The sequence below is a fragment of the Narcine bancroftii genome, chromosome 1 (assembly GCF_036971445.1).
Source record: "Narcine bancroftii isolate sNarBan1 chromosome 1, sNarBan1.hap1, whole genome shotgun sequence".
Taxonomy (NCBI): Eukaryota; Metazoa; Chordata; class Chondrichthyes; order Torpediniformes; family Narcinidae; genus Narcine; species Narcine bancroftii.
In genome coordinates, this window is record NC_091469.1 from 235,279,681 (window position 1) to 235,423,859 (window position 144,179).

Consider the following 144,179-nt stretch of genomic DNA (forward strand, 5'->3'; position numbering starts at 1 on the left):
CTCTACTTCAAAGCATGTAGTCACCAGGCTGGAGGAGGGGGCCCTGTTGGCCACCAATGAGTTCATCGAGAAGCCTCTTCATCTCTTACACCTGTGAGTGTTGGACTGACAGTGGTTTGGTTAGTTGCTGTACGCAGTTGATCATTTTGTCACTTAACACGTAAATCTAAAGCAACGTCACATCAGTCTTAGGATTTTAAGCCCTGTACTGCCTTGCGGAGTTATAAGAATTTCAAATAAAGCTAATAGCAATACCTTTATCCAATTCAACCCAGATTCTTCTGACAACTTAGCCATCTTATTGATTTGCCTGGGACCTTAAAGAATAATAACAAGACAATACTTGTAGTTACGTACTTAATTCTATAAAAACAATCTATATACACTCAAATGGTAGGCATTCATGTCCTTCCCTGAGGGACCCTGATCTCTTTACCAGGATTTTTTGAGTATGGATGATGCATTCCTTCTTTTGGTCAGTCTTGTTTTCTCAAATTAGTGATGTGCCCCTCCTCCTTAGTCAAATATATTATTGCAGGTATATAATTAAGTAGTACAGGTAAAATATGGGTACAGAAATTGTCCAGCAAGGGTGGTTCATAATTCGATTTCTGGCACACCCCCTTACAAAGTTCAATGAAATTAGCAGGGCATCCTCCTGAAGTCATGCTTCATCCCCTTATCAGGCAAGACCATTCTATTTTCAAGCAGTTTGTCATTTTCTGAATAAATGGTGAAGGGACTGTTTATAACAGCAGCTTTTGCAGTAGTATCTGCCTAAGTATTCCCAAGGGGTACAGCGTTCTGCTATAAAGGCATAAATATTCCTTTCCCTATCATGTAGGCTCTAACAAGGGCCAACAATTCAAATGCTGGCAAATAGGATGATAGAAGGCAGCTATCTTCATTACTTCATTTCTGTATTTTTCACAATGGTAGAACCTGCACAGTGTAGACCTCAATCTGTCAAATCTTGTCATGCCAAAAGTCAAAAGATAATTTCACTTCAAACAATCATAATCTGGTTCATCTGGAGGTGGTGTTAAAAAGGCTGTCGAGTTAACAGTAATAGTCATGGACGGTCCATTGAATTCACTAAGGGAAAAGTTCATAGTGGCCCAAAAGTGCTCTAGTCACCTGTTTAATTAGATATCAGAAGAGCTGCCACTGAATGTTGGATGTATTCACTCTGGGTTTCAAAGGTACCTCAACTCTCTCTCTCTCTCTCTCTCTCTCTCTCTCTTTAATACTTGGTCCGAAGGCCATCACCACTCTTCTAGGTTGTTCCTTGGTATTAGACCAGTTTCAATTAGTCTTATACAATGTTGTAAATTTTTTTTAAAATAAAGATTGCATTAAATTAATCTGAGGCTGGTCATCATTAAAAGTCTGATCTGCAGTACAAGTCTGGTGTGCTTTCTGGGAGGGGTTTACATTCCAGGCAACTTGTCACTTGCGCAGCTCTTCACACAATAGAATTCAAAATTTAATGGCATGGGTGGGAACTGGGGTTAAGTTCCAAGCACTTTGAGTTGATCTAATATAATTAATAAAACCCATTGGATTTTAACTTCTGTCAGGAGCATGGTGGGCTATTAACAACATTTCTTGTAGTTTTCAGAGTATACATGTCCCCTGGTTTATAATTCTCTCTTCTGTGTGATTTGTTTTTACTCCTTCTGCACAAGTTAGTAACCAAGAAACATTGCAGAAGTGGAACACTATTTCTTAATTGTTACTTTTAAAGTCCAACAACTGGTGAAACTGTTGCATGAGTGAAGCACTTTGGAAGGCAGGTTTCAAATTACTGCAGATAACTTTCAGTTCGAGCTTTTTAACCCCCTTCTCCCTCACTCATGCACAGTCTTGAAGGTGAGAGGCAAACCTTTTGAAGTTTGTTTTTTTTCCACAAAATGAGCAACAATTTTACATCAAAGCTAAGTCTGAAACCTTCTTTATCATAACTAGTGAGACACAGGACTAGTCATGGTGGCTGCTAGGGTACATGTTATATAGTCAGGATAATCTGAACTATTTTGGATAAATGCGTAGTCAGCCATGTACTGGACTGGTATAAGGCATAGAAAATATGGTGGCTACATGTCAAATATGTCAAAAGTACAGAAAAACAACAAAAAGAGGATATGATTTCCACAGAAGTACTTCCACTGGCACATAGTGGGACCAGACTTGTTCACTGAGAATCAAGAGTGGTATTTAATAGTAGCCAGTTACTACTCTAACTTTCCATTCGTCAAAAGGGTGAAAGACCTGAGAGTATCAACTATTACCACAGAAATTAGAATGCTCCTTACTGAACAAGGAATACCCAAGCAAGTAATATGTGACAATGGAACACGGTTCACGTCACAAGAATACAGAAAGCTGGCTGCAGAGTATGGGTTTGTTATCACTACATCATCCCCACACTACCCCAAAAGTCATGGGTTCATTGAAAAACAAGTGCAAACTGTGAAACATGCACAAGGGTCACAAAACAAAAGAAGACCCAGACCTCGCTCTTCTATCATTACGAGCAACACCTTTAAGGGCTGACATGAAGTCCCTGGCAGAACTTCTAAATGGCAGGAGATATAAAACAAATCTGCCAAGCAAAATACACCCTCCAGAAGACCAGGAGGAAATCAGAAGAAGACTGGCTGACACGCAAGAAGGACGGCAGCATTATAACAAACATTGCCAGAACTCTTCAGATGGCAGCATGTGCATATTCAAGAGCTGATGTTGAAAACATGGACCCCAGCAAAGGTCATCAGAGAAGCTGAGACACCAAGATCATACATTGTTGAGACACTCTGGCAATCAGCTGAGGAGGAACAGAATTCACATCTGGCTGACACAAGATGTGATGAAGCAGGAAGCTTTAATACCAGCAAAGCCTGCAACACCAATATCAAGTGAAGTATCAAGTGAAGAGACCACAACCACTAATACCGAAACATCAACACAGCAGTTGTCAGGTGAAGCACAACAAGCTACATCACCTACATTTGGACCAGCAACACAGAGCCCAATGCTCACAGCTAAATCCAGAAGATGGCAAAGGAAAATACTGCTGCCAGACCGATATTGATAAGAACTATTTAGTGCACAAGTTCAGTTACTTAAGTTGCCCTGGAAAGAAAGATAAAGAATACAACTTTTCTTTATTTTGAGAAGGAGGGATGTTATATAGTCAAGATAACGTGAACTATTTTGTAACCACGCAAGAATACACCTTTCTCACTGTAGTAACTGTAGTGCACCACAATGGGGTGTATGTATATGTATGAGTGTGTGAACAGTTTCCTGAGATGGTGAAAGGCATTAGTCAGTAAAATTTGTTCTGTTATTTGAATCTTGCATCTCTAAGTTATTTAAAAGCCTCCCAAGTAACACAGAGACATAACAGTACATATAGGGTTGGTCTTGCCCACAAGGAATCTTTTGATTCCTCATTCTCATCATTTTACAAGAATAGGGTCACCAAGCCTGACATCAGGTCCCCGGAGTTTTCTTCTTTCACCATTTGGCGCCTGATTTCTTCCCTCTCACCTTCAGCCGGCAGGACCTCTCTGTTTTTCTCCATCCTTTTCCTACTCTTATCTGTCCCTGTTACTCCCTTTGTTTCTGTTCCCTTTCTTTTCTCTCATTGTTTATTTTTGAAAAAAAATACTAGCCTGATTTAGTCCATACACATTTTAAAGTTTCAAGTAGAACATTTAATGTGGGCTCAGTGCAGTTTTGAAAAATTAGTAGAAGAGTGTTAAGTCAGTCATGAATGGAGAGCAGAGGAAAAAAATCTCTCTCTCTCTAGAATAGGAGTGTGGGGAAGAGAATGTGCTACCACTTTAATCGTAATTATCATATCTTTAATATGAAATGGTAAACCAGTTTCACATTGGTACTGCTCTGTTCCTTATTTAAATTTTAGCCATTTGTATCTTTAAACATTGCATTTAATTTTTATTGCACATCTTACCCAGAAAAAAGTTTAATTTCAGCCTTTAACAATATACTACAGGAGCTGCCAATCATTATTAACTTTGATTATCAAGCAATATTCCAGACATGTAACTGAGATCCCCAACGTCTTCTGCCCTGTGACTCCCATTATCTCTCCAGCTCTTATTCTTTTTTATTCCCTACATTAGTTGTTTTGCCTTGGCTGTATTACTACCATTATAAATTCTTCCTTCTGTTCTGGGTAATTGGAACAGTTCTAGGAACTAGACATGGACCAGACTGGTCCCTTTTCTGATGTATCATCACCTTTTTTAAACTCTATCATAAATTTACCCAGCCCCTTTCTGGGTTCCTGCTCAATTCCTACCCCCTTTATCCGCCGCCCCCCCCCCCCTCAAGTTGCACAACTCGCTGTCCAATTTGAATTTCTACCCTTAATCTTTACCATACTTCAGACACAAATAATGCATTTGCTGTCCCTGGGGTCCCCATGTCACTCATTTCTGACATTTTACCCATAGGAGTGTTTACTCCTGATTGATCACACACTTATCCCATGTTGTCCTTTTGTTCCTCTGCGCCCACTTCGCGTGGGGGGATTTTCCCCTCTTAATAACCAGTCTATGGCAGGACGTCAGAACTAGGACAACACGTTATGTTGGACAGTACTTTTATCCCCTCACCGGGCAAATCCTCAAGTCCTATTCAAACCTTCATGTTTGAATAATAAGAACACTGGGTTACATTTGACTCCACATTGAGCAAAAACTCGCATTCCTTTCTGCTTTGCCTGCATTCCAAAGCCATCTGTTGGTTATATGCAGGTTATACCAGTCTGTATCATATCCATGGAGCCTCTCCTTAATCTAGACCTCAGGCTTCCATTTTGTGTTTTAATTCACTTTAATACTACACCTGCACTGCCACCTCACAACCGGCCTCTCATAGCACTTCACCTTGGTGTACATCAGTTGCTGGTTGATGCTCATTTAGGCCTCTTATGCTTTATAGTTCTATACGGGTATGATGATGCCTACCTTGAAACAGGTTTAAACGATTGCCTTTTGCAGGGAGAGATGGAGAATATCCACAAAGGTCGGTGTTGGGGCTGCTTCTTCTTATAATGTATATTGAGGATTTAGATTACGGACTGGATGATTTTGTGGCGAAGTTTGCAGATGGCACCAAGATAGATGAACTGAAAGGTTGCAGAGAGACTTGGACAGTTGAGGAGAGTGGGAGAAATATACAGTTGTACATTTTGGAAGAAGAAATAAACAGGCAGATTATTATTTGGATGGGGAGAACATTCAAAATTCAGAAGTGCAAAGGGACTTGGGGGTCCTCGTGGAGGATGACCTGAAGGTTAACCATCAGGTTGGATCAGCAGTCAAGAAAGCGAATGCTATGTTGGCATTCGTTTCAAGAGGAATCGTGTACGAGAGTAAGGAGGTGTTGAAGAGGCTCCATGGAGCACTGGTGAGACCTCATTTGGAGTACTGTGGGCAGTTTTGGGCCCTTATCATAGAAGGGATGCAATGGCGTTGGAGAGAGTTCAGAGAAGATTGACAGGATGGTTCTTAGAATCCAGGGGCTAACATATGAGGAACGTTTTGACGCTCTTGGACGGTATAGAAGAATGAGAGGGGATCTCAGAAACATTTCTAATGCTGAAAGGATTGGACAGAGTAGATGTGAATTGGATGTTTCCCTCGGTGGGTGAATCCAGGGCAAGTCTTAGAATTACAAGGTACCCATTTAAAACAGATGAGAAATTTCTTTAGCCAAAGGGTTGTGGATTTGTGGAATTCATAGCCGCATACAGCTGTGGAGGCCCGATCATTGGGGGAGTTTAAAGGGGAGATTGACAGGCATCTAATTAATCAAATCATCAAGAGATATGGGGAAAAGGCCGGAATTTGGAACTAGAAGGGAGAACAGTTTTGCTCAGGGTGGACTTGATGGGCCAAACGGCCAACACCTGCCAGTTGATTTGTGCAGATTCTTGGGGTACTGTTTGGGCCATTTGCTCTCAGCAGTTCACTCTCCAGAAGTCTGACCTGATTTGCAATGCTGGCATGAAGGAACTGTAGGAATCTAATTACTCTTGGGATTTAAAGTAACAGAACAACATTCCTTTCTCATCTTAAAATGATTTCCTCCCAGAAGCGTGCTTGAATAATTCTTGAAAAATGCAAAATTACATGCACTCCAGCACTGTGCATTGCCCTTAAATGCGGTTGTCTTGCCAGGTGAATCATGATCAAGTAATTAACATTTATCTAATTTACTTCTGAAATGTGGATTTTGTTGTAAATCTGCGTTAACTGGACCGTGCAACCTCCCTCTGAACCTGTTGCTGTTTCAGTGTTGTTTGGTGATGAATTTAGAATACCCAACTGCAGCAAAGGAGGGAAGTGCCCTAATCAGAATGGCATGCAACTTGATAGCTGGAACTACCTCTGATGTTGCTCATGTTCCCATGGCAAGAGCTCATGTGGCTCGGCAGTTCTGAAGCCATCCATGTCTCAATTGGGCTGGCAGTTTGTGACATAGCTTTTCCTGTTGGCCTATTCTTCTCACAAGGCTTATGACAACCAAAAATATCTTGACATTTATTTTGATTCAAATAATGCTTTTAACACCCAGGCAGCAGAACCAATTTTTAAAAGAAGTTATGGGCAAGTGGCATTTTTTGTCCAACAGGAGGAGTCTCAAATTTTTATGATGATAAATTGGAGCAGGAGTTGGGTATTAGACCTTTAAAACAAATGGTTTACATCCACGTCAGGTCACCCGTTGATGATCTTATCACCACCTGTCTGTGTGGCAGCTCCTTCAAAAGCCGCAAGCTCCACCACTTGAAAACTTATTTTAATTTGTCCCAGCTCTCGCTTCCTCCCCCAACTTATTCATGTTCAAAAAACTATCTGAAATACCTCACTGTATATAATATGCTTTTTTTAAATAACTTGAACTCCATTTGGTGAGGAAACAGGAGATGGGCAGTTGTGTGGACTTGATGAACTAAAAAATTGTTGTTCAATATTTTTCATACATGTAGGAGTAGAACTCTAAATTAGTTTGAATCAGATTTCACGTTAGTCACAACATGCCACTTAATTTGGTTATCATGTAGTTAGCTACTTTTCAATGACTATTCGCAATATTGAATTTAACATTGACCACAGTAGATGGAATAAGCAGTGGAAGTCAAAATCCTATGAGACATTGGGCATCATTTAGATAAAAGTACAAAATGAAAGCATTCCAAAACATTTTTATCATACGTTGCACACTAAATATCAGATCGAATAAAGAACACTCAACACGGAAGCATCTGGGGTAGTTCAGTCACTTTTGTTTTAAGAAGCGTAACCATGTACCTGGTTATGGATGTTTATAGGATATGTTCTGATAACAGCATGCAAACTTTCATTACCAAGATCAAATCAATCATTCTTTCTCTCTTTAATCTTCAATCTGTACTGAATTCCTTGAAACTACAGAGCTAGCAACAAAATCAGTGACTGTAGTCAGAAATACTCTGAAGAACGAATATATTACATTAAAACTAACAGGAGTCAAATTAACGCATGCACATTTGTGCTGCTGATGTTGGCTGTGAGGCACCTTCTTTAAGTAATCTGCTTTGCAACAACTCATCGTCTCTGAAGAATGGAACATAGACAATGGTCAAACAAACCTACTTTTAACTTCCCATCAGAAGAGAAAGTCACCTATAGGTGCGGTGCCCTCTTGGAATCCGTTAAAAGTGGTAATGCACAACTGCAGGTAATTAATGACTAATTTCTCACTCCTCTAACCTGTTCGTCAATCAACACAAAATGAAAATTCAATCTGTTTGCTGTAAACTTGACTTTTGAAGTAGTATTCAACAATTAAATACCAAAGCTCACTTTGAACTTGATGAACAAAATGCTTCTTTAATGAACCTGTCTGCCTGAAATTACTTCAAACAGATGGTATAACAGGTGTTTGTGAACACACACAGCCGAGTGCATCTCTCAAAGTGATGTGGCAACAGATGGATGGTTTTCCATTTCCTCTTTGTAGGTTCTGATAAGAGTAATTAATGAAAATGAAACCCTAATCAGGTATTCTTCAATTAAACACCTGTTTCTGAACACATGTAATCCTAATAATGAACTGTATTAATGTCTGGCTAAAAAGAATGCCAAAAAACAAGTATTAACTGCTCATTAATGATAGGCTGCAAAGTTATTATCGTCAGTATATAAAAATCTAAAATATGCAGATACTCTAAAATCTGAAATAAAAACAAATTGCTGGAAACTTCAGAAAGTTTGCTGCAATCTTTTGCCATGGGTTAATTGAAGATGCTATTTTGAAATGAGACATTCTGTGTGCAGATGATGCCATGGGACAAAGACAGATGCCCAAATTGCTTAATTAAACTACATTTATTGGGCCAGATTGTGCTCCAGCGAGGGCAGTGGTTCTGTTATCCCCTTTGACTTCCAGACACAAAAGGAGACAATGCATGAAATGTCAGATGCTACATGATCCGATATTCTCCTCTGCATCTGGGCCCTGTGTGTCAATGGCTGTTCCAGACTGATACACCACAAACCTTTTTTTAAAAAAGGTATGCCTGGCACACACATTATTCATTTAAATAGGATCAGTGCCCTTTAATTGAATATTAAGTTCAGGATAAAATTTCTCATTGTATTCTTTATTCTTAACTTTATGAAAATACATTTGAACTTTTAAAATGTCTAATATTAAGAGTTTACAAAAAACACAACTTGCCTTTGGTGGCAACTGTCAAAGCCAAAAGGATGGTTCATTGGAGAGGGTCTGTGTTTCTTTTGCTCGCAGTCTGGTCCACCTCACAGATGTGCCACAATTTGGAGGTCATTTGGGGGGGGGGGGGGCAGGGAGAGAGGGGAATCACAGGCAGGATAAACAAGTGTGTGCCAAATCCAGCCATCGAGCCAAAGGCCTTAATTATTGTCTTCCTATCTTAAAGGAAACCAGGCCAATGAATGCAAGTTGGAAATGGAACACAAATTCTTTCTGTGGTTGGTAAAACTGAACTAACACTTGGTTACGCTGACTTGGAAGTTATACTTTGGAGTGAAAATTTGCGGATTTACCAAATTCTAATTGGTTCAGTACTTTGAACATTATATTAATAGGTAGTCTAACCTTCTTCTTTGCATTTAAGTAAGTCCACATTTGATTCCATGGTTTATCTATACTGATTTTTGGTTACATGCTTATTTTAAAACCCAGACTTTCATTCTCTTCCCCCACCCCCAATATGAAAAATAACCTAGTTTATCCTGGTAATATGGTTTAAAAGATTTAAAAAAAAATCACACTGCTCCACATGGATAAGAACAAAAGCATGATCAAAATTGAGTTATTGCCTTCGCAGGTTAATGTAACGTGGATAGACTTAAAAGGAGCAGTTGCAAAAAAAGTGTTAGTATCACTAATAAATTGCGATTGGGAATCTAGATTATTTCTCAGAAGCAGTCGACATTCTGCATTATTGCAGCAGTTCAAAGTAGTGACCCACCACACACACGAGCACTAATAGATGGACTTCTTGGCAATGCCCAGATCTCAGCTGTAATTTCAAAATGACATCTCATTGCAAGGGAATTCATATTAAGTTGCAAGAACAATTATTTTTCATTTTCCCCCTCCACAATTCTAGGAATTTTCTTTCCTGTTTTCAGACTCTTGAATGAACTTCTTGTTGGTAAAAGATGATGCCCTGTGCATTCTTAAACTTTTCTCCATATCCTGCACATATCCCATTAACACAGCAACCTACCCTTTTGTTTTCTGATGGCACTACCTGCTGAGTAGGGGTTGACTTCTAGTTTGGGATGCTCTTGGAAAGAGTGATCACAGTGTGATTGAGTTTCTCATACAAATGAGGGGACAATAGTTTGGTCTAAAACCAGTGTGTTATGCCTAAATAAGTGAAATTACAAGGGAATAAAAGAGGAGCTGGCCAGGGTAGACTGGGAATGCTGGCTATTTGGAAGGATGGTTGAGGAACAGTGGACTTTCAGAGATTTTCCATGTTTCCCAACAAAAGTATATTCCAGTTAAAATAATGGTTTTCAAACTTTTTCTTTCTACTCACATACTGCTAAGTCGTCCCTCTGCCATCGGTGCTCCGTGATTAGTAAGGGATTGCTTAAGGTGGTATGTGGGTGGAAAGAAAAAGTTTGAAAACCACTGTTTTAATCATCCCTAATTGATTCGTTCTGTGCACGGTTTCATAACTCCAAAGGAAATGGGCCAATATCCAAAATATTTCAGTAATAATTGGGTCAAGAGCAGGGGTGTCAAACTCAAATTCACGGAGGGCCAAAATTAAAAACTTGGACTAAGTCGAGGGCCGAACTAAATATTTATTGAAAATTTTCAACAACATCTGCATGTTTTCTCTTCTTTCAACATATGTAATGTTAAACTTTAGGATACAACTTTAGGAGGATAATGTTACAGGTCAAGAGTAGGTAGCTCAAGGTCACCCTTTGCTTGACCTGAGGGAAGCCTATTTGGTCCCTGTGGAGATGTAGTCAGCATTCACAGGCGGTGTCCATTTTGGCCTGCATCAGGACTCAGCATTTCCTGCTCACTCCTCAGGCTCTAGGCCTCTATTCACCTTCGACCCACCATCCCTCTACCTGACCAGTCCTTTACCCAACCGCTACTCACCCCTCACTCCACTCGCTCTGCCTCTACCCACCCCATCCTATACATGCCCCTCTACTGCCTCTCCCCTCAACCTGTTCCTCCCTCTACCCATCTCTCACCCTCTAATCACCCCTCCCCTACTCGCCCTGCCCCTCCCCTTTTACCTCTTCCCTATCCACCCCTCCTTCTACTCATCTCTCCTTCTAACTGCCCCTCGCACCACCATAACTTCACCTGCCCATTACTCCTCAACTACACCCTCTGCCGACCTCTGCTTACCCAGCCACTCAGGCCCAGCGCGCTGCCGATCAGTCTTTGCGGATCAGCGGGGGCCGTGCGCAGCCTGCCATGTCTGCCGCGCCGACAGGAAATCACAGGCGCTCGCCAATCCGCCGCACCTCTCGACAGGTGGGAGAAGTGACTGGTTGTGCGGGGAGCCTTCCAACTGGCTTGCCGGCTGATGACATCGACAGACTTCTCGTGTTACAATTTTGTTTTCCCCGTTCTCAAAGTTTGCACGGTCAACCTGCAACACTCTTGCTCCCTCCGCGTCCCGTGGATCTGATGCCTGGGTGTTGTTAGGATTCCCAGCAGAAGGTTTGTGGAACTTTACCATTCTGGATTCCTTTTTGAGAATATTCTGGCCATCTTTTAAGGGGGGTGGTTTTAGGGGGGAGGGGATAGTTAGGGGGTGGGGAAGGATGTGCAATGAAGGGGGAGGATGGTGGGGGTGACATTACCAAAGAACAGCATCGGCTCTCGCTGCAGGGCGGGCCAGCTCTAATAGATTTTTGAAATGATCTTGCGGGCCAAATATAATTATATTGCGGGACAAATTTGGCCCGCGGGCCAGAGTTTGACATGTGTGGTCTAGAGTAATGATTCTCCACCTTCCCTTCCCACCCACATACCATCTTAAACAATCCTTTCCTAATCACAGAGCACCGATGGCATAGGGATTACTTAAAGTGGTATGTGAGTGAAAGGGAAAAAGTTGAGAACCACCGAGTTCAAAGTAAGGATACTAAGGGTGGGGGAAGCCAGCCTTGGACAACTAAGGAAGTAAAGGAAAATATCAGACAAAAAAGTTCGTATGTACAAAGTTGCCAAGAGCAGAGGGAAAGAAGATTGGGAAAACTTTAAAAAGTAACAAAGAACCACAAAGGGGGCAATAAGGAGAAGGAAGGTAGACTATGAGAAAAGATTATCACAAAATATAAAAAACACACAATATTGGGTAATAAGAAAATGGCTGGGCTTTGAATGACTCTTTTATGTCAGGATTCACAGTGGAGGACACATCGAAAATGCCAGAGAGAGATGTTATGGAAGGTGAGGACTTGGATGTAATAACTATCACTAAAGAGGTAGTACTCATAAAACGAGGACCTAGATAGATAGATCTCTATGGTTCTAGTTGGGGAAGATTCTTGAAGTTATCATTAAAGAAGAAATAGTGAGACATCTGGAATGAAATGGATCGATCAGGCAGCATGGAGTCAGCAAAGGCAGGTCCCGTTTGACAAATTTACTGGAGTTCTTAGAGGATGGAATGAGCACGGAAGATGGGGGTGGGGGGGGGGGGGGGGGGAAAGCAGATGAACATTCTCTACCTAGATTTCTAGAAGGCATTTGATAAGGTGCCACGTAAAAAATCTTGGATAGAAGAATTCATGGAGTTGGGGGTGATGTATTAGCACGGATAGAGGATTGGTTAACCAATACAAAGCAGAGAGTTGGGGTTTTTTGGTTGGCAATCAGTGGTGAGTGGGGTGCCAAAGGAGTTGGCCGACAACTGTTCACGACATACATAAATGGATTGGAAGAGAGGACAGCATGTAGTGGATCTCAGTTTGAGGCTGACACTAAATTGACTGGAAAAGCAAATTTCACAGAGGATACAGAGTCTGCAGAGAGATATCGATAAGGTGAGTAAGTGGGCAAGGGTCTGGCTTATAGTGTACAATGTGGTTATCCATTTAAATGACAAGCAATTGCAGCATGCTGCCATGCTGAAGGACTTGGGAGTGTTAATGCATGCATCGCAAAAGGTTGGTTTGCAGATGCAGCAGGTTTTCAAGAGGGCAAATGGAATTTTGGTCTTCATCGCTGGTTCTGAGGCAGAGCAGAGGAGGTTCACCACGTTGATTGCAGGAATGAAGGGATTGGCCTATGAGGAGAGAATGAGTCGTCTGGGACTGTACTCACTGCAATTTAGAAGAATGAGAGAATCTTACAGAATCATGTATGATTATGAAAGGCATAGAAAAGATTGAGGTAGGTAAGTTGGTAGAGGATACCAGAACTCGAGGACATAGCCTCATGTTTCAGGGTAGTAGATTTAGGACAGAGGTGAGGAGGAAATGCTTTTCCCAGAGGGTGGTGAATCTGCGCATTGAAACAGTGGAGGGGACCTCAGTAAATATATTTAAGACAAGGTTGGATAGATTAAAAAAAACATAGTAGGGGAATTAAGGGATATGGGGAAAAAGCAGGTCAGTGGAAATGAGCCGATCATCAGATCAGCCACAACATAGTTCTGCTCCTATCTATTTCTTGTTCTTGCCAAGAAATACAGCAAAACAAAGTGTTTAACTCTATCACTGAACACGTGACAAAAAAACCCAATTCAATTGTGTAATCTGATACAGTTAAATCAGTTTTTCCTTTGCTCAATACAGCTCGCTCAATCTTGCATTCAACATTAACTTCACAATCATGATCAACTGTTCATGTATAAATCTGATTAATGCAAGTGCTGTATGGATTTTAAAAATTACCCCAGAAACATTTCTGCATTGAAAAGTATAAATTTAAAGGGGCTTTACTATGCTAATGCGAAAGGAAATCTCGACAAAAAGTACTAAAAACTGCTTAAAAGTTCAAATACTAGAATTTTATTGTTAAAAATGGATAAAGCAAGTACTAAACAACCGAAAACAAAAACTGAAGCGACAGCTCAGACAGAAACATCGAGTGGAAGAGGACTCAGCAGGGGCCTTGGGAACATCTGAAGCCAGCTGAGCTGGTGGGGTGAGGTAGGGTCAGCCCAAGATCTAGCCTCCATCCTGAACACGGTGGAAACAAATGATTCATTCAGAGGCTGAGGTGGACAAAACAAAAGACAGGCTGAAGGCACTTGGAAGAAAAAGCAAAAATATGGGACAAAGAAAGGACTGACGGACAAGATCAAGCATGTGGAAGATTTCAGCAGAACCACGGAAGAATAATCGGACTGAGAGAAGGAATAGAGGGAAAAAACCCGGTGAGTTTCTTTGAAACATGGATCCCACAAATGCTGCGACAAAATAAATTAAATGCAAAGCTGCAAATTGAAAGGGCTTACCAGACCCTCGGACCCAGGAGAACGAGCGAACAGCGACCACGACCAGTCCTGGTAAGACTTTTAAGTTACCAGGAGATGCAATCTTGGGAGCAGCTCACGAATATTCAAAAAATAGTAACGGTCCATTAGTGGTGAACAATGCAAAAGTAATGTTTTTCCAGGACTTCAGCCCTGCCTTGGTCAAACAAAGAAAGGAATTTGACGAGGTAAAGAGACAATTGCCATCTATAAACGATTTATCCAGCCACACTGAGGGTGGATGTCTGAGAAGGCAATGGATAAAAATTCTTCCACTTCTTTATTCTTAAAAATTCAAGAAAGTTATGAAAAGATTAAAGTCACCACCTGAAAGGGCTGAAATGACCATTTCAAAATGGGACTAACTGAAAGATGTACTGAGCAGTCTTGTTTACACTGTTAAAAGAAATAAATAATTGGTGTATATGGAGAGCTCCGAAAAGACAAAGATGTTAAAGGAAGCAGCAAGGTGGGAACTCTGGCGGGTGGGGTGAGAAGATGGTGCTGGGATAGGAGCGATTTTAAAAGATGAACTCATGTCCTTTGAACCATTAAAACACAAATATGGAGCAGCCAATGGGATCACCTTCTGTTTTTTCCGGCTTAGATCATTCTTAGGAGAAAGATGGGGACCAACGTTGATCCCACCTGAAATTAGTGAAACCGAACAAACAGTCTGGATGGGGTATACACCCAAATTTACAACAAAAATGAACTATGCTCTCCAGAGAGAAGGTGCAAAACCAAGGTTGCAGAGGTCCAGGGAAAGATGGGAGTTGGATTTGGGTGTGGTGATTTCAGAAAGAAGCTGGTCAGATTGGTGCAAGGACAGCATGACATTATAAATGCAAGATATGGGCTGGTTCAGTACAATTAAAAAAAAAAACACCAATTATATCTTACCCCACAGAAATTACACAGATCAAAAGCCGAAATTTCAGAGATGTGCTTCAGATGTGGGACTGAGACCGGAACTTTTCTACATGCCACGTGATCGTGTGTGAAAGTGAGGCCGTTTTGGCAAGAAATTGCAGAAAAATTAACCAGGATTACAGGAATGGCCTTCACGAACAAACCACAGCTATATCTATTAGGTCATTTCTTGGAAATAAGCGACAAACTGACCAAATGTCAAAGCTTATTTATAAAAATAGCACTAGCGGTTAACAAAAAAAATGTATCGCGATCACTTGGAAGCTCGACTCCCTTCTACTTATAGCACGATGGTCTTTGGAAATGAACAGCTGTATACCTATAGAGAAAAGAAAAAAAATCACATCTTAAAAAATAAATGACACTTTTGTAAAGGTCTGGCCTTCCCAAGATCGTGTTATATGGCGAGCTCTCCACTGGCCACCGTGACAAAGGTGCACCAAAGAAGAGGTACAAGGACTGCCTAAAGAAATCTCCTGGTGCCTGCCACATTGACCACCGCCAGTGGGCTGATATCGCCTCAAACCGTACATCTTGGCGCCTCACAGTTCGGTGGGCGGCAACCTCCTTTGAAGAAGACCGCAGAGCCCACCTCACTGACAAAAGACAAAGGAGGAAAAACCCAACACCCAACCCCAACCAACCAATTTTCCCCTGCAACCGTGTCTGCCTGTCCCGCATCGGACTTGTCAGCCACAAACGAGCCTGCAGCTGACGTGGACATTTACCCCCTCCATAAATCTTTGTCCGCGAAGCCAAGCCAAAGAAGAAAGAAGGTCTGGCAGCCATACCCAGACCAGATAGGGGCCCAGATACAGTAATATATTACTGTATCTTTATATTATATAATATAAAGTAACTATTATATGTACAAAAACAGCTTCTCCAACTGTACTCTATATACTTAAAATATATGTAAGCTTTGACAGTGAATGGATCTGTATGCATGGGGGGGGGGGGGGGAAACAGTTTTACTTTTGTTTGTTGTGTTTTGAAAAAAAGTTTAATATATTGCATATTTAAAATGTCACTATGCTTAAGTTTTGAAAAAAAAATATTCAAGTACAAATTTAAATGTGCCAAAACTTTATTTACAAACAAGTGAAATAACATCCAGCATTTAAATCTCAATTACAATCTATAAATATTCAATTGCAAGTAGTTGCACATTTACCCAGTACAGCAATATCTATCAGGCATCTAATGTCATAGTTACAATACTGCTGTGAATTCGATGGACTGGGATAGATTTTAATCCTTCAATCCAAAGTTTTTTCTGTCCGGTGTCAAGGTGGGAAAAAAAATCTGTCCAATGTTCCAAATCTTTACTGTGCTTGTACAAAAATGAACACTTGTTCCATATTCTTAGAAAAGGTTGCACTACAAAATAAATTTAGTTTGTCCAAGGTTTACTTTGTATCACTAGACAGAAGGATAAAGCATTTTATAATGTACTTTAGGCAATTTATTCTTAACAACCCTTTTGGAGTGCTTTCATATCTTAGACTAAATTATGCCAAGATGGTTGATTTCTTGTAATGTACAGAAGTACACACACGCACTCTCTTCAACCTTGTGCTTTCCAGAAATTTAATTTCCAAGGACTTGCTGTGAATTGATTAAAGAAAAGTTATGGATATTTACTTAGAAATATTTCCTTAGAAAGGCCACATCAAATTTAGTTAAATACAGGATTGAAGTCCAACAATCCTACACTCTGTCCTGCAGAGTTCAAGTTACACATTCAAGACATGATGTTGCTGGAGCACAAAATGAACTGATAATTCAAAGTGCAGAATCTCACTCAGTTGCCTCAAGAAGCTTTTGCAAATTCTTCCGTATCTGAAAGACAGAATAGAGAACAAGTATCACACTTAATGTTTTTGCATTTTTCTACTATAAAAGTAAATAGAATTTAGAAGTCAGATATTTAAATGACAGCACCGGTCCCAGTGCCACTCTGATTATCATTGCCCGTAAGAGAAACACCGATTTATCCCAACTCTCTGACTCTATAGGTCAATCATTCCTCTATAAATGCTAATTCTTAATGCCCAACTCACGGTAACCTTATCTTATGGATGCCTTTTAAATGGCACCTTATCAAATACTCTCTGGAAATCCAAGTAACACCCACCCGTTCCCCTCTATACCTTCATTACATCCTCAAAGAATTCCAGTAAATTTGTCAAACTTGACCTGCCCTTCCTGAACCCATACTGTGTCTGCCTGATGGATCCATTTCTATCCACATGATTACCAGGGTCAAGTTGGAATCCGTTGCACATTGCTTCCCCATTGCACCGAGTTAAAAATGAAATTGTCCAAACAGAGAAGTAAAACAAATGATTGAGAGCTCCCAGATAACAAAAATATAGGAGTACATATTATGACACAGGATGAAGCCACTTTGTCGATTTGATAAATGCTAGCTTCCACCAATCTCATGCCAGCTCTTATTTTCCTCGCAACCTGCATCCTCTGAAGGGACAAGTTACATTAGGCCGGTGGTTCTTTTTCTTTCCACTCACCTACCACTTTAAGTGTTCCCTATGCCATAGGTGCTCTGTGATGAGTAAGGGATTGGTTACGGTAGTAATTGAGTGGAAAGAAAAAGTTTGAAAACCACTGTTTTAATCGTACATATTTGACTCATTTTGTGCACGGTTTTATAATTCCAAAGGAAATTTTTCTCAAGCCAAATATCTCAGTAACAATTGGGTCAAGAGCAGTGATTCTCAACCTTCCCTTCCCACTCACATCCCACCTTAAGCAATCCCTTACTCATCACAGAACACCGATGGCACAGGGATTACTTAAAGTGGTCCTCCATCAGCCAGCTTCCCACCATGACTACCAGCCCCCCCACATCTCCATCGGGCACACAAAACTCAAAACGGTCAACCAGTTTACCTATCTCGGCTGCACCATTTCATCAGATGCAAGGATCGACAATGAGATAGACAACAGACTCGCCAAGGCAAATAGCGCCTTTGGAAGACTACACAAAAGAGTCTGGAAAAACAACCAACTGAAAAACCTCACAAAGATAAGCGTATACAGAGCCATTGTCATACCCACACTCCTGTTCGGCTCCGAATCATGGGTCCTCTACCGGCATCACCTACGGTTCCTAGAACGCTTCCACCAGCGTTGTCTCCGCTCCATCCTCAACATCCATTGGAGCGCTTTCATCCCTAACGTCGAAGTACTCGAGATGGCAGAGGTCGACAGCATCGAGTCCACGCTGCTGAAGATCCAGCTGCGCTGGATGGGTCACGTCTCCAGAATGGAGGACCATCGCCTTCCCAAGATCGTGTTATATGGCGAGCTCTCCACTGGCCACCGTGACAGAGGTGCACCAAAGAAAAGGTACAAAGACTGCCTAAAGAAATCTCTTGGTGCCTGCCACATTGACCACCGCCAGTGGGCTGATATCGCCTCAAACCGTGCATCTTGGCGCCTCACAGTTTGGCGGGCAGCAACCTCCTTTGAAGAAGACCGCAGAGCCCACCTCACTGACAAAAGGCAAAGGAGGAAAAACCCAACACCCAACCCCAACCAACCAATTTTCCCCTGCAGCCGCCGCAACCGTGTCTGCCTGTCCCGCATCGGACTTGTCAGCCACAAACGAGCCTGCAGCTGACGTGGACTTTTACCCCCTCCATAAATCTTCGTCCGCGAAGCCAAGCCAAAGAAAAAAAAAGGTGAGTGGAAAGGAAAAGATGGACAACCAGTACATTCTTCTTTGGCTTGGCTTCGCGGACGAAGATTTATGGAGGGGGTAAAAGTCCACGTCAGCTGCAGGCTCGTTTGTGGCTGACAAGTCCGATGCGGGACAGGCAGACACGATTGCGGCGGCTGCAGGGGAAAATTGGTTGGTTGGGGTTGGGTGTTGGGTTTTTCCTCCTTTGCCTTTTGTCAGTGAGGTGGGCTCTGCGGTCTTCTTCAAAGGAGGTTGCTGCCCGCCAAACTGTGAGGCGCCAAGATGCACGGTTTGAGGCGATATCAGCCCACTGGCGGTGGTCAATGTGGCAGGCACCAAGAGATTTCTTTAGGCAGTCCTTGTACCTTTTCTTTGGTGCACCTCTGTCACGGTGGCCAGTGGAGAGCTCGCCATATAACACGATCTTGGGAAGGCGATGGTCCTCCATTCTGGAGACGTGACCCACCCAGCGCAGCTGGATCTTCAGCAGCGTGGACTCGATGCTGTCGACCTCTGCCATCTCGAGTACTTCGACGTTAGGGATGAAAGCACTCCAATGGATGTTGAGGATGGAGCGGAGACAACGCTGGTGAAGCGTTCTAGGAGCCGTAGGTGATGCCGGTAGAGGACCCATGATTCGGAGCCGAACAGGAGTGTGGGTATGACAACGGCTCTGTACATTAGTCTTTTGAAAAATCTTAAGAGACTGTACTGGAGGTCAGGATAAGACCCAAGATGCTACCATTTATGGTATCCTTCCTCTGCCACAAATTTACGCAAAAGATAGAACAGAGCAGGCCTTTGGCCTACCTATCTGCATCAAACACAACACTCAATATCAACTAAAACTTTGCTGCTTGCACATGGTACAAATCCCTCTTTTCCCTTTATATTCATGTATTTATGGAGAAACCTCTGAAATGGTATTGTTGTAGCGCCTTCCAGGCAGATACCACTCTCACCCTGCATGTCTTCGTTAAATTTTCTCTCTCTCACCTTGAATGCATGTCCTCTAGTGTGGAACATGAAGCCTGGAAGACAGATTCTGACTCTACAGAATCTAGGACTCTCATGAATTAAAAACCTGCTCCCAGATCACCCTTCAGCCTCCTAGCTTTCAGAGAAAACAGGGTTGTCTAACCTCTCACCATAACTTATACTCTCTAATCCAAGGAACATCCTGGTGAACAACTTCTGTATCCTTTCCAACATCTCCACATCCTTAATTGTGCACAATATTCCTTACTTTTACACTCCTTAATTTAAAACTATTTTTGATGAAATAGACTTATCGCATTGAGAACTGAAGATGTTTCTCATCTTTCTACCAGAAGATTCTCTTCTCATGGTGTTATTTTATAACACTAACAACAGGATGATATTTCAGAAGCTTGTACAATTGGTTTTGTTCTTCATCTGATGTCAGTGGTGGATTTTGCAATTCCGTTGCAACTCCTCGACTTACCAATTGTGTGCGACAGCGACATTGCATTATCTGAACACAGGATACAAACAGCATCACGGTTGGCTGAATTTTTTTGGGGGCCAAGTTCGGTGTATGATAAAATCTTTTACACAGAAAAAAAATTTGGAGTTCGATAAACAAACAGCGGTCAATAGAGATCCACACAGAGGTATAGTATTTGAATACATTTCTGCTTACCTTTTCCAGTTTTGCAAGATTATCTGCCAATTCATCATAGATCGCATCCATATCAACTTGATATGGCAAACCCGTGTCACGCTCAATGAAGGTACTACGGCTGGGGGGTAGGAGGAGAGGAAAAAAAATCATAAGAAGTGGATGCAATAACTTTATTAATTCCAACAATCAAAACTGAGCACAAAATCAAACCAGCATCATCCATGAGATTTTTTTTTTATTGCTGTCCATTTCGTATGAATAATCCAATTGTGAGACACTTAATTTCTCTCAAAATTGCTTGTGTAATGAATTAAAAATTTAGGCGAGAAAAGGGAAAACTGGTGCACAGAGAACTTTAAAAAAAGACAGTGCCTAAAAGGCAAAGCAAGTGTTGCTTGCTTTCTTAAAGAAGCAGTTTGAACTTTGCTAAGGGCAATCAACCTGGAGTTCTACATGCAGTTCTTCAAAATGTCAAGAACCAATACTGTGCCAGGCTGAATAGTCACTGTTTCCTGTCTAACAGGGGTGATTAAAAAAAAAAACTACTGACTAGTTTATCAAATGTTGAGAAGTGAAAGTTAACATTTCCTAACTCAAGCAAAATGACCCTTTAAATCCTCAGTCTGGTGTGAACTGCATTGCGGTTGGTAATTCCACAGGTAGAGAATGGCCACTCAATCTCCTTGTGCTGAAAAGCACCTCTTTGCTGTTAATGTCTGTTAACTGCAGCTGGAAATTACAATATGCTGGAGGTCAGGGGCCCAGGTCTCTGATTTCCCTCTGCAGGAGTCAACTGCACATGCTCTGGTGGTGCTTTGAGAACACACTGGGAGGAGGTCATTGCACTCGCGTCACATCTGGACGGAGGCTGGAATACAAGAAACAACCACATTTATCAGTGCTCACCTTCATCAAAAAAGGAAGTTTAGCCAAATTCATTTTTCTGAACAACTTATTTTCAATTAAGTATAAATTTGTTTGAACCATTTAATACACAAACCAGGATTGTGAGCTGCAAAGGGAGTCAGGGCAGCACAGGGGCTAGATATTATTTGCAGCCTGCTCTGCCAAGCAGAGGCTTTCAGCACAGCCCATCCAGCAGCAAGTAAATGCAGCTGTGGAAATAGTGTGGGGCAAGAATGCCGCAACAGGTTAGATCAAGGATGGTCCAGTCAAATTAAAAATTAACCGCAATTCTGCTAAGATGTGAAACATCCTACTACAAAGGGCAAGAGTAGGACGAGTAAAAATTACAATAAGCGTATTTCCCCTGTGCCTTCTTTGTCCCCTGGATGGTTGAAGTATTTCACATTGATGAATTGACTTCTAAAGGTTCTATTGACTGAAGTCAGGAAGGAAGAAGCCAGGGTGTATTGGAGGAGTCAGATAAATTAAATAGGAGGGTCATGCTAACAGTGCTTTAAAAACCTTGCAAGGAGGTGCTGGGCAAATATAGACCAATCATATGAGTGGTATGGGATAGGGGAAACGATCTCCTCTGCTCTTAATGCATGCTTGTTAGATATTTCATTGTGTTCCAATGAATTCTAAATATTTTAAGCTTTTCTTCCCAAGAAGATGGGCAAGTCTGCTATGGAATCATTCATTACCACATCAGTCCTCTACCCACCACCTTGCCCAAAAGATCATATCCTGAGTGGAACAAAATTCAAACAGCTTTGGGGTAGAAGACAGAGAGAAAAATAATGTGCAAATCATTGTTGCAACCCTGAACCAATTAATCCATTCCATAGCCCATTTAATTAGATATTAACCTTACTGGAAGTTAGGGAACTCGGTACTGTTTTTGCTTTTAGTTTTAATAATGCTTCAAGTATCATATTCAGAGATTCGCTTTGCCAAACAAGATTGATACAGACACAGAAGTTCAAAGCCCATCATGACAACCGGGGTTTTAAATTAGAATAATTAAATAAAACGGAAACTAAAGTTGATCAAATCATGGAGCTGCCATCTCACAGCTCTAGTCACATGGATTCAAGTCTGACCACCAGCTGCATCTTGTGCGGAGTTTACATGGTCTCCCGATCTGCCTGGGCTTCCTTTGGGTTTGATTTGTAGTCAGGGACAAAAGTATATGACTGCTGGTGAGGCAGGTTAGGAGATCGACAGCGTCCTGGCCAACCGCATCACAGTGTGGGGACAGTTGCTGCAGTGAAATGGATCAGAGATCAATCCATAAGAGTGGCAGAGAGGATCAATGGAATCTCCCTTCGCCCCCCTCCCCCATCGGCGTGATCTATTGGGACCACTGCCTGAAGAGGGCGCACAAAATCAGTGAACCGGTGCGGACTAGAAAGGCCAACATGGCCTGTTTCCGCTCCATAAATGGTTATATGGGCACTCTTGCTTCTCCCCAGATCTCCAAAACATGTGGATTGGTAGTTTAATTCTAGATTGTTCCTACTGTTTAGGAGATTGATGGGACTCTGATGAGAATGAGGAGGAAAATAAAAATGAGTGCTACAGGTGCACTAATGATGGGTCAAAGGGCCAGTTTTCATTCTGAATAGAACACTGGAATGTCATTAAAAACTCCTGGTTCACTGATCGTCCTCAAGAAAGCTAACCTGCTTTCCCTGCTGTTAGGTCTGCTTTGTTCATGAATGAGTGAGTCAAACACCAGACTGAGTCGAAATCAAGGTTCTTTGTTCTTTATTGCCGGATTGTAACACTTGCAACTAACAGTGTTAGTTGGAGAAGGCGCATTCTGCCGTTATCAGCAAGTGGTGTTTTTTATATACCTTAGGATACGTACTTAGTAAATTATCATACCATGACATTGTCCAATGAATAAACTGTTGCTATCCTTCTCTGCTAGTTTCCTGCACATCAATTTGTCATCCCCACTCTTATCTTGAGAGTACAAGGTCACAACTGCATCTTGTTATGGCCCAGCACTGGGTTATTCCTTCTACATTCCCAGCTCATGATGTTTTTACCTAACACTACCCAGACAAGCTTGTACGACTCCCCAGTCTCTCAAATGTCTCCTCGACTCAGGGGCGTAGAGGAATGGATCTTCAACTTCTGGCATTGCTGGTGATCAGAAACTCCAGAAAACCAACGAATGAAATTGTTATTTGCTCGTTGTTCAACAGCTCTTGGGGCCTGTGCCCCAACAAAGCCCAACTGAATGCCCGTACTCACTCTTTGGGATGTGCATGATACTCTGGCAATGCTCCCAGTAAAGCCAGGCGCTGCTCCAAAGCCAAAATTTTCATGCCCATGTAGAAAGATGAAAGGATCAGTACAATGACTCTGCAGGGCAAGCAGTTTATTAGCATACATTTTCTGTTTATTGGTACAATTACATTCAATGGACTTTATATTTTCTTTTTCCAAGTTTTTTTTTGTGCCAAAGTCTTTATACACTTATAAAAGATGAACTCGATTGTTGGCAAGCATGTTGGATTCAAAATCTCTCAAAATTTTAAAAGCTTAAACCTACTTTGAAATTAACAATAAAAAGCACAACTGGTTTATTAAAAAGCTGCACAGAAGATTCATAATTTGTCTTGTTCTTGATATTAACATTAAAAAGAAATAAAATAACCACCGTGCAATTTCAAAGATTAATGGCAATCTCAGTTCTTGGTATTAGAAAATACTTGTTACTAACCCACAATAAAATAAAATGTGTGCTCCCCTCTGTGAGTTGGAGGAGATGGCAAGGCAGGGGGGGGGGGGGAGGGGGGGGGGTTGAGGGTAGGTGTAGGTAAAGAGGGAGGCTTAGGGAGGATCAAAAGTGGCCAGTGTAAATTCCTATCTGCGTGCAATAATTGATGGCCCTACTACTTACTATCTTGAAATCTCCTGCAAAGTGGTGTAATTTCCCTTGGGGGCTCCGCCTTACAGTTAGAAGACTATAACAATAGAAGAAACATGGGAAACTAACTTTTGACAGAGATACTTTGTTTACTGAAAGAATAATTCCCACTGCAAAAAGTTGCACAACTTTCAGAAAATTCAAATGCAATTTAAATGTTTGGATGGTATAAAGCTGCAAACATTTTCCTTTGCAATGTCACGCCACAGTCACTCAGTATTAGGCAAAGCATTTAATGAGCTAATGTTGCAGAAACTCCCAACTAATTTACTGCAATGAACCTCAACTTCAGACAAGCATCTAATAGACTAACACAAATTTAGCATGACAATTTGCATCAGTCATCCTCATGGCCTTTTGAAAAAGGATCCCACTTAGGTGGATATCTTGGGGCTGGGGTTCAAGATCTGCAAGGACCCATTTGAGATTGAACAGATGCATTTAACACAGGGTGGTGCGGTCAAGTGAGTACCACTTTATAGACCAAGTCATACAAGATTCAAATGCACATTCTGATCCCAAAAAAAAGCACTTAATTCCCGATTAATCCAGTATACTTAACTATATGCAAAGACTATTAATAAACTACATGAAATTTGCATACGTGTAGCTCCTAAATTCTGTGCAGCTGAACTGAGAGCAATACTTACATAACCAGATAGAGCATCAGTAACGTATTCACAGAAAGATGCTGTTCACCATTAGCCTTCACTTTGTGTAATAATCCCCATATCACAGAATGCCCTGCAAGTATTAGTACCATGTTACCTCAAAACTGCACGAAGCCAATTGTCCATCTCTCCATAGCAGACAACCGGGGGTTTAAAAAAAGAGAATACAGTGTGACATCACAACAGTTATTGGATCAGTAATCATGTCTTAACAAAATCATCTATTGACTGCCATTAGAAACCCACCCTAGCAGTCTGTGCATTTAAATTCAGTTAATTAAATGAATCTAGTTTTAGTCATTATAACCAGAAAATTATTAGAATGTCAGAATAAATTATTTAAGTTCATTGTAATCACGATCAAATCTTATGTCCTTTCAAAGTCTGCCTGCATGGTGTCCAGATCCAAAGCAGCATGGTAGCCTGGGCCCAAGATTGGTCTTATCTGAAGTTACCTGCTTCAAAGTGGAAGGCAGCTCATCACCAATTTAAAGGACAAGTATTAAATGCTAATCTTGACAGCAGTGCCCAAACAACTGAGAGAATAGATTTTGACTACTTTCGCAAACTAAAAGTTGGTTATACAGTATACCTTCTGAGGTGCCTAGGATTTCTAGGAACAACCATTGGATTAATCTTACATTTCTGAAAAAAGTAGCATTCACAATTAAAACAAGTTGTTGCGATTTCTTTGAAAAGAAAACTTACTATTAAATGCTAATACTCACCGTTTTCACGATAGCTTCTCTTCACATCAGACATTTCTCTTATGTGAGCGTCAGCATGTACAGTAATTGCATTCTTTTCCCTCTTCAGTAATGCTTGTGTTGCACTAGTAAACTCTTAATAGATACACGAGTTACTTGCATTTTAAAAATATTAAGCATGTAGAAAGTATTCAATATTATAGACACCTTTAAAACAATTGAAATAAAACTGTTTACATATTTGCAATAAATTTCAACTCCTTTAAATTGCTAATTTTTGTGTTAATACTTTTTGTCCGGTTACTTTCTGAAATTTTAAGGAATCTGATTATACTAGGATCTAAAGCGGCATTTTATGACAAATTGCCTTAAATAATAAATGCAACAAACCTTGCAAATTTTCAGATTCTGGAGTTTGCGATCCAGAGCTGCTGGATGGCTCCAATTCACGTCTTCTGCAGACTGTTGGAAGATCTGGCAAATCTTCTATATTGAATTCCTTTCCCCCCAAAAAAAGATAATTTTTCTTAAATTCCATCTGAAGTTATACTAATCTATTAACACAAATGAGGCCATGCAAAAATTTGTGTTCATGAACAGTAAATGTCAAGAGTCCAAAATAAAAAAAGGGCTAAAGATTTTATTTAATTGCACACAGCATAAGAAATAAAGTGGACGACCTTAAGTACAGTTACAGAGCCATAGCTAAGGACGGATGTCTTTGGGAGCCTGATGTCCAAGGATACACAGTGTATCAAAAGGATAGGCAGATAAGCAGAGAGGGTGGCGTGGCTCTGTTGGTAAGGAAGAACATTAAATCATTAGAAAGAGGCGAAAGGATAAGAAGATATCGATTCATTGCAAGTAGAGTTCAGAAACAGCCAGTTTAAAAAAAAACAGATGGCAGTTATATACAGACCTCCAAACAGTAGCTGGGATAAGGACAACAAATTACAATAGCGAATAGAAAAAAATGTCAGAAGGGCAATGTTATGGTAGTCATGGGGGAATTTTAACATTCAAGTAGATTGGGAAAACTGGGTTGGGACTGGATCTGAAAGAGAATTTGTAGAAAGCCTATGAAATGGCTTTTTAGAGCAGCTTGTAGAGCATCTAGGTCACACATATCAAACTCAGGCCTGCAGGCCAAATTTGGCCCATGATATAATTATATTTGGCCCGCAAGATCATATCAAATATGTATTAGAGCTGGCCCGCTGGCCGCCGCGCCAGTATAGCGCATGCACAACTAATACTACAAATCCCAGAATGCTTTGCAAATGCGTTGGCGCCGGCCCCTCAGCCCGCTAATCGCCCCCACCTCCTCTCTTTATTTTCATTAGCACCTGCGACCTGTCGCCTAACTAGCATGTAATAGACCCCTTACGAAAAATGGCCAAACGAAAGACAGAAAACAGGACCTTTCAACACAGGTGGGAGGCAGACTATATGTTCATCATTTTAAAAGACAAACCTGTTTGTCATTGAAGCAAGTTGGTATTTTTTTGACTTGTTGGCTTGTGAAAAAAAAACATTTAAAAGGAGCTTAAAGGCTATAGAGAAATATTGAATATTTCTCATTTATTAATGCTTCTTCTGGAAAGAGTTTAACCAAAACTATTATTAAACATTTATTTTAATAAGAAAAAGTTTAACATTACATATGTTGAAAGAAGAGAAAACATGCAGATGTTGTTGAAAATTTTCAATAAATATTTAGTTTGGCCCACAACTTAGTCCAAGTTTTTAATTTTGGCCCTCTGTGAATTTGAGTTTGACACCCCTGATCTAGGGGATTGAATGTATTGAATTGGGGATTGAATGTTTCTTCTTTGGCTTGGCTTCGCGGACGAAGATTTATGGAGGGGGTAAAAAGTCCACGTCGGCTGCAGGCTCGTTTGTGGCTGACAAGTCCGATGCGGGACAGGCAGACACGATTGCAGCGGTTGCAAGGGAAAATTTGTTGGTTGGGGTTGGGTGTTGGGTTTTTCCTCCTTTGACTTTTGTCAGTGAGGTGGGCTCTGCGGTCTTCTTCAAAGGAGGTTGCTGCCCGCCAAACTGTGAGGCGCCAAGATGCACGGTTTGAGGCGTTATCAGCCCACTGGCGGTGGTCAATGTGGCAGGCACCAAGAGATTTCTTTAGGCAGTCCTTGTACCTTTTCTTTGGTGCACCTCTGTCACGGTGGCCAGTGGAGAGCTCGCCATATAACACGATCTTGGGAAGGCGATGGTCCTCCATTCTGGAGACGTGACCCATCCAGCGCAGCTGGATCTTCAGCAGCGTGGACTCGATGCTGTCGACCTCTGCCATCTCGAGTACTTCGACGTTAGGGGTGTAATCGCTCCAATGGATGTTGAGGATGGAGCGGAGACAACGCTGGTGGAAGCATTCTAGGAGCCGTAGGTGGTGCCGGTAGAGGACCCATGATTCGGAGCCGAACAGGAGTGTGGGTATGACAACGGCTCTGTATACGCTTATCTTTGTGAGGTTTTTCAGTTGGTTGTTTTTCCAGACTCTTTTGTGTAGTCTTCCAAAGGCGCTATTTGCCTTGGGGAGTCTGTTGTCTATCTCATTGTCGATCCTTGCATCTGATGAAATGGTGCAGCCGAGATAGGTAAACTGGTTGACCGTTTTGAGTTTTGTGTGCCCGATGGAGATGTGGGGGGGCTGGTAGTCATGGTGGGGAGCTGGCTGATGGAGGACCTCAGTTTTCTTCAGGCTGACTTCCAGGCCAAACATTTTGGCAGTTTCCGCAAAGCAGGACGTCAAGCGCTGAAGAGCTGGCTCTGAATGGGCAACTAAAGCGGCATCATCTGCAAAGAGTAGTTCACGGACAAGTTTCTCTTGTGTCTTGGTGTGAGCTTGCAGGCGCCTCAGATTGAAGAGACTGCCATCCGTGCGGTACCGGATGTAAACAGCGTCTTCATTGTTGGGGTCTTTCATGGCTTGGTTCAGCATCATGCTGAAGAAGATTGAAAAGAGGGTTGGTGCGAGAACACAGCCTTGCTTCACGCCATTGTTAATGGAGAAGGGTTCAGAGAGCTCATTGCTGTATCTGACCCGACCTTGTTGGTTTTCGTGCAGTTGGATAATCATGTTGAGGAACTTTGGGGGACATCCGATGCGCTCTAGTATTTGCCAAAGCCCTTTCCTGCTCACGGTGTCGAAGGCTTTGGTGAGGTCAACAAAGGTGATGTAGAGTCCTTTGTTTTGTTCTCTGCACTTTTCTTGGAGCTGTCTGAGGGCATAACCATGTCAGTGGTTCCTCTGTTTGCGCGAAAGCCGCACTGTGATTCTGGGAGAATATTCTCGGCGACACTAGGTATTATTCTATTTAGTAGAATCCTAGCGAAGATTTTGCCTGCAATGGAGAGCAACGTGATTCCCCTGTAGTTTGAGCAGTCTGATTTCTCGCCTTTGTTTTTGTACAGGGTGATGATGGTGGCATCACGAAGATCCTGAGGCAGTTTACCTTGGTCCCAACAAAGCTTGAAAAACTCATGCAGTTTGGCATGCAGAGTTTTGCCGCCAGCCTTCCAGACTTCTGGGGGGATTCCATCCATACCTGCTGCTTTGCCACTTTTCAGTTGTTCGATTGCCTTATATGTCTCATCCAGGGTGGGAACCTCATCCAGCTCTAGCCTTAGGGGCTGTTGAGGGAGCTGGAGCAGGGCGGAATCTTGGACTGAGCGGTTGGCACTGAAAAGAGATTGGAAGTGTTCTGACCATCGGTTGAGGATGGAGATCTTGTCGCTGAGGAGGACTTTGCCGTCTGAGCTGCGCAGCGGGCTTTGGACTTGGGGTGAGGGGCCGTACACAGCCTTTAGAGCCTCGTAGAAACCCCTGAAGTCGCCAATGTCCGCGCTGAGCTGTGTTCGTTTGGCGAGGCTAGTCCACCACTCATTTTGGATCTCCCGGAGTTTGCGCTGAAGATGGCTGCATGCGCGACGGAAGGCTTGTTTCTTCTCTGGACAGGACGGCTTTGTAAGGTGAGCCTGGTGGGCAGCTCGCTTCTTTGCCAGCAGCTCCTGGATTTCCTGGCTGTTTTCGTCAAACCAGTCCTTGTTTTTCCTGGAGGAGAAGCCCAGTACCTCTTCAGTGGATTGCAGTATGGTAGTCTTCAACTGATCCCAGAGGGTTTCAGGGGACGGGTCCGTGAGGCGGGTTGCATCGTCGAGCTTTGCTTTGAGGTTTGCCTGGAAGTTTCCTCTCGCTTCGTCTGACTGCAGGTTTCCAACATTGAACCTCTTTCTGGGGGCTTTATTGTTCCTGGGCTTTGGTTTGAAGTGAAGGTTGAGCTTGCAGCGAACCAGCCGGTGGTGAGTGTGGCATTCCGCGCTAGGCATGACCCTGGTGTGGAGCACATCTTGTTTGTCACTTTCTCGCACCAGGATGTAGTCCAGGAGGTGCCAGTGTTTGGATCGGGGATGCATCCAGGTGGTCTTAAGGCTGTCCCTCTGCTGAAAAAGGGTGTTTGTAATGACAAGCCGCTGTTCTGCGCAGAGCTCCAACAGGAGGCGCCCATTGTCGTTGCACTTGCCGACGCCATGCTTGCCCAGGATTCCTGGCCAGGTTTCTGAGTCTTTGCCGACACGAGCATTGAAGTCGCCCAGGATGACAACCTTGTCGGCTGCAGGGGTACGTTGGATGAGGTTGCGCAGGTCGGTGTAGAACTTGTTCTTTTCTGCTGGTTCCGCCTGGAGGGTTGGAGCATAGACACTGATTAGGGTGATGTGACGCTTGTTTTGAAGTGGGAGTCGCATGGACATGATTCGGTCCGAGAGGCCTGTCGGAAGGTTTTCGAGTTTGGAGGCAATGAAGCTCTTGACCATGAAGCCTACACCAGATAGGCGTCGTTCATCCGAAGGCTTGCCAGACCAGTAGAGTGTGTAGCCCGCGCCGCGTTCTTGGAGGCTGCCTACATCTGCCAGGCGGACTTCACTGAGAGCGGCTATGTCGATGTCAAGTCTGAGGAGTTCATGTGCAATGAGGGCAGACCGACGTTCAGGTCGGTGGCTGTCAGCCTTGTCTAGCATGGTTCTGATGTTCCAGCATGCTAGCTTGAGTTTGTGAGCATCTTTTGAGGGGGAGGACGTGGAGGGGGAGGACGTGGAGGGGGAGGACGTGGAGGGGGAGGACGTGGAGGGGGAGGACGTGGAGGGGGAGGACGTGGAGGGGGAGGACGTGGAGGGGGAGGACGTGGAGGGGGAGGACGTGGAGGGGGAGGACGTGGAGGGGGAGGACGTGGAGGGGGAGGACGTGGAGGGGGAGGACGTGGAGGGGGAGGACGTGGAGGGGGAGGACGTGGAGGGGGAGGACGTGGAGGGGGAGGACGTGGAGGGGGAGGACGTGGAGGGGGAGGACGTGGAGGGGGAGGACGTGGAGGGGGAGGACGTGGAGGGGGAGGACGTGGAGGGGGAGGACGTGGAGGGGGAGGACGTGGAGGGGGAGGACGTGGAGGGGGAGGACGTGGAGGGGGAGGACGTGGAGGGGGAGGACGTGGAGGGGGAGGACGTGGAGGGGGAGGACGTGGAGGGGGAGGACGTGGAGGGGGAGGACGTGGAGGGGGAGGACGTGGAGGGGGAGGACGTGGAGGGGGAGGACGTGGAGGGGGAGGACGTGGAGGGGGAGGACGTGGAGGGGGAGGACGTGGAGGGGGAGGACGTGGAGGGGGAGGACGTGGAGGGGGAGGACGTGGAGGGGGAGGACGTGGAGGGGGAGGACGTGGAGGGGGAGGACGTGGAGGGGGAGGACGTGGAGGGGGAGGACGTGGAGGGGGAGGACGTGGAGGGGGAGGACGTGGAGGGGGAGGACGTGGAGGGGGAGGACGTGGAGGGGGAGGACGTGGAGGGGGAGGACGTGGAGGGGGAGGACGTGGAGGGGGAGGACGTGGAGGGGGAGGACGTGGAGGGGGAGGACGTGGAGGGGGAGGACGTGGAGGGGGAGGACGTGGAGGGGGAGGACGTGGAGGGGGAGGACGTGGAGGGGGAGGACGTGGAGGGGGAGGACGTGGAGGGGGAGGACGTGGAGGGGGAGGACGTGGAGGGGGAGGACGTGGAGGGGGAGGACGTGGAGGGGGAGGACGTGGAGGGGGAGGACGTGGAGGGGGAGGACGTGGAGGGGGAGGACGTGGAGGGGGAGGACGTGGAGGGGGAGGACGTGGAGGGGGAGGACGTGGAGGGGGAGGACGTGGAGGGGGAGGACGTGGAGGGGGAGGACGTGGAGGGGGAGGACGTGGAGGGGGAGGACGTGGAGGGGGAGGACGTGGAGGGGGAGGACGTGGAGGGGGAGGACGTGGAGGGGGAGGACGTGGAGGGGGAGGACGTGGAGGGGGAGGACGTGGAGGGGGAGGACGTGGAGGGGGAGGACGTGGAGGGGGAGGACGTGGAGGGGGAGGACGTGGAGGGGGAGGACGTGGAGGGGGAGGACGTGGAGGGGGAGGACGTGGAGGGGGAGGACGTGGAGGGGGAGGACGTGGAGGGGGAGGACGTGGAGGGGGAGGACGTGGAGGGGGAGGACGTGGAGGGGGAGGACGTGGAGGGGGAGGACGTCGAGGGGGAGGACGTCGAGGGGGAGGACGTCGAGGGGGAGGACGTCGAGGGGGAGGACGTCGAGGGGGAGGACGTCGAGGGGGAGGACGTGGACCTGTCCTCGGGCCTGCGCAAAGGAGCTTTTAGGTGGAGTGCAGTGCGCGCAGTACTGGCCCCACCCTTTACACCCATGGTTCGTGTGCCGTGGCCGAGCAAGCTGGGACGTGGCAGCGAGGTCCTTGGGTCGTAGGTTTTATATCGGAGTGGCCTTCTCCTATGCAGGTTTCTTACCCGGGCTGGAGGGGCCTGCCTCCCCTCTTAGGTCGGTCTATACTGCCCGGACCGGGGCCGAGGCCGCCGCAGCTCACCCTGTGCCTGGACTGGGGCTGCCGCCTCCCACTCTCAGCCCGGATTGGGGCCTTCGGATTGAATGTACTGAATTGGGGATTGTGTAATGCACCTAATGAGATTAGAGAGCTTAAGAGCAGTGGTTTTCAAACTGTCCCTCTAAAGTCACATTTCACCATAAACAATCCCTCTGCCATTGGTGCTCTGTGATTAGTAAGGGATGCTTATGGTGGGATATGAGTGGGAAGGGAAGGTTGCGAATCACTGCTCTCGACCCAATTGTTACTGAAATATTTTGCTTGAGGAAAATTGTCATTGGCCCATTTCCTTTGGAGTTATGAAACCCTGCACATAACGAGTCAATGAGGTACGATTAAAACAGTGGCTTTCAAACTTTTTTTTCCCCCACTCACGCACTTTAAGCAATCCTTTACTAATCACAGAGGACATGGCATAGAGATTGCTTAATATGGAATGTGAGCTTAGTGGGGGAAGTTTGAAAACCACTGTGGTATATTCATGTTTTGGATTATGCGATGAATGGTTTTGTGGCCAAATTTACAGATGATACAAAGGTTGGTGAAGGAGCAGTTAGTGTAGAGGAATCAAGGAGGCTGCAGAAGAACATAGATTAGGAGAATGGACAGAGAAATGGCAAAGAAAGTGTACCATGATGCACTTTGGTTCGGGAAAAAAGGGCAGATGGGTTTTTAAATAGGGAGAAAATTGAAAATACCCAGATGCAAAGGGACATGGGAGTCCTCATGGAGGGTAGCCTGAAGTTTGAATCAGTGGTGAAAATAACAAATGCAATGCTCGCAATTATTTTAAAAGGAATAGACGAGCATGGATATGATGTTGTATCTTTATAAGCCACTGGTGAGACCTTAGAGTAAGTATTGTGAGCAGTTTTGGGCTCCACATTTGAGAAAGGATGTACTGACACTGGAGAGGGTTCAGGAGGTTCACAAGAATGAAAGGGTTAGCATAGGATGATCATTTGACAGCTCTTGGCTAGTACTTGTGGGAATGGGGGTGGGGGTGAGAGAAGGGGATCTCATTGAAACATTTTGAACGATTCCCATGGTGGGAAAGTATAGGACTAGAGGGCACAACCTCTTAGAACAGAGATGCATTGGAGTTTCTTTAACAAGAGTGTGGTAAATCTGTGGAATACATTGCCACAGGCAGTTGTGGAGGCCTGTTCATTGGGAGTATTTAAGGCAGAGATTGATAGGTTCTTGATCTGCTTGGGTGTCAAAGGTTCTGGGGAGAAGGCCAGACAGTGAGTGGGAATTTCTATAGTGATTTTCAGGCTGCTTAATCCACTCAGTTAAGCAGGTGAATTAGCTGCCATTCACTGATTTTGCTTTCCCTAGGAGTAGATACCATGAATGAGCTTATAGGAACAAATTGGAAGAACTACTTTAACATCTCATCAAGTGAAAGGGTCCCAGGAAAACAGCTTTAGATTTTGTGTTGCCTAATCTTCTTTCAGCTTTCTAATAATGGTATCACATGGGTCTGTTTTTTATCACACAGTGGCGCAAATTACCAGGGGTTTCAGCTATTATTCAGAATCGTCTCAAGTTATAGTGACAATTGCAAGGAGAAACACAATTTCCTAAACTACCTGATAATTTGATTTCATTAAATCTTCATTCAGCCTTTCCTGTTATTTTTACTAAAATTATTGGGGAGTCAATTATTTAAAGCAGTGGTTCTCAACCTTTTTCTTTTCACTCACATACCACTTTATGCCATCAGTGCTCTGTGATTAGTAAGGGATTGCTTAAGGTGGGACGTGAGTGGGAAAAAAAAAAGGTTTGAAAACAACTCTTTTAATCGTACGTAATGGACTCATGTGCAGGGTTTCAGAACTCCAAAGGAAATGGGCCAATGACCATTTTTCTCAAGCAAAATATTTCAGTAACAATTGGGTCTAGAACAGTGATTCTCAACCTTCCCTTCCCACCCACATACCATCTTAAGCAATCCCTTACTAATCACAGAGCACCGATGGCACAGGGATTACTTAAAGTGGGATGTGGAAGGAAAACGGCTGAGAACTGCTGCCTTAAAGCGACAAAAAACAGTGTACATCCATGCAGTGTACAAAGAATCAGCACATTTACTTTATTCAAATCTAATTAATTTTCATTTATAATGTTGCTCTTTCTTGCCCACTAATAAAGTCTGAAGAATTCCATAAAATTATTGTGGAGATCTCCAATTGATGTCATTTTCTGGAATGTTCCATTGGGATCAAGAAATGCTTTTTTCTCCCCCCTTTTCCCAAGGAGGAAGCAATCACTATTAAAGATTTTTTTTTTTCTTTTTAATGCTCAAAGATAAAATGCATAAACAATAAATAGAGTCTATAGAGAAGGATCTCTGAAGTAAAATCGTTGTACCAAAAATATCACTTTTCTTTCCCCCCAAGTCGAGGTACAATGAAGAACTTTTCTAGGACTTCATACTGCATCGTTAAAAATTTGGTTCTGTGCCTAACACAGTTCTGACCAGAGGAAAATGTCAGCATCTGGTACATTGGGATTACTTTTGATTGCTAAAACGCTAAAAAAAATTGCTACAAGAAATGATTGCAATGACCTTTAAGTGAACTATGAATTACAGACATACTTCAAGTTTACATTTTAGTAGAAAAAGGCTTGAAATGATTTCCTTGCAACTTTAATATCTGAAATATCCTATTATAAAGCACACACATTGAAATATAAATAAAGATCTCCATGAGGACCAATATACAAAAGCTAACCATCCCGTTGAATTAGTTATTCTGCTGTGTCATCTGCTGCAGATTGCAAAATAGAAAAAGATCAATTCAGGGCACTGTAAATTTCCACTTACTAGAGGCAATGATGTTGGACGTTCAGCTCTGAAATTATTTTCAGCAAGGGGTGGATTTGGACTGACATCATCAGATCTCTATGAAAAAGCAAATGTACAAATCAAAATTAGAATACAGCCCGTTTCCACTTATCCAAAGTTCTGAATACCAAAAAGATCCATTAACCAAACTTTTTTGCAGCGGCAACATGTCACAAGTTGAAAAAAATAATTATCACCTGACTTGCCCACGTGGGGCTCTGATGCTCTGTTGGCGCCAGTTTGGTAACAACAGAGCTCAGAACCAGCTGGGAAGACAGACGCTGAACATCTGGAGGTCAGCCCAGAGAAGCAGGCTGGAATCTCGAATGCCGATTGTCCTCATTTCAGGGAACTCCCTCCCCTCTCTCTCCTTCCATTTCTTCTTTACCCTCTGCTGCACTTGGTTTACAAATCCCAGCCGCAAGTGGCTGGAAGAATCCTTTCTTCAGGAATCATCACGGACAGCAGGCCGCCCAGGTAGCAGTGGGGATCTTGGCCTCCCAGGCAGGAGCAGGGACTATAGTTGGGAGGTGGCGGGACTGATGCTACTGTAATAATTTTGGCTTTTTTTGGGTTTTGTTCCGATAACCGATAAAACCCGATCACCAAAAACCACCTGGTCCCAAACATTTCCGATATGGGGAAATGTACTCCATTGGATTTGGTGCAAATGCACAATACATTGAAATACAAAATTCTGAGGGGTGAGACAAAGTTGATGTTCCAAATGGTGGGAGGTACAGAAATTGCAGGGTGCTGTTTTAGGATAAGAGGACATCCATAAAAAGCATTGCCGGGGTGGTGATGGAGGCTGGAACAATAGGGTCATTTAAGAGATTCTTAAGACAGGCACATGGAAGAGAGAAAAATAGAGGGCTTCAAGGTAGAAAGGGTTTAATTTTTTTTTGGCAGGTATATACAGCTTGGCACAACATTGTGGGCCAAATGCCTGATCTGACATGGTATTCTATGTCTATGTCTTAAAATTGTGAATCTCAGAAGTTCTTTGCCCAAGAGATTTATGAAAGCAAAGTGATTATGTTTACTCAGGCTATTAAAATGGCAGGGAAAAATCATGACTTTGTCATATAGCTTCTGGGGAACATAGGCTAATTTCTAGCTCCAAATATAAAAATAATCCTTTATTGCCATATCCCTGGCTTCTTTATTCAACTCCGTGGATACTGAAATTATAATACTCCAGCTTGTTTTCTTTGATGGTCTGTTTAAAAGAAACAAAAGGTAAATGTAACTTATGTAAATTGTATCTGTGGTAACTTCTATTTTTGAGAAAGGACCACTCGACAATTTCAAGCTCCAAAGAGCAACTTTATCTGAAGCAGCAAAACCATACACACACACATACAGGGGCTGATCTTCCTCTGTTGTTTCTCCACTGCAAACAGCGTGGCTTCCCTGCTATATATAGGGTACTCAGGAAGAAAACCCCTCCCAGCTTCATTTTAAAAACAGCTCATATTACAACACTTCTCTCCAAACACACCCCAAATGGCTTCATTAACTTGCATACTCCAAAAACTTTTAATAATGTCCTAGCAACACTTTAATAATATAAAAACATCCAAAGACATGGCAGATTCCCATTCAGTCCACAAAAAAATCTGTCCAGTGAAAGATTTAGACCATCAGGAGGTTTGCGAGCACAGTGTGATCTGCGCACTACCCCTGATGACTCTGCAGAGAAGTGTTGTAATTAATGCGAGCTTCAACCACTTGGAATGCACATCCACTATTACTAGAAACACCTGCCCCATAATAAGCCCAGCAAAGTCCAGATGTAGCCTAGACTAGGGGTGGTCTGGCCACACCCATGGATGTGAAGGATCTGCTGGTGGCATTTTCTGAATGAGCTGACATTGCGTGCATGACTTTTACCTGGTCCTCCAGATCCATTCTTGGCCACCAGACGTAGGATCTTGCAAGGCTTTTCAGTAGAGACACCACTGGATGAGTCTCATGATCTTCCTCCACAACCTTTGAACGGCCTTGCGGGGGAAGCACGATGACCCTTGCCCCCCTCCCCCGACCCCCAAGAAAATTCAGCCATCTTGCAGACTTAGTTCTGTCTTATGTTTGGCATAAGGTTTCAGTTCCACGATACTGGGCCATCTTTGTAATAGGAAAGCCTCTACTTGAGACAGAACTGGGTCCATCTCCGTCCACTGTTTTATCTCAGTTGTCTTTACAGGGGTCTCTGACGGCCTCTCCAATGAAAACACAGTCTCTGGAGGCCCACAGGCAGCATCCAGTGTTTCAGGGAAAGGTAGACGACTCAGTGGATTGGCATTTGCCTTATCCCCACCTGCTCTGTACACAACAGAGCACTGAAAGGCTGACAATGTGAGAGTCCAACGTTGTAACCTAGCCGAAGCTAGTGGTGGGATGCATCTGGTCTCACTGAACAGGCTCATCAGTGGTTTATGATCCGTATAAATTGTGAATGCACATCCATAGAGGTACTGATGAAAATGTTTGACCACAAAAACAATGGGCAGACCTTCTTTGTCTAGCTGTGACTATCCCTTCTCAGCAGCTGTTGGGATATGTGAAGCAAAACCAATAGGCTTCTCTGAACGATCCTCCATTACACGTGAGAGAAGTGCCCCAACTCCAGTGGGCGAGACGTCACATGAAAAGGAAATCTCCTTATCTGGGTCACAGTGAACCAGCAGTTTCACTGCGTGGAGGAGTTCTTTCACATCCTTGGAAGCTTCCTCTTGCTCTTCACTCCACTGCCTCTTGGTGCTATTGGGCAACAGCTTGTTCAGTGGGGCCAAAATCTTTTGAGAAGTTAGGAAGAAACTTTCCAAATTAATTCACCAAGCCCAAAAATGATCCAAGTTCCGTGACACCCTTTGGATTTGGAGCCTCCTTGATAGCTCTCACTTTGCCTCCACTGGACAGAGTCCCTCAGCTGTAATCTCGTGTCTCAGGTCGATCACACTTGGTGCCAGGAACACTTGCCGCGTTTCAATCACTGCCTTGCATCTGAGAGACTCTTCAACACCTGTTCCAAATTAGCCAGATGCTCCATCTCCATGGCCCCCGTGATCAAAATATCATCCAGATACATCACTATGTGCAGAATCCCCTGCAGCAATGCGTCTATGGTCCTTTGGAAAATGGTAGGGCTGGACACCACTCCAAACACCAGGCGATTGAATTTAAATGATCCCTTATGCGTGTTAATTGTGACATACTCTTTTTAATCCTCATCGACCAGCAGCTCACCTCGTCACCAAAAATATGTGGTAACTTCTACTTTGAGAAAGAACCACTCGACGATTCAAGCTTGAAATAAACACACACACACACCCACCCACCCACCCACCCACCCACCCACCCACCCACCCACCCACCCACCCACCCACCCACCCACCCACCCACCCACACCTGTCTTCTTCTCTGTTGTTTCTCCCCTTACACACAGCATGGCCTCCCAGCTATATACAAGGCACACACGAAATAAAGACAACAGACAGGAAGTAAACCCCTCCCAGATTTTCTTTAAAAGCAGCTCACATTACAACAGGATCCTTAACCAACAAGAAATTCAGATAAGGAATGGCACAACAGTGAGAATCACGGTGCAGCTGGTTATACCATGGAGTCTAAATTTTAGCAATCTTCTCCAGTTCTAAAGGAAAGTTTTCTTGATGAATTGATACCAGTTTCAACTGGTGCAAATACAGCTTTCCTCTTGATATCAAATAGCATTTGATTTGCTTTGTCCAAGACTGTCGTTAAAGCATATTTGAATAGATTGAAATGGTATTTTAAAATGTTTCTTAAATGTTAAAGATTTTCACAATGTAATGGGCAATAATGATTCAGATTATAGGATGAAGATCGGGAATATCATTGTTTGATACCAGACAACAATCTAGCTTTCAATATCAGTAAAGACAGAGGAGCTAATGCGGCCTTTAGTGGTGAATCAGATGGGTCATTTACCCTCTGACACCATTGCTTCTGCAGCCTTTCTTCACGATATGCAGATTTAGTTTTTGCATTTCAATATAAAGTTGTCAGTTGCTTCCCTCTGGCTCATGAATCAGGATTATGAAAAATTTACTCTAAACAAAAACATAAAATCTGGAATCTAGGCCATGACGCTTGCTTGGGCTACACAAGTCGTCCTAACACACATTTCTGATGGGCAAGAGAGTGATCAGCGGGTATGCCCACTGGCTTTCTCCACCCCAAATCCTCTGCCATATTAATGAACAAGATTTTGATGTCAAGTTTCATTGAAAATTCTCTTCAAATTGATAATAATCTAATTTTTTTAAAAATTATCTGTACTCACCTCCAGATGCAAACACACAGATTTCAGTAGTTTGTAGGTTGCATCCCTGGACAACAGTGAAACAAACATAAACTGCAATAAAAAAGTTTAAAGTGGTGATATGAAAGCAGCAATATAGGAAGATCTGAATTTAATGGTAAACTTTGTGTAACAAGTTGAATCATTCTATGGAATATAATGGGAGACTCACCCTTTCAAGTTCAGTTGATATGCATAGAGCATTTGGCACCAGCAAGGCAGTTTTGTGTTTCTTAATCTGGGTCACAGAAAAGGTAGGTATTGTAATCTGAGATGGAGAAAGTGATGCAGAGAGTTATAATTTCACAATTAATTGTCAACTATCAACATCCTGAAGTCTCTGAAAATCATGGCGAGTTATATTTTGATTTCTTGAGACTTTGCAAAGCACTTCTACAATCTACTTAACCATCTTAGAAAGCTTCACACCCAGAGCAACAAGCAATCTGCTAGAGGAACTCAATGGGGTCAAGCTTTACACCAGCTATCTCTCCTCTACCCTTTCAGGCTTGATGCAGCCCAAAACATTGATCAAACATTTTTTCCCCATTGACGCTGAGGTCCTCCGGCAGACTTTGTGTTGCTTCAGATTCCAGCATTTGCGGTCTACAATGCATCACCAGCTCAAACCCAGAGTGTGGCTATTGTAAATTGTAAAACACTGAGTGAAAAGTTGAGATTATTCTCAAAGGGGATGGACATTTATTAAAAAAACCCCAGCAAGTTAGTTAGAATGTATGATTCTTTTCCCTAAATTACCCCTTTATTAATGCAATGTTAGATACATTTCGAAAGTTTGTTTATTTAACATTTCTGATTAATTGTCATAATAATAAGTTATACCATGATTTTCATTTCCACCTTACACAAAAAAAAAGCATTAAAAGTTTTAAACCTTTATATCTTTTCCAAACACTTTGGAATGAAAGCAAATCCAGTTTTCAGACACAAACAATTTCCCTTGGTATAGAATGTCCTTCAGTAAAGCACAAGTAAAACCTAGAAAATAAAAATGTTTGGTGTACTGTTTATTCCTTTAGCAATAAAACAAAATAATTTATTTTCTTGTTCTTAAAACAACAGAATATCAAAAAATTGTTTTGTCCAACAACTTGCTTTCCCTATTGGCGGTGTCATTCAGTGGAAAGCGTGCGCAAAACAAGAAACTGTCCATCTTTTGGTTTGAACTGCATTGGGGCCTGAAAGCCGGTAAAGGTGGGGGGGGGGTATGATTGAAGAGAGAGGGAGACAGGGGAAGATTGGAGGAAGAAGCTGAGTATCCCTATAAAAGTGAGGGACTGTGTAGCAGAGGGAGCAATCGTCGTCAGATTGGGCTAATTCAGAGCAGTAAGGCTCTGGCTTAACAGGCTTTGGCAAAAACAGGTAAGAGGCAAGGAATAGTAGATGTCAGAAAGGGCCACCCTATTCGAGGAACAAAAAGGATTCAGTAGGTTGGCACAAGGGCAGGTTTTTGGATATCATGTATTGTTCCTTTAGAGGGAATGGCAGCCAAGGCAGGGGAATGCTCTTCTTGCCAGCAGTATCCCTGACAACTTCATATAGGAGAAGTGCATCCAGCTGTAACTCCTGACAAACCGAGTTAAGGAATTGGAGCTGGAGTTGGATGAACTCTGGATCATTTGGGAGGCCGAGGGGGTGATAAAGACAGGGGTTAGAAGAATATGATCACACTGAGGAGGCAGGAGGAGGGTAGATGGGTGACAGTCAGGAGAGGAAAAGACAACAGTCAGGCAGTGCAGGGCACCCCTGTGGCTGTTCCCTTCAATAATAAGTAAAGGTATGCACTGCTTAACGACCATTGGGGCAACATCTGACCACATATATGTCAAAGGTCCCATAAGGTTATCATAGATTCAGAAATCCCAAGTGGAGAACAGGACATAGCAAATGTAACCGGACGTATACAACTTAGTGCACGCAAGACATGCATCTCATGTCTTCTGTATACAAAGGCTAATTCTATCCATCGTGACCCCCAAATGCAGCAAAACCAGTGCTAGTGAAACCAGCAGCAAAGGACAAGTATCGATGTTGGAAATGAAACAAAAGGTTATGAAGCAAAGGTGGAAAAACAGTAAATGCTATTGCTCGTGATGTAGGCAGGTCGCACTTGACAATCACGACGATCCTCAAAAACAAAGAAAACAATTCTCCAAGCCATTAAAGGATCAGCTCCACTGAAAACTACAAGGCTAACGAAAATGCGAGAGGAACCTATAACAGATGTGGAAAAATTGCTAACGACATGGAGTGAGGACCAAACACAAAAGCGCCTCCCTCTCACTATGCTGACGATCACTGCTAAGGCACGAAGCTTGTTCCAAACGCTTAAAGAAAAAGCAGGACCAGACTACGATATCGCTTAGTGCTGGCTCTGGGTGGTTCGGGCGCTTCAAACAATGATTTCTCTGCATAATGTGAAAGTGAGTGGTGAGTCTCAGTGCTGATGCGAAGGCAGCAGAAGAATTTGTTGAAACCTTAGATAAGCTAATTGTATAGGGAGGTTATTTGCCCCAGCAAATTTTTAATATGGTTAAAATCTCTATTCTGGAAGTGAATGCCTGGAAGGACCATCATCCATAAGGAGGCCAAGTCAATGCCAGGTTTCAAGGCTTTTAAAGACAGAATGGCAGTGTTGTTGGGGGGGGGGGGGGGGGGCAATGTTACTGGCTACAAGTTAAAGCCATTTCTTATTTGGCACATTAAAACCCCAGGGCTTTCAAACACACCAGTTTATTACAGGGAGCAGTAGAAAGCCCTGGATGGCACAAATGCTGTTTCAGGATGCCCTTCTCAATATCTATGCCAGTGAAATGGAGCAGTACTGCTCAGAAGAAAGTATACCTTTTAAGATTTTGCTAATTGTAGGCAATGCTCCAGGACATCCCCCTTTCATTGGTGACCTCCACCCCGATATTAAAGTGGTGTTCCTCCCACCATCACCACCTGTTTAATTCAGCCAATCAACCAAGGGGTTATTGCAGCATTCAAGTCCTAATTCCTGATGAGGACCTTTGCTCAGGCTGTTTCTGCAACTGATGACACTGGCAAGGCACTGACGCAGATCTGGAGGGAGCACAAAGAACTTTCCTTGGGCCTGAGATGAACGGCATGTGGAAAAAAATACTGAAGTGGTATGTGCACGACTTTAAGGAATTTGAAAAAGATGATGAGATTGCAAGGATTAATCGAGTTGTTTTCGACTTGGTAAACAACAACCTGAACCTGGACATAGAAGATGAGGTCACTGAAGAACTTCTAGAGGTAGCTCCTGAGGAACTAACAAATTAAGAGTTGCTGGAGCTAGAGTGAGAGCAAACATCTGAAGAAGAGGCCAGGGAAAAGGAAACTGCAGGAGAAGAAAAACAGGTACTCCACAGGTTCACTGTTAAGGGGTTTGCCAAATTCCTTGCAGAGCTTAACAGCTTGTTGAAGAGTGCTGAAGAGATGGACCCAAACACCAATAGAGATGCAGTGTTTGCTGCATCTAATGAAATTTAAGAAAAAGCACACTGGACATATTCCTGAAGAAGCCAACACCTTCCTGAGAAGAGCCTTAGCCAGGTCCTTCAGGTATTGGAGAGTGACGGTTCATTACTGGAGGTTATTCGACCGGAGCACAGTGAGGAAGTTGAAAACAGTGACGTGGATGATCCTGACCCTCTATTAAATTGTGTGCGATTATTGGTTAAGAAAGTGTTTATTTTTTTCCACTTTTTAAAAGTTTATGTAAACAGTTTAGTTTAGTGCAAGTTCAGTATCCCATTTAGCTTGCTTGGCTAAATATATACAGTAATATGGTGTTTGCACACTGTCCACATTGCATGACACAGAGTTTCACAGAACGTATCATGGATGTTAAACTGCGCATACCATTTTGGATACTGTTGGGGCACAGGTCATAGTGATGAGGTCTCTGGCATGGAGTCTGGTCCTGTGGCTAAGAAGGGAAGGGAAGAAAAGAGGCGAGCTGTAGTGATAGGGGATTCCATAGTTAGGGGAACAGATAAGAGGTTCTGCCGAAGAGATGGAGTGTCCCGGATGGCATGTTGGCTCCCCTGGTGCCAGAGTTTGAGATATCTCAGATTGAGCTCATGGCATTCTCAGGAGGGAGGATGAGCAGCCAGATGTCGTGGTCAATGTAGGGACCAATGATGTGAGTAGGAATTATGGAGGTCCTGCAGGGAGAGTTCAGGAGGCACTAGGTTGAAGGACAAAATCTCTATGGTAGTGATCTCAGGATTGCTACCTGTGCCACGTGCTAGTGAGGTTAAAAATAGGAGGATAATGCAGGTTCACACATGGCTGAAGACACGGTGGAGGAGGGAGGGCTTCAGGTTTTTGAATCATTAGGCTCTCTTCCAGGGATGATGGGAACTGTTCCGATGGGACGGTTTCCATCTGAACTGGAGGGGGACTAATCCTTGCCCAAGGTTTGCTAGTGCTGTTCCAGTGGATTTAAACTAGATTTGCAGGGGGAGGGGAACCAGAGTGCATAGAGGAGTGGAGGAGAGAAAAGATGATGTGAAAATTACATGCACCATTAGAAGTCAACTGGTTGAATGTGGTAAAAATGTTTTCAGGTGCATCTATTTCAATGCAAGGAGTATTGAAGGAAAGGCAGACGAGCTTAGAGCATGGATTAGCACATAGAATTATGACATTGTGGCCATTAGTGAAACTTGGTTGCAGGAGGGGCAGGACTGGCAGCTCAATATTCCGGGCTTCCATTGCTTTAGAATGGGATAGATAGAATGTGGGGGATGAAGGGGGTCGGGGGGCAAGGAGTTGCACTACTCCTCAGGGAAAATAGCGCATCTGTACTCGGACAGACCAGAGGCCTCATCAAATGAGGCTATGTGTGTGGACTTAGGAATGGGAAAAGTATGACCACACTCAAGGGGTATTGTAGACCACCCAATAATCAGTGAGAATTGGAGGAGCAAATCTGTAGAGAGATAGCGGACAGATGCAGGAAACATAAGGTCGTGATAGTAGATTTTTAACTTTCCACATATTGACCGGGACTTGCATACTGTAAAAGAGCAGGATGGGTTGGAGTTTGTCAAATGTGTTCAGTTAAATCAATATATAGAGGTACCTGGATCTCCTTTCAGGTAAGAGGCAGGACAAGTGACAGAAGTATGTGTAGTAGAACATTTTGGGTCCAGTGATCATAATGCCATTAGTTTTAAGTTAATTATGGAGAAGGATGGGTCTGGGCTTCGGTTTGAGAGTCTAAATTGGAAAAAAGCCAATGTTGAGGAAATGAGAAAGGATCTTGAATGCGTGGATTGGGAAAAATTGTTTTTGGCCATTGATGTACAAGGAAGACCTGCCTCTCCCCCCGCACCCCCCCCACCCCACCGCCACCGCCACCGCCCCCCGCTGCCCCCCACCCACCACCACACCCTGTACAGAGTCTGTACATTCCAGTCTGGAAGAAGAGAGGTGTATAACAGGTATAGACAACACAAAGCAAATGAGGTATTTGAGGAATATAAAAAATGCAAGGAAAACCTCAAGAAAGAAATCAGGAAGGCTAAAAGAAGACATGAGGCTGCTTTGGCAGACAATATGAAGGAAAATCCTAAGTGTTTCCACAGGTATATTAAGAGCAAATGGATAGTAAGGGACAAAACTGGTCCCCTTGAATCAGAGTGGTCGGCTATGTATAGAGTCAAAAGAGATGGGAGAGGTCTTAAATATTTCTTTCCCACCACCCCCCCCCCCCCCCAATCAGAGTCGTGGGAAGTAAGGAAAACAAGCAGTGAGATCATGGAACCTATACAGATTAAAGAGGAGGAAGTGCTTGCTGTCTTAAAGCAAATAAGGGTGGATAAATCCCCAAGGCTTGACGAGATATTCCTTAGGCATTGAGGGAGGTTAGTTTAGAAATTACAGGGCTTTGGCAGAAATAATTAAAATATCCTAAGCCACAGGTGTGGTGCCAAGTGATTGAAGGGTAGCTCACGTTGTTATGTTGTTTAAAAAAGGGTCCAAACGTAACCCTGGAAATTATATGCCAGTGGGCCTGATGCCAGTATTAGGTAAATTATTGGAAGGTTTTTTTAAGAGATTGGATATACAATTATTTGGATAGCCACAGACTGATTTGGGAGATTCAACATGGCTTTGTGCGTGGTAGGTCATGTTTAACAAACCTTAGTTTTTCGAAGAGGTTACCAGGAAAGTTGATGAAGGAAAGGCTCCGGATGTTGTCTACATCGACTTTAGTAAGGCCTTTGACAATGTCCCGCATGGGAGGTTAGACAGGAAGGTTCACACGTTAGGTATTCATGGTGAAGTAGTGAAATGGATTTGATACTGGCTGGAGAGTAGTGGTGGATGATTGCTTCTCAGACTGGAGGTCTGTGATTAGTGGTGGGCCTCAGGGATCGGTGCTGGGATCATATGTTGTTTGTCACCTATATCAATGATAACATAACATAACAATTACAGCACGGAAACAGGCCATTAGGCCCTTCTAGTCCGCACCGAACCAAACACCCCTTTCTAATCCCACCTCCCTGCACAATGCCCATAACCCTCCATCTTCTTCTCATCCATATACCTGTCCAACCTTTTCTTAAATAATACAATTGACTCCGCCGCCACTATTTCTCCCGGAAGATCATTCCACACAGCTACCACTCTCTGAGTAAAGAAGTTCACCCTCATGTTACCTCTAAACCTCTGCCCCTTAATTCTTAACTCATGTCCTCTTGTTTTAAACTTTCCTCCTCTTAACGGAAATAGTCTATCCACATCCATTCTGTCTATCCCTTTCATAATCTTAAATACTTCTATCAAATCCCCTCTCAACCTTCTACGCTCCAAAGAATAAAGACCCAATCTGTCCAATCTCTCCCCATACTCCAGATGCTTAAACCCAGGCAACATTCTGGTAAACCTTCTCTGCACTCTCTCCACTCTGTTTATATCCTTCCTATAATTAGGCGACCAGAACTGCACACAGAACTCCAAATTAGGCCGCACCAACGTCTTATACAATCTCAACATCACCTCCCAACTCCTATATTCCATGCAATGATTGATAAAGGCCAGCATACTGGATGATATTGTGGTAACTTGGATCAACAAGTTTCCAGTTGACACTAAGACTGATGGTGTGATTTTCAAAGCTTACAGAAGGATCTGGACCAGCTGGAAAAATGGGGTGAAAAATGGCGGATGGAATTTAATGCAGACATATGTGGTGTTGCATTTTGGAAGGACAAACAGTAAATGGTAAGGCACTGATAGAACAGACGGATCTTGGGAGTTCAGACACATAACTCTCTGAAAGTGGCATCCCAGGTGGATAGGGTTGTACAAGGAGCTTTTGGCATATTGGCCTTCACAAATCAAAATATTGAGCACAGAAGTTGGGATGTTCTGGTAAAATTGTACAAGATATTAGAGAGACCAAATGTGGGGTACTGTGTGCAGTTTTGGTCACCTAACTAGAGGACAGTTATCAATAAGATAGAAAGAGGGCAGGGAAGATTTACTAGGATGTTGCCTGGACTTCAGGAACTGGATTACAGAGGAAGGTTAAACAGTTTGGGACTTTATTGCCTGGAGCATAGATGAGGGGAGATTTGATAGAGTAAATGTAGAAAGGTTTGTATCTCATCTACCCTCAGTGGAAAAAGCCTGAGGACATGAGCTAAGAGTGAAAGGGGAAAAGTTTAGGAGGAACATGAGGGGGAACCATTTTATACATAGAGTGGTGGGAGCATGGAACGAGTTGCCAGCTGAAGTGTTGCATGCGAGTTCAATTTTAACATTTAAGAGGAATTTGGACAGGTACATGGAGGGCTATGAACTGGGTGCAGGTTAGTGGGACTATGCAAAAAAAAATGGTTCAGCACAGATGAGAAGAGCTAAAGAGGCCTATTTCTGTGCTGTAATGTTCTATGGAAAGTTGACTGAGGGGGTGAAGAATGATGGAGAGATGAAGCCAGGTAGTAAAGAGGAACAGTGCATCTGGAAATCAGAGGTAGAGTGCGATATGTGGAAACAGAGAGAAAAAGTTAATAAAGGTGTGGGGGGGGGGGGGGTTGAAGAAAGGGAGGCTAAAGATGGGGACAGCTGCTGGATAAGCAGTGACCCAAAGGCTATCAGTGCTGGAATCTAAGTGAGGAAGGAACCCAGCGTGTTTACGTGCTGACATTGGATAGGGTTCAGAGGAGGTTCACAAGGATGATTCCAGGAACGAAAGGGTTATCATGACGAGCATTTGACAGCTCTTGGCCTGTATTGGTTGTAATTTAGAAGAACGAGGGGGGATCTTGTTGAAACATTTTGAATGTCGAAAGGCATGGACAGAATAGATGTAGAATGGTTCTTTCCCATGGTAGGAGAGTCTAAGTCAAGAATGAAGGATGTCCTCTAAGAACAGAGATGCAGAGAAACTTGTTTAGCAAGATTTGTGGTAAATTTGTTGAATTTGTGGCTCAGGCAGCTGAGAAGGCTGGGTCATTGGGTGTATGAAAGGCAAAGATGGATAGTTCTTGATTAGCCAGGATATCAAAGGTTATGGCACGAAAGGCTGAGTGGTCTATTTCTGCTTCTATGTCTTGTGGTCTTATCGACATGCAAATGGAAACAAATGGGGGTAGGAAGGTAGTGGGTGAAATGCAGAGGGAGTCAGTAGATGAACAAGTGGGGGAAGGGGAGGAAAATGGGTGATGCAGAGCTGAAGGGTAGGCATGGGAAAATGGGAGCAAAAAGAGGCAAGTCGGAAGGAGATAGAGAGAGAGGGGAATTACAGGAGCTCCTTATTTACTCAGTAATGCTGGTTCTCAACCCCGTGAAAACAATTATCCTTCTCTCCATCCCTTGCTCAACAAATGCTACTCAACCTGCTGAGTTCCTTCAGCAGTTTTGTTCATTGCTCGAGATTCCAATATCTAGATTCTCCAGAGTCACCCTCCCAACTCATATTGCTGAAACATGGAAACAATCCTGGCTTCAGGCTGGTAATCACTCTCAGATGGGAGAGAAGAGTGAAAAAAAAAAAATTGATTCATTGTTTGTGTTTGGGAGAAGCTACACACAAATGATTCCAACTAACTGGAGTAGTGTGTGTGCAAGGAAAAGGTTAGATTAAACATTGCTGTGCACCACAAAATACCAACTGCTTCATCTATTATATGTTCACAGCAATTACTTGTAAGAAAGCAGGAGATGCTGTCCAATTGTGGAAGCATATACTACAAACCAGGCTTTACAGAAAAGACAGACAATTGTCATTATTCACAATTCAATCTTCTTTGACTCTCCACCAAGACAAAATGGGGTAGAGATTGCTCTTTTGTTGTCATTTAGTGCATGTTTCCCATGTACAATGTTAAAATTCAGTTCCATCATTGCCCATGCACCAAATTGTCATAATTGCATTTCAACACATGCTTTATTATATTGCACATTTACGACATACAGGGAGCAACAAGCCCACTCAGTCAAATTCATTTAGGATGATGGAGCAGGATTTGCACAGTTTCCATTGATTAAATGCATTGGGCTCATTTAGAACGTCAACCTTGTGAGAAACAGTAAGTTGACCTGCTTACTTTGTTTTAGCGATTCATCCTTTTCAACATTTTTAAAGATCTTGTGATAAGTTGCATTCGTCTTTGAAGGCTGGAGAAAAATTAATGAAATCAAAAATGAGTAAATAATCACGTTCCTCTACAATACGAATAGCTGGAGAGAAATATATATGTGAAAGCAAGAGAGAGTCCATAAAACAATAGCCAAACACTACCCTGAATTTTGTCAATAACACAAGTGATTTGCTTTGTGCAATTTGGAGCTTCTTAAATGTACTTCAGTTACAGACTTGGGGAACAATTTTCCAACGGGCAGTAGAGGTACACAATCCTTTATCCGGAACCCTTGGGGGACAGTGTCCCAAATCTCTCCTGATTTCGGAAAGCCAGATTTAAGCCCCAATTGTGCTGCCGTATCCACTCCCACCCCCTTCCAGTTGCCCTGCTGTCTCCCCCACCGCCCCCCGAGCCCGACTCCTCATGCTGCCGGTCCCTCCCTCGCCTGCCTGACTTGCGCTGCCATCTCTCTCCCCACTTGCCGAAGTTTTGAGCTTTCTGGAGTTTAGATGTCCGGATAAAGGATGGTGTATCTGTAGTGATTATTTTATAAATTCAGTTATTTGTAGTTCAGAACCCAGGATAGTAATCACAAATGAATCAATACATCGAAGCAGAAAATGTTCAATTCTGAAAATATGTCCAGAGGACCCCAAACCCCAGCAGCAATAAATATGCACCATGACAAAGGGTTTCTTAAACAAAAGTTCCTTTTAATAATCTTTGAATATGAAAATAGAATCAAACTTTTACTTATCTCTCTTGACTCGCTTAACCCCCTTCTAATTCTAAGTGCAGGTGTGTAAGTTCAGCAAAGTTCTTTGGTTCACAGTCCAATCTCACTGGTTGCAGGCAATTCTTGTACTGTGCACAGAAGTTAACATTAATAACGTTCGCCAGGCTTTGGTGCTTAACAGGTAAATGGTTACCACTCAGGAGGGTTCTTGTTGGTTTTCAGAGAGAGTTTTCTTGTTCCAGGACAGCCACTCCAGTGTCATGCTGATGAAACTTTCCCCCTTTCAGGGTTCTCCAGATGATAACCTCTTTCCTTCAGGTCACCAGACTTCCTTTCTGTTTCTCCTATTCCAAGGGAAACACCAGACAGCCAGTCTTTCCTTTGACCAGGTAGTCTTCCAAAGCTTGCCAGCTTGTCCCTCTGGAACCAAAGTCTCCTCTCTTTCACTCACTCCCTCTCTGAGAGCAAAGTTGTTCTGCCTCTGCCTGCAAAGATCACCTGCTCTTCCAGACAGCAAACTGTTTTTCAGACAAAGCTGGTGCTATGTTGCTACATTGTTCTTTCTTTCTTTGGCTTGGCTTCGCGGATGAAGATTTATGGAGGGGTATGTCCACGTCTGCTGCAGGCTCGTTGGTGACTGACAAGTCCGATGCGGGACAGGCAGGCACGGTTGCAGTGGTTGCAAGGGAAAATTGGATGCTTGGGGTTGGGTGTTGGGTTTTTCCTCCTTTGCCTTTTGTCAGTGAGGTGGGCTCTGCGGTCTTCTTCAAAGGAGGTTGCTGCCCGCCGAACTGTGAGGCGCCAAGATGCACGGTTGGAGGCGATATCAGTCCACTGGCAGTGGTGCGGCAGGCACCAAGAGATTTCTTTAAGCAGTCCTTGTACCTCTTCTTTGGTGCACTTCTGTCTCGGTGGCCAGTGGAGAGCTCACCATAGAACACGATCTTGGGACGGCGATGGTCCTCCATTCTGGAGACGTGACCCACCCAGCGCAGTTGGGTCTTCAGCAGCATGGATTCGATGCTTGCGGACTGTGCCAGCTTGAGTACTTCGATGTTGGTTATGAAGTCATTCCAATGAATGTTGAGGATGGAGCGGAGACAGCGCTGATGGAAGCATTCTAGGAGCCGTAGGTGATGACGGTAGAGGACCCATGATTCGGAGCCGAACAGGAGCGTGGGTATGACAACGGCTCTGTAAACGCTGATCTTTGTGTGTTTCTTCAGGTGGTTGTTTTTCCAGACTCTTTTGTGTAATCTTCCAAAGGCACTATTTGCCTTGGCGAGTCTGTAGTCTATCTCTTTGTCGATCCTTGGATCAGATGAAATGGTGCAGCTGAGGTAGGTAAACTGGTTGACCGTTTTGAGTTCTGTGTGCCCGATGGAGATGTGGGGGAGCTGGCTGATGGAGGACCTTGGTTTTCTTCAGGCTGACTCCATTGACAGCGACGTGAAGCAAGGCTGCGTCCTCGCACCAACCCTCTTTACTATCTTCTTCAGCATGATGCTGAAACAAGTCATGAAAGACTTCAACAATGAAGACGCTGTTTACATCCGGTACCGCATGGATGACAGTCTCTTCAATCTGAGGCGCCTGCAAGCTCACACCAAGACACAAGAGCAACTTGTCTGTGAACTACTCTTTGTAGACGATGCCGCTTTAGTTGCCCATTCAGAGCCAGCTCTCCAGCGCATGACGTCCTGCTACATTGTTGCCTCTTGTAAATAGCAGTCCATCATGAGTCTGTGAGCACCCTGCAAAAATTCAATTTTAAAGTGTTTGTGTGTGACCTGGTCTAACAAATCTTCCCCAATTTATCTCCCAAACACCTCTATATACTCTGTCATAGTTACAAGCAAACTGGCCTTGATGTTTGATAACAAAAGGACAAACTTTGGAGGCCATTATATATTCAAAATACATCTTCCTAGCGTGTGATCAAGTGGATTCCAGGAAATTTATTTCAGAAATAAGGAGTGCCTGGCAATTTCTTCTGATGGTGTAATATTGCATCTGTTTTATTACATAAAATCTTGAACTCTGGTTCACCGTAGATCTCTGGTGCTGGCTGCATAGAATCAGAGTCAAACAGCAGAGTACAGGCTCTTCGGCCCATCTAGTCCATGCCAACAATTTTGCATCCTCGGTTAATCCCATTTGCCTGCATTTGGTTTATGGCCCTCCCAAGTATAAATCTGACAAAATGTTTTGTGAATGCTGTGATTGTGCTTCTACTTTCCTCTGTGGCTTAGATATGGACCACCGACCCTGTGGGGAAATAAAAATGCCCCTCAGGAACTTACTAAATCCTTCAGCTCTCACCTTAACCCTATGCCCTCAGTTCTAGAATCATTTACCCTGGGACAGATGGTGAGCATTCACTTTTTCATGCCCCTCATGATTTTGTAAACCTCAAGATCACCCCTTCACTCTAGTGAATAAAGTGCCTGAGCCTGTTCAACCTCTCCCTACAACTTAATCACTCCAGACCTGGCAACATCCTTGTGAATCTCTTCTGTGGCCCTTACAATATATTAAGGTCCTTAATAGAGGTGGACAAGCAAAATTGTTCTCAGCCTGCATGAGCTTCGTGGATCACATTCGATGACCTGAAAATATGAATTGTGAAGCACAAACCATTTGTGACCACAGGTAAATTTACTCCTGCCTCTACCGTCATGTAGTTGGATGGCACCATACTTTTTTTTGGAGAAGGAAAAAGACCAGCTCTTTATTATCAACCTGTTGCATGTGTTTGAAAATTCACCATTGTTAGAACAAACTAAATTTCACTGAAAAAATAATACCGACATCTAGATGGAGTGTATACAACAAAAATCCTTCAATAGAAAAATATTCAGATCACACAGAGATCTGCCTAAAAGTATTACCACAGCAACATAATATTCAGATTTGAAATGATAAATAAAATCTCTTCCATGTGCATTTTACTCTCTGGGTTTCATTATTTCTGGAAGCATGTGTGAAACAGACTACATTCAATTAAAAAAGGTAGCTTCAAATGAGGGATTTAAAAATATCCAGCTAATTAAGATCTATCACATTAAATATCGGCATTGAAAAGGAACTACTAGCTCTATTCCAACCAAAATGCCAAATAGAATTATCTGCAACACCTGGAAAGACAAACAAAATATTATAGTAGAGTAAAAATACTTACATTGGAACTTTTTTTTCTTTCAAGTTTTGCTTCATAGTCCATAGGACTGGATGTAAAACCTGCATCATAAGTTTTCGATCTGCAAAAATACAAGTTTTAAATTATTTCTAAGCTGATTAGCATTTACACAAGTCTACCCAAACTAAATAAACAATCTTCTAGTCCTGAAGTTGAAATGACAGTGTACAAACAGAAGGACCTTGAGATGCAAGTCCATGGTTGGCTGAAAGTGAAGAAAGAGGTAGATAGGGTAACCAAAGCAGCACATGACATGCTTGCTTTTTACAGGTCGAGGCATTGAGTTGGAATTGAAGTCACACACAAACATTTTAAAATTGAATTTTTGCAGGGTGCTCATGCTGTAGGTGTACAAAATACTGGGTTGACCACATTTACTGTCTATAGTTCTGGTTGCCACATTACAAGAGGAACTTGATAGAATAAAAGAGATTCAGTGGGATGTTGCCTGGAATGGAATGCAGTAGTTATGAAAGAAATTGGATAGAATGGATTTATTCTCACTGGAATAGAGGGGCTGAGGGGGGATATCTTAAAAAATGATTTCTAACACTATGAGGACATTGATAGGGTAGTGATTATCTGGAACAAGGTGTCACAGGAAACAGTAGAAGCAGATACAATTACAATGTTTAAAATGCTTTCAGTGATTTATTTAGTCTGGAAAGGTGTGGAGAGATATGGGCCTAATGCAGGCAAATGGGATTAGTTTAGACAGGCATCACCATTAACATGGGTAAATGGGCCAGTTTCTAGGTTGTACAATTGTACGATAAACGACAGTGGTCTGCTTAGCAATAAATATAAAGTCTGTTGCTATAAAGGCACTCAGTTTAGCAAATCTTTGCTGGAGAATATGCTATTCACCCATGGAACCAAATCTCAGAGCAATCCAAGCCTTTTGAAACCTTGCTGAAAATAAACAGAGGAAATGTTAGAAGGATATTGATGGGTTAAATGATGCAAATAATGGGTCAGTTATAATGATGAAACTGTCAGTAGCATGCATGTTCTTTTGCAAAATAATGGCAATTTCTGGTGAAAGCACAAGCAGTTAAACACAGGAATTCAGAAGCAGCCATCAGTCATAATGCACTCTCTACAAATACATCCAATATAGAATCAATTCTTTAATTTAATTCCTTTTTGCATATTTTTACTAATTCTGATGGTATCAAAGTTGTTACAAGTTTAAACACACGCCATGATTTTTAAATATGTGCAATGCCTAGTCTTCATCTTCATCCAATGTGCAATGCCTAGTCTTCATCCTCATCCAATGTGCAATGCTTAGTCTTTATCTTCATCCAATGTGCAATGCCTAGTCTTTATCTTCATCCAATGTGCAATGCCTAGTCTTTATCTTCATCCAATGTGCAATGCCTAGTCTTTATCTTGCTTCAAAATGATTAAAACAGGAATTACAATCAGTGTTTTATTTCCTGCTTTGCAGTCTTAGTTTTCTTCAACCCAACTGGCTGTAAATCTTTGATTTCACTGTTTTGTATGACCAATCCTATTGATAGCACCAGCCTAAATTCATGTCAGAATAGAAAAAGTGTCTCTGGGGCAAATTTGAATGGACAGACAGTTATAGGAATGGATAGGGGGAACATATAACATTATGAAGGGATGATTTAAGTAGCAGTATAATTAGAAAATCTTCCACCCCTTCTTCTGTAACTATGAGTATTGTATTTTAAAAAAAAACGCATATAACATGCACATTATATGCATATTTTGCAAACCAGGTACATCCCCTCCACTGTGTGTATGTGGGTGGGTTATGGGCCCAGAGGACCCCAAAACCCAGCAGCAATAGATATTCACCAAGACAAATGGTTACTTAAACAAAAGTTGCTTTTAATTATCTTTAAACATGAAAACAGGATCAAACTTTAACTTATTACTATCAACTTAACCTAACAACCCACTTCTAATTCTAAGTGCACATGTATGTAATGTGTGCATTGAGTTCAGAAAAGTTCTTTGATTCACAGTCCAATCTCACTTCTCACTCCTCCAAGTTTACTGGTATCAGCAAATTCTTATACTGTGCACAGAATTTAACATTCATGAATTTTCACCAGGCTCTGGTGGAAACAGTTAAATGGTTACTGCTCAGGAAGGTTCTTAGTTTTCAGAGAGATTCATTGCTTGTTGGACACAAACTGATTTACTTCCATCAGTTACTTCAGTGTCTTGCCGAAGAAACTTGCCCCATCAGGGTTTTCCAAACGATAACCTCTTCTTCTGCAGGTCACCACAGAGTTCCTTTTTGTTTCCTTTATTTCAGGTGAAACACTTTTGCCAGTCATTTCCTCTTGTATGGACTACAAAGGTTTTAAACAAGCTGTCATTTTGCCATGCTGCGGAAACCAGTCTCTCTCTCTCTCTCTCACTCTCTCTGCTTGCAAAACCATATGACCTTCTTACAATAGCAAATTGCATCCAAGACAGATTGCAGCACCATTCTATTGCTTTCAAAACAATAATCATTACTCCACAGCATATTCAATTAACACCTACTTGTGAAGGCACTGGGAGTGTCTGGTTTGAGCAGAGCTCTTGCATGTTACACGAGATCTGTTTTAACCATATAACCGTTTACAGCACGGAAACAGGCCATGTCGGCCCTTCAAATCCGTACTGGTTCACTTGAACAACTCCACTAGCTCCTCCGCAAACTCCTGAGGAAGTAGAGGCTTTCTTCATGATGCCATTTATGCGTTGGTTCCAGGAAAGATCTTCCGAGATAGTGTGGTTGTGAAGTGTTTGTGTCTTATACACTACTCCTACAATCTATATCCTCCAAAAACATATCAATATACAATATAATATGATATAATCTATCACACTCTCCCCTACAATGGAATTTTAACTCCAGTTAAAATTCAGTTATAATGAAATTGACTTTAAAAGCACTGCAGTGATAATATACAACATATAACGTTATAACAATGTACCCTAATGTTGAGAGTTTATATTTCTTTACATGTTCAATTTTAACATCTTGACAAACAATCTACCATGACATTATATGTACCTTTGCATGATTAATTTGCAAATTATATTCTTGCAATATTAAACTCCAGTTTAACAATCTTCTGTTTTGTTCTTCATTTTATTCAAAAACACCAGAGGTTTGTGGTCAGTAAATATCACAACTGGTTCATGAGAGGTACCGAGATATACATCAAAATTCTGCAGAGCAAGTATTATAGACAACAGTTCCTTCTCAATAGTGGAATAGTTCCTTTGATGAATATTGAATTTTTTTTGAAAAGTAGGCACATGGATGGCCAATTTCATTATGTTTTTGTAAAACTGCACCTGCTTCCCCTGCTAAAGAAAATGGTCTGTCAAAATCAGGAGATTTTAAAAACAGGGTAATGGCATAGAATCTCCGTTAAAATTTCCAAAGTTGTCTGACAACTTTAGTTCATGCAAATTTCTCCACTTTCTTCAAAAGATTGGTTAAAGGAAGAGCAATTTCAGCAAAATTTCCTTGCCATTCCTAAAAACTTTCTCACTGCTTTCTTGCCATTGGAAACAGGAAATTGCATTCACTTTAGCATGAATAGGTGCAACTTTGCCATGACCAACTACATGACTCAAGTATGTCACAGTAGCATGTCCAAATTCACTTTTAGCTAAATTGAGAGTTAAGTTTGCTTTGGATAAACTTGCAAACAATTTGTTCAGTTCCCTCAGATGTTCTTCCCATGTGTCACTTTTTGCAAGAGCCCAATAAATTTCAGTGTTAACTACGCTCAACTAGGGTTTGTGTTCTTTCTGAGCTAACCTGCATGCAGCTAGAACCTCTCCTGTGCTATAGGCTCTGCAGAATCATAGCTTGTAGCAGCCAGCTACAGTGGTGACCCCTGACGGTTGTTAGGTCTGCTTTGTCCATGAATGAGTGAGACAAACACCAGACTGAGTCGAAATCAGGGTTCTTTGTTCTTTATTACCGGATTGTAACACTTGCAACTAACAAATGTTAGTCGGAGAATGCATTCTGCCGTTATCAGCAAAATGATGATTTTTTTATACCCTTGGATACGTGCTTAGAACATCATCATATCATTACTTGTCCAATGACTAAAACTGTTGCTATCCTTTCCCTGCTAGCTTCCTGCCTCTCAATCCATCAATGTCTCTCTTATCTTGTAAGTACAAGGATGCATTCACATCTTGTTACAGCCCTGCACAGGGTAACTCCTTACACATTCCCATCTCATGATGTTTTACCTAACAGGAGTACAAGGACACCTCCCCTTCTTGTTACAGCCCTGCACAGGGTAACTCCTTACACATTCCCATCTCATGATGTTTTACCTTACACGGTCCAGACAGCAATCTGGACCCAGCAATGGAGACAGACCTTGCAATTAACTTTGTGTCATTGAAGCTGCTGAACTTCTGGGCAATGCAGCCCAAAGTATGGTTCCAACAAATCAAGGCACAGATCGCCCTGAGGAAAATCACCTCTGATAACACCCTGATAATACCATGTGGTGGATGCCCTTGAATAAGCCACAGCCACCAAGATCACAGATTTCATGAAAAAGCCACCACGGAGGGCAAGTACAAAGCCATCCGAGAGCTATTGACCCTCATTTTTGGGCTGCCTGAGTGCAACCGTGCAGCTAGTCTACTGCATATGCACGGTTGGGGGATAGGGCCCCATCCGACCGAATGGGCAACATGCTCACCTTGTGTGATGGCCATGTCCCCTGCTCACTCTTAAAGGAACTGTTCTTGGAAAGGCTGCCACTATATGTCTGGACGATGGCCCAGGAAAACTACTTCAGCGATCTACGAAAGGTAGCAGAGAGGGTGGAGTCCCTGATAACCAAGAGGGGAAACAGTTTACGCACTCCATGAGATGTCCACGCCCATCAAAGACGATGTCGCCCCAGCAATGGAGCAAGTGGACAGGCTACGGCAACAACGACCCAACCGCCGACCAGCCACGAGGGCAACAGAGCGATACTGTTGTCATCATCAGTAGTGGTAGGTAGAGGCCTGTCAATGTCTCTCCCCTTGCACATTCCCGGGAAAAGCCAAAGCCAGCTGTCATTAATGGCTGCGACGGCTGGCTATCTGAACAACCTCCAACACACCCTATCTGGCTGCCGTTTTTTTAGTGGACACAAGGATGGAGATAAGCGTGCTCCCTTGACCAAAACTGATGTCCACAATGTCAAAACAGTCCAGCAATTAAAGGCCGCCAACAATTCGGACATACCAACATGACACTCGCACCGTCCCCCTCTGGTTTGGGAACAGCCATTTTAGAGCACCTTCACCCTAGCAGCAATTCGACAGCCACTCCTGGGCACAGATTTCCTACAAGCTAATTCGCTACTAGTGGACATTAAAGGCTGCAGATTAGTGCATACCACAACATTACAGACCCTCGAAATAAGGGGGAAGAAACCCATCACCTACATTCGGTGACGCCGGCTGACAATAAGTTTGCGCAAATCTTATCCGAATTTCCCACCATTATGATGCCATTATTGATGTCATCCAAGGCCAAGCATGGGGTAAGACACCATATTCTCACTACAGGCCTGCCCCTTCATTCCAGAGTGCGTCACCTCCCACCAGAAAAGCTCAGCCTCGCAAAGAAGGAGTTCCATAAAATGGAGGAGCTGGGCATCATGTGCCGCACTGACAGCCCCTGGCCTCCCCACTCCACATGGTCCCTAAAGCCACACGAGGGTGGAGGCCATGCGGGAACTACAGACGCCTCAATGAGGCCACAACACTGACTGCTACCCAGTACCCCACATTCAGGATTTCACTGCACATCGACAAGGGGCACAGATCTTTTCAAAGATTGATTTAATCCAAGGCTACCACCAAATCCTGGTCCACCCAGAGGACATCGTGTCATCCCATTTGGCTTATTTGAGTTTTTTTAAGGATGCCTTTTGGACTGAAAAATGCAGCCAAAATATTCCGATGAGTAATGGACACTGGGCAGGGACCTCACTTAGACGATATCCTAATTACCAGCCATGATTGGGCTGAGCATGCTACTCATTCAAGACTACTGTGTAATAGACTGAGTGAATATGGGCTGACTATCAATCCAGCTAAATGAGAGTTTGGAAACGAAGTAATCAACTTCCTGGGCCACGGCAATGACATACACGGTGCTAGGCCACTACCCGAAAAGACAGAGGCCATTAAATTTTTACCACAGCCTATGAAAGTTAAAGGCCTTCAGAAATTCACAGGGATGATTAATTTAAAAAAAAAAAAAATCATAGATTCATACCGGCAGCAGCCAACGTCAAGGTCACCTTTTCTCTCTAATGTTCAGGCACCCAAAAAGATCTCAAATGGAATGCAGAACCCTTCCAAAAAGGCTAAAAGGATGCTTTAGTAAATACCACAATTAGAGGCATCCTCAGAAATCAGTCAGAGAAGTATTGGAACAATTAATTGACGGACACTTGAGACCTCTAGCTCTCTTCAGTAAACACCTGCATCCAACCGAAATACAATACAGCACATTCTACAGGGAACTGCTGGCACTGTATCCGGCCATAAGACATTTTTGTTACTTCCTGGAAGGAAGGAGATTCAAAGTGTTTACTGACCACAAACCACTCATTTATGTTTTCAACAAGGCCTCGGACCCTTGATCAGCCAGACTACAGCATCACCTTTCTTATGTCTCAGAATTTACCACAGACATTAAACATACTGCTGGCAAGGTGAATATCATGGCAGATGTGCTGTCACACCCAAACGTGTTCGCTGTTCATACCACTCCAGGCATCGATTACAAGGCTCTGGCCGAGGCACAGTACCTCGATCCCGATGTTGCAGCCTACTGAATGGCTATAACCAGCCTCCACATCGAGGACATTCCCTTCGGTACAGGATACACAACTTTACTCTGCAACACCTCGACCGTTAAGCCCCGTCCCATTATCCCCACCACTTGGAGGAGACAGATATTCAAATCCATACAAAATTTATCCCATCCTGCCATCAAGACCATGGTCAAAATAGTGGCCAACTGCTAGGTCTGGCACTGCCTTCGTAAACAGGTCACCAATTGGGCCAGAACGTGCACACGTGCCAAACTTCAAAAGCCCAGACACACATTAAAGCCCCACTCCAAACCTTTGAACCTCTGCAGGGCAGGTTTAGCCATGCTCACATTGATATAGTGGGCTCCTTACCAGTCTCCCAAGGCGCTCGTTACCTACTCACTATGGTAGGCAGGTCTACCAGATGGCCAGAAGCCATTCCCCTACCCGAAATATCCACTGAAACATGTGCCAGGGCACTCAACACTTGGGTGGCATGTTTCAGGGTCCCTGAGCACCTTACCTCAGACCGGGGAGCCCAGTTCACCTCCAGTCTTTGGGTGGCCTTAGCAACAGCACTCAGGACACAGCTGCACCACACTACAGCCTACCATCCCCAGGTAAACGGCCTAATTGAGAGATTCCATAGGCACCTTAAAGCAGCCCTGATGGCCAGACTCACTGGGTTTTACCTCAGCTGTGAAAGAGGTGAATGTTAAATGTAGATGAATTCTGTAGAGCACACATGTCAAACTCAGGCCCGCGGGCCAAATTAATTATATTTGGCCCGCAAGATCATATCAAATATGTATTAGAGCTGGCCCGCTGGCCGCTGCGCCAGTATAGCACATGCACAGCTAATACTACAAATCCCAGAATGCTTTGCAAATGCATTGGCGCCGGCCCGTCAGCCCACTAATCGCCCTCACCTCCTCTCTTTACTTTCATTAGCACCTGCGACCTGTCGCCTAACTCACATGTAATAAACCCCTTACGAAAAATGGCCAAACCAAAGACAGAAAACAGGACCTTTCAAGACAGGTGGGAGGCAGACTATATGTTCATCATTTTAAAAGATAAACCTGTTTGTCATTGAAGCAAGTTGTTATTTTTTTGACTTGTTGGCTTGTGAAAAAAAAAATACATTTAAAAGGAGCTTAAAGGCTATAGAGAAATATTATTGATTGAACATTTTATTTCTCATTTGTTAATGCTTCTTCTGGAAACAGTTTAACCAAAACTATTATTAAACATTTATTTTAATAAGAAAAAGTTTAACATTACATATGTTGAAAGAAGAGAAAACATGTTGAAAATTTTCAATAAATATTTAGTTTGGCCCACGACTTAGTCCAAGTTTTTAATTTTGGCCCTCTGTGAATTTGAGTTTGACACCCCTGCTGTAGAGTTTCTGGAGTTGCAATCATCTAGCTCAATGGCTTGATGCGTCATAATGTCAATCGTCGAAGATAGAACAATCCTAACCCAGGGGATGGCTCTTTACAAATGTGAACACGTACAGTGTCTCAGTTTAGAGTGGTCAAGTGTGAACAGCAAAAACATCATTCCTATCGCAGAACACTGAACGGCCGATTTAGTAGGATGCAAGTGTGAAAGGGGATATTGTCTCTTTTAAATTCAATTAAGTAGACTATTCTAGTTCTTTTTGTTTTACAAATTTCCTGTTCAGCTGCAGCAAGTGAGAATTTTATATGTACTTTGTACAATAAACTCATTATCACTAAATTGACAAGTTGAATGACAAATACCAACACATTAAAATTTACACTAATCATTTCTGAAGTGCATTACAAAATTTAGTGTCAACATTTTATAAAATACAGTCAAGTTCTGCTCTTCAGCAAATCATACACTTGTGAGTCTCACTTAAATAAAATTCCTCTGTTTAGAATGTCTCATTTGAATTTTAATTATTCTTATTGAATAAGAACTTATCCATTGTCAATTGTATTCAATAGTAATCAAATTGATTGCACATAGTTCTGTTTGATGGCAGAACTCAGAAATTAACTCAAATTGCCATTCTGAAGATTTTTTGGTAGAGCAGATACATTTTTTGAATGAATGTGGGGGATGGTTGAGGGACAAGATTAAGGCTGCAAAAAAAAAACATTTCATGGAAGAACATTTCTCAACATAGATATTACAGAGAATTAAAATACTGAAAACAGTGAAGTGCTTTGTAAGTGTTATTTCTTATCAATGAAAACTGTCAAGTAGCTCTTACCTGGTTAGACTAGTTTTCTTGTTAGTTTCAAAGATTTCGGCATCCAGGTTCAGAGACTGTAACTGCTCATTAAGCAACTTGCCACTTTTCTTCGTCTTTTCTTCCATCCCTGCATTTTCTGGCTCAGAACTGCAGACAGATTATTAGATTACTGATCAGTCAAACATAAAAGAAAACATTCAACAAGAAGAAAAAAAGACAATCCAGTTCTCAGCAGGTTACCGTGGCAATTGTTATTGCACTGGCAAATTTTAATAAGGTTCACTATGCTGTGAGTTTCGGTTCACAACTATCCCTGCTATATAATGGTATCCATAGATTTCCTGAACAGTGGTGTGAGCCACAATACCGAGTTTTATACTGACATTTTAATTTCAATCTAAAGAGCCAACATCTGTGAGCTAGCTCCTGGCATGATGCCCAATAAATCTTGCTCCCTCATTTTAGAGGGAGACTGATAAATTAGTCTTGCATTGTATGAGACCCACACCACTGGTACAAGCTTTGATATATGGCTCTATTTCTAACAGCTGCAACTGGAAAGTTATATCCAAAATTAAAACCAGCACATTTTCCAACAATGATCGCTAGATAATGATCAAGAATGGGATCCCTTGGTGACTTTGCTTTCCTTACACCAGATGTGTTGGGAAGACATGCAAGACACCACAACATGATCCTGGCTGAAAGCAGCAAATTCAGCACAGACAGCTCTTCTAGTTCCAACTTTTATATGTAATTATATGCTGCTAATAGATGTAAAAGTAGAAACTACAGATTTCTCACTGGTTCCCATCAGACAAGTTGCCTTGTCAGCTTTCACACTTTCCGTCGGAAATATAGTCAATTGGTTTACTGCATTCTTGATGTTCAGCAGCTCCAAATCCACATTTAAAACCGACTTAAGACCCAACATTTTTAAATCACTCAAGCGTACAATCGACAGCAGATCACTTCAGTCTGATCACAGCATCCATAATGGGAAACTACAATTCAGTTTACATTTCAACTGGAGAAAAAGATAAAGACAAATAAAAGTAGTGTGGCGGCACACATCCTAATGGCGACCCAGCCCCGCGTGTATCGCCACGTGGCGGGGCAGCCATAGGAAGATGGCATCTTCAGGGGTTCTCCCTGACTCTAGCCTCCCTTCCAGTGCGCGCCCTTGGGCAGTGATTATGACGTTACCACACATGTGGTGGCTGAGCCCATGCTGTGATGACTGTGCTTTCTCCAGCTGCACAGAGCGCCACAGTGGTGACCCCGATGGGCCCAGACGTCTTTCTGGACCCAATTAATGATACACACAGCTGAGGTAAACGCTGTAGCCCTCAAGCTTCCCCCTTTCTGGTCCCATCACCCACGATTGTGGTTCGGGTAGGCAGAGGCACAATTCCACCTGCACAACATCTCAGCCGATGCTACGAACTCCTACCACGTCGTGGGCGCGCTGGATCAGGAGACGGCGGCGAGGGTGGACGACCTCATACATCGACCACCAGCAGAGGGTAAATATATCGCCCTCAAAAAACCTGCTCCTGGGGAAGTTTGGCCTTACCCCCTAGCAGCGTGCTTCCAGGCTCTTACACCTGGACGGGTTGGGTGACCGCAGCCCTTCAGCCCTGATGGACGAGATGCTGGCTCTGACGGAGGATCACGAGCCGTGTTTCCTCTTCCACCAGATTTTCATGGAACAAATGCCAGACAATATCCAGCTACATTTGTCTGAAGAGGACTTCACTGACCCCTGTAAGGCCGCAGCCCGGGCAGATGCCCTCTGGTGCACAAAGTGGGAAAATGAGGCAGCCCTCAGCCAGGTTTCCAAACCGGACCCTATCGACTGCAGGCTGCCCCAAAGCACAAGCCAGAAGAAACCCAGTCAACATGGTGCTTTTACCACCAGCGCTGGGGAGCATAAGCCCGTAAGTGCCACCAACTCTGCAATTTTCAGGGAAACGACCAGGCCAGCCGCCATTGATGGCTGCAATAGTTGGCCAGATGAACAGCCTCCTTCATGTCACAGACACAGGCTGCCAGTTCCTGGTGGACACAGGGGCCGAGCTGAGTGTCCTGCCCCCTACAGTGCTGGAGACACGTATCCCATCTCCTAGTCCAACACTGCAGGCGGCCAACAGCTCTGCAATCAAGACCTATTGCACCCGTGGAGCACAGATACAGATCGGGGAAGAAAAATTCACTTGGAGGTTCGTGCTGGCCTCGGTGGGCACCGCGCTGTTGGGGGCCGACTTCCTGAGGGCTCATGGCTTGCTGGTGGACGTGAGAGGCAGGAAGCTGCTCAATGCCCGCACTTTTCACTCAGTCCGACTGGGCGTGGCGGACGACAACAGGCCCAGAATTGCCGCAGTAGCCACCGCCAGGGACGAGTACACTGAGATTCTCAGTGAGTTTCCCGTCATCTTGGAGCCACGCTTTGACATCACTTTCCCCTGACATGGGAGTATTCCACCACATCGCCATACAAGGCCCCCCCATTGCACGCCAGAGCCAAATGGCTGCCACCAGCAAAATTGAATCAGGTGAAGAAGGAATTCTCCAGGATCCAGGAGTTAGGCATCGTTCGGCGGTCGGACAGTGCCTGGGCAATGCCTCTACACATGGTACCGAAATCATCTGGTGGATGGAGGCCCTGCGGAGACCACAGGCAGTTAAATGACACCACGACTCCAGACAGGTACTCGGTCCCCCATATCCAGGACTTCGCAACCAACTTTCACAGCGCGCAGTTCATTTCTAAGGTCAACTTAGTGCGGAAATACCACCAGATCCCATTTCAACCCGACGACGTTGGGAAGACCGCTATTATCACCCCTTTCAGCCTATTTGAGTTCCTCCGGATGCTGTTCGGGTTGAAGAACGCGGCTCAGATGTTCCAGCGCCTCATGGATGCGGTGCGTAGGGATTTGGACTGTCTTTAACTACCTGGATGACATTCTGGTCACCAGCCGCAGCAGCGAAGAGCACAAGGCCCATCCCCGTACCCTGTTCGCCTGGCTGGCAGAGTTCGGCCTCACGGTCAACAAGGCCAAATGCCAGTTCGGGAAACAAACATTGCAGTTCCTGGGGCACACCATCTCAGCGTCTGGCGCAGCTCCGGCACCGGAGAAAGTGGCAGCTGTCCAGCATTTCCCCAATCCCTCCATCCTGAAAGGCCTACAAGAACTTGTGGGGATGATAAACTTCTACCATAGATTCACCCCCAGCACAGCCCACACCATGCGCCCTCTGTTCGCAGAAAAGGAGAAGACCCTAGCCTGGTCGGAGGCGGACGAGGCCATCGCAACAACAAAACAGGCCCTCGCTGGGGCGACGTTATTGGTATACCTGCGCCCAGAAGCACACACGGCGCTTTCGGTCAACAATTCGGCTAAGGCAGTCGGGGGAGTATTGGAACAGTGGCTGGACAGGCAATGGTGCCCACTGGCCTTTATCAGCAAGCAGTTGTGGTCGCCGGAGCTTAAATGCAGCGCGTTCAACCGGGAGCTCCTGGCGCTGTACCTGGCCATTTGCCACTTATGTTATTTCTTGGAGGGCAGAAGTTTCACAGTCTTCACCAAGCTCAGGCTCTGGCCAAGGACCCGTGGTCCGCCAGGCAGCAGCGGCACCTTTCCTTTGTCTCCAGATATACCACGGACATCCGGCACAGGGCAGGCAAAGACAATGTGGTCGCGGATGTGCTCTCCTGCCCGGCCATCGACACGATAGGTCCCAGCCTCGACTAAGCGCAACTGGTGCAGGCCCAACTGCACGATGCCAAAACACAAGCCCTCCGGACTGCCATCTCGGGTCTACACCTTGAGGATATCTGGCTACCCGACTCCTCTCAGGTGCTGCTCTGCGACACCTCCATTGGTCCACTGTGCCCGGTAGTTCCGCAGGGGTGGAGGGCGAGGGTCGTCAGCTTGATCCACGATCTCGCTCAACCCTCAATAAAGGCAACTGTGAGGAGTGGTGGCGCAACAATTCATCTGGCATGGGCTCAAAAAAGATGCGGCGGGGTTGGCCTGGAACTGCACCAGGTGCCAGACTTCTAAAATTCACAGGCACACCAGGCCCCTATCCAACATTTTGGCTCGGTAACGCGGAGGTTCAAGCACATCCACGTGGATGTCGTGGGCTCCTTGCTGGTGTCCAAGAAGTCGCACTACCTTTTTATGATAGTGGACAGAGCAACGAGATGGCCGGAGGCCATCCCTGTCCGTGAGGCATTGCCGGAGATGTGTGCCAGAGCTCTGGTCAGCCAGTGGATCGCTTATTTCAGCATCACGAGCGACAGAGGTGCCCAGTTTACCTCTGCACTATGGTCTCAGCTGGCAAACCTTTTGGGGGTAACACTCCACCACACATGGCTTACCACCCACAATCTAACAGGTTGGTGGAGAGGTTCCACCGACACTTATTCCGCTCTGATGGCAAAACTTTCCAGCCCGGACTGGGCAGACGAGTTACCATGGGTTCTCCTCGGTATCAGAACGGCGCCCAAAGAAGCCTTGCAAGCCTTGTTGGCGGAGATGGTATACGGCGCGCCACTCTCCCTACCAGGCAAATATTTTGGCCTGGAGGCCGATGCGACGCCCAAAGAAGGTGATCTGCTAGCGGACCTCCGCAGAAGACTAGCCAACCTAACCCCGCCACCCCCATCACACCATGGCACCCGACCATCTCAGAGACCCAAGGAACTGGATGCGGTGCGGTTTGTATTTGTCCAGAGGACCACAGAGGGCCCCATTGCAGCGCCCATACGAAGGGCCGTATAAGGTTCTCTGGTGGTCGGGGGGGGGGGGGGGGGAGGGAGGAACTTTTTACTGTGGACCACTTAAAAGCCGCTCATTTGAACTTATCCCAGCCAGTGCCGGCCACCAAAACAGCAGGACGCGTAGCCAGTTCTGTTGAGGGGGGGGTTGTGCAGCGGCGCAGCCATGGGAAGATGGCATCGTCAGGGGTTCTCCCTGATTCCAACTTCCCTTCCAGCACACGGCCTGGGCAGCGATTATGATGTCACCACGCACGTGGTAGCTGAGCCTGTGCTGCCCTTAAAGGGGCAAGCGCTGAATTCGAATAAACAGTCGTTAACGACCTTTGGTGTGGTGACTGTTCTTTCTCCAGCTGTGCAGAGCGCCACAGTGGCATATAAAATACTGCATGATCTATTCATAAGGTTACTGAATCATGTAGGAATTGTAAAACTTCAATAACTTTGTTCATAAATTGCACAACTAAATCAATACAGAAAATTTTAGTGATTTATATCACGTGCCAACAACCAATTTATAAAATACATTCAACAGAACAAAGGTATCCCAAGAGTACGACCATCCACCAAAACTAGTCGTCCAGAGGAAATAAATGTTTTGTGGCAGAAGGGTTCTAGGACAGAATTAGAAGCTTGGGATCTTAGAAGCTCAAACCAAAGACACCAAGATTACTTGGGAAGGCTCAAGTGTGAAGATTAAAGATTAAGAAAAAGCATCTTAAAATACTTTGAATGGGGTTTGTAGTTTAAATGGGGTATTCTGTGGCACAGGCTCATCGGCCTGTAACCGTGCTGTTCCTCTAAATGTAAAAAGTTTGAATGTTGGCCCCATAGATGTTGGCCCCTCTAAAGGTATTTTGTGCTATCAATTTAGACCTGCATCTTCTATGGTTGGTATTAGCAATAATACATAAAGCACTATAATCTGATGCAACTCACTTGGTCTCACTGTTTCAGAGATATCTCCTTTGTTCCAGTCAACCCATTCCCTTCTTCTCTTCTTCTTTGGCTTGGCTTCGCGGATGAAGATTTATGGTGGGGTAATGTCCACATCAGCTGCAGGCTCGTTTGTGGCTGACAAGTCCGATGCAGGACAGGCAGACACAGTTGCAGCGGTTGCAAGGGAAAATTGGTTGGTTGGGGTTGGGTTTTTCCTCCTTTGTCTTTTGACAGTGAGGTGGGCTCTGCGGTCTTCTTCAAAGGAGGTTGCTGCCCACTGAACTGTGAGGTGCAAAGATGCACAGTTTGAGGCGATATCAGCCCACTGGCGGTGATCAATGTGGCAGGCACCAAGAGATTTCTTTAGGCAGTCCTTGAACCTCTTCTTTGGTGCACCTCTGTCTCGGTGGGCAGTGGAGAGCTCACCATATAACACGATCTTGGGACGGCGATGGTCCTCCATTCTGGAGACGTGACCTACCAAGCGCAGTTTGATCTTCAGCAGCGTGGATTCGATGCTGTCGGCCTCTACCATCTCGAGTACTTCGATGTTGGAGATGAAGTCGCTCCAATGAATGTTGAGGATGGAGCGGAGACAACGCTGGTGGAAGGTTTCTAGGAGCCGTAGGTGATGCCGGTAGAGGACCCATGATTCGGAGCCGAACAGGAGTGTGGGTATGACAACGGCTCTGTATACACTAATCTTTGTGAGGTTTTTCAGTTGGTTGTTTTTCCAGACTCTTTTGTGTAGTCTTCCAAAGGCGCTATTTGCCTTGGAGAGTCTGTTGTCTATCTCATTGTCGATCCTTGCATCCGATGAAGTGGTGCAGCCGAGATAGGTAAACTGGTTGACCGTTTTGAGTTTTGTGTGCCCGATGGAGATGTGGGGGGGGGGGGGGTGCTGGTAGTCATGGTGGGGAGCTGGCTGATGGAGGACCTCAGTTTTCTTCAGGCTGACTTCCAGGCCAAACATTTTGGCAGTTTCCGCAAAACGGGACGTCAAGCGCTGAAGAGCTGGCTCTGAATGGGCAACTAAAGCGGCATCGTCTGTAAAGAGTAGTTCACGGACAAGTTGCTCTTGTGTCTTGGTGTGAGCTTGCAGACGCCTCAGATTGAAGAGACTGACATCCGTGTGGTACCGGATGTAAACAGCGTCTTCATTGTTGAGGTCCTTCATGGTTTGTTTCAGCATCATGCTGAAGAAGATTGAAAAAAGGGTTGGTGCGAGAAGGCAGCCTTGCTTCACGCCATTATTAATGGAGAAGGGTTCAGAGAGCTCATTGCTGTATCTGAGCCGACCTTGTTGGTTTTCGTGCAGTTGGATAACCATGTTGAGGAACTTTGGGGGGCATCCGAGGCGCTCTAGTATTTGCCAAAGCCCTTTCCTACTCACGGTGTCAAAGGCTTTGGTGAGGTCAACAAAGGTGATGTAGAGTCCTTTGTTTTGTTCTCTGCACTTTTCTTGGAGCTGTCTGAGGGCAAAGACCATGTCAGCAGTTCCTCTGTTTGCGCGAAAGCCGCACTGTGATTCTGGGAGAACATTTTCGGCGACACTAGGTATTATTCTATTTAGGAGAATCCTAGCGAAGATTTTGCTTGCAATGGAGAGCAGCGTGATTCCCCTGTAGTTTGAGCAGTCTGATTTCTCGCCTTTGTTTTTGTACAGGGTGATGATGATGCCATCACGAAGGTCCTGAGGCAGCTTTCCTTGGTCCCAGCAGAGCTTGAAAAACTCATGCAGTTTGGCATGCAGAGTTTTGCCGCCAGCCTTCCAGACCTCTGGGTGATTCCATCCATACCTGCTGCTTTGCCACTTTTCAGTTGTTCAATTGCCTTATATGTCTCTTCCCGGGTGAGGACCTCATCCAACTCTAGCCTTAAGGGCTGTTGAGGGAGCTGGAGCAGGGCGGATTCTTGGACTGAGCAGTTGGCACTGAAAAGAGATTGGAAGTGTTCTGACCATCGGTTGAGGATGGAGATCTTGTCGCTGAGGAGGACTTTGCCGTCTGAGCTGCGCAGCGGGCTTTGGACTTGGGGTGAGGGGCCGTACACAGCCTTTAGAGCCTTGTAAAAACCTCTGAAGTCGCCAATATCTGTGCTGAGCTGTGTTCATTTGGTGAGGCTAGTCCACCACTTATTTTGGATCTCCCGGAGTTTGCGCTGAAGATGACTGCATGCGCGACAGAAGGCTCATTTCTTCTCTGGCCAGGACGGCTTTGCAAGGTGAGCCTTGTGGGCAGCTCGCTTCTTTGCCAGCAGCTCCTGGATTTCCTGGTTGTTTTCGTCGAACCAGTTCTTGTTTTTCCTGGAGGAGAAGCCCAGTACTTCTTCAGTGGATTGCAGTATGGCAGTCTTCAGCTGATCCCAGAGGGTTTCAGGGGACGAATACGTGAGGCGGATTGCATCCTCGAGCTTTGCTTTGAGGTTTGCTTGGAAGTTTCCTCTCACTTCGTCTGACTGCAAGTTTCCAACATTGAACCTCTTTCTGGGGGCTTTACTGTTCCTTGACTTTGGCTTGAAGTGAAGGTTGAGCTTGCAGCGAACCAGCCGGTGGTGAGTGTGACATTCCACGCTGGGCATGACCCTGGTGTGGAGCACATCTCGTTTGTCTCTTTCTTGCACCAGGACGTAGTCCAGGAGGTGCCAATGTTTGGATCGGGGATGCATCCAGGTTGTCTTCAGGCTGTCCCTCTGCTGAAAAAGGGTGTTTCTAACGACAAGCCGCTGTTCTGCGCAGAGCTCCAACAGGAGGCGCCTGTTGTCGTTGCACTTGCCGACACCATGCTTGCCCAGGATTCCTGGCCAGGTTTCTGAGTCTTTGCCGACGCGAGCGTTGAAGTCGCCAAGGATGACAACCTTGTAGGCTGTAGGGGTGCGTTGAATGAGGTCGCGCAGATCAGTGTAGAACTTGTCCTTTTCTGCTGGTTCTGCCTGGAGGGTTGGAGCATAGACACTGATGAGGGTGATGCGATGCTTGTTTTGAAGAGGGAGTCGCATGGACATGATCTGGTCCGGTTGGCCTGTCGGGAGGTTTTCGAGTTTGGAGGCAATGGAGTTCTTGACCATGAAGCCTACACCAGATAGGCGTCATTCATCTATAGGCTTGCCAGACCAGTAGAGTGTGTAGCTGCGTTCTTGGAGGCTGCCTACATCTGCAAGGCGGACTTCACTGAGAGCGGCTATGTTGATTTCAAGTCTGAGGAGTTCATGTACGATGAGGGCAGATTGACGTTCAGGTCGGTGGCTGTCAGCCTTGTCTAGCATGGTTCTGATGTTCCAGCATACTAGCTTGAGTTTGTGAGCATCTTTTGAGGGGGATGACGTGGAGGGGGAGGACGTGGACATGTCCTCGGGCCTGCGCAAAGGAGCTTTTAGGTGGAGTGCAGAGTGTGCAGTACTGGCCTCACCCTTTACACCGTGGCCAAGCAAGCTGGGACGTGGCAGCGAGGTCCTTGGGTCGTAGGTTTTATATCGGAGTGGCCTTCTCCTATGCAGGTTTCTTACTCGGGCTGGAGCGGCCTGCCTCCCCTCCTAGGTCGGACCATATCTGATCGCAAATCACCTGTGGACATGGTCTAGGTAAGTTTAATTGGGTTCTCTAACTACCTCTGAGGTAGGTCAGGGACCTGGTTGGATTCTGACGGGGTTGACCGAGTCACACCCTTTCTTACTGCTGTGTAAGTGGGGTGTAAAATGTAAAATTCCCTTCTTCTAAGCTACTGAAAACTAACATGCTTTTCATCTTTTATAGTGTTGATGTGAAGCCCTGTGTCTGAAACCTTAATAGTGTCTCTTTCCACAGAAGATGCCAGACCTGGTGTGTGACCATTTTCTCTTTTTGTTTAAAATCCATTTTTAGAATGATATTTGAATTAAGCACTTTCAATTCAAATCAGCCAACAAAAAAATTGAACCAACACACCGCTTCTTAGTACACAAACATTTACTAGTTTCTCACTTTTCGTAGTTTTAAATTTTCATTTCAAATTGCACAGGGCCATAGGAGGAGAATGTGGCCAATTGGTCCATCATGTTTGCCTTGCCATTTCATCATGGGTAATTTACTATCCTTTTTAACCCATTTCCCAGTCTTCTCCCTAAAGCCCTTGACTCCCTTCCTAATCAATAATTTATCTACCTCTGGCTTAAATATACTCAATGACTTGGTTTACACTGTTGCCAGAGGCAAATTTCTACCAACGCATGGCCTGAAAATACATTTGCAGACCTTTGGCATCTGCCTCAGAATTCATTTTGCTACCTAGTTTTATTTCAACAATGCACATGTCATTAATCCCTTTCAAACTGCTGGTTAGTGCCCCAGTTACGCAGCAGTTAGAAAGGGTCTGAACCGGTCCCATCAGAATCCATCTGGGTCCCTAACCAATCTAGGAAGTAGTCAGGAAACCCAGTTAAACTTTCCATGGGCAATCTGAACAGGAAAATGGCAAATCCACTTATTCCGGTGTCATCAGTGCTTGTGTGCATGACCGACCGGGCAGCCAGCTTCTGAACATCCGGCAGTATTTCTGGTGAGTACGTGATGCGTTATTGCAGGGGTGGGATACCCCCTTAAATCGCCGGGTTGGCTATTTAATGGGTCGATATCCCCCCTGCGATTTAAAAGGTGCTTCCAGCATCTTTGCCCCAGTAATCGCATCCAGGTCCCAGGAGGGCCATTCAAGTTTAAAAGGGGCTATTAATTTAGAATGAATAGCTCAGGGCCCAGTACTGTTCCCTGCAGCATCTCTTGACCAGCAGTCTGCCAAGTTGAAAATGACCCACTTACTTTATCTTTTAAGCAACTGTCTCTGCAAAACATTTCCTCGGACATCATGAATACTTATTTTATGGAATAATGTCCATATCAAATGTCCTTTGAAAATTCAGATATCCCTTTGTGAGAGATGAGTAAAACTAATATGAAAATATGAGAGATGAAGAAAGCTAGTATGGATATATGTGTAATGAATAAAGCCAGATAAGGGTAGATAATAGAATGTAGGAAGTCAAGTTATTAGTCTGAATAAGATAAGGGTCTTCTAGCTTAGACAGAGTCAGCAAGTTCCGCATACAAGAAGTTAGTAAGCCATGAGGGTTGGGAAGGTGTGAATAAGGACAAAGGCAGGTTTGTGAATAAGGACAATGACATGATGGGACACAGACAGGATACCCCCTGCTCCTCCAAGTTCAGAAACAGCATGTAGGCAGGCAGGATTACCTAATGCCAAACTCATCCAGGAGGCAGAAGAATGTAAGGGGGAGGGTACTTCTATACTGAAATAAACTGTATAAAAGTTGGGTGAGCCCCAGTGTGTCTGTGTGTATTCCCAGGGTAAGGGGAAGCACCCAACTTTGCATTGTTGTATAATAAATGTTCTTTGTTCTCAATTTTTGTCTCGAGCAATTTCTGTGAAGGTACTTCTGTTCTGTTTCTCACACCTTCTTTCCTAGTTACAGTCTCAAACTGAACTCGTCAAACAGCATTTTCTTCCCGAAGAGACCATTCTGACTCACTAATTATGCAGCACTTTACCAAAAGAGATGCAAGGCCAACCAGTCTATTGTTTAGTTTTGGAGAGAAAAAAATGGGTCATGATGCTACTTTCCAATCTGCTGGCAATGTTCTTAAATCTTTGGCTTGGCTTCGCGAACGAAGATTTATGGAGGGGGTAAAAGTCCACGTCAGCTGCAGGCTCGATTGTGGCTGACAAGTCCGATGCGTGAATTTAAAAAACCCATCACTAATACTGTATATTGTAGAAGTGAACTGATTTAGAACCAGGGTATCAGGTCTGATATATTTGTTTGGCTTTAATTCCCTACAAATTAACCAATACTCTCTTTTAGAGAATTGCTTTAAATTCCTGTCACTGCTTTCTTCCACCTTATATTTCTGCATGACAGGCATCTTCTAGATCAAGGACAGATACAAAGCATTCAACATCCAAGCTAATTCTTCATAATACTCCTTTCATTGGCATTATGATTCCCAGATTTGTCTTCTACATGGTCAATTTAGCAAGAAATAATTATTTAAAAAAATTAATGGCTTTGCAATCATCTCCTCCCTCTTCAATTTCTTTTGTAGCATACGATCAACAGTGCTGTTTGAAAGAAATAATTTCCACAGAAATTTTGTATGCAATTTATAAAAGTCATAAAATTCTAACGTGTGACTTATTACCAATATACGCAAAGTAAATGTTACATATCTACCATTAAGATCCCAACACCAAATTTCAAGATTATTATTATCATACAATTAGATCCACTTCTACTTGTTCTTTTACCTCCGGTGTACATGCAGGGACTGAGGGCCACAAGCACCAGTGGTGAAGACAGCAAAAGTAAGGTCGAGGGAGGTGGAAGAGAGCCCGCAGGACTGTCTTGAATTGGTGGACTGGAACATATTCAAGAACTCATCCATAGACTTGAATGAATATGCAATAGGTGTCATAAACTTCATCAAGACCTGCATGGATGAGTGTGTGCCCATGCATTACTAACAGGTTTCCCCAACCAGAATCCTTGGATGAATCAGAGGATTCGCAACCTGCTGAGGGAGGACAAGGGCGTTTAAGGCTGGGGACCAAGATCTCTACAAGATGACCAGGTACGACCTGCAGAGGCCATCAGTGAGGCAAAGTGGCAATTCTGGAGGAAGCTAGAGAGTGAGAGAGACAGAGACACGCCAGCTGTGACAGAGAGTGCAGGACATTACAGCCTACAAAACGAGGGCAAACACTATAGATGGGTGTGATGCTTCATTACCCAATGAGCTGAACACCTATGCCCACTTTGAGAAGAACTTAACTGTGTCTACTAGAATCCCTGAAAAGGCTGAGGACCCTGTGATATCTGTCTGAGGACAATGTTAGAACATCATTCAAGAAGGTGAATCCTTGCAAGGCATCATGCTCTGACAGCGTACCTGGCAGGATACTGAAAATCTGTGCCAACCAACTAGTTGGAGTGCTCATGGACAGTTTCACCTTCTCACTGCTGCAGTCAGAGGTTCCCATCTGCTTCGAAAGGGTATCAATCACTCTGGTGGCCAAGAGCTGCGTGAGCTGCCTCAACAACCATCGCCCAGTAGCACTAACTTCTACTGTGATGAAATGCTTTGAGTTGTCATGGCCAGAAATAACACGTACCCAAGCAAAGATCTGGACCAAATGCAATTAACTTAATGTCGTATCGCTCCACAGCGCGCAATATCGCTGGCTCTCCACTCAGCTCTGAAACATCTCAAAAACAGCAATTTATACATACTGCTGCTCTTCATAGACTACAGCTCAGCCTTCAATACCATTATTCCCTCAGTGCTGGTCGAGAAGCTACAAATTCTAGGCCTCCACCGCCCCCCCCCCCCCCCGCCAAAACTGGATCCTTGACTTTCTCATTGGAAGACTGTAGTTAGTACAAATTGTAAACAACGTCTCCTCTCTGATCATCAACTGAGGTGCACCCCAAGGATGTGTGCTTAGCCCACTGCTCTACTCATTATACACTCACAACTGTGTGGCCAGGCGCAATTCCTATGCTTTCTACAAGTTTGCCGATGATGGGGGGGGGGGGGGGGTGGGTGGCAAGACGGCGTAGAGGGCAGACGTGTGATCCCATCATCCCTCAGCCAGTTTTTTAAGCATCCATCTTTAAAGTTTACCTAAGTGATTAAAAGGTGTATCTTTATTTTTGGGAACATTAGTGGGTCATATTGACGACTAATGTTAAAAAAACGAAAGTTCAATTACAGAAAAAATTACCTTTTAAAAGTGCTGAAGAATTGAGGCCTACCTGTTCAACTGAACCCACGGAATTATCGTTTGGAACCTCCAAGGCACAGAGAACACCTGTATCACACCGACGCCGACCTCGTCTCCACAAGATGGCGCCAGCATGATGACGAGCTTGGCTGGAGTCGATCCACGCAGGCGACCTGGCTGAGAGAAGAGCCCTTGAGCCCGGGCTGCCGTCAAGTGGGCGGGGACGCGTAGAATGGCGTCGGAAGCCACCTCTGCGCAGTCTCTGGCCTTGCCGGGCATGCGCGGTGCTTCATCGGTCGGTAAGCTACTGAACCGTGTGTGGGCTGTGGGGGGGCCCGAGTGGTGGTGTCCCGATGTGATCGGGATGCCGCCATCGGGTGTGTAGCCCACAGCCGCACCAGGAAGGGCCCAACAACACTGGAATAAGAGGAAGACTCACCTTTAATGAGCAGTTCATGGGAACAATTGGACGTGGAGTCTAGAGAAGGTAGGCCTCAAAATGTGGAACTGGAATCTGGAATGGAGTCTGTTTGCACAGTCTTGGAAGGGATTGCCTATCAAATGGTCAATATGTTTAAACAAATGACTCAAGGATTTCTGGATGTGACAACTAAAATATCTAATATGTCTGAAGATATATCTACAGTTTAGAGGGATGTCAGTAAATGTTTTAAATCAGTGGATATAGTACAAGAAAATTTTTTAAAAATTGCAACAGGTTTTTCTGAGTGTAAAATTCAAGTTGAACATAACAAGGAAAAAATAGAAAAAGTGAAAGATTCTTTTGTGGATTGGGGAATCCAGAAGAAAGACTTACTGAAAAAAATTGATTCATTGGAAAATCAAAGTTAGAGAAACAATGTGAAAATTGTGGGTCTCCCAGAAGACATTGAAGGGTCAGATCCAATAAAATTTTTCAAGAATTTGATTCCTGAGGTGTTGAGCAAAGTGTTTTTTTCCCCCGAAAGGTTTAGTATTGGAGAGGGCACATAGAGCATTATGAAAGAAACCGTTACCGGGACAACCACCATGAGCGGTCTTAGTTCAATGCCTGAACTATCAGGACAGAGAAATGATATTACGGTTGGCGGCACAGAAGAAGGAACGACAAAGTCAATCTCCAATGATTATTCAAAATAACAGAGTATTTTAAAAAAAACCGCAGATCTGAGTCAGGAGATTATTAGGCGACGAAGGGAATTTAATTTGGCTAAAGAAGTACTGTGGCAAAAGGGTGATAAATTGGCTTTTCGATACCCTGCTGTGTTAAAAGTCTTTTATGGCAACTTTCAATCAATTTTTTGAGAATGATCACAATGCATTAATTTTTGCTAATTCATTACGAGGACATGGAAAAGTTTCGCCACCGTCGCCTAAAATGAGGGCAAATGGAAAAGGACAGAATGGGAAAAATGGAAAAAATGGGAAGAAAGAGGTTTTAACACAATCTTATTGACATTGAGGATCCGGAACAATCATTGGGAATGGAGTCATTGGGTTGAATATATTTACAGTACTGGATTGTATTGATGTGAATGATGTATTTCTGGCTGTGGGGGGGGGGGGGTGGTGGATACTGAAACTTTTGATAGTCATCTGGCACTAGTGGGGTTTACATTACCCAGTTTTTTTTTCATTATTATCTTTGGGTAGTTTTTTTGGGGGATAATTAAAAAAATTTATATACTTTCTTTTAAAAAGTATTAGGGGAGGAAGAGTGGTTTTAAGTTACTAGAAGGGGAGCGATATTTTGTAGTATGTGATTATATTGTTAGTTTATAAGGATGTCTAATTTTAAATTTGCAACTTTTAATGTTCAGGGTTTAAGTAACCTGATTAAGCGAAAGTGAGCTTTGGCTAATATCAAGAAAATGAAAATTGATATTGCTTTTTTACAAGAAACATATTTGACTGAAAAAGAACATTTGAAATTGAAGAGAGATTGGGTTGGACATGTGCTTTTTATCTTCATTTAATTCTAAGGCACGAGGTGTAGCAATTTTAATTCATAAGAATTTGCCTTTCAAATTGCAAACTATGGAAGGGAATGCTGGAAGAGTTTTAAGGGTGAATTGTAAAAATTTTTACTGAATCTTGGACTTTGCTTAATGTTTATGCACCTAATATGGATGATGAGTGTTTTATTTTGGATGCTTTTTTGTTATTAAATCAAGCTAATGAAAATATTTTAGTTGGGGGAGATTTTAATTGTGTCTTGGATCCTTTGTTGGATAGATATCCAAAAAGTATAAAGAAATCAAAGGTGGCGATACAAATTGGGGCCTTGATGAGGGATTTAAATTTGGTGGATATTTTGAAAAGGGTTAATCCTACAGAGAAGGATTTTTCATTTTCATTTTACTCGTCTTGACATGATTCATTTTCTAGAATAGATTTTTTTTTAGTGTTGGCACATTTACAAGGAAGGGTACTACCAGTGGAATATAAAAGCAGGGTTATATCAGATCATTCTTTATTATTTTTTTCTTGCTTAAGTTCAGAAGTGGTACGTTCATCTTATATGCTGTAAAAAAGAATTCAACAGTTACCTATAAGCCTCAGGAAATTAATGATGAGTTTTATTCATTTTATAAAAAATTATATACCTGAGAGGAAATAGAAATAGAATAGTGGTTCTATTGATTCCAATTTATCTAAGTTAATATTATCAGCTTTAGAAGAGGAGGATGTTATGGATCTGGAAGATCCATTTACAGAATTCGATGCCTAATGGGAAGTCGCCAGGCGACGACGGGTTTTCAGTGGAATTTTATAAAACTTTTTATGAAGATTTATCTTCAGTGTTTGAGGAGGTATTAATTACAACAAGTGACTGAACAACACGAGTTACCAGAATCTTGCTCTAGTGGTTTAATTACTGTAATCCCAAAAAAAGATAGAGACCCGTTGAAAGTGTCTTCGTATAGACCTATTTCTTTATTGAATGTCGATTATAAAATTATAGCAAAAGTGTTAGCAAATCGACTTGATACATGTTGATCAAACAGGTTTTATTAAAAATAGAAATGCTTCAGATAATATTATTTGATTGATTAGTCTGGTCAATGCATATCAACAGCAGCCCAACCATCCAATTAATGGTGGTTGCGCTTGACACGGAAAAAGCCTTTGATAGGGTCGAATGGAATTTTTTATTTAAAGTATTGGAGAAGTTTAAATTTGGCCCTCTTTTTATTGGTTGGGTTAGAGCTTTATATAAGAACCCGACTGTTAGGGTGGTGACAAATGGTCAAGTCTCATCATCGTTTAAATTGACGCGTTCAACGCGACAAGGTTGTCCATTGTCACCAGCTCTGTTTGCATTGGTTATTGAACCGTTAGCTCAAATAATAAGGTAGAATGAAGATAAGAGGGATGAGAGTTATGGATGAAGAGTATAAGATTAATTTATTTGCAGATAATGTTTTGATATATTTAACAAACCTAGAACAATCATTGCCACATTTGTGAGAATGTTTATTAGAATATGGAACACTATCTGGATATAAAGTTAACTGGGACAAGAGTGAAATTTTGCCAGTTGGAGAAGGAGATTATTCAGAGTATAAAAACATTATAAAACTGAAATGGTCTGATAAAATTAAATATTTAGGAATAATTGTAAATACTGAGTATCAATCTTTAACAAGTTAAATTATGTTCCTTTATTAAAAAAGATTAAAGCAGATTTAATTAAGTGGAAAGATCTTCTGTTAACTTTAATTGGTTGAGTTAACTGTATTAAGATAAATATTTTTCCTCTTATTCAATATTTATTTCAATCAATACAGTGTTCTCTTTCTAAGGTTTTTTTTCAGGATTTAAATAAAGTCATGAGAAAATTTTTATGATAAGGTTAATTACCGCGGGTAGCATTATATAAACTTACTTGGAAGTATGCGTTAGATGGGCTTTAATTACTCCACTTTCAAAATTATGAAGCAGCCCAGTTGAAATTTATTAGTAGACTGATGGTTTTGGACCATCCCCCGAGTTGGGCTAAAGTTGAGAGGGCTTGTATTTCTGAAGTCGAGGTGTATCAATTTATATTTCGATGGAATGCAAACTTGTTGAGGGAATATAATATGCCGATATTAAAACATCTATTAAAACTATGGACTAAAAAAAACTTTTAGGATCAAAAGGTAAATTGTCAATTTCAACTCCATTATATATGAGATAGACAACAGACTCGCCAAGGCAAATAGCACCTTTGGAAGACTACACAAAAGAGTCTGGAAAAACAACCAACTGAAAAACCTCACAAAGATAAGCGTATACAGAGCCGTTGTCATACCCACACTCCTGTTCGGCTCCGAATCATGGGTCCTCTACCAGCATCACCTATGGCTCCTAGAACGCTTCCACCAGCGTTGTCTCCGCTCCATCCTCAACATCCATTGGAACGCTTTCATCCCTAACGTCGAAGTACTCGAGATGGCAGAGGTCGACAGCATCGAGTCCACGCTGCTGAAGATCCAGCTGCGCTGGATGGGTCACGTCTCCAGAATGGAGGACCATCGCCTTCCCAAGATCATGTTATATGGCGAGCTCTCCACTGGCCGCCGTGACAGAGGTGCACCAAAGAAGAGGTACAAGGACTGCCTAAAGAAATCTCTTGGTGCCTGCCACATTGACCACCGCCAGTGGGCTGATATTGCCTCAAACCGTGCATCTTGGTGCCTCACAGTTCGGCGGGCAGCAATCTCCTTTGAAGAAGAGCCCACCTCACTGACAAAAGACAAAGGAGGAAAAACCCAACACCCAACCCCAACCAACCAATTTTCCCCTGCAACCGCTGCAACCGTGTCTGCCTGTCCCGCATCGGACTTGTCAGCCACAAACGAGCCTGCAGCTGACGTGGACTTTTACCCCCTCCATAAATCTTCGTCCGCGAAGCCAAGCCAAAGAAAGATATAACAATCAGCTTATTTCTTTTTCAATGTTTAATAGTCATTTAAAGAGTTGGGATTCTAAGGGTATAAAAACATTACAGGATTGTTTTGTATAAGGACAGTTTCTTTCTTTTAATCAATTGAAAGAGCATTTTGATATTGCTGAAAGTTCTTTATTTGTTTATTATCAACTTCGAGCTTTGGTGAAAAATATGTATGGTAGAGAGATGATTTTACCTGTATTGACGGAATTCGAGTCTTTGATTTATTCTATACCAAAAAAGGGTTATATCTCTGTTATGTACCAAGTATAACAAGACAATATGGATAAACCGGAATGGGAGAAGTCTAAGCTTAAATGGGAAAATGATTTAGGTTTTATTTTTCCTGAAGACTATAGGGCAGATACGTGTCATGATAGTGTTACTAAATTGACGAATGTGCGGTATGGAATGGTTCATTATAATTTTCTACATCAGTTGTATTTAAACCCAGAGAAATTGAAAAAATATGGTTTTAGTAATTTGGACTCTTGTTTTAGATGTGGTGTATGTACTGGAACTTTTTTTATATATATGCTGTTTGGTCTTGTGTGCATGTACAACCATTCTGGGATGAAATTCAGTTAATTTTGGAAAAATTAATCAACTTTAAGTTACCATTAGATCCATATATTTTTTTAATGGGTTATATGATTCCTTTAAAGGGATTAGGGTTGGATAAATTTCAAATTATGTATTTCTATATTTAGCATTGTCTGTAGCTCGAAAACGTGTAGCAAGTACATGGAAAGATAACAATGATTAATATAATGCGATGGCTTAATGAATTGAAAGCTTGTATTGTTATGGAAAACAAAAAAATCACATATAATCTGCATGATAATTATTCTTTTTTTGTTACCATATTTGGAATATATGCATTTAGATATATTTTGATTTATTATATATTCTTAGTTTCTGTTTATATATTTTTGGCTCTCCTTAAGAGCTGATGGCTGATAGGGTGGGAGGGGATTTGATATTTTTTTTAATATATATATATATTCATATAAAATTTTCTTTATGGAATGTATTCTGTATAACTATTAATGATCCTTCAAATAAATAAAGTTTAAAAAAAGTTTGCCGATGACACCACAGTTGTCGGCAGAATTACAAACAGCAATGAGGAAGTGTACAAGAGGGAGATAAATCACCTCATTGAATGGTGTAACGAAAACAACCTTGTACCCAATGTCAGCAAAACCAAGATGATTGTGGACTTCATGAGGGAGTCAGGGGAACAGGGCCCAGTCCTCATTGAGGACTCAGTAGTGGAAAGGGTCAAGAACTTCAAATTCCTAGGTGTCAACATCTCTGAGGATCTCTCCAAGGCAATCACAAAGGCTTGCCAGCGGCTGTACTTCATGAGTTGTCTGACGAGATTCTGTATGTCACCAAAGACTCTCGTAGACTTCCACAGGTGGATCGTGGAGAGCATTCTGGCTGGATGCATCACTGTCTGGTATGGAGGTGCTGAATCTCAGGACAAAAACAAACTCCAGATGGTTGTTAACTCGGCCTGCGACTTCAGACACCAGACTTCACTTAATGCAATGTCTTAAAGAAGCATCCTTTATCCTCAAAGACACCCACCACCCAGGCTATGCCCCCTTCACTCTGCTACCATCAGAGAACAGCTACAGGCGCCTCAAGACAAGCACACAGTTGCACAAGGACAGCTTCATCCCCGCTGCCATCAGAGTCGTGAATAATGAACAAAAGAAACTGCTATATACACATATACTGGTTCATGACAATAAATTCTGATTCTGAATTGTACAAGTACAAATGGATGAAACCCCTTTCTTCAGTCAACCATGTAAAAACATATTTTTCTTTTAAGTTAAAACATGCAGCATGGTACCAGGCTATTTCCACTCGAGTATGTACTGCCCAATTACACCCAATTGGCCTAAAATCCCATACTTTCTGGAAACAGTAGAGAATGCACACTACTTACAGACAGCACTATCCCTCTATCTCTCGCCCCCTCCCTCCACCACCCCCACCATCTCTCTGCGTGTATATATCTATCTAGTACACATATTTACAAGCAACGTAGATGCAGTACATATACAAAATAAATATTGCTAAAGAGATAGTAAGAGTTTTGGAGGGATTGTATGAGCAGTTCATCAGTCATTGAACAGTCTAACTGCCTGTGGGAAGAAGCCATTTCCCAGCCTGGTGGTGCTGGCTCTGATATTTCTGTATCTCTTTCCCAATGGAAGTAGCTGGAAGATGCTGTGTGAGGGATGATAGGGGTCCTTAATGATCTTGTGAGCCCTCGAGCACTCTTCAAAAATGCCAGTAGATCAAATCATTGATGGGGGTGGGGAAAAAGGAGACCCCAGTGATCCTCTCTGCCACTCATGGCCGTTTGGATTGACCTCCGATCCACTTCTCTGCAGCAACCATACCACACTGTGATGCAACTGGCCAAGACATTCTTGATAGAGCTCCTATGGAAAGTTGACAGGATGTTGGCCAGTAGCCTTGCTCGTCTCAATTTTCTCAGGATGTAAATTCGCTGCTGCGCCTTCCTGACAAGTGAGGAGATATTGAGTGTCCATGATAGGTCACTACCCAAGTCAGCTCTACAGAACCTGGCGCCCTCTACTCTCTCCACTACAGAGTTATTGGGGGTGTTTCTACTGAGCCGGGAAAAGCGCGGTGATGCGAGGTAATGCGAGGTGACACCTCGAATCTGGCCGCACTGTAAACACATCCGGTTGTGGCCGATGTGCAGCAATTCGAGGTGCTCCGGCGTCCTACTTTTGAGGTGGTCGATGCGGGGTGATGCGAAGGACAACCTCGCAGTGGAAACACCGCGGGTGACTCACCGGTTTTCAATTGCTCATCGGACTTCCTGGTCACCTCACATCACTCTGCATCACTTCGCATTCCTCGCATCACCCTGCATCACCGCGTATTCAATCGCTCGGTAGAAACAGTTCAGGTAGTCCAAAAATGCGCGGTGATGCGAGCGACAAAAAATCGCGGTGATTCGAGGTGTCCTTAGTATAAACACAGCTATTGATGCAAAATGAAGGATGGTCATTCCTGGTCCTCCAGAAGTCCATGGTCATCTCCTTTGCCTCGCGTGGTTACTCTTGCACCATGACCCGAGATTTTCTCTGCAGTGCGACTCATTGTTGATAATGATGAGGCCAACTAGCGTCATGTCATCTGCAAACTCGACCCCGCTGAAGTTGGATCTGGAAATGCAGTCGTGGCTCAGTAGCGTGAACAAGGGCGGGCTGAGTACAACCCTGAGGTGCGCCAGTTCTCTGCATGGCAGAGCTGAAGGCTTCAACTCTGCTTTGACAGTCAGAAACCTCTGCGTCCAGTTGCCGTTATTAAAATTCTATTTTGTTTAGATTTTAGAATCAGGAACAAAATTTACTGTCATGAACATGTCACAAAATTTGTTATTTAGGTTGATCTTTGATTCAAGCTCCACATTCCCATCCCTTTACTTTTGCACAGTCTACAAGAACAACCCAGATTGATCTAACATTTCTTATGGAAGGTTTTCAAAGCTGGAAGACCTTCAAAGCTGAAGAGGGATCTGGACCCTCTTGGGATGAAAAAGCAGATCGAATTTATTGCAGACAAGTGGGAGATGTTGCATTTTGCAAGGACAAACCAAGAAAGGATGTACACTGTTAACTGTAGAATATTGAAGAATGCAGCAGAACAGAAGGATCTAGGAATATAGATAAATAGTTCCCTGAGAGTGGAATCACAGGTAGATAGGATTGTTAAAGAGCTTTTGGCACAATCAAAGTACTGATAGGTGTTGGGATGTCTTGGTAAAGTTGCATAAGACATTGGTGAGGCAGAATTTGGAGTATGGTGTGCAGTTTTAATCACTACAGAAAGGATATCAATAGGACTGAAGAAAGTGCAGATAAGATTTACTAGGACGTTGCCGGGACCTGAGGAACTGAGTTATTGGGAATGGTTAAACAGGTTTGGACTTCATTCCTTGGAGCGTAGAAGAGGGGAGATATGATAAAAGTATACAAAAGTATAATATGTATAGATAGAGTAAATGCAAGTAGGCTTTTTCAATTTTTGAAGCTAGGCGAGATGCAATCCAGAGGACGTGGCTGAAGGGTGGAAAGGTTTAGAACTTCTTCACTCAGAGCAGTAGGAGCTGCGAGTTGAAGTGTGAATCCAGGCTCAATTTCAACATTTAAGAAAAATTTGGACAGGTATATGGATGGAATGGGTGTGGAGGGTTATGGACTGGGTACAGGTTAGTGGGATTTGGCAGATTAATAGTTCAGCGTAGACTGAAAGGACCAAAAGGTTTGTTTTCTGTGTTGTAATGTTCTATGGTTCTATTTAGCAGTATGATTCCAAGAAACCATGGCAAACAACACAACACTGAACTGGACAAATAACCACAACCCTGGGCACAGATTTAAGATATTCTCAAAATCAGGAAGTGGTGGGTGGAAGCGCAAGGGTGAAATGACAACACTTTGGGCCTTGTGCAGCTGAAAACATGACCATCCAAGGAATAATTTATTATTATTTTTTAAACCAATAGCCCAGAATTTCAGGCACATTGGTATCTGAGAGTATTCCTGAACCAAGGCAGGGAAGAAGAAAGGCAAGGAGGGATTTCTAAACAAATGGTGAAAGCTTTAATAGGCTCAGGTTGCTGATGGTTTGAACTGAACTGGAGTCTTGTGCAGCCACAGAGCTATGGGAGCACTGGACTCTCTTTCTCTCTCCAGAAGGGATGCCTGGCAAAGCTATTGGCAATCTTGTTCTGCCTTATGGCAGACTAAAGGAAATTACATTTGTGTTTCATTACAATAGATATGGCAGCATCTGCATGGCATGTGTGACAGATTATGTTGGACTTTATATAGGTTTTAAAAGGAAATAAATTGTGGCAGGTTTTTAGTGTAGGTCACATGCAAACACTTCAGAACAGATCTCATTTAAAACACTGGACTCCAAGAGACTTTGAAGAGTGCCCAAGGGACTTCACTAATGGATTGCCGTTTGAAAAGCAACAGGTGAAAGAACTCAGAGGATTAGGTGCGAAGCTGCAGTCTGTCTGAGTGCAGGTTGGAGAGAGAGAGAGAAAAAATAGGCTTTTTCAGGTGTATTCTCTGCTAAGTATGCGCCTGAGGCAGAAGCGGCCCTTTAAATTGCAGTGCAGGTGGCAGCGTTGAAAGCTCAGCGCTGGCCACCTGAAAGGACAGCTGCGCCAGCATGCGCATCTGAGTGCATTCTGGCTCCTGTCCCTTGGGCTGTCAATTCAGGATGGCAGGCTATCAGCATGGGGACGCCCCCATTCTGATCCAGCTGCCCTGCTCTCCCCACTCATGAGGCTGGAGCCGGCGGCGGGGGGAGTAAGCGGCTGGAGCCGGCGGCAGCGGCATTCTCCCCCGCCAGCTGCTGCAGCCCCTTCTCCCCCGCCAGCTGCTGCAGCCCCCTTCTCCCCCGCCAGCTGCTGCAGCCCCCTTCTCCCCCGCCAGCTGCTGCAGCCCCCTTCTCCCCCGCCAGCTGCTGCAGCCCCCTTCTCCCCCCGCCAGCTGCTGCAGCCCCCTTCTCCCCCCGCCAGCTGCTGCAGCCCCCTTCTCCCCGCCAGCTGCTGCAGCCCCCTTCTCCCCGTCAGCTGCTGCAGCCCCCTTCTCCCCCACCAGCTGCTGCAGCCCCCTACTCCCCTGCCAGCTGCTGCAGCCCCCTTCTCCCCTGCCAGCTGCTGCAGCCCCATTCTCCTCTGCCAGCTGCTGCAGCCCCCTTCTCCCCCACCAGCTGCTGCAGCCCCCTTCTCCCCACTCCCGAAATCAGTCCCGACAGTGTGGGGACAGCCCATGCCGGCTGCCCGACAGTGTGGGTACTGATTTCGTGAGTGGGGAGAAAGCGGGGCAGAGGGATCAATGTGGGGACGTCCCTGCGCTGACAGTCTGCGCCAGCAGCCCGACAGTGTGGGGACTGGGAGAGGAGCTGCCAGGAGCTGGCCTGCTGACTCATTCGAATGCAGCCGCTTTTTGGCTGGGGAGGCCACTGTGCTGTGGAGATTATCCCTCTTGGAGGAGGGTTACCAAACTCGACGTGTAGACGCCTCCTGCACATTCATGTGGCCTTCCCACAGCCGCATTTTGCCAAAATATGCGGCTTTACAAGCGGTTCAATTGGCCATCTGAATGTGGCTGGAGAGAGACAGTTCTACAGTGCTAGAGTTTAGCAGCAGCAGGGACTGGAACATAAGCTGGCAAGCTTGTAAAAAACCCCATTTGGAAGTCGGGTTGTGAGTTCTTAGTTCAGCCAAGTCAAAGCCCTTGTGGTCCGTACAAGAGGTGAGAACTGGCTGCCTAATGTTTCACTTGAAATCAGGGGAATAAAAGGAACTCTGTGGTGACCTGAAAGAAAGAGGTCATCATCTGGAAAACCCTGATGTGGGTAAGTTTCTTCAGCAAGCTACTGATGTGGTTGTTTAGAAGGGATCAATTAGTGTCCAGTGACCAATCTCTCTGTAAACTGACAAGAACTTTCTTGAGCGGTAACCATTCACCCTTCAAGCACCAAAGCCTGGTGAACTTTATAAACATTAAATTCTGTGCACAGTATAAGAATTGCCTGCAACCAGTGAATTTGGAGGACTGAAAAGTGAGATTTGGAAAGTGAATCAAAGAACTTTTCTAAACTTACACACACATGTGCTTAGAATTAGAAGGGGGTTTAATGGTAATAAGTTAAAGTTTGATCCTGTTTTCACGTTGAAAGATAATTAAAAGCAACTTTTGTTTGAGTAACCATCTGTCTTGGTGAATTTCTGTTGCTGCTGGGTTTTGGGGTCCTCTGGGCTTGTAACACATGTTCTTGGATGATGGTGAGGAAACATTCAAAATTCTTAATTCTTCCACTCATGATAATATTCTATGAAAGGGGCCAACATGTTTACAAATTGAAACTTTCTATCTTTAATGTTGTATCTAATTTTCTCCAAACTTAAATAGAATATTACATCATGTAACCACTGTATATGGGTAGGTGAGGAATCATCTTTCCATTTCAATAAAATTACTCGTCTGGCTATCAGCATTATAAAGGCTAAACCTTTGTCCTGAATTGCAGACAGAAGTGTAAGTATATCTGGTTCATGTGAAAAACCAAACAGAACAATTAATGGACATTTTAATCTTAACAATCATCAATAAAAGTTTGGAAAATGTCTTTCCAAAGTCTTCCTAAATTTGGGCACTCCCAAAACATATGGGTCAGTTAATCTTAAAATTTTTACACTTTTCGCATAGTGGACGAATATCTGCATAAAAATCAGAAAGTTTGAGTTTGGACATGTGTATTCTGTACACCACTTTAAATTATGATAAACAATACCTTGCACAAAATGAAGAATCATTAATCAAGCCAAGAGTAAATCTTGTTCCCAATCACTCTTAATCCCAACCATGGTGGATGATCTTAAATCCAATAAATTATAAAGATATAAATAATTCCACCATGAAAAAAATGCAAGTTAAAAAAAATGAATCGAAAATATTAAGATTGGAGATTAGAGGAAAATCAGAAAGCTTGGACTGAACAAAATGTCTAACTTGTAAATATGTAAATCCTGAGATTTCTACACCAATTTAGCCAGTTTTGGGTTACAAATTAAATTTAAATAAGAGTGAACTTTTACCCTCAAAAGGTTCTTTTGCAAGCTAATTTTCCCATTTAAAATGGTGAAAGGTCAATTCAAATATTTTGTAATTACAATTACGAAAAATTACAAAAATTTAGTGAAAGAAATTTTTTTGGTATCACTCAATAAGATTAAACTACCATTATCAGGTTGGTCATTCTTATCTATTTGTAATGATGGGTCCAATTAATTTGATTAAAATGAACATAACCATATAACCATTTATGGAGCGGAAACAGGCCATGTTAGCCTTTCGAGTCTGCATCGGTTCACTAGGACAAGTCCACTAGCTCAAACCTCCCACTCACTGCTAATAACTCTCCAACCCCCTCACCTCCATGTACACATCCAACCTTCTTCTTAAATGACAGAATTTTACTTAAATTTCTATCTTTTTCAAGATTTACTAAATTTTATTCCTAAATCTTTTTTTTAATCTAATTTCTACTTATATATGGCGGGGGGGGGGGGGGGGGAGGCGGGGAAACATGTATAAATAAAGCCCATCTTCAAAAGACTAAAAGGAATGGAGGATTAACACTTCCAGATTTTAGATTTTACCAATGGGCAATTAATATACAAAATTTACTTTTATTATTACATTTGGAGAAGTCAGTGAATCGCCCCTCTTGGGTAGAAATGGAACTGAAGTGTTAAAAAAAAAAACTTCTATGTTGGCAATTTTAGGAATATTTTTGACCATTTTCCTTTTCCAAATTGACACAAAATCTGTTAATGAAAAATTGGTTGAGAATATGGGCTCAAATTTTAAAATTCTTTGGGTTTAATAGCTTTTCCTCTGGTTAGTTCCATTATAGATAATCATCTTTTTCAACTGAAATAGGTTTCAAGGAATGGTATCCAAAGTTTTAACAAACTTCTTGTTTGAGAGAATTTTGAAAGTTCTGGAGATTCTTGGTCCAATATTGGTAGGTCACTATCTGTTCCACAAGTTCCCTTTTTCTCTTACAAGGTTACCTTGATTAGAGGGAGGGAGTAAATTAGATTTAGCTTTTAGGGCTTTTTTAAAAACTTGGATTAATTTGGTAAATAATGGGTTAATAACATGGTTATTGTAGATCAATTCACATCTGGATTAAGGAATTGTTCAATGCAGTTCCCTCCTTTTTTGTGTACTTGTATCTATATGAGATGATGTGTTTTTCTTAAAATGTTGTGAGTTTAAGAAAAGGAACATGGAGAGAAAAAAGGGTAGATTTTTCTTCATAGGCAGTACACAAAAGGAACGATAAGCTAGGTCTTCTGCTGATTAACCAGAAAAATCTGGATACAAGAAAGAGATCAAGGTCAGTAACCAAAAAGAACAACCAAATCCTCCCACCCTTCAAAATGTGTAGGGTCAATTGTTGATTTGGGCTGCATGGGCCTGTGGGCCAGAAGGGTCTGTACGTCTAAGTTAAAAATGGACCCAGCATTTACCCTTGTGGCAAACCACAGGCCTCCAATCAGAAAAGCAACCCTCCACTACTACCCCATCTCCTTCCAGTTCTGAATCCAATTGGCCAGCTCACCTTGGATCCCACGTGATTTTGTAGATCAGCTTTCTGTGGAGAATAATTCATTTCACGTCTTCCCAAAGCTTTTCCACTGCCTGGAAAAGCATGTTAAGAATGTTATGAAATACTCTCCTCTTGCCTGGATGAGTTAAGCTCCAATAACAAGGAGCTTGTCAATGTCAATGATAAAAACAACCCTATTTATTTAGCACCTGATCCACCATTCTAAACATTTGTTCCCTCCAGTGCAGGCAGAGCATGCAACATCTTAAAATTAAACTTTGTCAACATGCCAAGGCTTCATCACAACACTTTCCAAAATGTTGTCACTGTCAGTTGGAAGAAGAAAACCCGCAGGCAATTTTTAAAAACATGAAAGTTTTGATGTTTCAAGATGCCAATTTATCATCCCCTTTTCAAGGGATAGAGAGATCAGCCCTTACACACTGATGATGGTGTACATCCCATTAACGATTAAAAACAAATCATTATTTTCTTTAATTTTCAATTAAGATCACAGGTTAAAAAAAAAATCAAAAGGATCAGAAGAGTTGAGTAAATGCAACATTTAGATTTATTGGCAGTAACAGACAAAAATGATCGTACAACAATTTTGGAACACCCACCACATCCTCTCATTTCTTTCTTAATTTGTTCCCCAAGTAGAAATTAACCAGCTTCCTGAACCTAAAAGTTTTTGTGAAGAAACCCTTCCAGAAAAAAAATGACCCAGTGACAATAAATGAAAGTCTATTTCTATTTCCAACCCATCGCATTTACTGCAAACACTAGCAAAACAATTCTTGAAATCTAGTCCTAGATTCCTCCCTTTACTTTCCCCTGATCTTACTCCATGCCATAGTTTTCACCATCACTTCAGACAATCCCCTTCTCTGATCCTGAATGATCTGCCTGTTTAATGTTCTTAAATTCACCCTCATTAAACTGAGAACCCAGCATGGTGCCTTCATGTTGTTTCTGTGGACACGATCATCCTTTCCAGAATGGGCACCACTTTCAGGATTCCTGATCCTTTGAACTTTAGGAGCAGAGTCAATTGATTCCGTGGCTTCTTTCTGCCAGGTAGGCATCAATTCTTCTGCACTTTTAAAAGGTAATTTCTTTTGTAATTGAGTCTTTGCCTTCTTCACATTTGTAGCCATTATCTATCTTCTATCTTCAGACACCCTCAGAAACATTTTTTTTTAAACTTTCCAAATTTTCAATTCGGGCATTAAATAGTTCAGCTGGGGAGAGGTGGTATTACACGTCTTCTACGCCATCTCGCCATGCCCCCCTGGTTTTCCCCTTCCTAAAGTCCACTATCAGCTCCTTCGATTTGGTGACATTGGGTGCAAGGTTGTTGCTAGTACACCACTCAGCCAAGTTTTAAAATTTATCTTCTGTATGTTCCCTCATTGTCCCTTTTTCCACACCCACTATTGTGGTGTCGTCAGCAAATTTGCAGATAATGTTGTTGTACCGAGCCATAGAGTTACCAGTGTAAAACAAATAGATTGGGGCTAAGATCATGGCCCTGTGGTGCTCCAGTACTGATGGAGACTTTGGAGGAGATGTGCTTACAAATCCTCACTGATTGAGGTGTGGAGATGAAGAAATCCAGGATCAAATTACACAGTGAGGTGCTGAGGTCCACATCTTGGAGATTGCTCATTAGTTTTGAGGAAATTATGGTGTTAAATGTAGTCATCAAAGAACATCATGATGTATGATTCTTTGATATCCAGGTATTACATAAGAAATAGGAGCAGGAGTCGGCCATCCGGCCCGTCGAGCCTGCTCCTCCATTCAATAAGATCGTGGGTGATCTGATTATTGGCTGAACTTCACCTATCATATCCCTCAATTCTTTTTTTATGTAAAAATCGATCTAACTGAACCTTAAATATGTTTAATGAAGTAGCCGCAACTGCTTCATGGGTAGAGAATTCCACAGATTGTGTCCCCTGGTTCTGGTCTCACCTACCAGTGAAAGCAATTTTCCTGCCCCTATCTTATATAAAATTATGAAAGGGATACATATTTCCTCAAGATCTCCTCTCATTCTTCTGAATTCCAATGAGTATAATCCCAGATGATTTAGTCCCTCCTCGTAGGTTAACCCCTTCATCTTTGGGATCAACCTGGTGAACTTCCTCTGGACTGCCTCCAAGAAATCCACACAATTCTCCAGGTGCAGCCTCACCAGTACCTTGTACAGTTGCAGGATGACTTCCCTATTCTTGAATTCAATTCCTTTAGCGATCAAGGCCAACATTCCCTTTGCCTTCTTAATAACCTGTTGTAGAAGCAATACTTTGACTAGCAGTGCAAAATGCGAGACAACGACAAACTCCGTTATTGATTCAGAATAGTAGAGTTTTTTTAAAATCCTGACTTGAGTCAAGAGGTCATTCAACACCGATGTCGATTTAACCCAGTTAAAGAAGCTTTGTGGCATAAAGGTTATAAGTCTACTTTTTGCTACCCGGCAGTGTTGAAGGTGTTTTATGGAGATCATCAATTTTGGTTTTTTGAGAATGATCGTGAAGCAATGACTTTTGCTGATTCATTGCCAGACATAAGAGGACAAAGGCGTAGACCACCATTGTCTCCTAAAGAAATATCTGGTTGTTTTGGAAACGGAAGAAATGGCAGAAGTGGGAAAAATGGGAATGGAAAAAGTCCAACTTTTTCTGAAATGGGATCTTCGAGATTGGAATCTCTTGGATGAATAGATGAATTTTCTTATTCTTATTCTACTTTTTTTTGTTATTATGATATTTTGATGTTATTGATTGTTTGGCTGGGGAGGGAGAGATTTGCTCTAAGTTCTTGCTCTAGTCATCAGCCACTGGTGGGTGACCCACACCCAATTTTTGTTTAGGGATTACTACCTTTTGGTAGTTTTTGTTTGAGGGGGGTGAGGGTTTAAAAAAAAATTAATTTCATTTTAGTTAGCATTTGTGATTTTTTTTCTCCTACTGGAGGGCCTATATATATTGATTTGAGGTTTCATATAAAGATATTATTGGTATTTAGTAACAATAGTAGATATGTCAAAGTTGAGGTTTGCTACTTTTAATGTTCGAGGTTTAAACAGTCCGATCAAGCGTAAGCGAGTTTTGGCGTATATTAAGAAAATGAAAATTGATGTTGCTTTTTTACAAGAAACACATTTGAATTTGAAGGAAAGTATGAAATTAAAGAGGGACTGGGTTGGGCATGTATATTCTTCTTCATTTAATTCTAGGGCTAAAGGTGTAGCAATTTTGATACATAAAAATTTATCTTTTGAATTGCAATCAATGGAGGAAAAGGCAGGATATATTCTTAAATTGAATTGTAAGATTTTTAGTGAATTTTGGACTTTACTTAATATTTATGCCCCAAATGTAGATGATGAAATATTTATTTCAGATGCATTTTTATATTTGGGCCAGGTTAATGATAATATTTTAGTTGGTGATGATTTTAATTGTGTTTTGGAATCTTTATTGGATAAATCTCTGAAGAAAGTTAAGAAATCTAAGATGGCAGTTCAGGTTCAAGCGTTGATGAAAGACCTTAATTTAGTAGATATTTGGAGACGTCTTAATCTGACAGAGAAAGATTTCTCTTTTTATTCATCTAGACATGAATCGTTTTCAAGGATTGACTTTTTTTTTTAGTATCAGCACATTTACAAGGGAAGATACAACAAGCGGAATAATATAAAAGTAGGGTGATTTCAGATCATTCTTTGTTATATTTTACATATGCAACTTTTGAGAAAATTCAAGTGGCCTATCGTTGGAGGTTTAACACTGTTTAAAAATACGGGATTTATTGATTTTTTGAAAAAACAAATTAAATTTTTTTTAAAGAAAATTCTAATTCTGTTCAAAGTAAATTTGTATTATGGGATGCTATGAAAGCTTATTTGAGAGGAGAAATAATTAGTTATACTTCTAAAATGAAAAAGAATTGATTAAATCAGAGTTTTGACAGAGAAAGATTGCTGAGTTAGAAAAGGAATTTCAGAAAGATGCTACTGAAGATCAAAAAATAGAATTATCTAGGTTGAAATTGGAATATAATATTTTGCAATCTTATCAATTTGAATGTGTGATTAATAGGACTAAACAATGGTATTATGAATGGGGAGAGAAAGCACATAAGGTATTGGCGTGGTAATTAAAGAAAGAACAGGTTTCGAGGACTATTAATGCTGTTAGACGGAATTCTCTCATTACTTATAAACCTCGTGAGATTAATGATGAATTTTGTTCATTTTATAAAAAGTTATATACATCTGAAGAAAAACAAGAAATTGGATCGATTGATCTTTTTCTATCACAGTTGAATTTACCGATGTTAGAGGATGCAGATATACAGGAGTTAGAGGAACCATTTACTGATTTGGAAATTAAAATGGCTATGATGGAAATGCCGAACGGTAAATCGCCGTAAATTGGTGATGGATTTTCGGTTGAATTTTATAAAATCTTTTATGATGATTTCTCTACAGTGTTTGAGGATGTATTACGTCAAGTTGGAGAACATTATGAATTACCTGAGTCTTGATCTAGTGCTTTAATTACAGTAATTCCAAAGAAAGATAGAGATTCTTTGAAAGTATCTTCATATAGACCAATTTCGTTGTTAAATGAGATTATAAAATAATAGCTAAAATATTAGCGAATAGATTGGCTAAATTTTTACCTAAGTTGATTCATATGGATCAAACAGGTTTTATAAAGAATAGATATGTTTCAGATAATGTTCTGCGCATGATTAGTTTGATTAATAGATTTCGACAATCTCAGACCACCCGACGGTGATATCTTTAGATGCAGAAAAAGCATTTGATAGAGTTGAGTGGAATTTTTTGTTTAAAGTTCTGGAGAAATTTAAGTTTGGTCCTTTTTTATTGGTTGGATTAAGGCTTTATATAGTAAACCGGTAGTTAGAGTATTGACGAATGGCTTGATTTTGGAACCCTTTAAATTGACTCGATCAACTTGTCAAGGTTGTCCTTTATCACCAACTTTGTTTGCGTTAGTGATTGAACCTTTAGCACAGCTGATAAGACAAAATACACAGATACAAGGTATGCAAGTTTTAGATGAGGAGTATAAAATTAATTTATTTGCTGATGATGTATTGGTGTATTTAATAAACCCAGCTCAGTCACTTTTGCACTTGAAGGAGTGTTTAATACAATATGGATGTCTCTCTGGATATAAAGTTAATTGGGGAAAAAAGTGAAATATTACTGGTAAGTGAAGGAGATTATTCAGTTTATAAGAATATTATTAATTTGAAATGGATTGATTGAATTAAATATTTGGGTATAATTCTGAATGTTGATTATCAATCTTTATATAAATTAATTATGTTCCGTTAATAAAAAAAATTAAAACTGATTTGATTAAATGGAAAGATTTACCTATTAATTTATTGGGTAGGATAAATACAATTAAGATGAATATTTTTCCGCGTATGCAATATTAGTTTCAATCTATTCCGTATTTACTTGATAATTTTTTTTTCGAGATTTGAATAAAATGGTTAGGGAATTTTTATGGAGAGATAAATTTTCGAGAGTAGCTTTGAATAAATTAACTTGGAAATATAAGTTAGGGGGATTACGTTTACCACATTTTCAAAATTATTATGAAGCAGCCCAACTTAAATTTATTAGTTCCTTGATGGATTTGGAACGGCCTCCTAGTTGGGCCAAAATTGAGATGGCAAATATTTCTGAATTTGAAATACATCAATTTTTGTTTAGATGGAATATAAATTTGTTACAGCAATATAATGTGCCTATACTAAAACATTTAATGAAGCTATGGATTAATAATCAACTTATTTCTTTTTCAATACATAATCGAAGTTTATTGCATTGGAGATTTAAAGGTGTGAGGAATTTGGGAGATTGTTTTAAAGAAGGTAAATTTTTATCTTTTAATCAGATGAGGGACAGTTTTGGTGTTGATAAGAATTCTTTGTTTCTCTATTACCAAATTCGATCTTTGGTAAAACGTACGTTTGGTAGAGATATGATTTTACCTGAAATGACTAAATTTGAGATTTTTCTTATGAAGGTACCAGAGAAGGGTTATATTTCATCTATGTATCAAATATTACAGGATGGTATGGATAAAAAGGGTTGGGATAGGTCTAAACATAAATGGGAAGCGGACATTGGTTTTATTTTTTCCGAGGATGATTGGTTAGATATTTGTTATGATAGTGTAACTCGATTGATAAATGCACGTTATGCAATGATTAACTATAATTTTTTACATCAATTATACTTAACATCTGAAAAATTAAAAGAGTATGGTTTTCATGAATCAGATTTGTGTTTTAGATGTGGTAATTTTGTTGGAACTTTTTTTCATGCTGTTTGGTCATGTATACATATACAATCTTTTTGGAAGAAAATTCAATTGGTTTTAGAATACCTGTATCAGATTAAAATACTTTTAGATCCGACAGTGTTTTATTGGGTAGTTTGCAACCTTTGAAAAGTTTGGGATTAGATAAGTTTCAACTTGCTTTTGTATATTTAGCTTTATCTGTAGCGAAAACTGTATTGCTAGTACATGGAAAGATACAAATATGATTGATATTAATAGATGGCATAATGAGATGAAATATTGTTTAATAATGGAAAAAATTACATATGTTTCACTTGATAATTATAGTTTTTTATTAATAAGTGGTTGTTATATTCAGAATATTTACATTTCAATTTAAATTGATTAGATCTTAATATGTATGCTTAATTTTTTTAATTTTTTTCTTTTTTTTAATGGCTCTCCTTAGGAGAGTTGGCTGAGAGGGGGACGGTCTTTTCTTTTTTTTCTCTATATATAAAAAATAACATTCATGTTTAGGGTTAATTGTTGTATATGTTATGTACTAAATGTTTTTTGAACGACATAAATAAAGTTTAAAAAAAGTCTTCCAATGTTCGTCAACTGTTCTGCCAACTAGCCTATGCTCCCAGTCCACGCTGACCAATTCCTCCCTCATCCTGTTGTCGTCTCCCCTGTTCAAGCATAATATACTAGTTTTAGATCTAACTATTGCACCCTCCGTCTGTATGAGAAATTCAATTGCTCTTTCCAAGAGGGTCCATAATTACCAGATCGTTAATTTTACCTATCTAAAATTTTACCTAATTTTACCGATCTAAAATAGCATTCTCCCTTAACATGCTGCTCAAGAAAATGATCATGTATGCATGCACTCTAGGAAGTCATCCTCCAGACTACCTTGACCAGGAGATAGCATCTGTTGTAAACCTGTTGGTGTGGTCATGTTTGCTGTTCAGACAGGAGCTGATAACATCAGTCTCTCAATGCGCTTCATCACTGAATGTGAGTGGCACTGGCTGGTAGTCATTTAGGCAGATTACGACACTCTGGTACTGGTATGATTGAGACCCATTTGAAACACATGGGAACCACACCCTACTAGAATGAGATGTTGAAGATATCCGTGAATACATTGGCAAGTTGGTCAGCATAGGTTTTCAGTTCTTGCCCGAATAATACATCTGGACAAGTTACTTTCCTTGCATTTTCTCTCCTAGTTAGCCCTTTATCATCAGGGGACATAGGGATGTGCAATGGTTCTTCCCTAATCTGGTGGGCAAATTGGGCGTAGAAGGAATTGAGTTAATCTGAGAGTCAAACTTTGCTGTCTCTTACAGCATCACATTTGGTTTTGCAGTAGGTTTTGTCATTTATATCCTGCCACAGATGTCGGGTGCCCTTCTTTGTTTCCATTCTCATCTGGAATCTCCACTTTGTTCAGGAGATGGCTTTTCAAAGATTGTACATGCTTCTTCTGTATTGATCTGGATCTCTGGACTTAAATGCCTGTGATTTGGCTCTCAGCAGGTTCTGGATTTCATTGTTCATCCAGGGTTTCTGGTTGGGAAAAAACCCTGAATGATTTGGTGGAGACACACTTGTCCACAGCTGTTTTGATAAAGTCTGTAACTGACCTGGTGTAATAATCATTCAGATCATTAGCCAAGTTCATGAACACTAGCCAAACCACTAAATCAAGACAGTCCTGTAACTGTTCCTCATGTGACCATGTTCTGACTGCTCTGATTTCTGGAACCTCTCTTTTTAGTCTTTGTCTTTATGAAGGCAGAAAGAGTACTGATAGGTCATGTGACTTGCCAAATGTGGTCTCAGGAAAGAATAGTAGGCCTTTCTTATCTTGCTGTAGCAGTGATCAAGTGTGCTGGGACATCTGGTACAGCAGGTTACATGCTGGGCTTTCTTTAGCTAAGACCTGGTTAAAGTTACCGACTATGGTTTGTAGTGCATCGGGGTGGGCCATCTCATTTACTGACCACATCATGCAGCTCTGCACCTGACTCTTTGTAAACATCTTTAGGAGGGATATAAACTCCAGCGAGAATCACTGATGAGAACTCTTGGAATGGATAGAAGGATCTGCATTTAAATGAAATTTGATCCAAGGCAGTGGAGCAGGATGTTGACAGGACCCCAACATCCCTGCACCAGCCAGCAGCATTCCCTCTAAACTGCAGATGCAAGGAAGAGGGAGCGGGAGCAAAGGTGCAACGAAAATCAAAGTGGGCACAATGAAAATCGCGCGCAGGAACACTGCCAGCCAGTATTAACTCTTTTTTTTTTAAATCATAACCCACCCTCTCTCTCTTTACCAGAATCAGAGTTCCAATCCAGTCAGTCTCTGGTCGGATTGCAGTGTCCCGTGTTTTCTGTTAGCCAGGCCTCAGTACAGCAAACAAAAGGGGAAACATTACATCTATAAATGGGGCAAGAAGTTGGGGACAGGCCAAAAGGGGATATTGAGCAGGTGAGACCAGTGGAGGGACAGGTAAAACCAGCTAGTACGCAGTCTGGATTGTGAGGAAGTGGGAAGTAGCATGCTTGGAAGCAAAATAAGGTTTAACTATGGCACGTTTCCACCCAAATCAACTTAAAAAAGGCATTACCATTCCAAATTTTCAACTGTGTAAAAGTGTACTGTGTTTCCCACATGGAATAACTCAGACTGATACTTCAGGACTGAAAAGATCTACATTCATTTCCTGATTCTTGATGACATTTTGACCATGTTGTCCAACCTGAGTTTTACCAACATCTGTGGCATTTTGCTTTTCAACATCTCTCAATCTTTTTTCTAAAACCTACTTCATCTAATCAACAAGGGAATTAACGAGGTTGTATTCGAACAGTCCAATGAAGAGTCAGTCACATGACCCCATAGATTTCCTAGGCAGAGATAAATTGCATTCAGACACAAACTTGGGGAAACAAAACAAAAACCCAGTTCCTTTCAGTATGCTGACCAGCTGCATCATGGCCAGGTATGGGGGCACCAATACCCCTGAATGGGAAGCCCTGTAAAATAGACATAGCCCAGTACATCACAGGCAAAACTCTCCATACCGTCAGAAAATCTGCATGGAGTGCTGCCGTCATAGAGCAGCACTAGCGATCAAGTTCCCACGCCACCCAGGACTTGCTCTGTTCTCGCTGCTGCCATCAAAAAGTTGTGTAGGTGCCACAAAACTCATATCACCAGACTCAGGAATAGTTGCTGCTTTTTAACCATTAGACATCTAAACATCAAACTCCACTAGAGATTGATTTTGGGCTCTTAATTTCCACATTATTTATTATTGAATTTTTTTTCTATATTGCACTGTATTTTTTACACCTACCTTTCTTCTTTGTGTAAGTTTATTTTCTGGATTGCAGTTTTGTTTGCACCACCAATAAGTAGAAATTCTACCTGGCCTGCAGGAAAAAGAATCTCAAGGTTGTACATGATTTCATGTACATGCTTGGACGATAAATCTGAGCTTTGAAGTTTCATGATCAGGATCGTACAATGAGACAGTCACCAAAATTATTTACTGAATGAATACCCCCTTTTCCACTGGCTGTGCAGTGTCCCAGGATAGGAAGCCTTTTGTGCTGTTTCCACTCAGTCACCCATAACTGGAACACAAATTGTTTTTCCACTGAACACAACTCATCCCCAAGGATTGGAGTGTCTCACCTTCAACTGGAAATGGTGACTTTCTGGTGTCCCTTTTCCACTGGTTTTATCAGCACGCCGGCGTCAGCAAACACCAGGGATGTGAGTAGGGGTAGAGGCGGTTAATCCCTGGTGTGAAATGTCATTTGACACCAGCATTGGGACAGTGTTCCTTTTCCACTGGATCCTGTCCCAGTTAATTGCTGGGACAGTGGAAAAGGGGCTATTGATACACATTGGTCTGCCTGAAATCTGTTCGTCTTCCAGTGCAAGGAGCACAATGACAAATTCTGAAAAGGCATAGGGCTAAATATTAAGGGCTGCACCAGAGCTTGGTGCAGCCATCAGAAAGTCCCTTAGGGAAAGTGCACAGTGAGGGGCAGGAACCTATGTAAAATTCTCTTTGAAAGGCCCTTAGGGAAAGTGCACAGTGAGGGGCAGGAACCTATGTAAAATTCTCTTTGACTCACTGCCCTTGGAATAATGCAGAAGAATGTCATTCAGCTGCTGTAGACCTTGTAAACAAATGGAATAATGCATTGCCTGTGAATATATTGTATACAATATTTACAGATTTGTTAAGCATTTTTTTGAAAAAATAGCTTAATTTGAAACTTCAAGCTCACAAACACCTTCAGTAAGATCCAGTGGTTCTCAACCTTTTTCTTTCCACTTACATAAATTTTAAGCAATCCCTATGCTATCAGTCCTCTGTGATTAGTAAGGGATTGCTTCAGGTGGTATGTGGGTGGACAGAAAAAGTTTGAAAAAGACTATTTTAATCGGACCTCATTGACTGCACAGTCTCATTAACTCCAAAGGAAATGGGCCAATGACAATATTTCTCAAGCAAAATATTTCAGTCACTACTTTGTCCGGTGCCCCTCACAGAAACCTAGGCAGTCTCCCTTCCAAGTACTGACCAGGCCTGAGCCTGCTTAGCTTCCAAGATCAGACAATCTCAGGTGTATTCAGGCTATTAGACTTCACAGACCAGTAGCAATAGAAATTCACCAACAGTGTAATTTTGAAAATATATATTAATAACTATTAATAATGTAACAACTAAACTTAACCCCAACTATACGTGAATATACGTGTGTGTGTGTAAAATGCCCAAGAGCAGTGATTCTCCACCTTCTCACTCACATACCATCTTAAGCAATCCCTTACTAATCACAGAGCACCTAAAGTTGAGAACCACAGGCATCACGCTATTTTTTAAAAAAATGTGCCCATCAATAATGAACCAGCAGTGTGCAATGACCACACTGACTGACTGATGGCGACTATTGTTACATGCAGATTGTACAGAAACAGGCATGTCCCACTATAACCACACTCCGGCTGTTGTCGGTCACCAGCATTATTTACTTTGTGTTATGGTGACAGACTCAAATCCATTATTAGTTCATTCCAACAAAGTCAAAGCTGCAGTGTGACCTAAATTTGGACTCCAGCCCAGATGTCTGATATAAAAAAATCCTTCAACACACAATCCAGAGGGCACAAAGGACCTAGGCCCAGCATTTCAAACACCCAGACTTCTTGAACAACATTATTTCTTAGGAAAACAATAACCATAGTATCATGAACTTAAATGAGGGTGAACACAAATCACTATTACCAACCTATTCTCAGCAACAGAGTTGGCTGTAACGTCTATTACTGCTCAGGCTTAGAATGAGCGTCAGGTTTTATAACCAAGCATTGAAAAGGATACAATTTAGACCTCAGTGACAACGTTAAAAGTGATACTTACTGAAAATTAACATTCTTAGAATCTCTTTTATTGAAAGTTCTTGCAATCTTCTGCTCCTCAGCATTGAGGCTTTGTTCAGTCATTGGGACTGTTTCCTGAGAGTGGCTAAACCCCCATCAAGTTGCCTTCAGCAAAAGGACAGAGCTCTCCCGGGCCTCAGAAAGGTGAGACCTGCAGGCGGAGGGGCCGGGCCCACCAAGTGGAGGCGGCCTCGCAGGGAGTCCTTTCTCCCACAGCCAACTTCCCAGCTCGCTGGCGGAAACTTCCACTCCCCCCCCCCCCCCCCCCTCTCTGTGGACACTACCTGCAGCAGCCCCACTCCCCCCCCCACCTCGACCCGGGCTCCACCTCCTCCGGGAGCTGGCGTCCAATCGCGAACCGGGCGCTCGCGCACGCGCACTGCACCCCGCGCCTCCGCTCAAATGTGTCGCTTTGATGGCAACTCGATAGCGCGCTGCTGCTCAATGGAGTCAGGCTCGAGACTCCATCACCAACCCTTCATCAAGCCCGGGATCAACTTTATAATAAGATGCTCTGGACGTAGTGTGGCAAGATCAGGCGAAAATGCGTTCAATTTCAATCGCATTGTTGGCTGTGAAGGAGAAAGGGAGGGGGAAGGAGAAAGGGAGGGGGAGGGGGAGGGGGAGGGGGAAAGGGAGGGGGAGGGGGAAAGGGAGGGGGAGGGGGAAAGGGAGGGGGAGGGGGAAAGGGAGGGGGAGGGGGAAAGGGAGAGGGAGGGGGAGGGGGAAAGGGAGGGGGAGGGGGGGAAGGGGAAAGGGAGGGGGAGGGGGGAAGGGGAAAGGGAGGGGGAGGGGGGAAGGGGAAAGGGAGGGGGAGGGGGGAAGGGGAAAGGGAGGGGGAGGAGGGAAGGGGAAAGGGAGGGGGAGGGGGGAAGGGAGGGGGAAGGGGAAAGGGAGGGGGAAGGGGAAAGGGAGGGGGAAGGGGAAAGGGAGGGGGAAGGGGAAAGGGAGGGGGAAGGGGAAAGGGAGGGGGGAAGGGGAAAGGGAGGGGGGAAGGGGAAAGGGAGGGGGGAAGGGGAAAGGGAGGGGGGAAGGGGAAAGGGAGGGGGGAAGGGGAAAGGGAGGGGGAGGGGGAGGGGGAAAGGGAGGGGGAGGGGGAAAGGGAGGGGGAGGGGGGAAGGGAGGGGGAGGGGGGAAGGGAGGGGGAAGGGGAAAGGGAGGGGGAAGGGGAAAGGGAGGGGGAAGGGGAAAGGGAGGGGGAAGGGGAAAGGGAGGGGGAAGGGGAAAGGGAGGGGGGAAGGGGAAAGGGAGGGGGGAAGGGGAAAGGGAGGGGGGAAGGGGAAAGGGAGGGGGAGGGGGAAAGGGAGGGGGAGGGGGAAAGGGAGGGGGAGGGGGGAAGGGGAAAAGAAAATGGAAGGGGAAAGGGAGGGGGAAGGGGAAAGGGAGGGGGAAGGGGAAAGGGAGGGCGAAGGGGAAAGGGAGGGGGAAGGGGAAAATGGAAGGGGAAAAGGAAGGGGAAAGGGAGGGGGAAGGGGAAAGGGAGGGGAAGGGGAAAGGGAGGGGGAAGGGGAAAGGGAGGGGGAAGGGGAAAGGGAGGGGGAAGGGGAAAGGGAGGGGGAAGGGGAAAGGGAGGGGGAAGGGGAAAGGGAGGGGGAAGGGGAAAGGGAGGGGGAAGGGGAAAGGGAGGGGGAAGGGGAAAGGGAGGGGAAAGGGAAAGGGAGGGGGAAAGGGAGAGGGAATGGGAAAAGGGAAGGGGAGGGGGAAGGGGAAAGGGAAAGGGAGGGGGAAAGGGAGAGGGAATGGGAAAAGGGAAGGGGAGGGGGAAGGGGAGGGGGAAGGGGAAAGGGAAAAGAAAAGGGAAGGGGAAAGGAAAAGGGAAGGGAAGGGGAAAGCTGCAGCTACCGTTGGAAGCTTCAATGCCCTTTTCTGTAAGAGACCGCAATAAATAATGGCCAGATTCTCTCATGTATATGCATCGCTCATGACAGAGTGAAGGAAACACACAGACCAATTCACAGAGATACCCTTTACAAAACAAATCTGCTGAAATACCTCTTGGGAGAGGTTATTACATTTTGGTTTGAAACTGAAGGCAACAGATACATTGCTTCAAGGAAGTTCCTCCAACATTTTGCGTGTTTCTTGCTTTCTGGTATTAGAGTTGAGAACCACAGGCATCACGCTATATGCATGGACTGGCATGTGAATTATAGGACAGGCAATGAATAAATGTAAAGGTTCCATATACATGAAATTCTTCAATTTTTGTCTACAGTCAGAGAGTCACTACTTTGTCCGGTGCCCCTCACAGAAACCTAGGCAGTCTCCCTTCCAAGTACTGACCAAGCCTGAGCCTGCTTAGCTTCCAAGATCAGACAATCTCAGGTGTATTCAGGCTATTAGGCTTCACAGACCAGTAGCAATAGAAATTCACCAACAGTGTAATTTTGAAAACAATATATATTAATAACTATTAATAATGTAACTACTAAACTTGACCCCAACTATGTGTGAATATACGTGTGTGTGTGTGTAAAATGCCCAAATCATTACAGCTTATACACAATTCTGGAAAGTCAATTCAAAGTTCAGTGTTAGAAATCTTGCGTTGAGACTCAGACTTTTAAACTGATACACAGATGTAATTATGAAGGAGGTGAGACTGTGTGATCAGATTGTCAAAAACACTTTAATTTTTGTTGAGTTGCTCCGAGAGGAGATGTCCTTTCATACGAATGATTGTCACAACTCCCCTCATCCTTGCATAGGGGAAATAAAATGATGGTTCCAGAACCCAAACACAAGTCAGACAAAATGATCACTGGAATGGTCGTGATCCAAATGCAGGAATTATCCTACTTCCTTTACCAAGATATGGCTCAATCAAAATGACCATACAATGGTCATGGTGGTTTAACAATAATTCCTGTACGTTGGATGGACGTATGCTTCAATTTTGGTGTCTATCGGTGGAGAAATTGTCATTTATTAGTATTAATATTAATGGAATTCAGAATCCGATAAAGAGAAAAAGGTTATTAAGTTACATGAAAAAGATAAAGTAGACGTGGCTTCTTTACAAGAAATCCATTTAACAGAAATAGAACATGTGAAATTAAAGAGAGACTGGGTAGGATCGGTATTGTCTTCATAGCGATATTAATAAATAAAAGTTTAAGTGTAGCAATAGCAAAAAAAATGTATAGCCATAACGTGGAAAATAGACAATAATGTGGGTTTGAATAAATGGCAAACAGAATTATTAAATTGTATAATGTTAGAGGAAATAACATATAATTCTCGGAATCAACCAGAAAAAAATGATAACCTTGTGGAGGTACGCCATTTAGGCAGGTGAACTGGCCCTGCTTGTCATGCACGCGGCGGGGCAGCCACCATCAGGGGTTTCCTCCCGACCTTGGCACCAGGCTCAGAAGCCCATGCTTGGGAACCCACATGACGCCCCGGTGACGTTGGGGCCCCCAGCACAGTTCTCAGCCAGGTCCAGGCTGGGAGTATAAGACCAGCCAGGCAGCCTGCAATAAATCAGTTTTTTCTCACTGAACCCAACCCGTCTGGTTGTGCGATCCTTCAGTTAGCAGTGTAGCTGCCACTACAATTGGTGACCCTGACAGGTTCAAACATCTTTGAACCCAACATGAATGTCTCTTCGATCAACACTATAGCCATCAAGCTTCCTGACTTCTGGGTTCAGAAGCTGGAGAACTGGTTCAGCCATGCAGAGGCTCAGTTTCACCTCCACCAGATTTCATTGGATTCAACCATATTTTACCACGTGGTCGCTGCCCTGGACCAGGCCACCACCAAACGAGTGCTGCACCTCATTCAGCACCCATATGCGGAAGATAAGTACGGGACCATCAAGCGGGTGCTCACTAGCTTCCTTGGCCTCTCCAGGTGCCAGTGTGCTGCTCGGATGCTGTGCCTCGATGCCTTGGGGGACAGAACTCCAATTGAGTTGATGGACGAGATGCTCATGCTCATGGGCAATCACACCAACTGCCCACTCTTCGAGGGCATCTCCTTCAACCATCTGCCTGAAGACATCCAGCCATTACTGTCCCAGGAGAGCTTCGTCAACCTTAGGAAGATTGCTCAAAAGGTTCAGGAGCTATGGCTCGAATGATTCCCGGAGGGCTCAGCAGTCCAGCAGGTTACGAGTCATGGACATGACCACACCAAGCCTTTATCTAGCGCTGCGGTGGAACACCTGGCCCCTGCAGGGGCCTCAAAGAGCATAGCCAGAAGCAGGCCTCTGCTTCTTCCACCAGCGCTGGGGAGCCAAGGCTCGGAAGTGTCATCAACTCTGCTCGTTCCAGGGAAATGAGCAGGCCGGCCATTGTTAATGGCTGTGGCGGCTGGCCAAGCACACAGCCTTCTCTTCCTGTGGGATTCAGTCAGTGGTCGATGCTTCCTCATCGACACCGGGGCCCAGATCAACTTCATCCCAGCCACAGCCATTGAGTCCCAGAACCGGCCTCGAGGACCTCCCCTCCATGCAGCCAATTTGATGGAGATCCAAACATATGGAGACAAGACCGTCCATTTCCAGATTGGCTAGTGGAAATTCTCATGAAGGTTCACCGTTTCATCCCTTCCAACCGCCATCCTGGGTGTCAACTTTCTCCTTCCCCATGGACTCCTGGTCAACATTCAAGGTAGACGACTGGTAGATGCCGTACCTTCCAATCCGATCGGCTCAACACCTCCCACACAAAGCAGCAGCAGATGGTTATGGTCAGCATTCCCAAGGACAAGTTTCAGCGTATCCTGGACGAGTTCCCGTCCCTCCTCAAGCCGCAGTCTCCGCCGCCTCATTACGCCATGGGGTGCTTCATTACATCCCCACCCAAGGCCCGCCAGTCCACGCCAAGGCACGCTGGCTCCCACCAGATAAGCTCCAGATAGCGAAGAAAGAGTTCTTCCATCTGCAGGAGCTGGAGATCATTTGACGCTCCGACAGTCCTTGAGCCTCACCACTCCACCTGGTCCCAAAAGCCTCTGGCGGCTGGCACCCCTGTGGAGATTATCGACAGTTTAAGGACACAACAGTACCCAATCCCTCATATCCAGGACTTTACGGCCAACCTGCATGGCGTGAGGGTATTCTTCAAGGTCGACCTGGTGCGCGGGTATCTCCAAATCCCGGCGCACCCTGAGGACATACCCAAAATGGCCATCATCACCCCCTTCAGCTTGTTTGAGTTCCTACGCATGCTGTTCGGTCTCAAGTCCTTCCAGCGCCTTATGGACACAATGGGCAAGGATTTGAATTTCATATTCATTTACCTGGACGACATCCTTATTGCCAGCAGAAACCGGGCGCAACACAAGTCTCACCTGCGCACCCTCTTCTTCCGACTGGCTGACTTCAGCCTAACGATCCATCCGGCCAAGTACCAGTTCGGGAAAGAGTCCATGCAGTTCCTGGGCCATACCATCACAGCCGAAGGGGCCACACTTGCCGCTACGAAGGTCACTGCAATCCGGGAGTTCCCATGCCCGGATAACCTCAAGGGGCTACAGGAGTTTGTGAGTATGTTCAATTTCTATAACCGCTTCATTCCAGGCACTGCGCGCATCATGCAGCCGCTTTTTGCCCTCATCGCGGCCAAAGACATGACACTAGCCTGGACTCCAGAGGCCAGCAGGGCATTCGAAGCCATGAAAGATGCCCTTGCGAAGGCTACCCTGCTCGTCCACTCACACACTGACCTGCATATGGCTCTCTCCGTCGATGCCTCTGCCACAGCCGTCGGCGCCGTCCTGGAGCAGCAGGTGAATGGACAGTGGAAACCACTGGCATTCTTTAGCCGACTTCTTCGCCCGACAAAGCTCAAGTCTAACGCTTTCGATCGTGAGTTGCTGGGCATGTACATGGCGGTGCATTATTTCTGCTATTTCTCGGAGGGGAGGCCTTTCACTATTTTTACTAACCACAAACCCCTCTGCTCGTTATGGCAAGAGATCCCTGGTCGGCCCGCCAACAGCATCACCTCTCCTTCGTGTCAGAGTTCACCACCAACATTTGGCACAAGGCTTGGAAAGACAACGTGGTCGTCGACGCCCTCTCATGACTGGCCATTTGCCCGCTAACACCCGGCCTCGATTTCGACCAGCTCACCCAGGACCAGAAGTCCGACGAGGAAGCGCGGGCCTTCAGGACTGCCATCATGGGCCTGCGGTTCCATGACCTCCCAACTCCTTACGGTGAAGGCACTGTCCTGTGTGATGTCTCCATGGGCACCCCACAACCAGTGGTTCCCCAGCAATGTGGCAGGCAAGTCTTCCACCATATCCATGACCTTTCCCACTTTTCCATCAGTTCCATGGTCCGTATGGTGGCAGAACGTTTTGTCTGGCACGGGTTTCGGAAGCAGATTGTGGACTGGGCCAGAACTTGCACCCTTTGCCAGATTTCCAAGGTACACAGGCACACAAAAGCGCTCGTACAAGATTTTGAACACGTCCGAAAACGGTTCAGCCACATGCATGTGGACATCGTCAGACCCTTACCCGTTTCCCGAGGTAACCATTACGTTTTCACAGTGGAAGACCACACCACTTGTTGGCCCGAGGTGATCCCGATGCCAGATGCATCCATGGACTCCTGCTCCCAAGCGCTTTTGAACGGTTGGGTTGCCCAGTTTGGCATCCCGAACCACCTCACCAGTGATCGGGGAACCCGGTTGAAGTGCCAGTTGATGAAGTAGACAAAGACGATATGGTCAAACAATAATGATGGCTTTTAAACTCGTGGTACAATAATGAAAGACAATAGATGCATATACAGTTATATCCAAGGGGAGTGTCCTTAACAGTAGAGATAATGCACAGCCAATGTTAGTTCAGCAAGGCTTGCCAGAGGGGAGACAGGCAGCTTGGCAGACATTCACCACAATCTACCCCTGGCAGAAGAAGGGTTAAAATCAAAAGGACAGCTGCTGGGAAAGACTGAAGCAAGCGATACATGGACACCATGTTTGGCCTTGAGATACTCCAACAGCCAAAATACGCCAGTATCTAGCAAGCAATCGAAATAAAATGAGATGTTTTATGATTATGTCAGCCTATCAGATTGTTTACAAGTTCTGGTGCTTTGTCTCAAAACAGGTGGCTCCATTGCAACCTTGGGAACTAGTACAGGTCCTGGATCTGTAGTGTGGGAAGGACTGGCTTTTGGACCCGCTCCAGAATCGCCAGAGTGAGGTAGTTGAGCCTCAGCATGGCCATCTGAAAGCTTACTAGGGGTCACAGCTGGGTGGCTGAATCCAACCTCTCAGGCTCCCCCTGAGTAGGGGTGCAAGGAAGAGGTGAACCAGGTGAGGCTAGATCTCTTAGGAGTACAGTGTCAATACTCTCGTCTGGGAATTTAACATGAACGCAGTTGGGGTTTGTATGCAGTGGGTGAACTGGTTGGACTAGGGTGTCTGTTTTACACGCCCGAGCGTGGCTCTTCAGCAGCATGGTTCTAGGCTCAGATAAACAGGCTGGCCAGTCCATCACAGTTCCTGATTTCCTAGGAAAGGCAAACATACATTCATGAGGTGTTTGATTTGTTGCAGTACACAATAAAGACCAAATCGAATGTAGTTACTCAGGCAGCACCTCCTGCCACCGGGTTACAGGGTAACCATGTGTTTTTAAAGCAAGATTAACAGTCTTCCAGATTGTAGCATTAGTCCTTTCAACCTGTCCATTGCCCTGCGGGTTGTAGCTCATGGTATGGCTGGTAGCAATCCCCTTTCGTAGCAGGGCTCGCCGCAGTTCAGGGCTCATGAATGCTGAGCCTCTATCAGTATGAATGTAATTGGGAAAACCGAAAATGATGAAAATTCTGCCAAGTGACTTAATGACAGATGCTGACGAGACGTCAGGGCAGGGTATTGCAAAGGGGAACATGGAATATTCGTCAATTACAGTAAGGTAATATACATTTTTGTTATTGGAAGGTAACAGCCCTTTAAAATCTAAGCTAATCCACTCAAAAGGTCAGGTTGCCTCGATGAGAGTGTCCTCTGGAGCTTTGAAGTATTGCGGTTTGCATTCTGTGCAAACAGGACAGCTTTTAGTCATTTTCCTGACTTCTTCCAGAGAGTAAGGAAGGTTGTTAGCCTTTATGTAGTAGAAGAATCTCATGACTCCTGGGTGGCACAGTCTGCTATGGATCTCTTTTAGACCCTCCAGCTGAGCACCAGCAGCAGATCGTGACAATGCGTCATTTAACCTGCCCGGTCTGTACTAGATCTCATAATTATAAGTTGAGAGTTCTATTCGCCAGTGTGCCATCTTATCATTCTTGATTTTACTTTTGTGTTTAGTACTGAACATGTAGGCTACAGATTTCTGATCAGTGACAAGAGTAAATTTTCTGCTGGCTAGAAAGTGTCTCCAGTAGCGAAGAGCTTCAATAATAGCCTGGGCTTCTTTTTCAATGCCAGGATGTTTAAGTTCAGGTCCACGTAACATGCGGGAGAAGAATGCCACAGGTCTGCCCTTTTGGTTAAGGGTTCCTGCCAAGGCACACTCTGAGGCATCAGTTTCCACTTGGAATGGGACATCCTCATCAATGGACGAGAGTGCAGTTTTGGCAATATCAGCTTTAATTTTCTAGAAAGCCTTCAAGGCCATTGGAGAGAGAGGAAAAGATTTAGTGTCAAGCAGAGGGCGTGTCTTCATGGCGTAGTTCTGAACCCATTTGCAGTAGTAGGAAAAGAATCCCATACATCTTTTAAGGGCTTTTACTGAGTTTTGGGGTGGTAACTTCTTAAGGGGGGGCATTCCGGGTTGGGGCGGATTTCGCCCTTGCGGACAATGTAGCCCAGAATGGGTAGGTCTGTCGCGTTGAACACACACTCGCTCTTGTTAAATGTAAGGTTGAGTTTTTTTGCTGTCGCTAAAAATTTCAATAAGTTGGTGTCTGTGTTTTTCCATAGATAGTTACATTATCCAGATAGGGAAACGTACCCTGTAACTCATACGTCCTAACAATCTTATCCATTTCCCTCTGAAACATTGACACACCATTAGTGACTCCAAAAGGTACCCTTTTAAACTGGTATAACCCCCCCCCCCCCCATCAGCCTTAAAAGCTGTATAGGGCCATTCCCTTTACTTAATGGGCATTTGGTGATAAGCTGCTTTGAGGTCGATAGTGGAGTACACTTTGTATTGCACTATTTGATTAATCATTTCATTGATGCATGGCAGGGGGTAGACATCCAGGTTAGTGTAACAGTTGATTGTCTGGCTGTAGTCAATAGCCAGTCGTTTCTTAGTGTGATTTTTCATAACTACTACCTGGGCTCACCACGGACTCTTTCTGGGTTCAATTACTCCCTCCTTAAGCAATCTCTGGGTCTCAGCTTTATAAACTCACAATCCTCTTTGCTGTAAGAACGGCTCTTAGTTGGAATCGGCCGATACTCGGGGGATAAATCACTGAAAAGGGAGGGAGCTTTGATCTTTAATGTGGACAGACTGCAGTAACTAGTGCGGGGGATGGTAAGTGTGGGTGGTGGCCCATTGAAATTTAACACTACACTGTTCATTTGAGATTGAATATCTAACCCCAGTACCACAGGGGCACAGAGCTCCGGCATAATAAAGAGCCATCAGCCAGGCAATGTCCCGCAAATTTAAAGTAACTTTACACTTGTCCCGTACAGTTTTTGTAAGTTCACTACAAGCCATCGATATCTTTTGGTTCGGTGGATATCTCTGCAAATTTAAAGCTCTGGCAACTCTCTCGTGGATGTAGCTGTCAGCACTCCCTGAGTCTATTAGACAATCAAGAGTCTCACCATTCACCTCCCCCTTCATAGTCGACCTTACTGGGTTTAGGCAGGCAGCTTGGCAGACATTCACCACACCAGTTCACCTCTGCGCTCTGGGCACAGCTCACCAACAGGCTGGAGATCGAGCTACATCACACCATGGCCTATCACCCACAAGCCAATGGGCTAGTCGAGCGATTGCACCGCCACCTTAAGTTGGCACTTATGGCCTGCCTCACCGGCCCCGACTGGGTGGATGAGCTGTCTTGGGTGCTCCTGGGCATCCGCTCGACACCCAAAGAAGACCTACAGGCGTCATCAGCTGAGCTGGTATACGGGGCACCGCTAGTCCTACCCGGTGAGTTCGTCAACGCACTTCACAACCCCCAGCAGTCACGGTCTACTTCCCCGCCTCCGGGCCCAGTTGGGTTCCTTCGCACCCCCACTGCTGCCCAGACACGGCATTCGGGCCTCTTACATCCCCAGCGAGCTGTACTTCGCAGAGTACATTTTTATCAGGCAGAGCCCGTCCATAGCACCTCTACAAAGACCATACGAAGGGCCATACAAAGTCGTCCAGCTTTCAGGATCCACTTTCACACTGGACATCAGTGGTAAGAGGGAACTGTTTATGGCCCACCTCGACCCCACTGAAACAGTAGTTGTGGCCCAACCCAAGAAACGAGGCCGCCTGGCAAAAAAGGACATTGGCACCGGTTCTGGGGGCGGGGGGGGGGGTGGCTGTGTTGTGGTATGCCATTAGGCAGGCAAACCGGCCCTGCTTCTCACGCATGCGGCGGGTCAGCTGGCCAAAATGGCGCCGTCGGGGGTTTCCTCCCGACCTTGGCATTGGGCTCCAACTTACCTTAGTTAATTGTAGGTTCAAGATCATTTTGTAAATCTGAAATTTAACTACTTAAGAGTTATATGATTATCAGGCAGGCTTTCTTTTCTTCTATCTTTCCTACTCTTTTGGAGAGGGAGGGGGAGAAAACATAAGTGTTCTTTTTGCATCTTTTTTTATTATTCTTTATTATATGGATAAATACTGTACTTATATTGATGCAAATGAAAAATAAAATTTACAAAAAAACCTAATAATTTCCCTGACAAGGAGAACTATCACAACTGACCATTTCACAGAACCATTCCAACACTGTGTTTCTGATCAATTCTGACAAACTGTTTCTTTAAGTGTCCCAAATAATCATATGACTCTCTGTAAGAGAGTCCCATCTTTTTCTCACTTGGATAAACACCATTGTTTCTTCATTCTTAGTTGAGAGCATCCTTTATATACAGTATGTACTCAATGGTCCCACTCCATCTGTAAATGCTGTGAAAATTGAATGTTTTGGACCCTGCACCAATCCCCAAATTCGCACTCGCTAAAAAAAACAGGAGCTTGTAATGGCAACGTCTTCTTTTACTAAAGGTAAAGCACTCATTTAGTATTAATGTGTGTGGTTGATGGTTGGCATGGACTCAATGGGCTGAAGGGCCTGCTTCCAAGCCTTATTCCTCTGTAGCTGTATAACATGTTCTATCTTTTGGGATTCCCATGTGTTAGAAGCTAACTTATTCTCTTCTCATGCTGTCATTTGCTCTCAAGTTCTCAATTTGTTTTGGATCTTCTCTTTATGTTCTACATTTTCTTTAGTACTTTGGTGTTTTAGAAACCTGACATCAATAATAATTTTAACCTCCACATCTTTTGTTATCCTGGCTGCTGTAACTTTGGGTGCACTAATTTAGCACCTCGTTCTAGTCTATTGTCAAATTAACGTGAAGATTTTGGAAAGCCAATTACATGAGGTTATCTAAATGTATTTTTAACTATAATTAAATATTTAAAGGATTAAATTATAGACTTTTAATAGTGTTTTTTTTTGCAGCAATAAAATTGCATTTGGTCTGAGATTACTTTCACAAAAAGCCCAAGAATAGAAAACAGGTTCCCTTATATTCAGCAAGGCTACTGTGTGGATGTTGAATATTTCCAGTCTTCAAGCAAGATTTCCTATCCTCAGGAGCCTGGCACAACTTTCCTTTGGGCTTTGAATTTTTGCATGCGAGGTCACAACCTGAATCATCAGGCCCTTTCATGCAATGAAAAATTCAAACTGTAAAAGCAAAGGTTCTCTGTCCTTATGTTGGGAGACTTACCTCTATGCCTGCTCCAAGGCGCCACCTACAATCCCTCTTGGGGAAGGATCATCCGCTCTGCTCCGCTGCTTGGGCGGTCTGATGACATCGCGATGACACCATCAGCCAGCAACCCATCTCCCCTCTCTCACCCACCCACTCACCCCTCTCCCCTCAGGGCCATCAGGTCAGTGGTGGGGGGGGGGGGCAGCAGGAGCCGACAGGGCGGAGCCATCAGCGCAGGGGCCGTCACGTCTGGGGGACCAGCAGGGGCTGTCAGGATTGGGGCTGTCAGGCACTTCACTGGGCCACTTTGGTCTTTGGGGCCATTCGTCAGTGGCTCAAAAAGCGGCAGAGCAATGGCTGTCTTCCTGACCCATAATCCCCCACACAGCTGGAACCGTTCTGGAAAGCACAGAGCGGTTCCAGCTGCGTGGGGGAATTATGGGTCGGGAAGACGGCTATTGCTCTGCCGCGTATTTATGATAGGTGGCGCTATGGCACCAGTCGCCCCGCCTCCATCAGATCCGGAGGGTGCTACAAGGGGCAGCTCGATATGAATGCGATGCTGGGCTGCTCCATGAAAGGTTATATTTTTCCTCTGTGCTTGTGGAAGCCTAACATGAAAGGGCCCATTGACTATTCCTTTGCCTGGACAGATTCTACTTGGCCCGCTGATTTCCCCCAGCAGCACATTTTTATTTTGCTCCAGATTCCAGCATCTACATTCTCTTGTGTTTCTGTTTCTATTTCATGTTATTTTGGATTCCACTTGATAACTAATCACCACACAAGCAAAAGAAATTGCAGGAATTAACCTATAATGCAACAAACTGTTCCTTGTTTGCAATGGCAATTGAACAACCTCTCACCTGTATTCATTTTTTAAACCTTTTTTTGTTTGAGAGACTATATGGGTGGAACTAAGGAATAGGAAAAGTATGACTACACTAATGGAGTTGATTTATAGACTGCCTAATAGTCAGCAAAAATTGGAGGGGCAAATCTGTAGAAAGATGATAGACAGCTGAAGGAAACATAAAGTTGTGATTGTAGGTGATTTTAACTTTCCACATATTGATTGGGAATCCCATATTGTAAAAGGGCTGGATGTCAAATGTTTTCAGGAAGTTTTCTAAATCAATATATAAAGGTACCCACTGGAGAGAATGCAATACTCAATCTATTGGGGAATGTGACAGAACAGGTGACAGAAGTACATGCAGGAAACATTGTTGGACCAGAATTATGGAGCAGGATAGGTCTGGTCCTCAGGTTGAGCTTCTAAACCGGAAAAAGGCCAATTTTGAGGAAATGAGAAAGGATACAGAAATCTGGATTAACAAGTTATTTTCTGGCAGGTATGTGTTTGGCAAGTGGAAGGCCTACAAAGATGAAATTTTGGAAGTTACAGAGTTTGTATGTTCCTATCAGGATCAAAGGCAAAGTTAACAGGCAAAGGCAACCTTGGTTTTCAAGGAATACTGGTGTTCTGGTTCGGTAGAGAAAGGTGTATAGCAAGTATATGCAACTTGGAGCAAATGAGGTACTTGAGGATTATGAAAAATGCAAGAAAAACTTAAGAGGGAAATTAGGAAGGCTATTTGGCAGACAATGTGAAGGAAAATCCTCAGGGTTTCTACAGATATAGTAAAAGAAAAAAGATTGTAAGGGACAAAATTGGTCCCCTTGAAAATCAGAGTGGTTGGCTATGTGTGGAGCCAACACACAGATCTCAAATGTGTTTTTTTGCATCAGTATTTACTCAGGAACCTGGTACAGGTCTAGAGGTATGAAAAACAAGCAGTATGGTCATGGGCCCTATACATATTAAATAGGTGCTTACTGTCTTAAAGCAAATAAGGATGGATAAATCCCCAGGGCCTGACAAGATATTACCTCAGAATTTGAGGGAGGCCAGTGTGGAAATAACAGGGGTCCTGGCAGAAATATTTAAAATGTCCTTAGTCACAGGTGAGGAGCCGGAGGATAGGAGGATAGCTTATGCTATTCTGTTGTTTAAAAAAAGGCTCCAAAATTAACCCAGGAAATTTATAGGCTGGTGATCCTGACATCAGTAATAGGTGAATTATTGTAAGGTGTCCTAAGAAATCAGATATACAAGTATTTCGATATCCAGGGACTGATTAGGGATAGTCAGCATGGCTTTGTGTGTGGTAGGTCGTGTTTAATTAATCTTATAGAGTTTTTCCAAGACAGTTACCATATAACCATATTGTAGCGGCTACTACAGTAGATGCTACTAAATAAAGGCAAACACACACATAGGTAGTCAACTCGACTGGTTTATTGCAAACATACAGAGACCTTTTATTCCCTGCCTGTTAATGAACTCGTTAGTTCACAGGACCAGCAGGTTAAAGCTACGAGCCATTAGCGCCCCGCACCTTTAGGCAGGGGCTTCTTCTGATCCACTCACTGTACTTTGGTGCCCAGCACTGCTAGCCCATGATGTGTCAGGCAAGTCTGTGAACTGACGGCGGTGGTTCACAATTCTGCGCTCTGCGGCCGCTACATCACATCACCCCTAGAATCATCAGAAACTTAAGATGCCAGATACACTTGACTTAGGTGGACGTCCACGTAGTGAAGTAGGGTCCGTGCGGGTGGATTTAAGTCTGTCCACGCTGAATAGCTGTGGATGCCCTCCAATGTCTAAGGTATATACCACTCCATCTCTCTTAATCTCATGAAATGGTCCTTCATATGGTTTTAGTAATGGTGCCCCTGGGACCTGTCTTCATATGAATACAAATTCAGTGTTTAATAGTGATTGGGGAACTTGTTGCTGAGGTTTGCCATGCCAGTTTGTAGAGGATGGTTTGCTGTTAGCAATACCCTTGCAGAGTTGTTGCAGGACGTCCATGTCTGAATTGCTTGTGAAGTGAATATCTCCTGGAACCATAATCAATTCTGCAGATGAGGCAGACAGATCTTCTTTTGGAGCTGTTCATACTCATAGTAGAATCCAAGGTAGTTCATCAACCCATTTGGGGCCGGTGAGTCGGGCCTTCAGTGAAGATTTAAGATGTCGATGGAAAAATTCCACCAGGCCGTTGGACTGCGGATGGTACGCAATAATATGGTGCAACTGTGTACCACAAAAACAAGCCAAGGATGCCCATAATGCCGAAGTGAACTGTGGTCCATGGTCCGAAGTTATGTGTGTAGGCACTCCAAATCTAGCAATCCAATTTAAGAAGAACGCTCTAGCACATGCCTCAGTATCACTGACTGGTAATGGAATGGCCTCTGGCCAGTATGTGAAGCGGTCTACTACCGTGAGAATATACCTCATGTCCTGTGATACTGGTAATGGTTCAACCAGATTCACGTGCACATGCTCAAATCTTCTGTGTATTGTCAGGAAAGGCTGCAGGGGTGCCTTGGTGTGATGTTGAATTTTCGCAGATTGGCAGGATATACACATTCGTGCCCATTGAGTGATGTCTTTTTTTCAGCCCATGCCACATGTACTTGTTTGACATTATTTTGTCTGAACTCCTGATGGATGGGTGTGATAGATTGTGAATGTCATCAAAAAGACGCCGTCTCCAAGATAATGGGACCAATAGTCGAGGATAGCCCAATGATACATCACAAAGGAGTTCTGGACTACCTTGTTGTGGTGCCTCCTGTTGAATGTCGAGTCCAGTATAGTTGTACTGTATGCCTGTATATCCGGATCCGCGGATTGTGCCACAGCCAGTTCAGCAATGTTGACTCTACCTTGAATATGGCACATCTGCGACCAGATCGTCCTTTCCCGAAATATGACGCATGTTCGTAGTAAACTCTGAAATGTAGGACAAATGTCATTGTTGTCTTGCCGACCAAGGATCTGTGACTTTGCTAAAGGCAAAAATGAACGGTTTATGGTCTGTGAATATTGTGAAATGTCGACCTTCCAAGATATAATGAAAGTGCCTTATAGCCAGATAAAGTGCTAATAGCTCTCGATCAAAGGCGTTGTACTTCATTTCCGCTGGTCTTAGATGACGACTAAAGAAGGCAAGTGGCTGATAATGGCCATTGATGTATTGTTCCAGAACTGCACTCACAGCTGTTCCCGAGGCATCTGTGCTAAGCATCAAATCAGCAATGCTTGCACATCCAAATTGCCGCTCGCAGGGTCAAATGGCGTTTTTTATGTGTCCTTTCAAAATAGGTCGGCGGGAGCAAACTAAGTTCAGCACCTGTGTCTACAAGGAATTTGTGCTTACCCGCATCGTCCTGAAGATACAATAGGCCTGTATGTACGCCAGCTGCCGAGGCCACTACTGGCAGTCGGTTCTCTCTTTTTGTGGTAGGTACATGGCTGGACGCACTTATGGGCATTTTTTCCCCAGCGGCGATGGTAAAAACACCATTCTCAATGTACATCAGCATGTTCCTCTTTCTTGGATTGGATTGCAGGTACAAGAGGCTGGTAGAATGCAGGAGATGCTTCTGCAGCAAAAACAGGATGTATTGGGGCAGACTCTTGTGTAGGAGTATGATAGAGCCTGTCAGCCTCTCGAGCCACGTCATGGGGATAGCGAAAATCCATGTTACCAATGGGTATGGCCATGTGAGCTGGAAGTTTTGACAGAAATAAGGTTTCAAAAAGCAGACAATGGGAATGACCATCTGACAATGCCAGCATCTCATTCATCAGGTCTGATGGATTCTTGTCAGCTAGGCCTTCTATGTTCAAAAGACACATGCCACACTCATGCCTAGTAAGTTCCAATGTGTCAAGAAGAAACTGCCGGAACCTGGTGTACTGGTCTTCTGCCGGAGGATGAGCAATAAATTTTCTTACTCGCGATGCAGTGGCTGCGCCCAATTGACTCATGATATGCCAAAATTTTGTCTCTTCCACCATTATACTCCGAAGACGAAACTGGGTTTCAGCTTGAAGAAACCAAATTTGAGGCTGATGTGTCCAGAAAACAGGCAAAGGAACCCCAACATGCATTAAATGCCATGGTGGCGGCAGTTGTTGCTGATGTTGAAATTTCCTCCTTTTCCATAATGATTCAAATTCGTTAAAGCTTAACTTTGGGATCAGCAATTTGTAGCAGCTACTACGGTAGATGCTACTAAATAAAGGCAAACACACACAAAGGTAGTCAACTCAAGATTGGTTTATTGCAGAACTACACAGGCCTTTTGTTCCCTGCCTGGTAATGAGCTCGTTAGTGAACAGATGCTGGTTCACAGGACCAGCAGGTTAAAGCTATGAGCCATGAGCACCCCGCACCTTTAGGCAGGGGCTTCATCTGATCGACTCGCTGTACTTTGATGTGTCAGGTAAGTCTGTGAACTACCGCGCTGTGCACCCACTACAATATAACAATTTACAGTACGGAAACAGGCCATATTGGCCTTCTAGTCCACTCCGATTTATGTTAACTCCACTAGTTCCACCTACCCACTCCCTGCCCATAACCCTCCAACCCTCTCACATCCATGTACTCATCTAACCTCCTCTTAAATGACTACCTCCTCCGGAAGATCATTCCACTCAGCCACCACTCTCTGAGTGAAAAAGCATCCTCTTATATTACTCCTAAAGTTTTGCCCCCTAACCCTTAACTTATGACCCCTTGTTCCAATCTCCCCTGCCCTCAGGGGAAAAAGCCTATTCACATCTACTCTATCTATTCCCTTCATAATATTAAATACCTTAATCAAATCCCCTCTCAACCTTCTACGCTCCAATGAATAAAGTCCCAGTCTACTCAATCTTTCTCCGTATTCAAGATACTGCAATCCAGGCAACATCCTGCAAAGTTGATGAAGGAAAGGCCATGGATGTTGTCTACATGGACTTTAGTATGGACCCACATGGGAAAAGAGTCAGGAAGGTTAAGACGCTTGGTATTCATGGTGAGGTAGTAAACTGGATTCAACATTGGCTATACGATAGAAGCCAAAGAGTGGTAGTGGATGATTCTTTCTCAGACTGAAGGCCTGTGGCTAGAGGTGTGTCTGAAGGATCGGTGCTGTGACCATTGTTTTTTGTCATCTATATCAGTGAACTGGATGATAATGTGGTAAAAGTTTGCAGATGACACAAAAATTGGAAGCATAGTGGAAAGTGAGGTCCAGAGGGATCTGGACCAGCTGGAAAAATGGGCTGAAAAATGCTGGATGGAATTTAATGCAGACAAGTATGAGGTGTTGCATTTTGGAAGGACAAACCAAGAAAGGACAAACAGGATAAATGGTAGGACATTGATGAGTGTGGTAGAACAGAAGGATCTGGGAATACACATTCATAATTAGCTGAAAGTAGCGTCACAGGTAGATAGGGCTGTAAAGAGAACTTTTGGCATATTGGCCTTCATAAATCAAAGTATTGAATACAGGAGTTATGTAAAGTTGTATAAGACATTGGTGAGGCCAAATTTGGAGTATTGTGCAGTTTTGGTCACCTAACTACAGGAAAGATATCAATAAGATAGAAAAAGAGTGCAGAGAAGATTTACTAGAATGTTGCCAGGACTTCAAGAACTGAGTTTCACGGTAAGTTTCAACAGGTTAGGACTTTATTCCCTGGAGTGTAGAAGAATGTGTGGAGATTTGATAGAGGTATTTAAAATTATGAGGGGCATAGACAGAGTAAATGCAAGGAGGCTTTTTCCTCTGAGGTTAAGTGAGATACAATCCAAAGGACATGGTATAAGGTGAAAGGGGAAAAGTTTAGAGGGAACATTAGGGGGAACTGCCTCACACAGTGAGTGGTGGGAGTGTGGAATGAACTGCCAGTTGAAGTCATGAATACGGGCTCAATTTTCACATTAAAAAATAATTTGGACAGGTACATGGATGGGAGGGGTATTGGACTGGGTACCTGTCAATGGGATAAAGAAGGGCCCATTCTATGGTTCTAAAGATCTATGTAAAAACCTAGATCTGGAACAGAACAAATAATTTTTTGCAAAACTAATTTCTGATTTTGAGCAGCTTGCTTTACTTCTCTTAGTTCCAACGCACTAAATCTATTTTTATAACTTGCTCCCAATTGCATTGCCCAAATAATGCATAGATCAACCCATCTCTTTATTTTGCAGTCTTACACCACTGGCCTACTTCAGGGGGAAACCTCTGCACCTGCAGAAGAGCACGGGGACAAGACAACACCTGGCCGGCTGTCAATCAACCGACCTGAATAGACCAAGCTCCACCCGGTTGGGCGTCAGTCACCCTCCAGGATATAAGCCTGAGCCGGCCCTTCGAAGTCACTCTCAGAGTTTACAGCAGCTCTCTTCACAGCTGGCTCTGTGGAAGTTTACATTGAATAAAGCCTGTTGTACAGTCTTTTGGTTTTGTATGTTCGCTTCAGACCGTCAGCGCACCACATTTTTAAATGTGGTTAAAGGGATCAAACATTTTTAGGTATAGAGTAGAAAAACATACAATGCTGGAGAAGGTCAACAATGTCCTTTATGTAGCATAACTGATGTTTTGGGCTTGAGCCTTTCATCAAGGAAGAATGTCGGCAGGCATCCAAACAAAAGGATGGGAGGTGGGGGGGGGGGGGTGGCAAAGGCAGGAGATGATAGGTGAGGAAAGGAGGAAGGGGACAGCAGTGATTGGAGGAAGAGGGATGCTGGGTGGGTAGAGGTGGGAGGGAGGGGAGAACTGGAAAGACAAGAAAGGGAAAAGAAAAGGTGAGCAAATTTAGCAGAATGTTCATGCCATCTGGCTGGAGAGTGCCCTGATGGAAAATAAGGTGTTGTTCCTCCAAACTGCGGGTGGTCTGGGTGGGATAGTATACAAGGCCATGGACGGACATGTGAGCTGGGAGTGTGAATCCACAAATTGAAAAGGTTGTCCACTGGGAGGTCACACTGTTTGACCTGCTGAGCTCCAGCATTTTGTGTTTTTACTTCAACCGCAGTAGCTACAGATTTTGTGATTTACTTTAGGTAAATAGTATTTCCTTGAGGAATAGATTGTAACTGCTTTCCCAATTTTTTTGGTGAAAAATTAGTGCAAATAAGGGAAATTTCCAGCTGCAATTTGGTTATTTAGAATTGTACACACACTTGTTATTTTAATTCCCATTGAAAAAATATGGAAAACCATAATTTAAAAAAAATCTTTCTGAAGGATATTGTAATTAAAAACTGAAAATGCCAGAAACACTGAGCAAATTAGATTGCACTGTGGAAAGGGAAACAGAGGTCATGCATCGAGTCAAAACCTTAAATTTTGATCTTTGACCTGAAATATTATTTCTATTTCTCTTAAATCAGGGCTGTCACAGGTTTTATCGAAACAGCTGTGGACGAGAGTGTCCCCACCAAATCGTTCAGTGTTTTTCCCCAACCAGAAGCCCTGGACGAACAAAGAAATCCGGAACCTGCTGAGAGCCAGTTTGCAGGCATTTAAGTCTGGAGATAATCTCCATGGCAAAATGGAGTTTATGGATGAAGATGGAAACCTCGAGGGATACTCGACAGCTGTGGCAGGGCTTAAATGACTTGACCTGCTACAACTCAAAGTATGGGGCAGTAGGAGACAGCAAAGCTTCACTCCCAGATGAACTCAATGCTTTCTATATCTGATATGAGCACAAGGACAAGGAAGATCTGCCACAGGGCACCTCCATGTCCCCTGATGATCATCTCCTGTTCATATACTAGGATGAAGTAAGAATAAATCCAAGGAAAGTATCTGGTCCAGATGGAGTACTGGGTCAGTTTCAAAATCTGTGCTGACCAACGTGCCAATGTAGTCACTGGTATCTTCAACATCTCACTCCAGCAAGGCATGGTACCCACCTGTTTCAAACAGGTGTTAAACCTACTGGTGCCCTAGAAGAGTGTGGAAACCTGCCTAAATGACTATTAACCAGTGGCATTCGCCTAAAGAAGGAAGTATGGGAAAAGTTATGCTCTGGAACTATGAGAAATACAATAAACACGAGGTTACGTATGATACAATATAACTGGATACACAGGCTATACATTACACCTCAAAAGTTAAATAAATGGGACCCAACAGTATCTGACAGATGTTTTCGCTGTAAAAAGGAAATGGGAAGAACAATTCATGCAATTTGGACATGTGAGAAAGTGAAAAAATGTTGGGAAGATCTAAACCAGATATTAAATAAAATCACAAAAAGCAATATACCAAAAAATCCAGAGATCTTCCTCCTAAGTAACATAAAAAACAAAGAATTTGGACTTGATTTGGATGGTGCACAAAAAAGATTTGTTAGGATAGCCCTAGCTGTAGCAAAAAAATTATTATGTCAGCCTGGAAATTAGAAGATAACTTGAGAATACAACAATGGTATATAGAAATGAATAAATGTATTCCACTAGAAAAAATAACATATAATTTAAGAAATAATATTACAATATTTGAACAAATATGGGAGCCATACATGAAACACAATAGAGAAAACCTACCGGGGATATCTACCACCTAAAATGACAGAAGGAGAAGGAAATGAAAAGAATTGACTCAGTGGAACTTCTTGTTTATTTTTATTGAGTGACAACATTGTTTGACGGGTTTAATGTATCTTAGATTCTGAACTTTAAATGAATGGGAGGGGAGGTAGGGAGGGTGGGATGGGAAGAGGGAGGTGGGGGGAGAAAACGACACTGTATATATTTAAAAAGAAAAATGTATGTATCTTGATCAATGTGATTTATAGTGTGAAAAAAAAAATCCAGTGGCATTCATATCAACAGTGATGAAGTGTCTTGAAAGGCTCGTGTGGAAGCATATCAGCTCCTGTCTGAGTGGTGACATGGATCCATTCCAGTTCGCCTATTGCAGCAACAGGTTTGTAGAGGACGCCATCTCACTGGCTCTACACAAAGCCCTTGAACACCTGGACAGCAAAGATGCATACATCAGGATGCTCTTTATTGATTACAGTTTGGCACTTAACAACATCATCCCCAAAATTGATCAGAAAAATTCAAGACCTGGGACTCAACGCACCACTATGTAATTGGATCCTGGATTTCTTTACTTCTAGATGAAAATCAGTGAGGATTGGTAAGAAGATCTCCATCAGTACTAAAGCACCACAGGGTTGTGTTGTTAGCTCTCTGCTCTACTCGCTAAACATCTATGACTCTGTAGCTTTGTGCAACAGTAACACCATATACAAATTTTCTGCCAATACCACTGTACTGGGTTGTACAAGGGAAGGTGATGAATCATCATAGAGGAGGGAGAGTGAAAACGTGGCTGAGTGGTGCACCAACAGCAACCTCACACTCGATGTCACCAAAACCAAGGAGCTGAGGTTGACTTCAGGAAGTGTGTGGTGGAACATGGTAGATCAGGTGTGACTTCACTCGACTGTACAGATTGGCCTGCCTCTGACCTTGTAACTCCTCCCTGTAAGATTCCCAATAAAGGCTGATAGCCCTAGTTTCTTCCCTTGGATCTGGACCAGCAGGATGTAGAGACATGCCTGATGTTTCTGGATATTAAAGCCTTTAATCATATATTTCAAGTCTGCTTGTGGTTATTGATCATGCAACAACAATATCCTGAAATATAGGCATGTCTCTACATCCTGCTGGCTCAGATCCTAGACTGGTTTGGAGGGAGAAGACTAGGGCTATCAGCCTTTATTCAGAATCTTACAGGGAGGAGTTACAGGGTCAGAGGCAGTCCAGCCTGCACAGTCAAATGAGGTCACTCCTGCTCTACTGTGTTCTACCACAAAGTGAAACCCACAGGTGTATGATACAGTGATCATTGGGAAATTAGAGATGCAGAGGGAGAGCAAATTTAAGTTCTTGGGAGTCATTATCTCAGAGGATCTTTCATGGACCCAACACACCAATGGCATCATGAAGAAAATGTGTCAGTGCCTCTACTTTCTCAGGAGTTTGTGGAGGTTTGTTGACACCAGAAACCCTGGCAAATTTCTACAGAGGTGTGGTGGGAAGTGTGCTGACCGGTTGCACCATGGTCTGGTATGGGAACACCAATACCCCTGAGTGTAAAGCCCTCCAAAAGGTGGTGGGCACAGCCCAGGATATCACAGGTAAAATCCTCCCCACCATCAGGAACATCTACAGGGATCATTGGAGAGCACCAGCAATCATCGAGGATCCACACCACCTAGCACTCAATCTGTTCTCATTACTGCCGTCAGGAAAGAGGTGTAGATGCCACAGGACTTGCACCACCAGGTTCAGGAACAGCTGCTACCCCTCTGCCATCAGACTCCTCAACTGCAAACTCAATCAGGGACTCATTTAAGGATTTTTACTTGTGCACTTTATTGATTTTTTTTTCTCTCTATTGCACCGTTTGTTTACATTTCTTTATTTGTTCACATGTGTACATTGAATACAGTTTTTTTTATTTGCGCTGCCATTAAGTGGTAATTCTGCCTCGCCTGCAGGAAAAAGAATCTCAGTGTTGTCTCTGATGTCATGTATGTACTCTGACAATAAATCTGAAATCTTTGCAAGAATTCTACCTGATCTGCTGAATATTTCCAACAGTTTCCATCTTTAATTTAGATTTTTTTATTGTCTGCAGTTTGTTTATATTCCTTTTCTTGCTGATGGGAATATATATTGTTCAGTGTCAGGTGCCACGTAGTTAAGAACATTGTTGTTCTGTGCTAATGTTATCATCTCTCAAATATGAGTGGCATAATTTAAGAGGGCAAACATTGACATAAATTAAATGATCCTGAGATGAATGGAAGCTTGTAAAATGTTTTAATGGCAGATTCTTTGGGGTTTGGAATTTTGAAGCCTTCCAGATGTTATATACTTATTACTGTGGGTTCTGCTGTCCTGAGATGTAGTCTGGGTTTTTTTGTTAAACACTCTCTGCCTTGTTTTTAAGGTGCTGCTGTTAACGTGGCACTTTTGGCTGATTTGCAATTCACAGTACAAACTGGGAGCATGCTTCATACAGGCAGCTTACTGCCCATGTTCCAAATGGATCAGATCCAATACAGACAAGGTCCTGAGGGAAATAAAGCTGGCTGGGTGCCATTAAATACACAAATGTGCTGGAGAAACTCAGCAGGTCATGCAACATCCACAGGAAATCAAGGTTAACCAAAGTTTTGGGCCTGGACTCTTGCAGAGGTACTTGAGATCCTTGTGGGAGTCAAACTGGGAAGCCTGGAAACGGGCATGTGGTAAAAGGTGCCGGCGGAGATGTGGCCAGGTAGGACATGTGTCTGTGGAAGTGAGTCTGGATGATCATATGGTGGTAGACCTTGATAGTAGAGGAGATAGTAGAGGTTAAGTGGTCACCCCATTAGAAGAGGGGACAAGAACTTCTTTCAGGTAGGCATCCCATGAGGAGACCACAGTTGAGCAGGTACATGGTTAAACAAGAAAATCTGCAGATGTGGAGTTGAGTGAAGTGCACAATTGTGCTGGAGAAACTCAGCTGGTCATGCAGCATCCATAGATATTAAAGGGCAATAGAGGATTAACTAACTCCTGGGCCCATAGGCAGAGCTTTAGTAAGAGCCCCCTGACCTTGCCCCCCACCCTATCCTTCATTGAATGGAATAAAGTGATGTTAAGTTACGTTAAATAACTTATATTAGGTGTGTCTCCAAAGTGGTCGATATCGACCCCTAGGGTCAATGGGACTATCCAAGGGATGTAAAAATGCCAGAGGATTGATGGCGGGGGAGGGGTCGATAAACACTGGGGGAAGGGGAATCAATTGAACTTTTGGGGTCAAAAGAATTACAGAGCCAGTGGTCCCCGCTCTTGCCGGGAGCCCAAGGTCCCTGCTTCTGCTGGGAGCCTGACATCCCAGCTCCTGCTGGGAGCCCGATGCCCCCATTCCTGGGGCGAGCCTGACATTCCCGCTCCTGCCAGGCCCTCCATCCTTCCGGGCCCCTAGACTTAAGCCTACTTAGCCTAATTGTAAAGGGAATCAACTTTTCAAACCTGGGCATGCATGGCTGCCATGTATGTTTCACATACTATTTACCGGAATAAAACAACATTCAGACTGCCATCAGAGCTGAAAATAATCAGGGCAAGTTTTTGAAAGAGTTGTAATTCAACATGTAGTGGATCTGACTGGTTTTATAGGCCTTAACTCGCCAAAGTATTTGCTTGCTTCATCTTCACTGAAATTAAACAAGTAAACATGAAAAATACACAATGCTGATCTCAAAAGGATCATATTGTTACCTATTAGTAACTTTTCTTCTTTTTTCTTTGGCTTGGCTTCGCGGACGAAGATTTATGGAGGGGGTAAAAAGTCCACGTCAGCTGCAGGCTCGTTTGTGGCTGACAAGTCCGATGCGGGACAGGCAGACACGATTGCAGCGGTTGCAAGGGAAAATTGGTTGGTTGGGGTTGGGTGTTGGGTTTTTCCTCCTTTGCCTTTTGTCAGTGAGGTGGGCTCTGCGGTCTTCTTCAAAGGAGGTTGCTGCCCGCCAAACTGTGAGGCGCCAAGATGCACGGTTTGAGGCGTTATCAGCCCACTGGCGGTGGTCAATGTGGCAGGCACCAAGAGATTTCTTTAGGCAGTCCTTGTACCTTTTCTTTGGTGCACCTCTGTCACAGTGGCCAGTGGAGAGCTCGCCATATAACAGGATCTTGGGAAGGCGATGGTCCTCCATTCTGGAGACGTGACCCATCCAGCGCAGCTGGATCTTCAGCAGCGTGGACTCGATGCTGTCGACCTCTGCCATCTCGAGTACTTCAACGTTAGGGGTGTAAGCGCTCCAATGGATGTTGAGGATGGAGCGGAGACAACGCTGGTGGAAGCGTTCTAGGAGCCGTAGGTGGTGCCGGTAGATGACCCATGATTCGGAGCCGAACAGGAGTGTGGGTATGACAACGGCTCTGTATACGCTTATCTTTGTGAGGTTTTTCAGTTGGTTGTTTTTCCAGACTCTTTTGTGTAGTCTTCCAAAGGCGCTATTTGCCTTGGCGAGTCTGTTGTCTATCTCATTGTCGATCCTTGCATCTGATGAAATGGTGCAGCCGAGATAGGTAAACTGGTTGACCGTTTTGAGTTTTGTGTGCCCGATGGAGATGTGGGGAGGCTGGTAGTCATGGTGGGGAGCTGGCTGATGGAGGACCTCAGTTTTCTTCAGGCTGACTTCCAGGCCAAACATTTTGGCAGTTTCCGCAAAGCAGGACGTCAAGCGCTGAAGAGCTGGCTCTGAATGGGCAACTAAAGCGGCATCATCTGCAAAGAGTAGTTCACGGACAAGTTTCTCTTGTGTCTTGGTGTGAGCTTGCAGGCGCCTCAGATTGAAGAGACTGCCATCCGTGCGGTACCGGATGTAAACAGCGTCTTCATTGTTGGGGTCTTTCATGGCTTGGTTCAGCATCATGCTGAAGAAGATTGAAAAGAGGGTTGGTGCGAGAACACAGCCTTGCTTCACGCCATTGTTAATGGAGAAGGGTTCAGAGAGCTCATTGCTGTATCTGACCCGACCTTGTTGGTTTTTGTGCAGTTGGATAATCATGTTGAGGAACTTTGGGGGACATCCGATGCGCTCTAGTATTTGCCAAAGCCCTTTCCTGCTCACGGTGTCGAAGGCTTTGGTGAGGTCAACAAAGGTGATGTAGAGTCCTTTGTTTTGTTCTCTGCACTTTTCTTGGAGCTGTCTGAGGGCAAAGACCATGTCAGTAGTTCCTCTGTTTGCGCGAAAGCCGCACTGTGATTCTGGGAGAATATTCTCGGCGACACTAGGTATTATTCTATTTAGTAGAATCCTAGCGAAGATTTTGCCTGCAATGGAGAGCAACGTGATTCCCCTGTAGTTTGAGCAGTCTGATTTCTCGCCTTTGTTTTTGTACAGGGTGATGATGGTGGCATCACGAAGATCCTGAGGCAGTTTACCTTGGTCCCAACAAAGCTTGAAAAACTCATGCAGTTTGGCATGCAGAGTTCTGGCAAAGAAGCGAGCTGCCCACCAGGCTCACCTTACAAAGCCGTTCTGTCCAGAGAAGAAACAAGCCTTCCGTCGCGCATGCAGCCATCTTCAGCGCAAACTCCGGGAGATCCAAAATGAGTGGTGGACTAGCCTCGCCAAACGAACACAGCTCAGTGCGGACATTGGCGACTTCAGGGGTTTCTACGAGGCTCTAAAGGCTGTGTACGGCCCCTCACCCCAAGTCCAAAGCCCGCTGCGCAGCTCAGACGGCAAAGTCCTCCTCAGCGACAAGATCTCCATCCTCAACCGATGGACAGAACACTTCCAATCTCTTTTCAGTGCCAACCGCTCAGTCCAAGATTCCGCCCTGCTCCAGCTCCCTCAACAGCCCCTAAGGCTAGAGCTGGATGAGGTTCCCACCCTGGATGAGTCATATAAGGCAATCGAACAACTGAAAAGTGGCAAAGCAGCAGGTATGGATGGAATCCCCCCAGAAGTCTGGAAGGCTGGCGGCAAAACTCTGCATACCTATTAGTATAAAGTCCCAATAAAATGAGGAATTAGGTAGTGCAGAGTTTTCCTGGGTTCAGTGGCTACCAGGTATGTGTAGATTTGTGGAACTCCCAATGCAGCAACACCTGGGTCTGATTATCAGTAGGTTCACTCAGCGGACTGTCAGATTCTCTGTTTCTCAGGTAGCAAAGTTTCTTCCTGAGTTTCCCAAGAGAAGAAACCTGGGACATCCACCAGTAAGCAGAATCATGTTCATCGTCATGTATATGTCTCACGAAATTTGTTGTTTTGTGACAGCAGCCTTGTGCATTACCGATGCAAAAATGGCTAGATATTACATTTCTGTAAATGCACTATTTAAAAATAAATAATTTAGTGCAAAAAAAAGAGAAAAAAGTGAAGTGGTGTCTGTGATTCAGAAATCTGATGGAGGAGGGGAAGAAGCTGTTTTTGTAATGTTGGGCATCCGTCTTCAGGCACCTGTACCTCCTTCCCAATGCTAGCAGTGAGAAGATTGCATTGCCTGGTTGGTGGGGATCCTTGAGGATAGAGGCTGCTTTCCTGAGACACCACCTCATGTAGGTCTCCTTAATGGAGTAAAGACTAATGCCTATGAAGGCACCGTCCAAGTTCATAACCCTCTGTAGCCTTTTCCTGTCCTGTGCATTGGCACCTCCATACCAGTGATAAGTAGTCAGAATGCTCTCTATAGAACACCTGTAGAAATTTGCAAGTCTTTGGTGAAGTACCAAATCTTCTCAAACTCCTCACAAGGTATAGCTGCTGGTGACCCTTCGTCATGATCACATTGACATGAATGCCCCAGGATAGATCCTCAGGGATGTTGACATCCAGGAATTTGAAGTTCATTACTCTCTTCACTGCTGAAGCATTGATGAGGACTGGTTTGTGTTCCCCTGATTCCCCCTCCTGAAGTCCAGAATCAGTTCCTTGGTTTTGTTGACAATGAACACAAAGGTTGTTGTTGTGATACCATTCGACCAGCCGATCTCTCTCACTCCTCAACGCTTCCTCATTCCTCATTATGATTCTGCTGACAACTGTGGTGTCATTGGCAAATTTGTAGATGCATTTAAATTGTATACAGCCACACAGTTATGGGTGTAGAGAGAGGAGAGTAGTGGGCTAAACATGCATCCTTGAGGTGTGCCTGTGTTGATTGTCAGTGAGGAGAAGACATTGTTAACGATCTACACTGAATGCTGTCCTCTGAAGTCAAGGTCCAGATGCGGATGGAGATGCAGAGGCCCAGGGTTTGAAGCTTGCTGACCAGTACCGAGGGGATGATGGTTTTGAAGGTGGAGCTGTAATCGATGGAAAGCAGCCTGTTGTTCATGTCCAGGTGATCCAGGGGTGAGTGGAGAGCCAGTGAGATTGCATCTGTCATGGAACAAATGTGACAGCAGGCGAATTGCAGTGGGCCCATGTCTTTACTTAAGTACGTTAATTCTGGCCATGACCAACCTCCCAAAACATTTCATTAAAGTAGATGTGAGTGCTATTGGGCGATAGTCTTTGAGGTAGCTCTGCTCTTTTTGGGCACCATAATGATTGATCCATTTTGAAGCAAATGGGAACCTCCAACTGGACCAGTGAGAGATTGAAAATATCCGTGAACACTCGAGCTGGTCGGCTGGCACAGGTTTTCAGTTCCCTGCCAGGTACACCACCACAGCCTGACACTTTGCAAGGGTTCACCCTTTTGAAAGATGGCCGCAGAGATGGATATCACAGGGTTTCCAGCTTCTGCAGGGATTCTCATTACTACAGTTGAATCCTCCTTTTCAAAGCGAGCATAAAAGGTGTTCAGCTCATCGGGTAGTGAAGCATCACAGCCATTTATGATGTTAGGCTTTGGCTTGTAGGATGCAATGGCCTGAAAGCCCGGCTGCAGCTGGCGAGAATCTGATCCTGTTTCTAGCTTCACTTAGAATTGTCACTTTGCTGCTAAGATACTGTCCTGTAGAGATCTGGATCACCAGTCTTAAAGACCATTGTCCTAGACCTAGCAGATGGCCAGTCTTCTGATTCATCCATAGCTTTTGGTTGGGATACTCATGGTTTGTGCATTTGGGTGCACACACTCAACCACACAGGTCCTAATGAAGTCAACGACAGCTATGGCATATACTGTCTCCATCGACCAGACTTTCACCATCTTCGCCACTGGTGCTGTCGTCCTCAGTCTCAGCCTGTACGCTGGGAGTAGAAGGCCAGCCAGGTGATCAGATTTGCTGAAGCGCGGGCGTGGGATGGCTCAGTAGACTTTCTTGATGGTGGTGTAATATTGGTCAAGTATGTTAGCTCCTCTGGTGGTGCAGGTAATATGATGGTGGTAGTTTGTCAGAGACTTCTTCAGGCTAGTCGAGTTGATGTCCCCTACAATGATGGGGAAGGCATCTCATGGCTTCTCAGCCCCTCCAGTGCCAGCCTCATATTATCCTGAGGCAGAATGTATATGGTGACCAGGATGATGGCGGAGAACTCCCTCGGTAGATGGAATGTAAGACACTTAATCGCCAGATGTTCCATGTTGGGAGAGCAGGACTGGGACCTAACTGTTATGTTTGTGCGTCATGTTGAATCGATGATGAAGCAAGTACTGCTACTTCGGTCTTTATCAGACACCGGTGACCAGACCGCTCAGTTGAAGGTGAAGCCCTTGTGCTGGAGCGCTGTGTCGGGAAAGCTCTCATTCAGCCATATCTCCATGAAGAACGTCATACAGTAATCCCTGACTTACCTCTGCTGCTGAATTCTGGCTCAGAGGTCAAAAGACTGTACATTAGCCAGGAAGTTGATAGGAATGGAGGCCTCAGGACCTGACATTTTATTTTGAGCTATAGCACCCCTCTGTGTCCATGTGGTCAGATCTTAAAAGAAGCCCATATGCTGGCTGCCTAAATTGCCCGTGATCCGCCAGAGTTTGCCATTTCTGTCAATCAGTTAAGTCTTTCAAAGTACTTAATACAACATTACTTGCAGGTATGTGGGTTTCTGTGGCTGTGAGTTTGAGCTGTAGTAGTTCTAAATGGGAATATCTGATGATTCGCATCAGAGCTGTGTGCAGAGTCGCCTCTCTAAGGCACCATCTTTTTTTTAGGTGGAGGTTATCCGTGACCCATGGGCACCAGTGGGATCAGAATATATCATTCACATCCAAAACTTCATCTTGATTTTACTTTGTATAATATATAAAAAAACACATGTTTAGACGAGACTGGTCTTGAAAAACTATGTTTCAGAAAAGGACTATTTTATGGTTAAAAAAAAATTAATCAAATAATTCAGCTTGTCAAAAGAATCTTGACCTAAGAAAGACTGTTCAGAAAGATTAGGTGCTCAGTGGGATGGTTCCCCCAATTTTGAGATGATGTCTAATTTAATGCCATTAACAAAGTAACTGACATGCAGGAACTGTGCGAGTGAAATACAAATGTCTGCCAACGCTGTGATTGCAGTAAAAACACAGAAATGCTGGAGGAACTCAGCCGGTCTCACAGCGCCTGTACAAGGTAAAGATATAACCAACTTTTTGGGTCTGAGGCCTTTTTCAAGGAACTGTGAAGTTATCAGATGGCAAACCATAATGAAAAAAAGCATGAATAATAATTAACTTTGTAATCAATTCGCAAAAATAAATGAAGCGTGTCAGAGATCCAGTTTCAAAGTCAGAGATCATTCAGTGATTATTACATGGTGTAAAATGTTGGTCCTCAGCTATGTCTTATGCATAAGCTTAAAATTGCTATGCTTTTGCAATGAGATTAATGGGCTTTTTTAAAAAATTAAGTTCACATCAAACAAGTAATGGATTGCATTTACAAGGCTGTAAAAATTTATGATTTCAGAATTTCAGGATCTTGATTTCAGTACCTTGGTTCTTTGGATTTCAGAATTTTTCCCTTGCTATTCCGATTATATCTAATCACCTTTTTCTCCCTTCATTGCAGGGTACAGCTTTTAATGATTGCCACGGATTAAGCATTAAATGTTAATTTTGCTTCTGTTAAACAATTGGTGGCAAAATGTAACTTACCAAACACGCATTTCTTTTAGATATCTACAAGTTAAAATTTTGTTCAATCTCAGATCCCTGACTTTCCACGAATTCCTGAGGCAAATATTCTTGATTTACTTTTTGATTTACAACTTTCTCATAAAGGTTAGATATCTCTTATTTATAACAATTTGCTTGATTTAAGAATGGCCTCATTAGTTAAGATCAAGAGAGACACGATTTGAATCCTTCATTCTCTGATGAGGTTTGGGATTCCATGTATAATTTGATTAATACGACTTTCCTTTGCGCACGACATTGCTTATTGCAATTTAAAGTGGTCCATAAAGGTTGTATGTCTAAAGTTAAATGATCTTGTTTATACTTTAATATAAATCCCTATGTGACAATGTGAAATTGCTGAGGCTTCTTTGATTCATGTGTTTTGGACATGCTAGTTTAGAAAAATTTTGGAAAGATATTTGTGAAAGACATTTGTGAAAGATATTGGTGATTCTTATGGTTAAATTGCCCTTTAATTGCTCTTTTTGGATCATTTCAAGATGATGACATTTCACTGACTTCAACTCAAAACTGAATTTTATCTTCTACTTCATTGATGGTCAGATGTGCAATTTTGATTAAATGGAAAGATAACACTCTACCTACACACACACAATGGCTAAATGATATTATGTCTTGTTTAAGTTTAGAAAAAAATTAGCATTGCCATTAAAGATTCAAATGCTAATTTCCTAAAGACTTGGGGCTCTTTTATGGACCATGATCACAGTCTAAATTTGTAGGTCTGTTATACCTTCGATGCTGTGCTGTCTATTTCCAGGTCATCGTCACTCGAGACCCACATGTTGGTTTCTTTTTCCGACCTTGTATAGTGGCTGGGGTTTTAAATTAATGGGGATGTTTTTTTTCTTGTAATTTGTATTTCAATATATAATTGTATTGTTTAATTTTTGTTTGATTGCAAACTTCAATAAAAGCACAATATCTTAAAAGAAAGAAAGTGCATCTTGTGAAGGACAAGAGAATCACCAATAGAATTTTGGATTTGACTGTTCATGTGTAGAAATTCTACTCAGTTTTAGGTTATTATTCCCTAATTACTCATCTATGTTCTGGGGTCACCCATTTGAAGATCCTGAAAAAGGTTAAATTTTGAATTATGTTTCAGGGAAAATGTCAGAGCTTCCTGTTCCAGTTTATGACTGCTTTAGGACTCAGTATGATTCAAATCAAATGTTTTCATAGGGTGATTTTTGATGAACACTCAAATGTTCATGCAGTCGAAATCAAGTGTTAGAAGGGGTTTTGATAGCTGAATGAAACACAGGAAGGATTTCCAGAGGAACGAATTCCACTTCACACCATGTAAGGAATCTGCTTCGGTTTAAATGTTAGCATTGGCGTTGACATGAAGCAATTTCTTCTCTGTGTTGACAGTAAACTAGAAGTACGTGTGCCTCAGAGAGCTGACAAGGGGCAGCTGTTTTCAGAGATACTTTCTTACACGGTTGACAATGTTTACAGTAAACTATTTTTGATTCTGGCAGCCAGTGCGCAGCACAATGCAGCAGGAAGTAGGCTAAATATTTAAATGGTCTAACATTTTCGTGGTACATTCCATGTGCAGTGTGTTATCATAGAATGGTTCAAGTAATAACTGGAAAGTATAATGCCATTTGATTTGAAATTAAAATGGAAAAATGATCATAAACAATATTGAAGAATGGCAGTAAATGCCAGAAACATGAAAAACAAATCAGCTACAGATGCTGGAAATCTGAAATAAAGATAGAAAGTGCTGGAAATATTCAATGGGTCAGGCAGCACCTGTGTAATTTTATGCTTTAAAAAATTTAGACATACATCATGGTAAAAGATCCTTCTAGCCCATGAGGCTGTGCTGCCCAAGTTCACCCAATTCACATACAGCCTCTGGACGTTTTTAGAAGATGGGAGGAAACCAAAGCACCTAGGGAAAACCCATGCTGACACAGAGAGAACGTACAAACTCCTTACAGACAGTGCGGGATCCAAACCCGGGTCACTGGTGCTACAACAGCGCTGTGGTAACCAGTACTTTAGTACTATCGCCCTGTATTATGTATTACATTTGAATCTTTGTGTGTGTGTGTGTGTGTGTGTGTGTGTGTGTGTGTGTGTGTGTGTGTGTGTGTGTGTGTGTGTGTGTGTGTGTGTGTGTGTGTGTGTGTGTGTGTGTGTGTGTGTGTGCGCGCGTGCGTGCGCATGCGCTGACGTGCTTTCACTGGAATAACAAAAGAGTTTTGGGTTTGAAGCCACTGATCAAAGTCAACTTTGTTTTTTTTGTAACTCAAGAAAGTTTTGACAGAGATCTGTTGATAAAGATTGAATCGATGGATTTCATCATATGTGCACCAATGCAGATGGGTGTGTCCTTTCAACTAGTAATTACCCTTCTTGAAACTTTACAATTGCTGAAAGAAATCTCAGAACCTGAATTAAAACCCTTTCCAGTAACATGATAAATTGATTCGTTAGCATCTGATGAAAACATCAGTATCTTATTCAGAGAAAAAAACATTTCATTGAAGGAAAGACCAATTTTCTTTGATCATTTGCTATTTCAAGAGTTTGAATCCTATTATTTTCTCTCCAGTCTACTATTTAAATTAGAAAAAAAGATTTTATGGAATGAGGAGATTAGAAGCAAGACACAAATTTATTACTTCGGTCATGAGCTGCCTTCTCATATCCCTACAGTCTTTCTGCCGAAGATGTATCAACAATACTGCTGAGCAGTAAGTTGAAGGATTTAGACGGAGGGTCAACAAGGGAACTGCAACATATTTCCAAACCAGGATAACACTGGACAACAATTTTTTTCAAAACCTTACTTCCTGAAAATAAATTGGGCATTATGATAGACAACTTCAAGATGAACTCAAGATAATTTCATATTTACTGTATCACATATAAAGTTGGAGAAACATTAAATTAACTGTCATTGAATTTAGCATGTTTAATCGCATAATGATGCTGACACATTGTTAGTCCAACTGAACTAAAAATGTTTTGCCAATGGTTTTCATCTGTACCCAGCATCTGATGCCTCTCGTGTCAGAGTCCACCAATAGTTGGACAGCATTGATGGATTCTAATAACATAACATAACATAACATAACAATTACAGCACGGAAACAGGCCATTAGGCCCTTCTAGTCCTCACCGAACCAAACACCCCTTTCTAGTCCCACCTCCCTGCACAATGCCCATAACCCTCCATCTTCTTCTCATCCATATACCTGTCCAAACTTTTCTTAAATAATACAATTGACTCCGCCGCCACTATTTCTCCCGGAAGATGATTCCACACAGCTACCACTCTCTGAGTAAAGAAGTTCCCCCTCATGTTACCTCTAAACCTCTGCCCCTTAATTCTTAACTCATGTCCTCTTGTTTTAATCTTTCCTCCTCTTAACGGAAATAGTCTATCCACATCCATTCTGTCTATCCCTTTCATAATCTTAAATACTTCTATCAAATCCCCTCTCAACCTTCTACGCTCCAAAGAATAAAGACCTAATCTGTCCAATCTCTCCCCATACTCCAGATGCTTAAACCCAGGCAACATTCTGGTAAACCTTCTCTGCACTCTCTCCACTCTGTTTATATCCTTCCTATAATTAGGCGACCAGAACTGCACACAGAACTCCAAATTAGGCCACACCAACGTCTTATACAATCTCAACATCACCTCCCAACTCCTATATTCCATGCAATGATTGATAAAGGCCAGCATACTAAAAGCCTTCTTCATCACCCTATTCACGTGAGTTTCTACCTTCAGGGAACGATGTACCGTTACTCCTAAATCTTTCTGCTCTTCTGTATTCCTCAATGCTCTCCCATTTACCACATATGTCCTATTCTGATTCTTCTTACCAAAATGAAGCACCTCACACTTATCAGCATTAAATTCCATCTGCCATTTTTCAGCCCACTTTTCTAAGCAGCCCAAATCCCTCTGCAATCCTTGAAAACCTTCTTCATTATCCACTATTCCACCTATCTTAGTATCGTCTGCATATTTACTAATCCAATTCACCACCCCATCATCTAGATCATTAATGTATATAACGAACAATAATGGGCCCAATACAGATCCCTGAGGCACACCACTGGTCACCGGCCTCCAACCTAACAGACAATTATCCACTACCACTCTCTGGCCTCTCCCTTTCAGCCAATGTTCAATCCATTTGACTATCTCAAAATTTATACCTAAAGACTGCACCTTCCTAACTAACCTTCCATGTGGTACCTTATCGAAGGCCTTACTGAAGTCCATATAGACAACATCCACTGCGCTACCCTCATCCACATTCCTAGTCTCCTCTTCAAAAAATTCAATCAGATTGGTCAAACATGACCTTCCTCCCACAAATCCATGTTGAGTGCTCCTGATCAGACCCTGTCTATCCAGATGTTTATAAGTACTATCTCTAAGAATTTTCTCCATTAATTTACCTACCACAGTCGTCAAACTTACAGGCCGATAGTTGCCAGGCTTCCTCCTTGAACCCTTTTTAAATAACGGAACCACATGCGCAATGCGCCAATCCTCCGGCACTATCCCCATATCTAATGACATTTGGAAAATTACCGCCAGAGCCTCTGTTATTTCCTCCTTCACTTCTCTCAATGTCCTGGGGAAGATCCCGTCTGGTCCTGGAGACTTATCCACCTTTATATTCTTCAAAAGCCTTAAAACTACACCTTTTGTAATCTCTATATTCCCCATATTTACCCAATTTGCTTTTTTTATCCCACATCTCCCAATATCCTTCTCCTTAGAGAATACCGAAGAAAAGAAACTGTTCAATATCTCCCCCATTTCTCTAGGCTCCACACACAGTTTTCCACTCTGATTTTCTAAGGGACCAATTTTGTCTCTAGCTTTCCTCTTACCATTAACATATTTGTAGAACTCTTTTGGATTAGTTTTCACCCTGCTTGCCATAGTTTTCTCGTACCTTCTTTTAGCTTTCCTAATTCCTCTCGTAAGATTCCTCTTACATTCAATGTATCTTTCAAACATCTCCTTAACTCCATGCTTCTTATATCTAATGTACGCCTCCCTTTTTCTTCGAACCAAGTTTCCAATATTCCTTGAAAACCACGGCTCTCTCAAACCTTTTGCCCCTTCTTTTAACCTAACAGGAACATAAAGCTTTTGCACTCTCAAAATCTGATCTTTAAAAGACTTCCATCTCTCTACTACATCCTGCCCATAAAACAAATTGTCCCAATGCACACCCTGCAAGTCCTTTCGCATCTCCTCAAATCTAGCTTTTCCCCAATCAAAAACCTCAATCCTTGGCCCTGATTTCTCTCTTTCCATAATGACATTGAAGCTGATGGCATTATGATCACTGGACCCGAAGTGCTCGCCAACACTAACCTCCGTCACTTGACCCATCCCATTTGCCAACAGTAGATCTAACACTGCTCCTTCTCTGGTCGGCACCTCTACATATTGTTGTAAAAAACTACCTTGCACACATTTCACAAACTCTAACCCATCCATTCCTTTCACAGAATGTGTTTCCCAATCTATATGTGGAAAATTAAAATCTCCCATAATTACAACCCTGTGCTTATCACAAATATCTACTATCTCCCTACAGATTTGCTCCTCTAGGTCTCCGTCCCCTCCGGGTGGTCTATAATACACCCCTACAAGTGTAACCTCTCCTTTCCTACTCCTCAGTTCCACCCAAATAGCCTCCGTGGATGTGCCCTCTAATCTATCCTTCCTAGGCACCGCTGTAATATAATCCCCCTGATAGTCGCAATGCCTGGTGAAACTTTTCACCATGTTTGTCACTGACTGCACCACGATCACCAAGAAAATAAATGCTATGGTTAAGTGTACTCACTATGCTATTGCCTGAAGAACATGTGCATCAATCTATATCAATGTAATGCACAGCATCTGTATATGTGAGCTACTTTTATAGCATGTCTGCATCTATCCTGACTAAGCATACCCAGGCCTAAGGCAATATTTACATAGCACCTGCACGGAGTGCATGAACAGGCATGCTTGGACCAACAAAAACAGCTTGCTTTGTTGGTAATATACTAGTAGACTTAAAATGACAGGAAATCACAAAAATAGGTTATATCTTAAAATACGGTACATAATAGGAAAATGTTCAGGTGATTTTTGTGACCAGCAGCCCAAAATCCATAAAACACACCCAAAAGTGTTCAGGGAGAAAAATCTTCATTGTCTAGTGTAATTATCATGCACAATCTCTCCTGGCTCTCAGTAGGCCCTTTCCTGCCAGGACTCTGCCTGGAAGCTGGCGAAAACCATGGAGGGAAAACTATACTTACCTTTCCCGGAGCAGCCCTAAAAGGCTGCTCCTGTGTCGCATTCACGTTGAGCGGCGCCTTGTAGTGCCCTCCACCACCTGCTGACATTTTTCCATACCTCGATGTAGGGCTCAAGCCCGAAACATCAGTTATGTATTTTTTTTTGTTCAGGTGCCTGTCATTCGGCATAGGCGATCATGCCTTTCTATCCATCACTGACTGTGATCCTCCGAATTGTTGTTGTTTCTAACTATGATGTTAATCCATCTCTCATTCTCTGCCTGCATCTGCTTCTTTTTCATTCCAGCTTTTAGTCGTTACAAAATGTTCTAATGTATCTCTTCACATGATGTGTCCAAAGAATTTTGATTGTTGTTTTCTGATTCTTGGTTTGTTTTTGTTCTTTGTAAACCTTTTTCATTTGCTATCCTGTCATTTGCTATCCTGTGCAGAATTACCGCATGCTATAAATGCATAGGCCATTGTTTTAATTGTGTGCAGAATAAGCTGGGGGCATCTAACAAAACCATTCCCCATTCAGGCAAGCTTCTGAGAAGTATGTAATTGAGGAGTATTCATCTGAGGTCCGTTTGTGAATGTAAAAAGCAGGTCCTTTTTTGTCTGCTAATTGCCTGTGGCTGTGATGGTAAGGTTTGGATTTATGTGGAGAGAATAAGGGCAGTGCATCTGAGACGTAAGATTAGAATAGGTGAGGGGAGTGGTGAAATCTAGGCAGTTGATGACAGCAATTGGAAATAAAGTGATCCAGAGTGGGCACAAGGCCAAAACTGGGTGTCATGGTCTGCGATTTTGATTGGCAGGTTTTTTTTTGTACTGTGGAATAAACATATACTTACATTAGGAAGCAATTGTTGCACAATTTATAGAACTGACTTGTCTAACATCAGTTCTTTATCACAACAAGAATGAATGTGACTCTTAGCAGAAAGTAGCAGCTGTATACTTCAGCAGGGATTTTGTCATCATAATTTACTAAGCATGGATAATGATGGGAGTGCCATTTGTCAGAGCTCAACATATCATTATACCATTTCTACACTGGCTTCTGCAAAATTACAGAAAAGCTTTCATATTTTATAACTTAGTCTAGCTAACCATCAGAAAGACCATGGAAATTATAGGCCGGTGAGGCTGTGTATTGTAGTGGGTTGTGGCTATCACATGACAGCGCTGCCCACTGCCTGGTCAGAAGACACACCACCTGCCAATCAAGGTTTGGCCTGCCCCACCTATCATTGCACACCTGACCATTGGTCCCTTTAAGGACCTTTGTACTTGGCCTTAGGACTTGACTAGATCTTGCTGGTATCGAGCCGTTGGTCTCCTATACATTACCTGGGCTAGACCCGTCAGTCCTCCAGCACTATAATGGGCACACGTGTGTGCTTGGTTCTTTCTCTTTGCTATCTTTGAGGGATCACCCTGCTTTACTCCAGGCTGAGTACAGTGGAATGGCACTGGAGGATTGTTTGATGTTATATGGTTGGGAGTGTTTTAATTAGTGTCCCTAGTAGCATAGAGCCATGCCTGCACTGAGTCAAGGGATGACAGGTATCCTATTGATTTTCTCTGACTGCATGTACCATGTTCACTGTGTGTGTGTGTTTCATTGCGATTTTCCCATGCTTATCTTCTATAAATTGTGAATGTTTTATTTTGATTTTCCCACGCTCGTCTTCTGTAAATAAAATCATTAATTGCTAGACTGTGCTCAGAGTCCTTGCTTCTGAGACCCATCGAACCTGTTTTCTCCGTCACAACAATTGGCGCTGCGAGAAGGGTCTCAAAGGCCTTGACTGAACACAGGCGCAGGGAGGGTTGTTCTGGAACAGGGGCAAGAAAGCCAGTGCAGGCCTGAGGATAGGATCCCCAGGTGGACCAACAAGAGGGAGGGATTTGGGAGCTTGGCCAACGTGCTATGCAGTTAGACCTGCATGGTGAGAAAATGGGTCACCATGTGGTCTCCCTCCTTAAGAACTTGGGGTTCCTCAAGGCTAAGGGAAGTCAAAGGGGTGCCTTCTGGCTGTTCGTGTCCCTCCTGAGATGCCAGGTGTGATTACCAGCCAGATACAATACATGTCTGACCAAAAGGACAAGGAGATAGAGGCGTTCCAGCAGTGCTGTTGTATGCCGCAGGAAGCAGGTCCAGGGCCAGACCTGAGCCCAATGATCTCGAGGTCAGAGGTACTGAGGTTGCCTGCAGGCTCATCCACGTGCAGCAGGCGCAGGCAGCCCACCGGTCTGACAGGCAGCCAGACCCACCAAAATTCAAGGTCTGACGCGGCGACAAGCTGGACACTTGGCTGGGGATGTATGGATGGACAGTGTTGAGGAGGGGGGACCCAAGGGGCCTGGGTCTCATCAAAAATGCCCTCCTCCTACGCACGCAACCACCTGCAGGCTCGACCCACAGTCACACGGTCCCGGACCTGCCACAAGGCTGCACCCGAACCCCTGCATGTTCAACCCGTCACCACGCAGTCGCTGGTCCGCCGCAGAGGGGAGGGAGGTGAGGATGAGGAAGCTGTGGGGGAATGTGCCCGTGGTCACTCCAAGACAAAGGAGACCTGGGACTTCACAGCCAAGGAGCTGACCCACTTGGCGAATTGGTATCGCCAGCAGCTGGGTGAGCACTTGGCCGCAAGAAGGGTCAGGGACTGTGATGGATGGAGAGACATGATCGCCCACGCCGAACAGCAAGGCACCTGAACTAACGAATTCTGGTCACTACCTGAACACTGATTTTGACAAAGCTTTTTGAACTCTGCAGGTGTTTGAAGAAATTAAATTTAAACAAGTGAATTTAAGCAATGAAAATGAGACAAGTGAATAAGAACATTGAAACTTTGAGCATAATAAGTGGAGAAAATCTGTCACAGAAATTAAACTGATGAGTCATTGGGATCGGCAGCAATGTCCGAATGTGTGGCCTATTCCTCAAAGTCCTTGACTTGCTTTCTTCTCATTGCTTTGCTTTTTTTTAATTTGAATTCAGAGTCTCGCTGCAGAGTCTGAACTTGCCATAAGTTCCCCGCACTTATGCTGTGGAATCTGTAACCAAATGCTCATTAATTTCAATGGAGAGGAACACCTATACATGAATAGGATAAGTACTAATTAGTTTATTTTTCAATGAATCATCATTTATTAAATTAGTTACCTTCATATTTGCTGATAAGACCACAATGATGGGCCAGGTATGAAATGATGATGAAACAGAATACAGAAAAGACGTTGCAAGTCTAATAGGATGGTGCTAAAATAACAACCTTGCTCTCAATGTCAATTAGATGAAGGAAGTGATCATTGACTTCAAGCGAGTGGGTAGAATCCATAACCTTGTCAATATCAACGACACTGAAGTTCAAGTTCTTACGAAGAAATATCTCCAATAACCTGACCTGGGGCAAGAACATTGGTGCAATTATCAAGAAAGAGCACAAATCCCTTTACTTTCTTAGAAAACTATAGAGGTTTGCACATATTCCCCTTGTCCCTCAACAATTTTCACAGAGGCACCTTTGAAACCATACCAACTGGATGCATCACAGTGTGGTGTGGGACTAGCTATGCTCAAGATTGGAAGAAATTACAGTAGATAGTGAATGCAGTTCAGAACATAACTCAAACGTCCCTCTTTGGACTCCATCTACATCTCCCTCTGCCTAGAAAAAGCAGCCCATGTACTGAAAGACCCATCACATCCCGGACACACACTCTTCTCCCTCCTCCCATGGAGAGAAGCTTAAATTGTGAAAGCGCACACTCAAGACGGTGCCATCCTGCAGCCATCAGTCTCCTGAATGGGCTTCAAAAGCTTGCTCTCATGCTTGGTGCTAATTGATCTTCCTTTTCATTGTAAATGGTTGTAAGTCATATTGCAGAAGAATCCTTCTCACGAGATGTTTTAGGGCAAATAAACTTAAATGGATCTAAATGATTTGGGATTTAACTTTATAAAATTATTTTTAAACATTTAGAATGGTTCAGTGGCTTTTTTAAGTGGATATTTAGAGACATTAAATACTCTTGAGCTCAGGCTCAAAACATTGGTTATATATTTTTATGTCGCATGGATGCTACAAGACCAGCTGAGTTCCTTCAGCAATTTTGTGTTTTTTTACATTAAAACTCCTTGACAGGCTAGATAACTATCAAAGACTCATGATTTGATTTTACTGGCTGTCAAATATGAATGAGATGACTAGGCCAGCACTGATTGTTGATTCTTATTTACACTTGAACTGAATAGGTCGATGATTTTAGAGTGCATTTGAGAATAAACCAGGCTTTGATATTTCAGGCTGTCAAGGGTGTTTTCACAGGCAGATTAATTTAGAAGATAGAACATGGAACATCATAGCACGGTAAAGGCTCTTCAGCTCATGATGATGATCTGACCCATATATACGTACCAAACACCATCCCCCCCCACTCCACCAAAATGAAAAAAATTAAACCCTCCCTACCTCTAACTTTCTTTCATTGATATGCCTGTGTAAGAATCTCTTAAGTTCCATTAATGCTCCAACCTCCACAATCACCTCTGGCAATGCATTTCAGACTCCCACAACTCTCTGTGTAAATGATCCTGATGTCTCCTCCTAAAACTTCCTCCCTTCACTTTGTACTCTGGAGTTTGCTACTCTGGCCCTGGGAAAAAGTGCTGAGGGTATACCTCATATAGGCCTCTCATAATC

The 144,179-nt window shown here is 43.4% G+C and overlaps 1 protein-coding gene across 6 annotated transcripts; it reads right to left on the minus strand.

The window, feature by feature from the left end:
* Window positions 1-16,043: 16,043 nt before the first annotated feature.
* On the minus strand, window positions 16,044-102,027 carry LOC138740463 (GRAM domain-containing protein 2B). 6 transcript variants are annotated; one of them, XM_069893150.1, is made up of 16 exons: window positions 101,755-101,822; window positions 89,958-90,037; window positions 62,330-62,458; window positions 53,228-53,306; window positions 49,275-49,344; window positions 40,568-40,671; window positions 39,845-39,940; window positions 39,655-39,726; window positions 35,304-35,381; window positions 26,234-26,347; window positions 25,944-26,052; window positions 25,575-25,688; window positions 24,826-24,919; window positions 23,497-23,546; window positions 20,344-20,443; window positions 16,044-16,816 (listed from the first exon to the last, which is right to left on the minus strand). In XM_069893150.1, the coding sequence occupies exons 3-16, from the start codon at window positions 62,434-62,436 to the stop codon at window positions 16,711-16,713; spliced, it is 1,293 nt and encodes a 430-aa protein (XP_069749251.1). In that variant the 5' UTR covers window positions 62,437-62,458; window positions 89,958-90,037; window positions 101,755-101,822; the 3' UTR covers window positions 16,044-16,710. The 6 variants fall into 6 exon arrangements, with proteins under 6 accessions (XP_069749251.1, XP_069749229.1, XP_069749240.1 ...); XM_069893128.1 differs by lacking the exon at window positions 89,958-90,037 and having other exon boundaries at window positions 101,755-102,027; XM_069893139.1 differs by lacking the exon at window positions 89,958-90,037 and having other exon boundaries at window positions 23,497-23,607; window positions 101,755-102,027.
* Between the last annotated feature and the right edge of the window lie 42,152 nt (window positions 102,028-144,179).

Bases quoted from the DNA above. Each gene is read 5' to 3' on its own strand.
- LOC138740463 (XM_069893128.1), bottom strand. From the start codon at position 101,837: ATGACTGAACAAAGCCTCAATGCTGAGGAGCAGAAGATTGCAAGAACT. The intron at 25,689-25,943 runs GTTTGTTGCATT...GTATCTATTAAG, and splicing joins AGAATCTGAAAATTTGCAAG to AGTTTACTAGTGCAACACAA. The intron at 16,817-20,343 runs GTAAGCAGAAAT...TCTGTCTTTCAG, and splicing joins ATCTTGCAAAACTGGAAAAG to ATACGGAAGAATTTGCAAAA.